At 36.4% G+C, this 144,179-nt stretch overlaps 1 protein-coding gene, 1 long non-coding RNA gene and 2 pseudogenes across 2 annotated transcripts; 3 read left to right on the top strand and 1 right to left on the bottom strand.

Moving 5' to 3' along the window:
• Positions 1-73,062: 73,062 nt before the first annotated feature.
• LOC132277385 (uncharacterized) lies at positions 73,063-74,184 on the top strand. The gene is made up of 2 exons (XM_059779245.1): positions 73,063-73,186; positions 73,298-74,184. The coding sequence occupies exons 1-2, from the start codon at positions 73,063-73,065 to the stop codon at positions 74,182-74,184; spliced, it is 1,011 nt and encodes a 336-aa protein (XP_059635228.1).
• Positions 74,185-75,225: 1,041 nt separating this feature from the next.
• Positions 75,226-99,307, top strand: LOC132279484 (T-complex protein 1 subunit beta-like; annotated as a pseudogene).
• Positions 99,279-103,293, bottom strand: LOC132279485 (uncharacterized). Its single transcript, XR_009471326.1, has 2 exons — positions 102,975-103,293; positions 99,279-102,696 (listed from the first exon to the last, which is right to left on the bottom strand). It is a non-coding gene; the product is annotated as an uncharacterized LOC132279485 (long non-coding RNA).
• Positions 103,294-104,952: 1,659 nt separating this feature from the next.
• On the top strand, positions 104,953-119,282 carry LOC132277384 (1-aminocyclopropane-1-carboxylate oxidase homolog 4-like; annotated as a pseudogene).
• The last annotated feature ends 24,897 nt before the right edge of the window (positions 119,283-144,179 follow it).

Below are 144,179 nucleotides of genomic sequence, written 5' to 3'. Positions count from 1 at the left end.
TCATGGAGGGCCACCGCCGTTTTGAGAGCGCCACGTTGCGATGGTCGTCTCTTATGTTCTCTGTTATGTATACATGTACATATATATATTTACCCATATTTATATATACCTGTGTGTGTGCAAATATATGTGTGATGTATATGATGGGTGTCTCTGCAATATGTATATGATGGAAGGAAGAGATAAGGGGCGGCGGGCTTACTTCCGGCGAGAGTTGCAAGACCCAGTTCGTACCAGGTAAGGCCAAAATGATACTTGAGCTCTGTTTTGCTTCTGATTTTCAATTTAAAGAGAGAGTGGTAGGAGATTGAATTGTTGGGTTTCATGTGAGTAAAGAGAGAATGGCCGTAGAGAAAGGGGGTACATGTACATATATATTTATTAAATAAATTTTCTCTATCGTCAGGATCCTAAAAAAATAATAATAATAAAAAGTGTAAAAGGAAGATAGATTAAAAAAAATTATATCTATTAAATTATCTCTTTTAATAAGAAAAAAAAAAAGAGATTATTTTTATCCATAAAATTATTTCTTTTGACACGACTCATACAAAATTACCAAAAAAAAAAAGTTACCTATTTTGGCAAAATTGAAAAAAAGTCAATTTTGTTGAATAAATATCTCTTTAGATTTTTAAAAAAAAAAAAATAGTCACTATGGAATAAATTATTCCTCTTGATTGTCAAAAATAAAATTATTAGTATGGAGTAAATCATTTTCTTTGAGAGGACCTTCGGAAATACAAAAGGAAAGTAAAAAAATATATATTAAAGAAAGTAAAGAAGGTGAAAAAAAAAAAAAAATTCAAAATCAAAATCAAAGTTGTATAAAGGGTAGTTATGACATCATAAATTAAGGAATTTTGCATTAATGAATTCAAGGATTTTCTTGTCATTTCCTTTAAAAGAAAAAGGTAAATGTAGTGCAATTGGAGAAAAGTAGAGTACTAATATTGTCTCCCATATATATGAAAACCACATCAAGACATACACATTAAGTTACAGAATCCTTTTCAATAGGTATCGCTCTCACACTTTGCGTGCGTTCTTAATCCTTTTCAATAGGTATTACTCTCACGCTCCGTGTACGTTCTTGCTCAAATTCTCACTCCTTGTGACTTAATTCTACCGCTCTCACTCTCTCACTCTCAAATTCGCTCTCGCTCCCGCTCCCGCTTTGTAACTTATCATACACACACTGCACCACCGTTATATTTGGTGGTTTGCAATTAAAAGCAAGGTAATGAAACTTGGCCCATACTTTGAGTAAATGGGCTAAGCTAAATAAGTCCAAGTCCGCTAATAGGAATGCCAGGCCCATTTAGACTTACTGAACTTTGTATTTGCAATTCCGAGTTGAATGATTTATGTGCTCTGGTATTGAAATAAATTAAAAGCAATAGAAAATTCAAATCTAAAGTATCAATCTTTCATACTATTTAATGCTTAATTTGAAAGTTATGAGCAAAATATGGGCTTTCATATCAGTTAATGGTGTAAAACTACTTTTTAAAGGAATTTGTTCATTTTGTTGTTTTCTTCTAACTCTGTTTTGCATTTTTTTTGGACAAAATATATATATATATATATATATATATATATATATAAAGTTAATTGGTTTTTTGACTTACATTTCAGGGCCCAACTCAACAATCAAAAGATAGGGAGGACCCCACAAGCTTTATTTTATTTATCAGCAAAGCCCTAGGCCAATGGTCCTATACTCTCCTAGATCAATCATATGGTCCACACATGACATTGTTGGAAATGATTCTATTTGTCACTCAAATCATCATAAAAGTCCAAATAACAAAAGAATATACTTTATACATAGAGAGAGAAGTTTTATACACAATTTTTTATTATTATTTAATGATCAGTATTTCAAAAATAATTGAGACTGGCTTTTTATTTAAGTTAAAAGGGGTATGATAAAAACACAAGTGGATTAAGCTAGTTAAATTGGCCAACAAACGACGAAAGCATTATAATTACTGTAATTATGTTTTTCACTTTGGAAATGAATCAAATGATAACATGGACCCCAACTCAGCAGCTAATTGATTCGGAAAGGACCAATTACTCTTTGATATCATTTCAAAGTTGTTTTTCTCATGTAAGTATTGGCTAATTTCAACAACTTTGTCGTGTGTTTAGATTTCTTTGTTTGTCTCCTTAAAATTGAAAAAATTGAATCTATTTAAATTTAAATTTAAAATTGAAAAAAAATTAATTCAAAATTTAAATTAAATTTTTTTATTATAAATTTTAAATTAAAATTAAATTAATTAATTTAAATAATAAACTCGTGACTCATTCATTCATTCATCTGGTCGATCTTAACCCTCTATAACTTCATGAAGTAGTCCAATGCCTCATTAGCAACTGGTGCCGGTGCTGGTGCCAGTACTAGGATCTGCATCCATGCAATATGCTGACAAAACATCTGCTGAATAGACTCTGACATGTGGCAAACCTCCAAGATGGTTAAAATACATTGTTGAAGAAAAGTTTGACACCAAAAGAGTATAGATGCAAAAGTAAACATACTTGGCCCTTGGCCTTTTAACATACATGTTTGTAATGTCAAAAGCAAATATTTAAGTATCATTACACATCAAGAAAGCTACATAAGCTTCTAAAATACCATACACCCATGGTATACAAAATATGACATCAAAGTTAAGCATGCTAAACACTTACATGTCAATATACAAAAAAAAAAATGTTCCAAATTGCTCATTAGCCTCTAAGGATGATAAGCATCCAAGAACATAGTCTCCTTACCTAAAAAACAACACAAACCATTAGGGTGAGTAATCAAGTTACTCGTAGGAAGAAGCATATGCGTATACCCTAAAGTTTCAATATCATTGCAAGATCAATACAGACAAATACAAGGGAGCATTCCACTTAACGTCTATGTTCAAGGTGTTCTAAGGGATCATCTTAAACTAACTTAAATATTCCTTAACAACACATATCAATATCAATGTACTTAACAACATCAATTCGCCAATAACAAAAATCACAAGTTACAATTAAGCATTGGTTGTCAACTTGGAATTTAATGCGAAATCAATTAGTGGAATACTTGGACATCACGTCTCGGACTAAACCAAGATCAAAATGGTTATTCTAGGCATTAACCTGCTGGGAAAATCAGCCTAGTGTGCACTATCTCAATTGGGGAGAACTCATACCTCCCGCACTAAAGCCAAACTTTAGCCATATCACTTTAACAATGTTCCAAAAGAATCCAAAATATATTAAGTTCAAAACTTATACATAGATAATAAGGCATATTAACCACCTTACAAGCACAAGTACTTTGAAACCATACTAACCATGTCTTAGGATTCCAAGTCTAGAATGTCATCCTAAATGACAAGTCATCATCATGATATTATGCACAATACAATACCACCAACTTATCAAATTCAATCATGCCTCAACAATAAGTTTTATACACTAAATATCAACATTTAAAGCAATAAGCTTCAATGATAATTACAATTAGTAATCCACAAGAATATAGAATTATTATCACAACAATATAGTAATTCAAGTCAATAGAATTTGCATATAACATTAATAGTTCTACAAGAGTTCTATATCATCACTACATGTGAAAATATAAGAATTTAGCATAATACTAAATTATATAATCCTTTTTACATATGATTTATACATATCATACATGCTTAAATCCATAAACCCTAAGTCAAGAAGTGAGGGTTTCCTATAATATGCAAAACTATCATATTAAAAGCATGTATACAATATATATTAAACCTCAAGGATTGTAAAACACTTAAAATATAAACATACTACCACCCCTACCTCAATAGAGAATTGAATCTCTATAATCTAAGCTACCAAGCTCAAAATGGAAAACAAATTTAGGGTTAATAAAGAGGAGAGTGGGGGGAAACTTTTGTGTTCCAAAGTTTTAAGTCTAGGGTGAATGGAAGGAGGCCGAAAATGAAGTCAAAGCTATTAACCAAGCTTTTCTCCAATGGTGGCTAGGCTAGGGTTCTTGAAGAACATGTGAAATGAAAAAGATAAAGTGTGAAATGGTGAGTGGAAGGGCTAGAAATCCTCCACTCATTATGTGTTCTTACACTACCTCTCTCACACACACAATGCAAGACTAAATCATGATCCTACACTTGTCACAAATCAATGGCTCCTTCCTAGGCTTAATCCTAAACCTACACTTGTCAACCATCCAAGCTAACAAATGCACCAATCCTAGGCCAACATGTGGGTGAATCTCCACCCTCCAAATGTCAAGAGATTACAAATCTAAGTCATCCCACCCCATTGCCAACAAGTGACACCATGAGAATGTGACACTTGTCACATTTTTCAAAAATTGCAAAAAGGTCCTTTTTCAAAATATCTTCCAAAATAAATTGCAAAATAGTCCTTAAAATGAAAAATAATTATTTTATGTAATTACACAAAAACCCCGAAAATAATGAGTAATTACACTAAAGTATGCATCCATGCCCTTTATGAAAAAGTAAGCAACTAAAATGTATTTTTTACAAAAGTAAAAATACAAATATCATGGAAATCAAATATCATGAATGCATGCAAAACTGGAATCAAATCCGAGCACAACAAGTGAGGTTATGCAAGGAAAAATTAAAAAGGGGAAAAAAACGAAATAGGGAAAAGACAAAATAAGAAAAAAACTAAGAAAAAGTAAATCGCCGAAAAAGGAAAAGGAGAAAAAAGACAGGGTCATTACAATTCTCCACTCACTAGGTGCTCTTGCATTACTTCTCACACACACACTTGCAAGACTAAAGGTGAGTCTTACACTTGTCATGAATCTAAGTAAGTTTCAAAGATTAAATATCAAGCCTACACTTGTCAACCATCCATGCCAACAAGTGCTCCTATCCTAGGCCAACAAATGGGTGAATCTCCACCCTCTATATGTCATTAACCAAGGCTTCCAAGTGATTCCACCACAAGATCAACAAGTGCACTATGAGAGTGTGACACTTGTCACATTTTTTAAAAATTACAAAAAGGTCCTTTTTGAAAATATTTCCAAATTAAATTACAAAATGGTCCCTAAGACGAAAAATAATTACTTTGCATAATTACCAAAGAGCCCCTCAAGTTATGAAAAATTACCAAAAGTCATGCATTTATGCCCTTTACAATAAAAGTAAATATTTAGCATACTTTTCTACAAAAGTAAAATTGTAGATATCATGGAAATTAAATATCATGGATGTGTGCAAAACCGGAGTCAAATCCGAACAAAAAAAGTGAGGTTATGCAAGAAAAAATGCTAAACGAGAAAAAGACAAAATAGGGAAAAAGTCGAAAAAAAAAATGAAATTTCCGAAAAAGAAAGGAAGGAAAATGACCGGGTCATTACAGAAATAAGCCATCGGTAGACCGAACTGGGCACAAACGGTGAAAATGGCTACTGGAATGAGTGTTTTACTGTTCATTGAAGTTCCCAAAAGCCATCGGTCGACCGAAACTCCTCAAAAACTGCTAAAAGCCCTTCTAAACGTGTGAGACTTGCAAGGGAACCTATATGATTCATTCCACCCATATGCATAGGTTAAAAATTGATTCTTTTTAGGGGAGATTGAGCATGTGAATATACACACAAGTGTAAAATGATATTTTAAACATACTACAATAGCCTACGGCCTCATTACATTTCATTTACAAAATTTGACATGTCAAACCTCAAAGTTAGGAAAATTTACATTTCATAGGCAAGACTTGGAATTTAAATGCGTACTCTTGAACTTTAAAGTTTGTGGCCTTCGGCCTCAAATTATACATATCAAATAGGTTCCAAATAGTGTATCAAAGTACACTTTACATGTTATAAGGCAAAAATATCATATTGAACCTAACTAAGTGTTGCAACATCAAAAGTAAAACGTAAACATGCTAAGACTTGCATGTGCACAAGAATAGTTTAAAAGAAACTTCAAATCTCCAAACTACCCAAGGCAAGTGTAAATCTCCGAATCTTGAATCTTGTACCTGAACAATACCCCCAGTAACTTTACTCGTAAGGAATGAGCATGCATCAACTCGATTTCTTACAGATTTTTACATTAACTTGGAACAATTCAAAAAGGTCATGCCACCTAACGTCTATGTCAAAGGTGAGACTCAGAGAGCATCCTAAGCTACCTTAAATCATTTCTAGCATAAAACACATCCTTTATGCAATTTCAACAACATAGAAGCATGCTATATAAAGCAACAAGATATAGATTCTCAAAGTTATGAACTTGAAATCTAAAATACGAAAACAACTAAACATAGCAATTTAGTATAATTAGAATTTCTAATACCATACATCAAGACATAGATTCTCTAATTTATCAACTTGAAATCTAAAATGCGAAAACGACAAAAGTGGGTCATGCCACCTAACGTCTATGTTCCAAATGAATCTATAGGATCATTCCTAAGCTACATTTGAACAATACAACATAATGTACTTAACAACATCAAAGTTTACAATGATTCATCAAAAATCATTAAACATGAATGTACTTAACAACATTAAAAGTATGCTATGATCCATTCAAAATCATAATGCATAAATGTACTTAACAACATTAAATCGCCAATAACCAAAACCACAATTAAACATTGGTTGTCAACTTGGAATTGAATGCGAAATCAAATAGTGGAAGACTTGGACATCACGTCTCGGACTAAACCAAGATCAAAATGGTTATTCTGGGCATTAACCCGCTGGGAAGACCACCCTAGTGCACACTATCTCAAATGGGGAGAACTCATACCTCCCGTACTAGAGCCAAACTCTAGCCATATCACAGTAACAATGTCCCAAGTGACTCCAAAATCAACAAATAAGTTCAAAACTTATACATACTTAATTAATGCATGAAACCACCTTCCATGCACAAGTAAGTTGAAGCCACACAATCCATGCCTTAGAGTTTCATTTCTAAAATGGCATATATAATGTCAAGTTTTTACTATGATACAATGTACAAAACAATATCATCTACTTAACAACTTAAATCTTGCTTCCATGGTCAACTTTCACATTAATTCTACGACATTGTAGCAAGAAGTTTACAAGACTTATATTACCAATAATTCACAAGAATCTCATATTACTACTACATAGTAACAAGTTGGTAATTTAACTTCCAATAGTGCACAATAAGCATTCCATATTCATAATGTTATAAAATCACAAGTCAACAATATATTCATATTAGAAACATATTCTCATGAATACAATTTTAACAACAATGTTCTTCAATACTTTAAACATAATCAAGTGAATACGCAACAAGTCCAAATCCATGATCTTAACATAGAAACAACTTCTAAATCATGATTAAATCCATGGGACAATTAGATAGAATTTAATTAAATAAAAATAATTAAATTCTCTAGATTTCAAATAAATTCCAAATAACCTCAATTTAATATATGTTAAGGGGCATAGCATGGTTATCAACAATATCAAGTTAAAAATCCAATTAAGTGACTACAACACTTAAAATGAAATTAATTAAACTAATTAATTAATTTCCTCTAGATTTTAAATCAATTTCAAATATTCCCAAATTTACATATGTTAAAGAACATACTAAGGCCTAATTTAATATCATATTACAAGTCAATTTCATGCTAATTACGACCATGTGAATTAAACTTTCACTAAAGAAAAATATTAAATAAAAGTTTCAATACTTATTCAAATGTCCTTAATTTAATATATGATAATAAACATATCATGGCCTAATTTAATAGCATGCCACAATTTGATTCCAAGCTATAGATAATCATATAAATTCAATCTTATACAAAGAAATAATTAAATTAAATTTCTAGATTATGAACAAAAGCATGTATACAAGTTGTATAAGCATCAATAGCATGCAAGACAACAAAAAATTGAAACTATAACACCCCCTACCTCCATTTGAGATGAAATCTCAAATCCCCACCAAAATGAAACCGCTCCGAAGCCAACGAAACCTCTAGGTTTTGTCGGGGACAACACAGTGAACAAGAATCCCAAGGAAGCCCCATCAAAATCCCAACTTGACCTCAAAACCAAACTCAAGAAATGGCCAAAAATAGATTCCAATAAGGGGGAAAGATAGAGCACGTCAAGGAGAACATAAAACACTAAGGCACTACGACGTTTTACTAAAGGGAAGTGGCCGGAAAAAAAGAGAGAAGGGTGGTAGCCCTTGGCTGCCATGGCTGCCGGCCAAGAAAGAGGAGAGAGAGAGAAAAATCTGACTTTTTCTCTTAAGACCTCCTATTTATAGAAAAACCCTAAAAGTGCCCCGAAAGGGTCCCGCCGGGTCCGGAAAAGTGGAATTTGAGCAGACGCACTCAAACGGCAAAACTCTATGAACAAAAAAGAACCAAGATGAGAAAATATAAATAACGGAAGAAACGGCGTCAAAAACTGAGTCCCGAGCAGAGAGATATGCCTCAAACAAGTTTGGCGGCAACCGGGGTCAGAAAATCCTGAAACTGGGAAAAAATGACTAGAAAGAAATTCTATGAGTACACGACTAAACAAAAAGTGAAAATGAATCCTGCATGAGGATCCAGGCTCAAAACAAGGCATTTAGTAATAACTTTCATTAATTACATAATGGACTCTCTAAAAAGTGAAAATTGCACAACTGGCCCAAAATGAAAATATCTTCCCAAAATTTTCTTAGAAACCCCTAAAATAAAATATCTTCAAAAGATATTTATGAAAAACATCCCAAGAAAAGAAAATGTTTCTGAATAACTATGCATTCATGCCCCTATGGACACCGGGAGCAACCAAAGTATTTTACTGCAAAAGTAAAGATACGTATTTCGTGGAAACCATTTAGAATGAAGATACGTGAAGTTAAAAACCAACTCTGAGCATGAAAAATGAGGTTGTGCCAAAAAGTGACAAAGGGGGAAAAAAACAAAATAAGGAAAAGGAAGAAAAGTGAATAGTGTCTGAAAAATGAAAATGTGGAAATAACGCGGTTCTCAAAGGAAGTTGTCAATCCAAATAAAAGAGTCTCAAAAATCATTCCAGAGCACTCGAGATATCACTAAGTGACGAGAAATTGAAATCAGAAAGGAAAAGAACAACGGAAAATAATATCCGCGAAAATCTGAGAAAGAGGAAAGAAAGGAAAATGACCGGGTCATTACAGCTAAAGATTCCTATGATATCTGATTATCAAAATTTCCTCCTTTTTAGCAGATGTTGCACTTAAAGCAATCATATACATGTCCCTATCCGTACCTGTTCACCAAAACCGACATTTGATGTCGTGATATACCTTTTAACCGTCTGAGTGCACCGAGAAAAATTATAAACTTTCTATTTCAGTCACCCAACCGTCATATCACTATTTTACAGAAACTACTAAATCCTCCTCCAGTGCTTTAAACTCTATCTGAGTAAGGTAACACCTTTTCCAGAGGCAGCTTCGATATTCAAAGTTAACCTTCTCAACTACCTTAGTAATAACAAGTGTTATTCTTACACATGCTATAAATTCATCTGATAACTCAACAACTAACCAAAAGATTTAAATATTCTATCATTTATTCAGAACATCCATTTCCACTTTTGCTTCCAACAGACGGAACTTGATACAAAGTGTGAATCACCGCTATAATCCATCTACACCGTCTTGTGATCCGTTCTATTTGTATAAACTAAAGTCCTACCAGTTCAACATAGACAAGAATTAAGCTGACCTAATTTAATCAGTTAACCTATATCCCATCCAGAATCCTGACCCTTGTGTAAAATCAGTAATCCCTCAATTGAATCCATAAAATGCTCTCTCATTTTCACTTCAGTATAGGAAATAACAGCAAGGATCTGGTGATCTTTGATGGTCCATCTCCACTATCTAATAAATATTAGTCTTGGAGAAAGATCACTATGTCTCTCCTCCTGCCTGTCCTCCACACATCTGCTTCATATCATGATGCATCGTATTTCTACTTTGATGACTAGAGAACTAAGAGTTGTGAATCTCAGTCCTTCCATCCTCTATCCAATTTGTCTGTAGAAAGTACCGTTAGTCTGGTACCACCAGCTTTCGTCTGTACCTATTGTTTAAATTGGAGCAGCTTGAAAAGCAAACTCTACAACTGAATCCATGCATCATTGACCTGTGATAGACTTACCAATAATGAAAGTCAACCGGTAATTCTATTCATCAAAAGTCAACTATCGTTTTAAATCTACAAAAGTTAACAAACTATGACATTTCCATACACATTGTACACCTCTTCTTTATTTATAGGTGATCGGTCTCACCATCTTGTCTTTGACACACCCTGTTTCTTTAACAAAGTATGTATCAGTCTAATTTCTCATTTAACTTCCAAAAGAATATGAAATTTCTCCATCCATCCAACAAGTCGTAAATTTCCTAGCAACAACTAATTATTGCGAATTGTGACCTTTTAGAAAATTTTATATTATTTATGTAAGTGAAGAGACTTGGTTTCCTCCTCCATGTGCAACACCGGCAACTCCTCCTAATGACACACCCTCGTGAATAAATTATTGATTAAGAATTAACTGATAAAAATTTATTCAGTCTACTGTCCTCACTTAGCGTCATTTTACTAGGTACCTAAACCAACACAAAATCCTCCTTTCGACTTGGTAACAATTTCTGGAATTACCAAGAAGATGTTCAGCAAATCCAGCACCTTTGATAAATCATTGTGGCGTTACAATGATCTTTATTTACCACAACCTCACAAATACAGAAACATTATCAGCCCTTTTATCATGGCGTTGTAATATGATATGAATCCAAACCTAGCGTAAAGTATATCAAATTAATTGTACTAGAAAAATTTTCACTCATAGTGATGGTTTAACTATCCCATCCAAAATAACATACCATAATGATGCATGTCCTGGCCCAATAGATTGGCTAGAATTATGTATATTTACCAAATCCTATGACCACATGCTCACATTCCTAGCGTAAATAACGCAATTATTCCATGATGTAAAAACAATAGTTAGCTGATCACATATTTGTGTCCCCAACTAAACCGCATACCATTAACCAGAATAATGAACAAAAATGACAAACACAATAGCACAAAATATACTCCTACTTAAGACATTGTTCAGTCTAGAAAAGAAAGTCTCTTTTGAAATCAACCTTACCAGATTATTTCATAATTTCCTTTTATAGTTTCGTAGATAATTATCTAACCTCGAAATAGATCCTTTAAACATAGCTTAAAAGCATCATATGTTTGCTTAAGCAAATACTAAGGGCTTAACCCTTATCCTCCCTATACGCAGAATGTAAACTGTTTAACTTGACTTTTTAAAGCGAATTAGAATGTCACAACATAATCCCCATACTCTCCTGAACGTGATACAAAATCATACATTTCGTTCTAATAAGAACTCCATCAAATCCCCAAACTCCTGAAGAGTACTTCTTATATATCTTTTTTAGAGATGATAAGAAAGTTTAACTATATGTAGATTGATCAACACCAATTCTACTAAATATTATTCGCTATAATACTAGCACACAAGATCACCCTTGCACGATCATTCATGTTCAAGATTTAGTACCCTCTTCCTTGGATACTTTGAAATCTCCTCCATTAGGATCCTCTTCGGGCTCCTCCTCCTCGCTTTTCTCTTGTTTAAGGAAAAAAAACTGAAGTCGTGTTGGTCCTGATATACGGTGACCTGTCACATACACCTAAATTCTTCATTGGCTTATACTTTAAAGTAGTGCCAAACGAATCTAAACCTTCGATCCCTAATTCTGCCTTCTAGCAATGAAATCGATAACGTACTCATTTACTTTTTTGGGTCTTTATCGTTTTCACCTTGAATCCCATCCTCTTCCTTCTGCCAACCATTCTGTGACTACAGAATATAATTGACATCAGTTCCTCCTAACGAACTGTAAATAGAGTACAACGAATCCTAATATGGGCTCTAAGTTTTAAGAGACACAACGCGAAAGTCACATAACGAAAGGCACTCCTAAGGACACTTGAACCTGGAGTACTCTGATACCAATTGTGACACCCTCGGATTTCCGAATGCGGGTTGGCCAGGCCCACACCCGAATACCCGAGGATATAAAAAACAAATCGGTAATTATCGAACATAGAATACAAGAGGCTAAAAAAATAAAAATAAAGATGCTGAAATGAATACTAAAATGATAATCCAATAAATCCTCAGAATAAATTTTCATTAAATAATAAAATATTCTAATACAATCAATCTTCCAATACAACTCGGGAATCCATACTGTATGGACCCCTAACAAAATAACAATTGAATAAGTAACCATAATGACTGTCTACGTCTGAAAGATGAAACATAAATGAATCTCCTAAGTAGACTTGGAAGAGTGAAGTAGACTGATGCCTGCTCAGCACGAACAATCCTTAAAACCTGAAGAACACCTGAAAAATAATGATGGGTCAGGCCCACAAACAAGTTCTACTTTACTACAGTCCAAGCAGAGATCCGATACACGTATACATCTTAGTCAATCCAACAATAACTAGTAGTCCGTATATATATATAAATACACACTAAAGGAACCTCACTAAACTATAGGGTTGCCTCAACCTGAATAGTAGGCAACATGTAAAACGCATATATAGTGGGCATGAGTACCTAGACCTACCTGGGCACACAATTACACTATATCTAGCTACACATCCCTGGCAATATTCACACCCTAACCAGTGGTCCTGAGGCTCAAGCTCAAATCATGGCATATAATTATATATATATAATCCATCCTATCCAGTATAAAGTAATCCTCTAAAGTAATCCTCTACAAGTCATTCAACTTGTTCAACTGACCAGACTTGAATATAAGGAGGACTTAGCATTTTTGTTAATCCATACCCTTATACAAAATAGGTAGGACTTAATTGATAAGTTTATCCGTCCCTAGAATGCCACTGTCCTTTACCGGTGCATTAAACCACGTAATCCAACAATTGATGTATATGTATATACATATGTATCTATATATATACATGGATAACTATCCATGTGCAATTAAAAAGGTAATTTAAAATATGTTACGTATATAATCTATGTATATCCTTATTAAATAAATAAAGTATATACATCGGATTATTTATTAATACTAAAGTTATTATAATATTAAAAGGTAACTTAAAACATGATACGTATAAAATCTATGTATATCCTTATTATATAAATATATAAAATATATATATCAGATTCTTTGTTAATACTAAAGTTACCATAATATTAATTAATAAATTATTTTCCTTATACACACACACACACACACACACACACACACACACACACACATATATATTTATATATATACATATATAACTATCCATGGGTAATTATCTATACCAATTAAACCTCCTATCCAAGTAGTCCATGGGACCTAATTGGTTGGTCCATTACTACTAACCATAACCATAAAATAAAATAAAATAAAATATTTAAATATTTAATCTACAATTAATCAAACATATCATGTAAGCACATAATCTAATAAACAAATAATACAAATAATATCTAGACAAATATCCAATGAATCAAGTAACACTTAATTCCATTAAACACATAAGCAATTAGTTAAATAATCAATTAAAAATACAATTAAAATAAATAAATAAATACCGAGACTATGCTTTTAAAATTAGGGGTATTGCTTAAGGCGTTACTTGAGTTGCAAGTTCTCGTATGATATTTATAATTACTTATTTTGTTATATCAATTGTTACAGATTATAGAATGATTATAATTCTACACCTGACTGTATATGTATAAGAACTTACGCATACTTTGAAATAAGTTCACATAGTAAGACCATTGTCAGGATATGGTCTCAGAAGCACCATTGTTAGGATACGGTTTGCTGATACATATATGGGCTGGCAATTAAGTTTAGACCTATATGTTTAGTCATACCATTGTTAGGATATGGTTATGACCTTAAATTGTGCCATTGTCAGGATATGGCTATAGTTACTTACATAAATATATTTTAATTGGGTATCATAATATGAGCTTAAGATCTCGGGATCGATAGTTAGGGTTGACGTATATTGCCATATCAGATAGGTAGCTGGACATAGGGATATGTGTGCCCTGATAGAAGAGGTACTTATGACCACCTTATGTGCGCTTGCATGAGGCCTACAATCCGGTTGAGGCTATCTTATGATCCAGTGAGAATCTATAATATGTATACTTATGTATATGGACCTACATAGATATTATATGAGTCGGACTAGGATGTATCATTTATCGGGTCTTTGTTTGGGATGTAATAGAAAGGGCTTGTTCGTGGGTTTTGACCCACCTTTGTTGTTATCTTTTCAGGTTCTCAATAGTTCCAGTCGTAGAGTCAGTTCGTGCAGAACAGAGGCCAGTCTTCATCACTCTTCTGATGTCATCGACGTAGGACCTCCACTATGTTTTCGTTATTGTTTATTACTTTTGAGTTAGACATTTTTATTTCATATATTAATTTGGGATTTTTATTAAGGGTCCATATTGTATGGATTCCCAAGTTGTACTCTGGAAGTTTTATTCATTTAATAAGAATTTATTGGGGATTACGGTATTAGAGAATTTATTATTTAATTATTATTTTAGATTTCCCTATCAGCGATATTTATGTATTTATTTTATCATTCCTTTTGTATTCTATGCTTGCTTATTATTGATTGGCTGATATTCCCTGATTTTGTGCACGAACCTGATCAACCCATGTTTCGAAATTAGAGGGTATCACAGCCATCTATAGAGCCCCATTTTTACCTTCAAAACACCTTGCAGTATCTATCCTTCGTGGAACTCCACGATCGATCTCAACATATGGCGATCAATCGCAACATCTGGCGATCGATCGTTCACAGCATCGGAAATTTCCAACTTCTAGAGTATCATTCGTAAGTAGCCATGATCACTCGGCGATCGATCGCACTGCGATCGATCGCACTGGAAGTATTTTCCCCTTCCATCATTTGTAAATTTCTATGATCAATCGCAGAATCTTACGATCGATCGTCCACAACGTTAGAAATTTTAACTCCCAAGGGACCTTTCATGCAATTTGGCAATCAATAGCCAGATCTGCGATCGATCGCAGCACTGTTCAAATAAAAAAATAAAAAAAAAGGAAGGGGTCATTCAATGTGGCATTTCATCCTTCTAGATACGTTAAACTTAGCACCTATAAGACACATTGTGTCTTTTATCTTTTGTATTTTGTTTCCTTATTTTTCTTGCATTTTGTTTCTTTGCATGCTTTCATAAAAGGGAAAATATAAAATTTTTCATCATTGTGACCTTATGTATAGTCATTTATACTTTCATGCTTTATGTAGGGCTTGATCTCATATTTCTCTTTCATTTTGCTCTATATTGCCTTAGAGTGTATGATTTGCTTACTTTATCCTATTGTGATATTTGATGAGAGTTTGCTAGTGTGGTCATTCAAGTAGGTTGTTGATTCCAAGTTTAGGGGTGACATCTTTCAAATCGGATCATTACCGAGCTTCATAGGTTTTGCTACCATGGTATACTCTTTCCATCTTTCCATTGTTCTCTTTACACATTGAGGACAATATGCGGTTTAAGTTTGGGGGTAAGATGGCTTTGTTGCATTCTACTTAAAGTTTTAAGTTTTAATTGCATGATTGATATTTGAGATCCATTGTAGCAATGATTTTGATCTTTTGAGGGCCATGTTTCTTTGAATTAAAAAGTTTCTTGACTTAAGAGTCCAATACTCCTTGTATGTCTTTGGATGCCATTTAGGAACAAATTTTTCAAAAGATTGATATCATGCTTGCTTTTGTGGTCCACATCATCTTGTTTGTGAGATTGCTTTGACATTTGATTCTAGAGTTCTACACTTGCACAGGCGCACACTAGTATACAATTGGTTATATCCCAATTGAGCTATTTGGCTTTGAAAGCTTTCATTCTTGACAAGATGACCCTGCATGCTAATAACAAACCCTTTTACCGAGTAGCCGGGATTTTAGCCTCATTAAGCATTAAATTCTCGCACTGAAAAGTGAAGGGCCCACACAATAGTTTTCTAAAAAAAAAAGCAAAAGAAAAAGAAAAGTGAGCGCTTCTCACCAAAGGTGAGAAGTAGGGAAATGATTAGATGAGAGTTGTTTTGATTTATAGCCTAGTTAATTTGAGTTTGTAAGTCCTTCGGGGTGTCTTTATACCTAATGCCCTAAAGCCGTCCGGTTTGGGAGTCATTGACCTAACGCTTGTTAAATGAATCTTCTAGAAATCTTAAGAGATCACTACATTGCTCCATACTCTTGTCTTTGATCCTATAAAAATAAAAAATAAAAAGGTGAAAGAGAAAGAAAAAGAAAGCATGTTGGAAAAAATTGAATAAAGAGGTTCATTCTTTGTCTTGATGATTGGTACTAGATTTGTGTACTAACTTGAGACCGGTTGTGCCCATTTCATTGATTTGCTAAAATATGAATATATTTGATACCGGTTCACTCAAAAAGGATGCTAGATGATAAGTGCTGAAGAGTGCACATTAAAACCCTTTAATCTTGAATGTTCTAGGACCTTATTATATCTTATTTCTTCGTTTTAGTCTAATTTCATGTTATTCTCCTTTGAGGTACTTATTCCCAAAATAAGTCAAATTAGCTAAATTAGAGCATTGGAAGAAGCAATCTAAGGTCTAGTGGAAGAAAGGAGCAATGTGGAAACAAAGTGATAAAAAATTCCTCTTTGATTGATCGAACCAAGCTATGATTGATCACATTATGATCGTTCCAATCCTGCCATGATGGATCGAACCCTTGTCCTTATCCTCAGAAAAATTTCCTATTCGGTCGATCCGACCTTTCATTCGATCAATCGAACCTATTAATCTTATCCTCATAACCATTTTTGTCCTTTTCCCATAAATATCTCAGCTTTTGTTCTTATCTAAATAATTGCGCCGCCATACTTCGATCGATCAGAGCAATAGTGTGATCAATCGAACTGCCTCAAGATGCGTTCAAAACAGATTTCAGGCCGAATTGAAGGTATGCTCGTGGTGCAATCATTTGGAGGTCCTAGTGCACGAGGTCTGACCATTAGGTGTGACATTTGAGCTACCTATATAAGGAATTTGGCTATTTTTAGTAAGGAGGTTGGTTAGTTAGAGAGAATTGACTAGAGATTAAAGAGAGAAAATACATTTTGGGAAATTTCTTCCACTCTTATAGGGTTTCTACCAAGAACACCAAGGGATGAGGATGAATTCAACCATGAAGAGTGCCCTTGAGGGTTGGATGACAACAACCATGAGTGGCTAAATTATTTTCTTGAGGCTAGAGATAGCCCTAAGCATGCCTCATAGACTTTAATGCTTTGTAATTAGTGTAGATTTGTGTTGTAATTCTTGTTTTGACCTCATATTTGTATAAATCTTATTTCTACATGATTTGTGTAGTTTAATACTTCCAGTTGATCTTTTAAATCTATTCATATTCCTATGTTTGTTAGAATGAATGGTCATGTGCTTTACACTCAATTCTTTACATTTGATGCATGTCTGTGTGTATTAAAATAATGGGTCTAGTGTTGGTCAATGCATGGTGCTTAATGGATTACTCTTGTAATTTATTTGATGGTTCATACTTATTTCTTGATGGATTGTGCCACCTCCTTAGTTTAATTTTCATGTCATCAGCATAGTTGTAATGTAATTACTTTAATTTTCTAGATAGGTGGAAAATCCATTCTTGTTGTTTGATGATCCATGCTTGCTTATGAGTATAAGTAGTATATTTCTCTAAATTCTTGAGTGTGCATTGATTGTGGGCTTGTGGAAGGATTAATGGCTTAATTTGATATGTTGTGGTATTCACTAGATTGATAAGACAATGTATCTCACTTAGTTATGTAAGTTTGATATTTCAATTAATGGCACACATTTTGTTTACAACATATAATCCCCCTAATTTATCAAATATTGAATGTCTAGGAAGGCAAGGCTTGGTGGTAAACTCTATGTCCCAAGAATTCTCTCTCATTCTCTATACCTTATTTGTTTAGTTGTTTTACATTGCATTACTTTAGCTTAAATTATAGTATAACTCAACCAACAAAACCCTCTTTTGATCATTCGACCTACTGATCCAACATTGATTCCGAAATACCTTGCTCTTCCCATAGGACGATCCCTACTCACTCTTGCTATATTAGTAGTTAGTAGTGGTAGTGGCATTTTACAAATTTAAATTTGGCCACATTTTATCACACACGGAGCATTGGTTGAATTGCGACGCCACCACTAGAGATGTTTTGATTTGTATGATTATCTTGCTTGATGTGTGGAGGACCATATTTGCTTGCTTGTTGAAATTTTGGGAGATTTCTTAGAGATGATTGAAAAATGGCATACTTGAGGTAGTTTTCTTTCAATGATTGCTTGGAATGATGGTGCATCTTAAGTGAGAAAGAGCTTGATGTTTGTGGGTCTCATTTTTGACAACCCTCACGAGACTTCACTCGTCCACTAGGGGTTACCTAGGGGTTTAAAAGGCTTGTTGCATATGCTAAATGCAACTGTGTTCCCTACGAAAGTGGCGTTATCCTTTTATTGCTTTATAGTTCATAGTTATATAATTATTCATTTCATTTCTTTGCTTCATAGTTCATTGTTAGGGACTAGTAATATCTAAGTTTGGGGATGTGATAAGTGCTCAAATGTTGCACATTTTAGCACCTAAACTAGGGTATTTTAGTTTTTCATCTATCTTACTTTTCCGTTGTAGTTCTAATTTTGTTTTTATCTATTTCAGGTCAATAAGGTTCAAATAAGCTAAATACAGCCTATTAAGCCCTTTTTGGAGTCAAGAAGAAAATTTATATAAGTCAGAAAATGTGACGGCCCTGGTTTTTCAAGCCAGTACGTTAGTGATGACCCAAAAGTTGACACGGTAATAAATCCAAAATGTGGAAGCGAAAGATAAAACCAAAGTCTCTAGAGATATAAATCATCCCTAAGATACCAATGTGACCTTCCATGAAGTCACCGAACTCAAAGAGAATGAAAGAACAAAGAGAGTTAAAACGGGCAAAATCCGTTAATCAAGGGCAAAATGGTCAATTTACAAATAAGAAGGAAAATTTGACTCCAAGTAAGTCAAATGAGGTCCATAGAACCTAAGCTAATCATTTTATAACATTCTAAGAGGTCCTAAGAACTTTGGCCAAGAATCCCATAAGACTCTCATTTTGCATGAAATGCTATTTTTAGCCTTATATGTCAAAACTTGTATATTTGGTTCCTTATATGTAATATGTACATAAGTACACCTTTTGTGATGTATTTGATATGTATAATATGAGGCCAAGGGCCACAAACTTTAAAGTTCAAGTGTATGCATTTTAAATTTCAAGTTTTGCATTTGAAATGTAATTTTGCTAACGTTAGAGGTTTGGCATGTGTTTTGGAGTAAATGATATGTAATTTGGCCATGAGCCATTTTAATACATTTCAATATGTAAAGTACGTTTGTTGACATGCTTGCACAGCTTTAAATTTTGTTTTTGGACCATTTCATGTTGGGGTTTGAGGCTTGGGTGAAGCCTCATCAATTCTGGTGTATAGTGTTGTTCTAATTTATTTTACCACTCACAATAGGACAAATCCTTGTAGGGTAGCACTATCTAGAGAGGGTCGAACCCATAGGGAGATGAGTATTTATATTTGGCTTTTAATTAATTCTATGGTTTACAGGTAACTGGTAAAATTGTTTGATTGATTATCATGATCAAAAACTGAAATTAAACTAAAATTAAGCTAAATTAAACTAAAGTGATCAGAGAGAGTGAGGTCTTAGGGCTTTGACTTCACCACAACCTTCATACTATGGTTAATTGCTTCAACTCTGGGGATTTAACAAAATATATTTTAAATGAATTGAACTCAATAACATTCGTTCAATTCGGGTTTTAAAGAAAGATGTTTTATAAAATTTAATTAACTATAACCTATCTGCGGTTAGCATGAACTATCCACCTACCTATTCTAACTACATTAACTACTTTGCAAATAATCTATCTTTCCTAAGCATAGACTATGAAAACATTATTTTATAAAAACATTGGAACACCATTATATGACCTTGTTGCCCAAGTATAGACTCTAGAGGGGGGTGAATAGAGTCTTTAGCAAACAATGGCCAATTTTCAGTTTTGCAAATTCTACTAAACCCTTCTAACAATTATGCATTTATCAAGATATAAACATGAGCAATTAATAGCATAAATGTAAAAGAGATAAGGGAAGAGAGATTACAAACATTCACACGGCGATTTTAGTGAGGTTCAGAAACTCCTACTCCTCGGCTCAAGACCCCTCTTGAGACTTCCCAATCCACTAGTGCACCTCCTTACGGGTGGAGAGCAAACTTTTACATGAAGCAACTGCTTGCTTCACTTTGCTAAGTGATAATCTCTCTTAGTCTTCCTTTGGGTCACACCAACCCTTACAAATTGAAGCTAGCTTGCTTCTTCTTCCTTGGGCCACACAAACCCTTACAAATGAATATCAAATTTGTTGTATACAAATATATCTTTCAAAGATTCATATACAAATCAAAGCTCACAACTAGAGTATATATGAATAGATTGAAGCTCAACACTCTATGAATGATATGGGATGAGAGAGTATGATATGAATGAAGAACAAAAGCTCTTATGATGCTAGAAGATGTTTCTCAAATGTAGCAACATTAAATCCCGAAGTCCCCTTACTCTATTTATAGAGTTTCTGCAGCTAATTCAAAAATAGAGCTGTTATGCATGGGTTTCAAGGCAAAATAGCCGTTCAAATTTGAATCTGCACTAGTTCGGTCGACCGAAATAAATCACCAGTTTGTTTCAGTTATTCAAAATGACCTGAGGCTGTCTTTCACCTTTATACTTCGGTCGGCCGAAATAGATTAGACTTTTATTTCGGTCGTCCGAAATACCCTAAGGCCTTGTTGCATAGCTACTGTTAAGACCAGTCATCCGATTCAATTTGCCTATGCATTTCGGTCTGCCGAAATGAAACTGCTGCTTCAGAAGTTTTGTTCTAAGTTAAAAGATAAAACAGTTTATCTACAGGACATCTACACATACCTTATTTACATTGTAAACTTAAAGTAAATGGACATATAAATACTTAAATGTAAACATTTACTTAAATGTTTTCAATGGAAATAAGTACCCCCCATTTGGATTCAATAAAAAATACTAAAAAATTAAAATCCAACTAAATCAAATGTAAAAATTCAATTTTAGTACAAATTTGGATTTCCAATAGTTTTGGTAACAATGAATCCTTATGTAGACCAATGTAAACTTGATTAAAATTTTTGATAAAATCAGTTTAGACTAGTTGAAGTATAAAGAGTTATTACCGGAAAAAATTATTTTGAAATAATCATTATTTCAAAAATTCATTTTTCACACTTAGCCAAAAACACAGTTTTTCATGACGCGCATTCAGGGGTCCTAATGTCCGTTACCAACTTATGGTAATGAAGGCTTTTCATGCCTTAATTGTTGACCAATATGAATTATATGATTGATGTGCATAGTCTTAGCATTTCTAGCACAAGTGATGAGTTCTTTCAAAGCTTATGCAAGTTTGAACTAACTCACTCTTTAGCAATGATTTCATATGCAATTATATATGAATGAAGTGCATAGTCTATTGCTAATATATATAGGAACATATGAATGATGATATGAAATGCATGGTCCTATAGAGATGAGCTTCAAACGGATTCATAAATATTTTGACATTGAATCCTAAACACTTATCATCCTATCTACCCATTTCTTCATGCTTTGTCCATGATCGTGTAGGCTTTCAGGTAAACTTGTTTTCTTCCTTTCTTTGAGTTACTTTCTTGCTCATTGTAGTCCAAGCTATCTTTGGATGGACTTTGCATTTGGTTCCTTGCAACTTCATGTTCCTTTTGTCTCATTTGTTTTCCCTAGATGTGATCTTGAGTAATGGAATACTTGGAATTGACTTTATGATCTTCATTGAGGTCATCATTTGAATGTGAATAATCTGTAACACTCAATGTAAACATTAGTCCTTAAACACCATTAATGGTTTGTTATCATCAAAACCTCTAGATTGTCCTGGGATGAAATCCTTAAGGTCGACAGACCTCTATTCTTATGTCCGGTAGGGCTCCGCCAGATACCGTCCAGTAAGATAAGTTAAGAATAGAAAACAAACAGTTATATCTAAGACAAGGTAATAACAATTTGAAATCTATTTAAAACATTAAATCCAATTGAGTTGTCTCAATTGCTCATAGTCATATAATCAAAAATATAATATACATTAAAATATCCTAGAGTTAAGAACAATCAAACCATAATACTAGATTAGGTTACATCAGTGCCCTAAGAGAGGAATTAGCTACTCATGACGATGCCAAATGTCATCTGTGTTGGAATCGTCTCCATCGTCACGGACAGCACTTCTCTTCTCAGGATATTCACCTTCTAAGGTTGTGGAAACCCTAAAAGCCGCCACCACAGTATCAGCCTTCTAAAGTAATACGAGAAAAAGAGACCTCTTCTATCAAGGCTTGTGCCTTCTTTTATAGAAGAAAATAAAGGCTTTGTGGGCTTTTAGGTCTTCTGGCCCATCTGGAATGAGATACGGCTTGAAAAGAGCACATTCCCGTAACTTAAATCTGACATGTCATGGAAGGCTCGAGCATTAGGAACAAAGGCTCGAGCTTTAAGGTTCAGGCTTGAACTTCTTTGAATTGGTGCTCAAGCTTTAAGGATTGGTACTCGATCTTCACTTTGACACTTATCCAAATTTCTTCAACTATTTTTCGAAGCATCTTTTTTTTTCAACACTTAGAATATTCTCGGGCTTCATCTCTTTTAACAATGTTCAATCCAAGCTTCATGGGCTTGAGCACTAGGTACCAGGCTCGAGCTTTAGGTACTCAAGGCTCGAGCTTTGGGTAATGGTGCTCGATCCTTAAGGTTAGGTACGAGGTCTAGGAGCTTGGAAATCAACTTTTCAAATTCCGACACCTTGTGCTCAATCTTGAAGGTCAAGGCTCGAGCACCTTGGTTAGGCTCGAGCACCCTTAGTTGGGGCTTGAGCTCAAAGGTACAAGGCTAGAGCTTTAATGCCTTGTTGACTTTTCTTCTTTGACTTGTAAGGCTCGAGCCTCAAGACCAGGGCTCAAGCTTTGGATTCTGAATTCTTCCAAACTTCACCATTTAAGCTATCGGCATGCTCTGGATGACTAGCAACGACTCTGTAAGCTTTGATATCATCATAAAGTCCTGGTTTTAACCGTTTCTCTGGAAAAGTACCTATAAACACACATTAAACGTAAATCAGTCTAATGATGGATAGAAGTATCACTTTAGGTGTTAACATACATATATTTAGGAGCCCAAATATGCAATATTCAGCGCTCATCACATAGCAGGTCTTTCAGCACATTCTCGAGTCATTTCGGTTAACTAATAGCTTTTGGGATTCATTTCAACAGTAAAAAGTCATTTTCCAGTAGCTTTCACACTGTTTGGGTCATAATCGGTCAACCGGTTCTTCATTTTGGTTGAACTAAGTGAATTTCCTTCATTTTCCAGATTTTTGGCCATTCTAGGTTCATTTCGGTCTGCTGAAATGCCATATTAGTTGACCTAAATGCCTCATAGACACCAGCATTTCAGATTGTGTATCAGCACTGTTGCTTTGACTTCAAATGATCATATCTCCTTCATTTCTAATCCAAATTGAGTGATTCTTAAGTCTAAACTCAAGGATTTTTAGTTAGGTTTCCAATGGTATCAATTCTATTCTTAGATTCAAATCACAGTGGGAGTTATTTATGTTTTAGTGAGACAGTGTCAAATTTTGTTTAAACCGGGAATGAAAGTCTTGTGGGATTCTTAGCCAAAGTTCTTAGGACCTCTTGGAATGTTGTAAAATGATTAGTTTAGGTTCTATGGACCTCATTTGACTTGCTTGGAGTCAAATTTCCCTTCTTATTTGTAAAGACCATTTTGTCCTTGATTAACGAATTTTGCCCGTTTTGACTCTCGTTTGCTCTTTCGTTCTCTTTGAGTTTTGTGACTTCATAGAAGGTTATTTTGGTGTCTTAGGAATGATTTATATCTTTAGAGACTTTAGTTTTATCTTTCGCTTCCGCATTTCGGATCCGTTACCGGGTCAACTTTTGGGTCATCATTGACGCACTGGCTTGAAAAACCAGGGTCGTCACAGAAAAACTTCACTGGAGCTTCTGCGATCAATCGCAGATTCATTATGATCAATCGCAGGCCATGTCATCAATCATAGCCATGTCAGCATTGGATAAGGTTGCCATTTCATCAATCGTCAAAATCCACGATCGATCGCAGCCAATCTGCGATCGTTCGCAATGCCACGTCAGCGCTAGCTCAGCAGATAGGATTGCCAGTTGTCAAACATAAGGATGCCACGTCAGCCATGATCAATCGTTGAAGTCCGTGATCGATCGCCACCCTACTAGCAATGAGACGTTTTATTCCCGACTCCGCCCGAACTTTACCTACCATATGGCTGCGAGATTGAACCAATTAGAAGGCTATTTTTTGACTTGTTTAGCACTCCTAGGAGCTTATATATAAAGTAAAATGAACCATTTGTATAGAGGTTAGCTAGTTTTATAATTGAATCAATTTTAGACATTAAAAATTATTTCTCTAGATTAGGGTTTCTTGTGAAGAAAAGAGGCAAGATCATCATCATCCTTAGGGTTTCTACCAAGTAGACCAAGAGGAAGAAGATGGAGCTAAGCTTAAAGATAGCCCTTAAGGGTTTTATGACCACATCCATGAGTGGCTAAACATCTTTTTAGGGTTTGGATGAACCTAGGCTTGCTCTCTAAACCCTAGCTCTTAATCTTTTGGGGGAAAACTATTATTGTAATGAATGTTTAGCCTTATGAATATATGAATATTGATTTTTCCCATGATTCTTATGGTTGAATGCTTCCTTATAATTCTCTAGATTATTTGCATGTCTATGTGTAATTAATTGAGGATTTCATATCAAGGGGTAATATATTATCATGCCACAAGTTTAAAACATGCTATAATCCACCGGGAAAATTAAATCTCACACATGAAATTTAAATAAATAAAAATTCTAGATTTGATATCCAAGCATGTAAACAAGTAGTACAAGCATCCATAGCATGTTATATAGCAAGAAAGTAAATTATAACACTCCCTATCTCAATTTGAGATGAAAATCTCAAAAGCCTACCGCAAAAAAAATGTTTCGAATCCGCCGAAACCGAAGGGTTTTGTCGGGGATAACATAATCTACATGAATCCAAAGGAAGGCCCATGAAAATCACAACTTGAATTCAAACCCAAATTCAAGAAAAGGTCAAAAATATATTCTAATAAGGGGGAATAGTAGAACACATTGAGGGGAACAAACAAATGTGAAGGCTAAAGACTTTTCACTTAAGAAAAGTAAATCAAAGGAGGAGAGAGAAGGTGGCAGCTCCATGGACATCCATGGCTGCTTCAGGTCGTGCAAGGGGAGTGGGAGAGATGAAAAATGAAATATCTCGTCCCCCTTTTATAGAAATCTCAAAAAGTGCCCTGAACGGGCCCGGCCGAGTCCGGAAAAGTGGATTTTGAGAAAACGCCCTCAAACGGAAAAACTCTGTGAACGAAAAAGATTCAAAATGAGAAAATATAAATAATGGAAGAAACGCATCAAAAACTGAGTCCCGAGCAGAAAGTTATGCCCCGAACAAGTTCGGCGACAACTGAGTCCAGAAACTCTTAAACTGGAGAAAAATGACCAGAACGGAATTCCAAGAGTTCATGACTTGAGGAAATGTGAAAATGAATCCTGTACGAGGATCTAGGCTCCAGACGAGGTATTTTGCAATAACTTTCGTTAATTACACAATGGCCCTTACAAAAAGGGTTAACTGCGAAACTGCCCAAGAATGAAAATATCTTCCAAAAGATATTTTCTTAGATACTCCTGAAATAAAATATCTTCAAAAGATATTTACAAAAATACCCCAAGAAAAGAAAAAGATTCCAAAGAACTACGCATTCATGCCCCTATGGACACCGGGATCAATCAGAGTACTTTTTTACAAAAGTAAAGATACGTATTTCGTGGAAACCACTTCGAATGAAGACAGGTGAAGTCAAAAACTAACTCCGAGCACAAAAAGTGAGGTTATGCCAACAAAGTGACAAACAGGGAAAAGACAGAATAGGGAAGAGGACGAAATAGGGAAAAGGACAAAAGTGAATAGTGTCCCGAAAAGTGAAAATGCGGAAATAACTCAGTCCGCAAAGGAAGTTGTCAATCCAAATGAAAGAGTCTCGGAAACCAATTCCAAGCACTTGAGATGACACTAAACGACGAGAAACAGATCTTAGAAAAAAGAATTAAATGAAAAAAATTTATCCGTAAAATTTTAGGAAAAAGGAAAGGGAGGAAAAGGACTAGGTCATTACAATCTACCCTCCTTAAAGAAATTTCGTTCTCGAAATTTGGAACATACCGAAAAAAAGCAGAACAAGGACCAAACAAAAGGTCAAACCAATGACAGCTTATAAAGCACTGAAGGACAACCCTAGAGATCTCAAGATCAACTAGAGGAACGCGAAACCACGAACAGAAGACAACACCTCATACGAATCGACACGTTAACTCAATGTTAACCACCGAGGGAATCCCAAGACAACAAAACGTTAAAACACGATAAAAGAAGAGAGTGACAAGGCAATACGAACAGTGACCAAAATCCGCCCACACTTACTCGTCAGCAAGGTAGCATGACAGTATAAGGCACTAGTTCATAACATACCCCAACCAGGTCAACTCAGAAAAACTTATTGATACGGATAACATCAATGTCGAAGATGATCATTACCAAAAGCACTACGGGAACTAGGCATCTGCGAGAGTTAGGGTAGCTAATCCCAAAACTCTGACGACAATGTCACTGGCACCATCTTGCTTAAGGCCTTAGATCTAAAAGCCACGAAGGAAAAGAAAATGAAACGGTGCCTCCCTGGCCCACGTCTCACTCCACCAGATAAGGATTGCGATTCTACGCTCACATGAGCCTTACTCGCATCAACTGTCAAACTAAGGTCGCGAAACACCCAACCAAGAAAACAGACAATAAGGTTCCCTACATGGGTCCTTACGGAATGAATTCCTCCTATCCATGGAAGAAACTCGTAAAACAAGAATGCACCCAAGGGATGCGACAGATCCTAAGAAATAATGTCAAAACCTGACATAAAAGTAAACAGCTAGCATTCAACATAGCAATGGACTATCTACTCAAGGTGCCACATAAGCAAGCAGACATGTTATCAAATCAAAATATGTTATCAAGAAGCATATAAGTACATGGTATGACAATACACGTGAATGAAAAATGTAAAGTATGCCGACATACGTCACATTCGGTCATATTAACATAAGCACGTAGACATGATATCACACCAGGACATTATAGCGACACAGACCATGTTATCAAGAAGCATATATATACACATAAAGTATACTTAACAATTAATAGATGTCTCAAAACACCTAAGCATGTGAACATGTTATCACATAAGACATGTTATCAAACAAGACATGTTTTCAAGAAACATTTAAATACGTAGAGCATGTCAACACAAGCATGATATGCACCCAAAACCCGTCGTCCAAGGTATTCGAACTCGGACGCTCTTATACCACCTGTGACGACACTGGATTTTTCAGCCCAGCGTGTCCTGTGATGACCCGAACCAGATCCAAGATGCGGAAGCAAAAGAATTAGAATGGCCTCAAGAGATGTACGTCATCCCTAAGGCACTGAAGTGACTCCCCATAAAGCCACTAAACTCACATGAGCCAAACAAATGAAGCAAGAATGTCTAATCCGAAAAGAAATAAACCAAGGGTAAAATAGTCATTTCTAAATTGAAATGGGTGCCACAGAGCACACCATTGGAAAGACAACGAAAAATGAACAAGGTTAGACTCAAGAATCGCCTGATTCTGAGTTCGCACGGACAAGATATGAATTTAAAACAAAGTGGCTTTCACCGTTTAAGAATTACCATGAAGCTATCTTACTAAAACTGGAATAACTCCCATCATAGATGGAGTTATGATGTGTGGTTGGTACCATTAGATAGCTAAATCCGAGCTCTTGAATTTAGAGTCAAGAATTACCTAAATCGGATTCGAAATGAAAGAGATATGATCTCCCAAAGTTGGAACAATAAAGTTATCCAATAGATGTTGAGAGGGAGAGGGTTCCAGGGAGGATCAGTCGACTGAAATGCAATGGTCAGCTGGCTAAAACTCAATCATCGGTCAGCCGAACCCTAATCGTTAGCCGGCTGACATAAGGTTTTTCCAAAAAAAAGCCTACTGGAATGGTCTCGAGGGATTCATCAGCCGACCGATGGAGCTTTATTAGCCGACCGAAACTCCTACTGCTGCTATGAAAAGCTGTTGTAATGGTGTATGTGATGCTAGGTTCATTTCTAAGGCTCTCTAAGCTTTATACATGATCCGAACATGTGATGGCCCTGGTTTTTTCAAGCCAGTGCGTCCTGTGATGAACCGAAGATTGACCCGATAACGGATCCGAATGCGGAAGCAAAAACAGAAAACAAGACTCTAAGAAGTCAAAGTGACCTTCTATGAGGTCGTGGAACTCAATAAGAACTGATGCGGAAATAAATGGTAAAAAAAAAAGACCGAACAGACCCCCAAGGGCAAAATGGTCATTTCTGAAAATATAAAATCGGGTGCTACCGAGCACACCACTAGAAAGACAGCAAAAAATTAATCAAATTAGACCCAAGAATCACTTGATTCGGAGTCCGGATGAAGAAGATATGAAATTCCAAAGTTTCATAAAAATGACATTTTTGGGTTTGAAAACAATGCAGCAAGGGACTTCGTAAGGGGTAAAATGGTCTTTTTAGATAGAATTGGATGCAACCGTTCATACCGTTGTATAGACCAGCAAAAACTAATAAACTTAGACTCAAAAATCACTTGATTTGGAGTCGGGACGAAGAAGATATGAAGCCTCAAAGTTTCAAAAAAATATCAACTTTCCGGGTTCAAAAATCTGGGCAGGAATAGTGTTTTGACAGCAAGCACCATTTGAATTTTTTTCTCAGAACTGAGGCTAAAAACGGATCACTAAACGAGTTTTTCTGGACAAACACGAAGAAGAACCCCTTAAAATCACGTTTTCTACCCAGCTATGTGGAAGGAAACCAAAAAAAAAATGTTGTAAAGTCCCTAAAATGCCACTTGAAGAACATAGGTCAAGAGGGTCCAAAAAAGTTGTTGAAGCTAAAAGGAAGTTCTGCTGTCCAGAACTGAGAGCACAAACTGGCAAGAAGATGACATTTTCTGGAAAAATACAAAAAAGAAACCCCTCCCGAAATCGAGTTTTCTACCCAGCTTTCGAAAGAAAATGAAAAAAACACACTGTAAGATGCCCAAAATGCCCCTAGTTCAGTAAAGGGTCAAAAACTCCGAAAATGCAACTTTGCACCAAGTATGCATTTGGCCCTAAATGCATTTCTAGGTTGAAACGAATGTGCACGCAAGTGTAATAAATGATTCTAAGTGCGCGGGAATAGTCCGCGGCTCCCGAGAAGCCCCGACTCAAAATCTGACCCCCCGACGGCCAAAAATAAGAAAAATGGACTTAAAATGGGAAATTTGAAATCCAAAAAATATAAAATAGAGTCAAATTACCATTTAGCCTTTGGCCACACTTCAAACATGATTAATAAGACCCTATGGAAGAATAAAAATGGAATTCCCACACCCAATACAAACATGGTGAGCCAAAGACTTAACATTTTTCAATATTTTCATAATATTTCATGAAGTGAAAAGTTACATAAGGTACAAATTAGATGTCATTGGCCTATGGCCTCATCTCATACATGTCAAATACATTGTAAAGAGTGTACTTATGTATACATTACATAAATAGAATCAAATTTACACATTTTGACATGTAAAGCTATAAATAGCATTTCAAGCCAACATTTACAAGAAATGAGAACATCAAGTCTACAAATCATCCAAGCATGATGTGAATCCCGAATTTTGATCCCGGTACCTGAAAAATGTCCCCACTACATGGGTGAGTAACATAAAGTTACTCGTAGGAGATGAGCATACATCGACCTAGCGTTTTACAATTATATAACCTTAAGGTGAAACATGTCAAAGGGCTCATGCCACCTATCGTCTATTTCAAAATGAGACTCAGGGATCATCCTAAGCTACTCATGCAATTTAAAGTGAACAACGGCACACAAGGATACATGCTCAAATATACTAAACATTGTTAAAACATGCTACACAACATACAAGCACACATTTCCAAGTATACTAAACCATATTAAGACAAGTCATGCAATGTCTAAGCATATGTACACAAGTATACATTTTATATGGAAATCTCATAAATCAAGTATACGAACACAAGTATACTAAGCTAAAAGAGATACGCCCAAAACAAGTATACACGGCACAAGCATACTAAATGAAATTTAAACTCACGGAGCAAGTATACAAGTTCAAGTATACTAAATAGGATTCAAATATCCAAAGCAAGCATCAATTCTCAAGCTACAAGTAATCCATGATTAACAACTTGAAATTGAATGTGAAATCAAATAGTGGAAAGACTAGGACATGCGGTCGCTAGACTAAGCAAGTGTTTTCGGGCAATTACGACCCACAAGTTACTACCTAGTGCGCACATGCATAAGTTATTCCAGGCAATTACGACCCACAAGGTACTACCTAGTGCGCACTTATGACTTAGAAGACTCTTGTCTCCGTACTAGAGCCAAACCCTAGCCATCACGTGAAATATATCCTTACAAGCTTCCCAAAATCAATAAGTTCAAAACTTATATCAAAATCAATAAGTTAGACCAAACTTATATCAAAATCAATAATGCATAAAACCATCTTCCATGCACAAATAAGGTTGAATCCGCACAAACCATGTCCTAGGATTCAAGTCTAAATAGCATATGACATGTCAAGTCTCCAATATGCAATTATACACAAGGCAAGAATATTTTACAACAATTGAATCACATTACTATCCTAAGCCACAACTACTAAATAAGCTTCAATTTAGTAACAAGCTTTCAAGGTAAACAATTGTAATATTCTAACAAGTTATATACCTACACAAGATATATTTAAACAAGCTTTACAAGTCAATGATATTCTATATCATGCTAAGTCCAATTACCATTTTAAGAGGCCCCAAGTACTAATTCTACATCCAATTAGTAATATGCTCACAAGGTAATTAATTTCACTACATTAAAAGGGATTTTCAACCTAACATGAAAAGTCTCTAGATTTCATATTAATCCCAAATAAACTCAAATTAATATATGTTAAAGGACATAGCATAGTCTCACATATATTATACCCAAAATCAATTTAAGTGACTACAACACTTAAAAATAAAATTAATTAAGCTAATTAATTAATTTTTTCTAGATTTTCAAACATATCTAAATGTCCTCAATTTAATATATGTTAAAGAACTCACCAAGGCCTACTTTAGTATCACATTATAAGTTGATTCCATACTTGATACAACTAGGTGAATTAAACTTTCACAAAAGATAAATATTAAATAAAATTTGCAATTCTTATTCAAATAATCCCAATTTAATATATATCAACCACTATACCAAGGCCTAAATTTCTAGCATGCCACAATTTAATTCTAAGTTGCCTAGCATCATGAGAATTAAATCTTAAACAAAGAAAATAATTAAATTAAATTCTATAACTTGAACAAGGCATGCTCACAAGTTGTATATGCTCATATAACAATCAATACAACATTAATATAATCCTAAAACGTCCCCTACCTCAATTTGAGATGAAAATCTCAAAAGCCCACTGAAAAAAAAGTGCTCCGAATCCGACAATACCGAAGGGTTTTGTCGGGGACAACACGATCTACATGAACCCAAAAGAAGTCTCATCAAAATCACAACTTGACTTGAAACCCGAACTCAAAATTTGGCCAAAAACGGGTTCTAATAAGGGGAAAAGATGCGCGTGATCAAGATAAACACAAAACGCGAAGGCACTTCGACTTTTTAACAAAGGGAAGAAGGTTCAAATGAAAAAAGAAGGTTGGCAGCCCCCTTGGGCTGCCATAGCAGGTTCTGGTAGTGCATGGAGAGGGAAGAAGATGACTTTTTAATTTTAAGTCCCCCTATTTATAGAAAATCTCAAAAAGTGCCCCGAACGGGTCCCGCCGGGTCCGGAAAAGTAAAATTTGAGCAGACGTGCTCAAATGGCGAAACTCTGTGAACAAAAAAGATTCAAAATAAGAAAATATGAACAACAAAAGAAATGGTATCAAAAACCGAGTTCCGAATAGAGAGATATGCCACGAACAAGTTCGGCGGCAACCGGGGCCAGAAACTTTGAAACTGGAGAAAAACAACCAGAAGGAAATTCCATGAGTACACGACTCGACGAAAAGTAAAAATAAATCCTGTACGAGGATCCAGGATCAAAATGAGGCAATTTTGCAATAACTTTCATTAATTGCACAATGGCCCCTCCAAAAAATAAAAACTGCACTAATGGCCCAGAATGAAAATATCTCCCAAAATTATTTTCTTAAAAACCCCTGAAATAAAATATCTTCAAAAGATATTTATGAAAAACACCCCAAGAAAAGAAAAAATTCCAAAGAACTTTGCATCTATGCCCCTATGGACACCAGGAGCAACCAGAGTACTTTCTTGTAAAAGTAAAGATACGTATTTCATGAAAACCACTTAGAATGAAGATGCGTGAAGTCAAAAACCAACTCCAAACACAAAGAGTGTGGTTACGCCAACAAAATGACAAATAGGGAAAAGGACAAAACAGGGAAAAGGACGAAAAGTGAATAGTGTCGAAAAACGAAAAATGTGGAAATGACTCGGTCCTCAAAGGAAGTTGTCAATCCAATGAAAAGAGTCTCAGAAACCATTTCCGAGCACTCGAGATGGCACTAAGCGACAAGAAACTGAACTTAGAAAGGAAATTTCAACGAAAAAAATTTATCCATGAAATTCTGAGGAAAAAGAAAAGGAAGGAAATGACCGGGTTATTACAAGACAAGCTTGAAAACATCTCTTAACATCATTGAAGCATTCGAAACATGTTAAAACAAGGGGAAACTCAAAATGACACCCCGTGGAGGAATTTTTCATAAAAATTCAATAAATCGCCTAAAAATAGTTCAAAAGTTGAAACTTAAGAGTTTTGTGAAATGTGGACATGCACGCAAACGTAAAAAGACATTTAAGACGCGTTCCAATGGTCCGCGACTTCAGAATGTCAAGAATGCAAAATATGACCTCTCAATGGCCAAAAATGACTAAAAATGGAATAAATGGAACCTCAATGCAAAACCTAGAATGAAATGGTGTTTAGCCCTTGGCCACACCTCATGCACGATCATAGAAACCCTGTGAAAAAGAAATAATGAAATTCCCATACCCGATGCAAAAGTTATGAAATAAAGACTATTGATCTTTCAAGGTTTTCACAATGTTCTTGAAGTTAAAGAGTGCAATGAATACATAAAACATGACATTGGCCTCCGGCCTCATCTTATACATGTTGAATACAATGAAAAGGAGTGTACTTATGTACACTTTACATATTTAGAATCAAAGAATACAAGTTTTATACAATAGGGCATGAAATGATATTTCATGCTAACATTTGCATAAAATGGAACTGAAAAACTAGAAGCCATCCCACTGAACAGCAAGTATCACAAACCATGTCTTCATGCCTGATCAAATCCCCCAGTAACTTCGGGTGAGTAAACAAGTTTACTCGTAGAGAATGAGCATGCATCGACTCGATTTCTTTAGAGATTTTTAGGACTAACATGATATGGTTCAAAAGGGATTATGCCACCTAACATCTATGTCAAAGATTTGACTCAGGGATCATCCTAAGCTACCATGGAGTATAAGCAACAAGAATCATGATATATATACATATATGAAACAAGTCAATATTTGGGATAATCCGAAAACACGATAGGAAGGATACTAGAACATAGATTGACATGAATTGTATTATCAATACAATTAAGCAAGGTTTAGAATAATTCTATACAACACGACAAAAGGATACTAGAACATAGATTAACATGAATTGCATTATCAATACAATTAACATGATTGGAGCATTCCAATTAACACGATAGGGTTAATACACGAAGTCAAGAACATGGCATAATATCTATGCTATTATAACACAAAAGAGTTACACATGACATCAAGGATAATGCATAATATCTACGTAATTAAACAAAGATGGGATATTCCATAAAACACGAAAAGGAAAATACGTGAAGTCAGGAGCAAGGCATAATATCTATGCAATTAAACAGGAATGGAACATTCCATGAAACACGAAAAGAGTTATATATGAACCAAGAACAAGGCATAATATCTATGCAAGTAAACAAGATTGGAGCATTTCACATCTACGACAAGTTTAAATCTTCAAGGCATAGCAACTTGAAATTTAAAGAGCGAAATCAACCAATGTGGAAACTCGGATATTGCCCGGATTAAAACCATACTCTTAAGATCACTTTAGGGCTACTAACCCATGGGTACCTTTCCCCTAGTGCGCACTATAGTGTAGGAGGACAATCCCCCGTACTAGAACCAAGTCCTAGCCATGACAATTCTTGATTGATATCCCAAGTCCCAAAATCAACAAGTTGTGTACCCAAGATTGTATCAAGTACAATAAATGCATTAACCACATTTCATGCACAACCAAGATTTTGGAACACACAAGTCATGCCCTAGATTCACATCTATGATGGCATGTGAAATGTTAAGAAAATAAAGTATACATCTATATAAACTAGAACCAAGATATATAGCACGAGAAATCCATCGAAGCAAATATACTACAAGTATAAGGTACATGATTCAATTGTATACCAAACAACACATGTGTATATAAACCGTTCCAAGACAAATGAGCATGTTCATTAAGTACATTAATGAAACTAAGATACAAGAAGTCTAGATACACGATATCAAGGCGTGATTAACTCGGGGGAGACATAAAAAGGAATTTAATCTACTTAAGGGATTAAATTATCAAGGTTACATGGCAAGTCCAAATGTTCTACGAACAAGTTATGTCAAGGATCATGTCAAGGCCAAGTCCAATGTCAAGTTTCGAGTTCATTTCATACACGACACAACCACGTGAGTTAAGTTCCATACAAGAGAAATGAATAAATATAAGTTTCAAAACTTATCCGATTATGCTCAATGTAATACACGTGAAGGAACTTATCAAGGAAATCATGAATACAAGGTTAGAAACTTAATCAAGTATATAGAACCATCGAATGTATTTTAATTTTTCATTTAATTAAAATCCCTAAATTTTGAAACTCGTCCAAATGATTTCAAATTAATGTATATTATTAAACATGTTAAGACTTGATTTAAGAGCATGATACAAGTACATTCTATGCAAGTTACGGCCATGTGTATTAAACTTTAATACTAGAAAAAAATAATAATTGAAAGGTTTCAAAATCTAATCAAATATTCTAGATTTAATATATGTGAAACTATATGGCATGTAAATCATGAATGTCAAGTCGGAATTCCAATGGGGTGAATAGTACACCCGGAATAAATTAATTAATCAAATAATAAATTATTCTCTAGATTTTAAAATATCACCGTTTACTCTCAAATTTACATATGTTGAAGAGTGTATTTAGGCCTAATATAATATACTAAAAAATATTGATTTCAAGCTAGTTAAGGCCACATGATTTAATATTTTATTCAAGATAAATATTAAATAAAATCTTCAATACTTGTCTAAATGATCTAGATTTAATATATGTCAATCAACATATCAATGGGTAATATATTATCATGCCACAAGTTTAAAACATGTTATAATCAACCAGGAAAATTAAATCTCACACATGAAATTTAAATAAATAAAAATTCTAGATTTGATATCCAAGCATGTAAACAAGTAGTACAAGCATCCATAGCATGTTATATAGCAAGAAAGTAAATTATAATACTCCCTACCTCAATTTGAGATGAAAATCACAAAAGCCCACCGAAAAAAAAGTGTTCCGAATCCGCCGAAACCGAAGGGTTTTTTCGAGGACAACACGATCTACATGAATCCAAAGGAATCCCCGTGAAAATCACAACTTGACTTCAAACCCAAACTCAAGAAATGGTCAAAATGAATTCTAATAAGGGGGAATGGTAGAACACGTAAAGGGGAACAAAAAACGTGAAGGCCAAAGATTTTTCACTTAGGAAAAGTAAATCAAAGGAGGAGAGAGAATGTGACAACTCCATGGACATCCATGGCTGCTTCAGGTCGTGCAAGGGGAGTGGGGAAGATTAAAAATGAAATAATGTATCCCCTTTTATAGAAATCTCAAAAAATGCCCCGAACGGGCCCCATCGGGTCCGGAAAAGTGGATTTTGAACAAACGCGCTCAAACGGAAAAACTCTATGAATGAAAAAAAATTTAAAATGAGAAAATATGAGCAACAGAAGAAATGGCATCAAAAACCGAGTCCCGAGCCAAAAGTTATGCCCCGAACAAGTTCGGCGGTAACTGAGTCCAAAAACTCTGAAACTGGAGAAAAACGACTAGAACAGAATTCCAAGAGTTCATGACTTGACAAAATGTGAAAATGAATCCTGTACGAGGATCTAGGCTCCAGACGAGGTATTTTGCAATAACTTTCGTTAATTGCACAATGGCCCTTACAAAAAGGGTTAACTGCGAAACTGCCCCAGAATGAAAATATCTTCCAAAAGATCTTCCAAAAGATATTTTCTTAGATAACCCTGAAATAAAATATCTTCAAAAGATATTTATGAAAAACACCCCAAGAAAAGAAAAAGATTCCAAAGAACTATGCATCCATACCCCTATGGACACCGGAAGCAACTAGAATACTTTCTTGCAAAAGTAAAGATACGTATTTCGTGGAAACCACTTCGAATGAAGACAGGTGAAGTCAAAAACTAACTCCGATCACAAAAAGTGAGGTTATGCCAACAAAGTGACAAACGGGGAAAAGACAGAATAGGGAAGAGGACGAAATAGGGAAAAGGACAAAAGTGAATAGTATCCCAAAAAGTGAAAATGCGGAAATGACTCAGTCCTCAAAGGAAGTTGTTAATCCAAATGAAAGAGTCTCAGAAACCAATTCCAAGCACTCGAGATGACACTAAACGACGAGAAACAGATCTCAGAAAAGAGAATTAAACAAAAAAAATTTATCCGTAAAATTTCAGGAAAAAAGGAAAGGGAGGAAAATGACCGGGTCATTACAATTTCTATGTCAATTACAAGTCTATATGTGATTAAATTGTGAATCTAGTGATGGTTATGCATGAATTTTATTTAATACACTTGTTGATTACTATGATGGGTTATGCCTATGTTTGATGGATTATATCACATCTTTAGTTTAATTGTAGTGTAATTGTATTTCAATTCCTAGATAGATGGACAATTCATGCTTGTATTTGATAATTCATGTTTAATGTCACAAGTTGTATGATTCTCTAGATTAATGTGTGTGACAATTGTGGATTAATTGGATGGTTTATTCTTTGACTTGATGAGTTGTGCTACATCCTAGTTTACTTGTTGCTAAGTGACCAATTCATGCTTGTAATTGATGATCCATGCTCATTGTTGCAATTGGTAACACACATTTGGGTTATAACATTGTTCTTTCCCCAATTTGATGAATGCTAGTGGTTTAGGGACGAGCTTAGTGGTAATTCCAATGCCCTAAGACCTCTCTCCCATCTTCAAAACTCTACTTTAATTTAGCTTGTTTTCTCTTGCATTGCTTAATTTAGTTAATCATAACTTAATTAAACTAAACTAAAACCTCTTTCAATCAATTGATTCATAAGTTTAATTCCAAGTGCCCTTGATCTCTTGGGATAATCTCTTCTCACTTTATACTACATAGTATAAGTGTCTAGTGGTTTTATAAATTCTAAATGTGATGCCCACTATGCACTCCTTTTAGCACACACCAAAGTTTAACACCATTTTGTGGTAACACTCTAGGAGACATCAATATACACATATCCCTCACTGCTATGGTCCATTTATAGCATATATATTATCCAATTAATCTGAAATTAATTCCCTAAAATCATTCCAAGAATGAATCGAATACGGAAACAAAGAGGATAAATAGAATAAAGACTTATCCTTAGAGTTTCGGGCCGAAACTTTATGTCTTTCTTCTCTGATTTCCCTAGACACTGGCAGCTTTTGGGATGCCGTCAATGCCCCCGCTAGTCCTAGTTCACACCCACAAATCGCCTCTTACCGCTGCCCCTTTGATAACTGCTCAAAAGTTGCACATTTTAACACCTGAGCTAGGGTATTTTAGTCCTTTCATCTATCTTACTTCCCCGTTTTAGTTCTAATTCTTGTTTTTGTCTATTTCAAGTCAATAAGGTTCAAACGGGCTAAAAACAGTCCATTAAACCTTTTTTTGAGTTAAGCTGAAAATCCAGAAAAAGTTTAGAAAATTGCACTGGGGCATTCACGATCGATCGCAAATTATTCACGATCGATTACAGACCATGTCATTGTTCGCAGCTACGTCAGCATTGGATAAGGCTGCCACATCATCGTTCGTTCAAAGTTACGATCGATCGCAGTTAGTACCACATCAGTGCCAACTCAACGGATAGGATTAACAATTGTCAAGATAAGATTGCCACGTCAGCTATTATCGATCGCTGAAGTTGACGATCGATTGCAGAATTCCATGATCGATCGTAACTCTGCTGGCAGTAAGTTGTTTTATTCCCGGCTTTGCTCGAACTTCACCTACCAAGTGGCTGCGTGATTGAACCAATTAAAAGACCAATTTCTGACTAGTTTTACACTCTAAGGAGCTTGTATATGAGGCAAAATGAACCATTTGTTAGGGTTTAGCTAATTTTACAAAGAGACAAAAACATCAAGATCTTGAGGATTTCTACGAAGAAGACTAAGAGGAAGAAGATGGAGTCATGTTTGGGGATTACCCTTGAGGGTTCCAAGACTACATCTACCTCCTCCATGAGTAGCTAAACACCATCTTAGGGCTTGAAAGAGCCCTAAACTTGTTCTCTAAACTCTATTCTTTGTCTTTTGGGGGGAATTTATTGTTGTAATGAATGTTATAGCCTTGTGAATATTTGGATCTTGGTTTTTCCCATGATTTTACCTATGGTTGAATTCTTTCAAATAATTCTCTAGATTGGTTGCATGTCTATGTGTGATTTCTTGAGAATTTAACAATGGCTATGCATAGATTTCACTAGATTCATTTGTTGATCAATTTAATGGATTATGCTCATACTTGATGGATTGCACTACATCCTTAGTTTAATTGCTTTGAATTCATTGTCTTAGCTTAATTGTAGTTTTATTGCACTTCAATTGTAGTTAGGTAGGTGATCCATGCTTGAATTTGATAATCCATGGCTTATTGTTGCAAATTGCATTATTCTCTAGATTGATGTGTGCTATAATTATTGGTTAAGTTGATAGTGTATGCTTGAATTTGATGAATTGCACTACACACTTTAATCATGCTTGTAGTTAAGTGGACAATTCATGCTTATTTTTTATATCCATGCTCTTTATTGCAATTGGTAACACACACTTGGATTGCAACATGATTTTTCCCCCATTTAGACAAAGACTAATGGTTTAGTGACGAGCTTAGCGGTGATTCCTATGCCCTAAGACTCCTCTCCTATCTCTTTTACCCTAATCATTTTATTTTAATTCTTTTTCATGTTTTTAAATTCAATTTATAGTTTAAAACAAACCAAACCAACTCTCTTTGCAATCTCACTAGCACTAAAGTTTGATTTAATTCCAATACGTGTGCAATCTCTTGGGAAGATCCTTTCTCACTTCATACTACATAGTATAAGTGTCTAGTGATTTTGTAAATTTTAAATGTGATGCCTACTTGACATTCTCTAAAGTTTTACACCCTTTTTGTGTGTTGGCAAGAAATCGCATCACCCTTGCACTGGCCTAACCACCTTTCTCCTTCTTTTCTCTTTTTCTTCCTCTTTCCTCTCTGTTCGTGCCTCCTTTCTGTGTACTGTTTTCCTCACATAACCTAAACACACACACACACACACACATATATTCTAACTAACCTAATCCTACATTAACCCAAATACTATCAGACCTACCATAACACAATTACATATATATATATATATATAACACAACTAAATAAGACAATCTTAATAACACATTACCACTGTAAAGTTATAGAATAAAAAATATATATGTTACTAATAACCATATAAATATATATACGTTACTAATAACCACTATTATATGGGTATATACGTATATACTCCTATGTATATATAAATCTACATATATATATATATATATATATATATATATATATATATATATATATATATATATATATAATAACCATATAAATATATATATGTTACTAATAACTAAATAAATAATAAAAACAAAGACTACTTTTACATCATTATGAAATATATACATTTATATATACGTATATATTCATATATATATAATTTGCATATATACATTTAACACATTAACATATATATATATATATATATATATATATATATATATATATATACCACTAAATTGCATAGATTTAGGTATCTAACTAAATTGGAGTTATAACAGTGATGCAATCTGGATGTGGGATATTAAAGACTTCAAATTCAAGAGTGGATATGTCTTTAATATTAAATGTGTAGTTGTATGTTCTTAATATAATTTAAAGTTATAAACTTTGAATAAATCAAATAGGAAAGTCAATAGACTCAATCTAGAGGACATTTCAAAGTCTACACCTGTGCGACTGTGTTGTGCCAATAAAGAAAAAGACATTGCTAATAAACAATTTTGGGGCACAAAGTATACATTTTCTCTAAACTAGAGAAATCTCTGCAGAGTGTAACATTTCTAATCACAACCTTGTAGCAATTATACAGATCATTGAGGGGAATATGGTTAAAGTTGAAAGCTAACGAGATATCTTAATGGATACCCAACCTAGCTGACTGGAGATCCAAAGATCTAGGTTCAAAGGGACAACATAAATTCTGAATGAATCACCAGAAGCACCGGAAGATATAAATCTTCCACCCATTTCTACAATGAGACAGTGATATCTATCACGAGGATTAGGATAAGCTACGCTTTTAATGACTCTTATACCTTTGAAATTTCATGTGGGGTATGGAAGGATACTCTTAATAAGAAGTTACCTATATAAGTGTGAAGTGGGGCTGCTTGTATAAGAACTATAAAGGCTAAGTTTTCTAGAGCACTTATGAATGCTAGGAGTTGTTCAGGGCCAAAATGAACACAACAATGAGAACCAACTATGTGAGGAAGGGCACTTTGTGTTTGTTATTATCTTGGTTTACATCAACGACTAAACAGTTCAAGACATCACGTTCACTGGTTAACCATTAAATCTGATAGTAATACTTTAGGGAAGGTTCAAGGCCAAAAGTTACCTATCCTGATGCAGTAACTTTCCATCTGTACCCTCTCTAGTGTCTACATGATCATCTTTTGCATTTAAGTAGCCAATTTTCATTAATGCGGGGGATTGTTAGAATTTGTGAATGAAAATTATTTCATTAGTCATCAACTGATGCCTTGGACTGAACATGTGTGATCACTGGTTGGTTGTGGGATGAAAAGATACAACTCAAAACCAATAGACATAACCTATTCAATGTGAACCATTGCAACCTATTGTAATGGGTGTGTTTGGTGATGAGCAGACACGTATAAATGGTTGTGTCCAGTGATGAAAAGACACACATAAATGGTTATATCCAGTAATGAAAATACACATATAAATGGTTGTGTCCAGTGATAAAGAGACACATATAAATAGTTGTGTCCAATGATGAAGAGACACACCCAATTCGAAAAGACACTTTTATTTTTATAAATACCCCATTGGGCTGCCATTTACAATTGGTTTAAATTTTTTTTTTTTTCCTCTACCCAACCCAAGTGGGTTCAAGCCATAGGTCAAGTGGTCCGAGCCACTTAGACCCTAATCAAATTTCACCTAGCCATATTAAAATTGGTCCGAACCATTTAGTTCAGATTACATCCAATTCAGCATTTATATAGTATAAATGCATTTTTGAGTCAGATAGAATATTACACGGAGAAGGTTCATTGTATCCACGAGTTTGTAATACTACTACTGGTGGATGTAAACCGTTATATCTTGGGAGACGAGCGTCATAGAGTCCGTTAGCACCATGCGGGGCGTAAATTGCCTTAAGGACATAGTATCCAATACTAACCTCAGTCCAAATTCTTTAATTATTATTATTATTTTAGTGTTTTAATTTACATGTGTAATTGTATACAGTTACATATTTAATTAATTATTTTTAACATATTATTATTTCATAGCATATTAGTATAAGTTTGTTATATTTTAAATATCATTTGAAGCATATCATGGAGGATGCCCTAGCTTCCCAGCTCAATTTTATCAAGCTTTCAGAGGAGTAAGAGCATGGGGTGTTTATTATTGATGTTGTCGCTCTTGAAAGGATTAAATTATGTGCACATAGTTTGGTGGGCAAATTGTTAACAGAAAAGCCTTTGAAGCTTTTTGGTATCCGTAAGGCCCTTAATGAGGCTTGGGATTGTGAAAGCCTCCAATTTTACCAAATTGAAGATTACATGTTTCAGTTTATCATATCCAGTGCAGCAGATAGTGAGCGCATATTAAGGTATCAACCTTGGAGCTTCGACGGCGACCTCTCTACATTTACAAATGGAGCCCCGATTTTGCTTTCATTGACTCTGTCTTCCTGATTATGCCGTTTTGGTTCAGAGTTACTAATGTTCCCCGATAGTTAACAACTGAAGATATGGCCAGGGACATTGCTTCCTCTTTTCCTTCCTATGAAAAGGTTGAGGTACAAGATCAGGGGTTCAATGGTGGGAGATATCTTCTAATACGAGTTGGGGTGGATATTTCAAGGCCTTTCCACTAGGGGGTTAAATTATTTAACAGTGGTTCAAAGATTTGGACGAAGTGTCGGTATGAGTGCTTACCATCTCTTTGTTTTAATTGTAGCCGAGTAGGCCACGAAGTCCGATCATGTCCATGGATAATTGATGAACCACTCGACGGTCATCGTTTTAGTTCTTGGTTGCAAGTGTCCGACAAAGTGGGTAAACTTATGAACAGCACTCCTAGTCAAGGATCTCTGAGTCATTCCCCTTCTCAGAGTTCTTAATCACCTACTCAACTTTCGCCAATGATAGGGCAATATTCCGGTGTGGCATCTAGTGGAAACGATGGCTTAGTCAAATCCCTCCACCCCCGGGCCCACTTGGATCAAGTTATGGCTGAGGTTGTAAGTAGCTCTGCCCTCCTAGAGCCTATAGTAGTCAGTCATCTTCCCCTACAGTAGAAAGATCATGACTTTTTGCTCTCAGCTCACATGTTTCTCGAGAAGAATCCGAAGCTATCTGCTCCTTGTGAGGCCCCTGCTCACGGTTTTTTCCCGAATCCGGATGCTAAGCCCACATCCTTTCCTCAAGTTGGGCCACTCATCTCTGACGATTGTCCAGCTGATGTCTTTTTAGCATATGAGACTGGCTTATCTTCTCCTAATGTTGACCCACATGAACCGGTGCCTCCATGTAGCCCAGGTAATACGGCCCTTTTGACTCAAGCTTTATCTGCTCCAAAAGATCCCCCTTATGTTTCTTGTCTGAGCCCAAAGGGGGTTTCCCCTGTTCCCTCCACCATCATCCCTCCTGAATTGTTACCTGACAGCCCCAACCGTCATAGCTCATGGAAGCGCCGCGGTAGATCACAGCAGCGGATTCACCTCGGGGACAGTCCTCCGAAGTTAAAAAGGAAACTTCCTGATCCAGAGGTCTCATCCCATCCATGGTCCAAGAAGGTCAAGGCGAAGGAAATCGGCGATCCTCTTACAGGTTCAAAAAATGTTTTGTCTCTCCCGTTATCCAATTCGGTGGTGGTAGGCAGCCTTGCTTGGCCCAACCTCCTCAATGAGGGTTTTGGCATGGAATTATCAAGGTTTGGGGAACCCCCTGATAGTTTCCCATTTGAGAAGGCTAGTTCACCTTCATTCCCCTCCTGTGATTTTTCTTTCTAAAACAAAAAATGCCAGTGATCGGGTGGAACAGGTCCGTCTCTTGCTTAGTTCATATGACTTTTTTTTTGTGCCTTCGGTTGGCAGTGCGGGTGGTTTGGCTCTCCTCTTTTCTAAAGATTAGGTGGTCTCCAATATTAATTTTTCTGATTTCCAAATTACTTGCAAGGTTATTGGTGGTAAAGGCAACTGCTCGTGGTTTTTTACCAGCGTGTATGGCTCTTGTATTACGGCAGACCGAACTTATCAATGGCACTACTTACATAGTGTAATACCCCTAATTTTAAAAGGATAGTCTCAGTATTTATTTATTTGTTTTAATTGTATTGTTAATTATTTAATTGATTATTTGACTAATTACTTATGTGTTTAATTGAATTAGGTATTTCTTGATTATTTGATTATGTGTCTATGTATTATTTGTATTTGTCTATGTGTTAATTGTTTAATTAGATTATGTGCTTAAATTGTGTTTTGATTAATTGTAAATTAAATATTTTCTTTTCTTTTATTATTTTATTTTATTTTTCTTTTATGGTTATGGTTAGTAGTAATGGCCAACCAATTGGGTCTCATGGACTACTTGGATAGGAGGTTGGATGTGTGTGAATTATTACCCATGGATAGTTGTGTATATATATATATATAGATATATATTATATGCATATATAAAAAGAAAAGTAATTTATTAATTACTTTTATGGTAACTTGGGTACTAATATTTAATCTGATGTATATGTTTTATATTTAAATAATAAATATATACATAGATTTGATATGTGTTATGTTTTAAGTTACTTTATAATATTATGGTAACTTAAGTATTATTGGATAATCCATTAATAAATAATGAAATGTGTATAATTTATTTATTTAATAAAGATATACATAAATTATATACGTAACATATTTTACTTACCTTTAATATTTTAATTTTTTTTTTTTTTTTTTGAAGTTAACTTGGATTGGGAAAATGGTTAGGGTTATTTTATTTAGCCTATAAATATATAGTTATAGGTTATAAAAGGGGGTTAGAAATATTTACGTGATATATTCTAGAGAGAGAGAGTTAGAGAGGGAAGGAGGAAAAGAAAGGAAGGAAGAGAAAAACCCTGTAGAGAGAAGATCAAGGAAGAAGAAGTTTAACTTTCGATCCGAAAGTTTAAGGCAAGTTCTTCTTCTATCTCATTCCCTTTGATTCGTGTTTCTGTACATGCCTAGGAAATTCCAGGATTTGTTAAACACATAAAATTAAATAATTATGCATAATTTTGATTTGATTTCCGGTGTGAATTTTTATATGTTTAAATTATGTATTTTTCATATCTGTGAAATGATGGAACGTAGAAACATGCCTAGGATTCCTGAACATTAAATAGGAACTAGGTTTGGGGTTTAAATAAATTTAAATAGACTCAATCATAATGATACTTTCTATTTGAATGTTTTAAACAAATGAATGGATTTAATCTTTTAAAAATATTTTAGCAATTGAGATTAAATGTGTAGGATGAATTGGATAAGGAGAATCCTTATTTAACGGTATAATAAAATATCATCATGTATAAGATTCAGTTTATGTAGGACATATGATATAGGAAGCTTAAATAAATAATAAGTCATTCCTATTATGTGATAACTTGATATCATATTATCATAGTTATTTCTGAAATGTTTGATATATTTCCTTAATTGTTACATCAATTGTTGGATTGTGTGGTTTAATGCACCGGTATAAAACGGTGGCATTTTAGGGACGGATTAACTTATCAGTTAAGTCCTACTTATTTTATATAAGGGAATGGATTAACTAAAATGTTAAGTCCTACTTATATTCAAGTCAGGTCAATTGAATAAGTTGAATGACTTATGGAGGATTAATTTATTATATAAGGGAATGGATTAACTAAAATGTTAAGTCCTACTTATATTTAAGTCAGGTCAGCTGAATAAGTTGAATGACTTATAGAGGATTAATTTATACTGGATAGGATGCTTACTAAATTATATATATATAAGTATGGTACCATGATATGAGCTTGAGTCTCAGGATCAGTGGTTAGGGCGTGTATATCGCTAGGAATGTGTAGCTAGATATAGTGTAGTTGTGTACCCTGGTAGGTCTAGGTACTCATGCCCACTATATGTGCGTTTTGCATGTTGCCTACTATTCAGGTTGAGACAACCCTATAGTCTAGTGAGGTTCCTTTAGTGTGTGTATATATATATATATATATACGGGCTACTAGTTACTATTGGATTGACTATGATGTATACGTGTATAGGATCTCTACTTGGACTGTAGTAGAGTAGAACTTGTTTGTGGGTCTGACTCATCATTATTTTTCAGGTGTTCATCAAGAGTAGAGGTTGTTCGTGCTAAGCAGGGATCAGTCTACTTCATTATTCCAATGCTACATAGGAGTTCCTTTATGATTCAGTTTCCTGATTTAGACAGTTATTGCTGTCATTTGTTTAGTTTGAATTTTCTAGGGGTCCACACAGTATGGATTCTCGAATTGTATTTTAGAAGATCAGTTGTATCAGAAGAGTTTATTAATTAATGGAAATATATTCTGAGGTTTATTATTAAATTATCATTTTAGTTTCTTGTCAGCATTTTATTTATTCTTCTTTATTCTTTTGTACTCTGTGTTCGTTTATTGCAGATTTGTTTTTGATATCCTCGGGTATTCGGGCTTGGGCCTGGCCAACCCGCATTCGGAAATCCGGGGGTATCACACATAGTCTCCAATATCAGCTTGGTCCCCAGTGGATCCTCATGGGGGATTTCAATGCTTTGTTGCACAAAGATGAAAAGTGGGGTGGTCGCTCGAAAAAGTTTGGATGTTAAAAGAGTTTAAATTTTTTCTAGAGGACTGTCAGCTTATGGACCTGCGTTTCAAGGGTTTCCTTTTTACTTGACGTAACAATCGGGAGTTGGGGGCGCTTATTATAGCTAGATTATATCGAGCCTTCTGCTCTCCTCATTGGCTTCAGTCTTTTCCTAGAAGTATGCTTCACCATCTACCGGTTCAAGGTTCTGATCACCATGCTATCTTGTTTTACCTCAACGATTCCGTTTCTTACTCCAAACGGAATTTTCATTTCGATGCTCGTTGGGTTAAAGAAGATGAGTTCAAACCCATTATTGCTAAAGCTTGGGACTTTTCTCCTCGGGGCCCTCCGATGGAAACAGTTCACCAAAAATTTAGCAATTGCAAATCTGCTCTTAAATATTAGCGTCGGGGAAAATGTAATAATTCCCAGCAGAGGATTAAGGAGCTTGAAGCAAAGCTCAAATGCCTTCAGGATCAGGTGCATGGTTTTGAAAAGTCTGAGTTTTTCCATCTGCAACAGGAGCTTAGTCATGCTTGGAGGGAAGAAGAACTGTTTTGGCTGCAAAAATCATGAATTGCGTGGCTGAATCACGGGGATAAAAATACAAAGTTTTTTCATCAGAAAACTCAAATTCGACGCCGGAAAAATGAGATAATTGATCTTGAAGATTCAGAAGGCCATTGGTGGGATTTGTAATACCCCTAATTTTAAAAGGGTAGTCTCGGTATTTACTTAATTATTATTTTTGCATTTTTAGATTATTTAATTGATTTAATTGATTGTTTGTTTATGTGTTTAAATTATTTAATTGATTATTTGATTAAGTGTTTAAATGTGTTTTGTGAGCTTATTATTTGATTAAGTGTTTAAATATGTTTTGTGAGCTTATTTGATTTTAAATGATTTAACTGAATTATTATTTGTTACCTGCTGATGTGTAATTTAATTGTTAGGATTTAAATATTTATTTTCTGTCTTATATTAAAGGAGTTAGACTTGGATAGTAGTAATGGGCCAACCAATTAGGTCCAATGGATTACTTGGATATGATGAGTAATAGGTACGGATAATTACCCATGGATAGTGTACATATATATATGGGTATATATGTATATATATGGTTATTTCATTTATTAATTATTATTAGTAGGTAATGTAAATAAATAAATAAAGGCAATGTATGTGATACATATATAATTAATATTACATAGTATATATATATACACATATCACGTTAGTTTATATTAGCAGACTTATATATTATATTATATTTTTCCTTTTTCATTTAATTAAATTAAGATAATTATAGTTGTAAAATGATTTGGATTATTAGGCTTTATATATGTATATATTATGTCTGACAAAGGGTTTCAAACCCTATTCCCGTACAAGAGAGAAGGCATAAAGCTTAGAGAGAGAAAGGAGAAAAAGGAAGAAGGAGTTAAGGTTTTAAATCAAAACCTTAGAAGCAAGTTCTAATTTTGTCTCTTCTCCTTTGACTTGTGTTTCTGTACATGCTTAGTTCAATTCCAAGAGCAATTAATGGGATTAAAATAAACCTTCATGAATGTTAAAAATTTAATTTTACAGCACGTTTATATATGTGATAGGTTTGCATAGTTTTTACATAATTTAATGTTATGATGCATGACTTGTGATTTAAATTGATGTAAAGATGTTTATACGCTTTAAAAATTAATATGGGAACACTTTGGGAAGTAGTTGGTAAGCTTTGAACCTTCAACAATGGAGGTTGGAAGTAATAGGCTTGTCGGAGAAGAAAAAGATGAACAGCCACGGAGGTTCGGTCGACCGGTTTGGTATTTCGATCGACCGAAGTGGTTCAGAGGTGTAGGACAACTTGGTGTTTTGGCCGACCGAATTGGGTATTTTGGTCGACCAAAATAGCTGTATCAGTCGACCGATTTGGTACTTTGGTCGACCGGTTTGGCACTAGGAACTTTTTTTGGGATTTTTGCGTACTGTATATTCTTGCATATGTTGAATCTATTTTAAATATCTTAGATTTGTTTAAATAGATTCATGAAGGACTAGAATGCATAATTTAAACTACTATGCTAATGATTTGAACAACATGACCTCTTTGAAAAATTTGCATGTTGTTAAATGACAGTTTAAATTGCTTAAAAATATAATCTAGCAATTTATGTGGATGCTATATGATCTTAATCATGAGTTTGTAGTATAATATAACCATGTATATTATCAGATTTTATCATGTTTATATTCTAGAATTAATTGATGGATTGTTTAATTATTTCATCAACTATTGGATTTTTGTGGATCGAATGCACCAGTATGGGATGGTGTCATTCTAGGGACGGATTAACTTATCAGTTAAGTCCTACCTATTTGGTATAAGGGAATGAATTAACAAAAATGTTAAGTCTTCCTTATATTTGAGTTAGGTCAGCTGAACAAGTTAAATGACTTATAGAGGATTACTTATAGAAGATTAATTATAGTTGGATAGGATGGATTATATATATATATATATATATATATATATATATATATATATATATATATATATATATATAATTATGTGCCATGATATGAGCTTGAGTCTCAGGATTAGTGGTTAGGGCGCGTATATTGCCAGGGATGTGTAGCTAGATATAGTGTAGTTGTGTAATAACCCAGTCATTTTCCTTCCTTTTCCTTTTCTAAGTTTTTTTTTGGATAAATTTTTTCCGTTGATTTTTCTTTTTTGAGTATGGTTACTCATCACTTAGTGTCGTCTCGAGCCCTCGGAAATGGTTTCTGAGACTCTTTCCCTTGGATTGACAACTTCCTTAAAGGACCGCGTCATTTCCATATTTTTCGTTTTTCGACATTATACACTTTTCGTCCTTTTCTCCGTTTGTCATTTTGTTGGCATAACCTCACTTTTAATGTTTGGAGATGAGTTTTGACTTCATGTACCTTCATCCTAAGTGGTTTCCATGAAATACATATCTTTACTTTTGTAGGAAAGTACTCTGGTTACTCCTGGTGTCCATAGGGGCATGGATGCAAAGTTCTTCAGAAACATTTTTATTTCTTGGGGTGTTTTCGTAAATATCTTTTGGAGATATTTTATTTTGGGGATTTTTAAGAAAATATTTTTTGGAAGATATTTTCATTCTTGGCAGTTTTGCAGTTATCCCTTTTTGTAGGGGCCATTGTGCAATTAACGAAAGTTATTGCAAAATATCTCGTTTTGAGCCTGGATCCTTATATGGAATTCATTTTCACATTTCGTTGAGTCGTGTACTCTTAGAATTGTCTTGCGGTCGAACCCTACAGTTTTTGGGTTTTCGGTCCTAGTTAGCGCCAAACTTGTTTAGGGCATATCTCTCTACTCAGGACTCGATTTTTGACACCATTTCTTCCATTGATCATATTTTCTCATTTCGGTTTTTTTTCATTCACAAAGTTTTGCCGTTTGAGCGAGTCTGCTCAAATTCCACTTTTCCGGACCCGGCGGGGCCCGTTCAGGGCACTTTTTGGGATTTTCTATAAATAGGGGGTTTAAAAAATTAAAACATAACTTTCCTCTTCTTCTCCACACATTCTGGATCTGTTCCCAGCCCTTCCATGGTTGTTACCCCTCTTTTCCCAAATTAACCTTCTTCCCTCGTGTAAAATGTCGTAGTGCCTTAGTGTTTTTCAAAGGCCTTGCCGACGCGCACCTTTCCCCCTTATTAGAAGCTGATTCCGACCATTTTTGAGTTCGGGTTTGAGGTCAAGTTAGGATTTTGGCAGGTCCTCTTTGGAGTTAATGTTCACGGCGTTGTCCCCGACAAAATCCCGAAGTATCGTCAAATTTGGTGCGTTTTCGTTTCAGTGGGGATTTGTGATTTCGTCACAAAATGAGGTAAGGGATGTTTTAGGTTTAATTATGTATTGTATTGATGGTTTTATAAGCATATACAACTTGTAAGCATGCTTTTGTATTAATTCTATAATTTAATTTAATTATTTTCTATGTTTAAGATTTAATTCTCATGGTTGTATATAGCTTGGAATTAAATTGTGGCATGCTATTAAATTAAGCCTTGATATGCTTGTTAACATATATTAAATTGGGAGGATTTGAATAAGTAATGCAACTTTTAATTAATCTTTCACTTGAATAAAAATTTAATTCACATAGTTGTAACTAGTATGGAATCAATTTGTAATGTGATATTAAATTAGGCCTTAGTATGTTCTTTAACATATGTGAATTTGAGGACATTTGGAATTGTTTTAAAATCTAGAGAAAATTAATTAATTAGATTAATTAATTTTACTCTAAGTGTTCGAATCACTTAATTGGATTTTTGACTTGATATTGTTGATGAACTTGGCATGTTCTATCATATATACTAAATTGAGAATATTTGAATGAGCCTTGAATACTTTGTTTTTAAATATTTTCCTTGTATGAAATTTAATTCACCTAGTGATGCCTAGTGTAGAATTAACTTGTATCATGAAATTGAAATAGGCCTTGATAAAACCTTTGACATATTTGAATTGTAGAATATTTAGATTTGCTTTGTAATCTTGAGAATTTAATTACCTAAGATAATTAAATTCCCTTTTATGCTTCCATTGAGGTAATTAGGCATTGATGTTGTATTCTTGCTTAATTTGTAGTTTGGAACTTGTTACATGATAGTATTCCATGAGTTGAAGTTATGATTTAACTTGTAAGTGTTCACATTTTACTTATATGACATTTAATATACCATTGTAGCTTGAATGCCTAGGGCATGGCTTGTATGTATTCCATGACTTGGTTATGCGTGGTGATTGATTTCGGTGCATTGTGTATATGTGATATAGTTGTTGCACAACTTGATGATTTTTGGAAAGCTTGTATGGACATTAAAAATTGTTACGGCCAGGGCATGGCTCTAGTACAGGGGATGAGAGTTCCCTCTATTTCATATAGTGCACACCGGGTGGTACCTTGAGGGCTAGTAACCCAAAATCACCAATATAACGGTTTTATTCCGGGTTTAGTTGCGCACTAAGTAGTACCTTGCGGGCTAGTAACCCAGAACCACTTGTTTGGTCATTGAGACCTTATGTCCTTTGTCTTTCCGCCAATTCTTGATTTCGCATTCAATATCTAGTTGTAATTGTGGATTACTTTTAACTTGTGCTTGGATGCATGATACTTCATTTCTTGCTTAGTATACTTGGATTTGTATACTTGTATGCCTTTTATATCAAAAATGCTTAGTATACTTGGATTTGTATACTTGTATACCATGTATGTCAACATTGCCTAGTATACTTAGAAATGTATACTTAAATATATATGTTGCATTTTCATTTCAATATTGCTAAGCGTACTTGGTATGTATACTTGTATATTGATGATTTACTTTTGAGTTAACCTAGTATGCTTGTGTCTTGTATACTTGTCTTAAATACATTTCAATATTGAGTGTATAGTTGTGTACGTATACTTGAAAATTGATTATCCTGTTGCGTTGTACCGCATGCTCCTATGTTGTTTAAATTGCATGAATGATGTGGTTTATGCTAAAAATGCTTTAAGGTAGCTTAGGATGCTCCCTGAGTCTCACCTTTGACATAGACGCTAGGTAGCATGACCATTTGAGTTAAATTATAGTAACTTAATAGGTTTGTAAAACGTTAAGTCCTTTCATGCTCATCTCCTACAAGTAGCTTTATGTTACTCACCCACGTAGTGGGGACATTTTTTCGGTACCGGGATCAAGATTCGAGATTCACATCATGCTTGGATGATTTGTAAACTTGAAGTTCTCATTTCTTGTAAATGTTGGTTTGAAATGCCATTTATAGCATTATATGTCAAAAATGTGTAAATTTGATTCTATTTATGTAATGTGTACATAAGTACACTCTTTATAATGTATTTAACATGTATGAGATGAGGCTATAGGCCAATGACATCTAATCTATATTCTATGCATTTTCACTTTCAAAGTTTATTATGAAAAAATTGAAAAATGCCAAATCATTGCTTCACCGTGTTTGCATCGGGTATAGAAATTCCGTTTTTATTCTTTCATAGGATCTTATTAATCATGTTTGAAGTGTGGCCAATGGCCAAACGGTAATTTTACTCCATTTTATATTTTTGGATTTCAAATTTTCCATTTCAAGTCCATTTTTATCATATTTGGCCGTCGGGGGTCGGATTTTGAGTTGGGATTCTCGGAAGCTACGGACCATTCCCGCGTGCTTGGAATCACTATTTACACTTGCGTGCACATTCATTTCAACCTAGAAATGCATTTAGGATCAAATGCATACTTGGTGCAAAGGTGCATTTTTTGAGTTTTTAACCTTCTTCTGATCTAGGGGCATTTTGGGCATTTTACAGTGTGTTTTTTTTCATTTTCTCTAACGTAGCCGAGTAGAAAACTCGATTTCGGGAGGGGTTTCTTTTTCATGTTTTTTCGGAAAAATTCATTTTATAGCCCGTTTTTGCTCTCAGTTATGGACAAATTCTAAAAAAAAAATCTTGTAAGAGCTTTTTGGACTTCTTGATCTATGCTGATCTAAGGGATATTTAGGGATTTTATAGCATGTTTTTTTTTTTTTGTTTCCTTTCACGTGGCCAGGTAGAAAACGTGATTTTAAGGGAGGTTTCTTCTTCGTGTTTTTTTAGAAAAGTTTGTTTAAGGGTCTATTTTTAGCCTTAGTTCTGGGAAAAAAAATCAAAAGATGTTTTTCGTCAAAACACTATTCCTGCCCAGATTTTCTTAACTAGAAAAGTTGTTTTCTTTGAAACTTTGACACTTCATATCTTCTTTGTCCCAATTGCGAATCAAGTGATTTTTGAGTCTAAGTTTATTAACTTTTGCTTGTCTATCCAACCGTATGCATGGTTGCATCCAATGCTATCTAAAAAGACCATTTTACCCACACTGGTTTTAAACCCAAAAGTTGGTTTTTTTTTAAACTTTGACGTTTCATATCTTCTTCATCCGGACTCCGAATCAAGTGATTCTTGAGTCTAGATTCATTAATTTTTCCTTGTCTATCTATGGTATGCTCAGTTGCATCTAGTTTTGTTTGAAAAGACCATTTTACCCCTTGTACACTGATTTCAAACCCAAAAGTTTGATTTTATGAAACTTTGGAGTTTCATATCTTCTTCATCTAAACTCTAAATCAAGTGATTCTTGGGTCTAACCTGATTAATTTTTTGCTGTCTTTCTAGTGGTGTACTCGGTAGCACCCAATTTTATATTTTTAAAAATGACCATTTTGCCCTGGGGCTAAACTTGTCCGGTTTTCTTTTAATTTGTTTCCGCTACTTTCTTTGAGTCCCATGACTTCATGGGAAGTCATGGATGTGTCTTAGGAATGATGTACATTCCTAGGGACATTGCTTCCATGTGAAAAGACTATTTTGCCCTTGGGGGCCTGTTCGGTCTTTTTCTGATCATTCGTTTCCACATTGTTCTCGTTATGATCCGTGGCCTCATAGAAGGTCACTCTGGCTTCTTAGAGATGCATTACATCTCCATGGTCTTATTTTCTATTTCTGCTTCCGCATTTGGATCTGTTATCGGGTCAATCTTCGGTTCATCACAGGATACACTAGCTTGAAAAACCAGGGTCGTCACAAGTTGGGTACCCTGGGAGGTCTAGATACTCATGCCTACTATATATGCATTTTGCATATTACCTTCTATTCAGGTTGAGACAACCCTATTGTAATGACCCGGTTATTTCCTTCCTTTTCTTTTTCCTCAGAATTTCATGGATGAATTTTTTTCGTTGAAATTTCTTGTCTGAGTTCAGTTTCTCGTCGCTTAGTGTCGTCTCGAGTGCTCATAAATGGTTTCTGAGTCTCTTTTCTTTGGATTGACAACTTCCTTTAAGGACCGAGTCATTTCCACATTTTCACTTTTGTGACACTATTCATTTTTTTTTTTTTTTTTTTTTTTTTTTGTCTTTTTCCCATTTGTCACTTTGTTGGCACAACCTCACTTTTCGTGTTCGGTTTTGCTTTCATTTTTGCATGCATCCACGATATTTAAATTCCATGCTATGTGTATTTTTACTTTTGGAGAAAAACATGTTAAATATTTACTTTTCTTGTAAAGGGCATGGATGCATGACTTTTGGCAATTATTCTAAACTTTTGGGGTTTAAGTGTAATTTTATGAAATGATTATTTTTTATCTTAGGGACCATTTTGTAATTTAATTTAGAAGATATTTTAGAAAAGGACCTTTTTGCAATTTTCAGAAAAGTGTGACAAGTGTCACACTCTCATTGGTCCACTTGTTGACATTTGTATGGAAACACTTTGATGCCTTGGATGATGACATGTGGAGGGTGGAGATTCACCCACTTGTTGGCCTAGGATTGGTGCACTTGTTGGCTTGGATGGTTGACAAGTGTAGGCTTGAGATTAAACCTAGGATGAATGCTTGGATGAGTGATAAGTGTATGCTTTAAATTAAGTCTTGCAATTATTTTTGGGCCACTTTGGGATTATGGTTTTAAAGAAAGGTTTTTGTGCAATTGACCATAGATGTGTGTGTTAACTATGGTGTAGGATCACATAGTGAGTGGATGATTTCTATTTCCTCCACTCACACATTTTCACATTATATCATTATTCTTCCTCATTAGAACCCTAGCCTCCATGGATGGAGCTTGAAGCCTTAGGCCTTGACCTTAATTTTTGAGAGCCTTCCATTAATCTCCAAGCTTAATCTTGGGAATACTTTTTGTTCCCCTCATCCTCCTCTTCATAACCCTTGAAGGGTTTACCATTTTGTATTGATTTGCCGTGGATTCTAGAGAGACACTTCTCTAGTAAGGTAGGGGGTATTATAATTTATTTTTCTAAATGGTTCTACTTGCTTTTGTATGAGATATAAGTTGTATGCATATCTTATGTTAATTTGAGAAATTAATGATGTATCATAGTTTACTTATAACTCATTTTAGACTTGGTATATGGCATGGTCATGACTTGATCTTTGATATATATTAAATTAGGATGATTTAAATGAGTTTTCAAATCTAGAGATTAAATGGATTTAATTTGATTTAAATTCTAGTAAATTGTGTTTTGCTTGTATTCCATTTTAGACTTGATATATGGTGTGACCATGACTTGGTGCTTGATATATATTAATTTGAGATCATTTGAACAACTTTTGAAATCTAGAGATTTAATTGATTTCAATTAATTAAAATCTACATGATGATGCCTTGCTCATTTTGCTCTTTTGATTTGATATATGTAATGAGCATGTTATATTGTTTAACATTTATTAATTTGAGATTATTTGAGATTGATTTGAAATTTAGAGACTTTTCATGTTAGGTTGATAGTCTCTTGAAATGCAATATGTTTATTTACCTTGCGAGTATGTTACAAACTTGTTGTAGAATTAGTACTTGTAGTCTCTAAAGATGGTAATTTGACCTAGCATGATATGTGATATCATTGTCTTGAATAGCTTGTTTGAATATATCTTGTGTAGGTATATAGCTTGCTTAGAATATTACAATTGTTTAACTTGAGAGCTTGTTACTAAATTGAAGCTTATTTAGTACTTGTGGCTTAGGATAGTAATATGGCTCAATTGTTGTAAAATGTTCTTGTTTTGTATATAATTGCATATTGAAGACTTGACATGTCATATGCTATTTAGACTTGAATTCTAGGACATGATTTGTGTGGATCAACCTTACTTGTGCGTGAAATGTGGTAACTTGCATTTGAGTTTGTATAAGTTTTGAACTTATTGATTTTGGAAAGCTTGTGAGGACATAATCTATTTGATGGCTAGGGTTTGGCTCTAGTACGGAGACAAGAGTCTTCTAAGTCATAAGTGCACTCTAGGTGGTACCTTGTGGGTCGTAATTACCCGAAAATACCTGCTTGGTCTAGAGACCACATGTTCTAGTTTTTCCACTATTTGATTTCACATTTAATTTCAAGTTGTTAATCATAGATTACTTGTAGCTTGAGAATTAATGTTTACTTGGATGTTTGAATCCTATTTAGTATACTTGAACTTGTATATTTGCTTTATGAATTTAAATTGCATTTAGTATACTTGTGCCATGTATACTTGTCTTATGTGCAAACCTATTAGTTTAGTATACTTGTGGTTATGTACTTGATTTACGAGTTTTCCATATTAAATGTATACTTGAGTAGATATGCCTGGATGTTGCATGACTTGTTTTAATATGGTTTAATGTACTTGAAAATGTATGCTTGAATGTCATATAACATGCTTTGACATTGTTTAGTATACTTGAGCATGTATACTAGTATGTCGTTGTTCATTTCAATTGCATGAGTAGCTTAGGATACTCCCTGAGTCTCACCTTGACATAGACGCTAGGTGGTGTGACCCTTTTGTATTGTCTTAAGTTGATGTAAAAATCTTTAAAGAAATCGAGTTGATGCATGCTCATTCTCTACAAGTAAATTTGCTTACTCACCCCGAAGTTACTGGGGGTTTTGTCAGGTATAGATGCCTTGGTGTAGGATGCACAGTATTCTGGAATCATTTCGATGGATTGAAGTTCATTTGAGTGTACTATTGTTCACATGCAAGTGTTAGCATGCTTAAGTTCACCTTCTGAGTTGTATTGTGTAATTAGGCCAAAATGTCATTTTTCGCCTTTGACTTGTAATATATGCTCAAGCACACTTTTTGATACTCCTTCTATGTGTATGATATGTGGCCAAGGGCCAAACTTCATTTGTAATCCTTGTATATTGAAAAATGATGAATTTTGCTTTTAATGAGAAAAGTATGAAAACTTGGGTTTCAATATGTCATTTTCGCACCGGTGCGTGCATTGCGTGTGTAATTCATTCTTTAGCATTCATTTGCCATATGTTAGGTGTGGCCAAAGGCCAAACACCATTTTGTTTTAGGTTTTACATTTTAGTTTCATATTTTGCATTTTGGGCTAAAATAGTGAAATCCGAGCCTTTAAGGGTTCATTTTTAAGTCGGGTTGCGTAAAGTGTATCCTGGCACATCCACTAGGACCTATTCTATATGCATGAAGTGTGGCCAAGGGCCAAACGGTAATTCGAAGTCATTTGTAAATTTTAAATTTCAAATTTTCCATTTCATGTGCATTTTTTCCTTTTTGGCCGTTGGGGGTTCATATTTTGCATCGGCGGTATTTTTAAGCTGTAGATCATTGTAGCGCGCCCTAATAGGTAAGTTACATCTGCGTGCATGATCGTTTCTAGGAAAAACCCTTTGGTTTATGTTTTGAGCCTCCTATGGACTCATTTCACCTTTTTGTTGAAAATTTTAGCTTAAGGGCATTTTGGGGATTTGCTTTGAGAAATAAATCCCGTTCTTAACTTCGTCACATAGAAAATGTGATTTTAGGGGGAGTTTATTTTTTGTATTTTTCTGAAAAATGTCATCTTGACCTCGTAAATCGCGTTGCAAATCTATTTTTCTGCATTTATTTACTGTTTCTGCAATTTACCCATGGGTCTGCCCATTTGGGCTGGCGCCCGTTGGTTCTGGGCAGGTGCCCGCATTGCTTCTAGGCTGCCCAGTACCTTTCCCACGGTTCTGCTGATCGGTTGAGAATTCGATTTATAATAAATCAACTTTTGCAATAGCACGAATCATTGTAAAATAGGGCAATTGGTCGGGTAAGTCGAACCACTGGGACTGCGCTAATATATGGCAACCTAAGTGTCTAGAGTCTTTTTAGAATGATACGGGTGTTCATAGATGATTTGTTGGTTGTCACTTAAGCTTATGAAATTAAGATGCATAAAATAAAAGCTTGCAAGAATTTAAATGAGATGAAATACAAGTAAAGAGGACTAGGGAAGTGAATCCGCTCCAACCCTATACACATGCTAGATTATGACTAAATTGGGAAAATCAACATAAATGATGGTCATGATACATAACAACCCTTGGTTGCTATGATATCCTTAAGAGATTCATTAAATCAACACAAGAATAATCCATCAAAGATTTACATGCTTGAACTATCTAAACTAGGGTGTAGCCTTCAACATGCTTACTAAGCCAAAGATTATCAAGCCTTTAATTAAATGATGGAAGCACACAAAGTTAAGAATCAAGTATAGACCATCAAAGGGCACCCTAAGCAATGGACTATCTAGATTCTCCAACTCCATGCCATTAAATCCATTCCATGATCTAACTTTCATTATCACTATGAAAGTGCAAGCAATATGATTAGAAAAAGAAACCATCTAAGACAAGATGAATAACTCAAAATAATCATGTATAGGCATTGAAATTCATTACAATCACATATGATGCTCTAGATCATGAAATGACCAAAAATTATATATTGTTCTCCCAAAATAGAATTTACATTAGAACATGCTTACAAGGGGAGGGCTTCATCACCTCCCTAGAGGAAGAGTTAGTTACCCATGAATGCCCTAGAAGAAGGAAGAAGCTTGCCCTCCACCTCCATTTTCGAGCTCCAAGCTTCAAGACCCACCAAGTCCTTTAAAACTCAATTTTTTTCTCACTAGAAATCTTGCAAAGATAAGATATGATTCTCTATGCTTCAAGCCTCTCATATATCTTCTTGGCTTCTCCATTTCCCCACATTTTCGTGCCCTACCAACCCTAGGAGGATTAGAGCCACAAAAATAAGTCAAGGGGACAGCATTGGGAGCAGGAATGCAGAGCTGTCTACAGATTGGCGGGGGCCCGCGGTACACCGGCGGGCGCCCACGGGTCCTTGACTTCGCGAGGGAGCCTACTAGAGCGTTTGGCAGGCGCCCGCCGTGGCTCGGCGGGCGCCCGCGGGGGCTTGCGAGAGCCTTCACGGGGGCCTTGTGAGGCCCCGTCAAATGAGGCAGAGAGCATAGGAAAACAGCGGGCGCCCGTGGGGGTCTGCAACTGCATTTCAAACCAGGTTTCATTTTGTAAGCCTTTCCGAGCCGGAGCGTTGATGCGAGCTCCGCCATAAACACTAAACCACGAGGGGCGCAATAACGGCAACAGAAGAGACTTGATCCAAAATGACTCCCCGAACGGCACATGTGTTTCAACACAAATGATGTCAAAACCGCTTCATTGATCATTCTTAGGCAGAATACCTGAAATCAGAAATACATACACAAATGCAGTTAAACTGTACATTATACTCCATTTATGGACTTAACTAGTGCAAGAAGGAGCGCTTGAATATGCAATATTCGGCGCTTATCATCTGCCCATTTGGGCGGGCGCCCGCGGGTTCTAGGCGGGCGCCCGCCTTGCTTTAGGACCCTACACCTCCAACTTCGGATCATCATATCTCACTTGTTTTAACTCCGAATTGGTCCGTTCTTGAGTCTAACTGACTATGTCGAAATAATCTTTCCAATGGTACCAATTAGAGCTTCAGATTCCATTTGTAACTCAAGATATTCAAGTTTTAGTAAGGTAGTGTTTGTTTTTTATTCAAACTGGGATAGGGTTGCCCTTCCTTCGACTTCAGAACTTGTTATCTTTGAGATCCGGACTCCAAATCATGTGATTCTTGAGTCCATATTTGTTAATTTTTCATTGTCTATCCAATGGTGTACACGGGGGGTACTCATTTTAGTTTATAAATGACCATTTTGCCCCTGGGGCTTAATTGTTATCTTTCCGATCTCCTGCTTCCGTACTTATCCCTTTGGGTTCCGAAGGTCATCTTAGTGTCTTAGAGTTGTGTTGTGCCTTGGGAGACCATTGTCTTGTTTTTATCTTCTGCATCTTGGATCCAATTCGGGTCATCACATGACACACTGGGTTGAAAAATCCAGGGTCATCACACATATTGTCTGGTGAGGTTCCTTTAGTATGTATATATATTTATACGGACTATATAGTTATTGTTGGATTAACTAGGGTGTATATGCGTATCGGGTCTCTATTTGGGATGTTGTAGATTAGAACTTATTCGTGAGCCAAACTCATTATCATTTTTCAGGTGTTCGACAGTTCCAGTCTTAGAGGTTGTTCATACTGAGCAGAGACAGTCTATCATCACTCTTTTGATTTGGCATAGGAGTCTTCTTTACATTATAGCTTTTGGATGTTATTTATTTCAGTTGGTTTTTGTATTAGGGGTCCACATGATGGATTCCCGAGTTGTAATTTTTATTAATTATTGGTATCAGAGGATTTGTTTATTGGAGGTTTATTATTTAGTTTTCTTTCAGCTTTATTTTTATTCTTAATTCATTTTGTATTACATGCTTGTTCAAATATTAATTGTTTGATAACCTTCGGTTCGGTGCTCAGACTTGATCACCCGTGGCTCTAGAATCGAGGGGTATCACAGGATTCCAAAGATGATATTCGCTGGGTCGCCGAGGACTACTTTCATAATATTTTTTCTTCTCCTGCCAACTCTGATGACAACGAATTTTGGAATTTAATTCATCCCAAAGTTACTCGTGCTATGAACTGTGAGCTGCTTCAGGAGGGTACAGAGGAGGAATTGCATCTTCCTCTGGCCAATATGTGTCCTTACAAGGCTCCGGGTCCAGATGGTTTTACCCCCCTTTTCTTCCGGTCCAATTTTGGAATTTAGTTTCTGTTCAGCACAATCAAGCATAAGACTGGAACCGTCCGATACCTGAAAAATATAAGAGTGGGTCAGGCCCACGAATAAGTTCTAATCTAACTGCAATCCATACAGTGACTTGATACGCAGATACACCCTAAATATCTCACAATATCTATCCAGTCCATACATACATATATATCCACACTAAGGGACATTAACTGGACTACGAAGGGGTCTCAACCTTAATAGAAGGTAACATGCAAAAATGCACCCAACGGTGGGCATGAGTACCTAGACTTAACAGGGTACACCTCAACCTATCATAGCCAGCTACGCATTTACTGCATATACGTATCTTAACCAATGAGCCTGAGACTCAAGCTCATCTCGTGATACCATAATCATATATCTAAAGTCCGTCCTCAACCAGAGTGTCATTCAATTGTTCATTGATCTAACATATAGTATATAATCCAGTTAGTCACTCAACTTATTCAGTTGATATGACTTAACTACAAACAACCAATCCAGGAAGTCATTCAACTAAGTCAGTTGATCTGACTTACAAAATTAGGATTCAATATTTTACAATCCATTCCTTTATTCCAATAGGTTAGGTCTTAACGTTTTGAGCTAAACCATCCCTAGTATGCTACCGTCCTATATCAGTGCATACAATCCACGACATCCATAATAATTACAGAACCTAAATACCAGTTCAGCAATTAAAGTCCAAAAACCATAATCCAATTCAAAACCATAATCTAGGAAATTACAAAATAATGTATAATATTTCAGCAATTTAAGTTCGAAACTAAAATCCAGTTAATCGCCGAATAATGTATAATTATTTCAACAATTAGAATCCAAAATAATAATCCAGTTAATTGCAGAATAATGTATAATATTTCAGCAATTAAAACCTAAAGTATAATCCAATTCAAAACCATGTAAACTACAGAATTATAAAGAGTAGTTTAGCAACCAAATTCCAAAGCATGCACAAGTCACATCTGTTAATTAAAGTACACTACTATGCATTTAAAACAAGTTTTAAACTCATGCTATAATCCGTTAAATCACTAATTTAAAGTTAGGCAATTTAACTCCATTCCATGCGTAAATAGCATGCAAAGTTTTTTAATTCCATACCGTTTATTCTATTCGCATAACCGTATAAACTATGCACTGAGAGCTTTTAATAACACCTGTATTACATGTTAAGTACCCCAGTCTACTTCCAGAACAGTTCAAGACACATAAATCATCCAAACAGTTCACCCGGACAAACCCAAAACACATCAAAACATTGGAGCCCGCTCTTAAAACAACAGAGCAGGCTCTGTAGAGCATAAAGCCGGCTCCATCACTCTTGGAGCCGGCTCTGGACTCCTCAGAGCCACTCTGAAGATGAGGGAGTCGGCTCCCTCTTCCATAGAGCCTGTTCTCTCCCTCTCTGAGAGCTCTGGTGCGTCTCTGACTATCTGTTTCGACTCCGGCCAGTTCCAACCCTTCTATTTATTTTTTAAACTAAACCTAGGAGTCTTTTTAAACCCAGTAGCATCCCAATGATTTGTTTACAACAGTTGGAACTAATTACGGTGATTAAAACTGCTACTAATTTAACATGCTTAAAGAACAAACTGAAACCCAGACTTACAAGAACCGTAACAGAATTGATTCAACGCATACAGATCATCAATATAACATATAATAAATATGTAAGTTTTAGTTAATGATCAATTAAACCCTAGAGAGTATCTAGGTGCACAGAACACAGGCCAACACCAGAAAGAAAAAAAAGAACTTGCCTGTGATTTCAGTTATGAAATTTCGGCGTCGTCTCTAAGTTTCCGGCAATTATTGAATACCGTCAAGCCTCTTATTGTTCTGGTTTAATCCACCACAACACCTCTTTGGTCCTCTCTGTTTTCCTCCCTGGTAGCCCTAACTGTGCCTCTGTTCTTTCAACCCTCTCTACGTGAACAAACCTTAGGTTTATGTTTCTGTGTTATAATACCCTAAACCACCGTAATGATATATTTATAGGCTTAGAATAATAAAACCCTAGGCCATGTATAATTAGAGACATAACCCTAATTTAAATCCTAGTCGACCACAACGTGAATTCTAAGAATTAAACCTACTTTTTAACATTATAATATTTATACTAATTTAATCTAATTAAACAAGTGAATTCCAAATAGAAAAAATACAAATAGACAATTAAAGAAAATAAAAACACAATAATTAAATAAAACCATTAATCAATTAATTCAAATAGTAAACTCAAATAAATAAATAAACAAATACTAATTAATTAATTCAAATAATAAACACAAATAAATTATTAAACAAATAAAAATGCACTTAAATAATTTATTAAAATACCAAGACTATCCTTCTAAAATTAAGGGTGTTACATTCTTTTCCCCTAACAAAAGGAATTCTGTCCTCGAAATTCGCTCTTACATTCTTCCAATATTTTAGGAAACTGCGAGTGAATGACATCCTCTCGTTCCCAAGTAAACTCAGTCTCATTGTGATGACTCTACTGAACACGCACCAAAGGGATAACTTTATTACGAAGGATTCGATCCCGACGGTCGACAATACGACACGGTGGCTCCAAATAAATTGCATCCGGCTGCAACTCAATCTCCCCAACATCGATATGTTGACACTGATCCTCATCTCGCAGAAATTTTCATAACATGGAAACATAAAACACGTTGTGTATGCGATCCAAATTATCCAGAAGTGCTAACTGATAAGTGATAGCTCCAACTCGATCTGTAATCATGAATGGACCGATAAATCGCGGAGACAACTTCCCTTTCTTCCCAAAGCGCATTACACCCTTTATAGAAGACACTTTGAGTAGAACCTGATCCCCAACCTGAAACTCCAAAGCACGTGTACAACGATCCGTATAACTGTTCTGCCTACTTTGGGCAGTGCACATGCGATCCCTAATAAGAGCAATCTTCTCAAAGGTATTCTTAATGAACTCAGGACCCAAGAATCTACTCTTGCCAACCTCCAGCCAACAAACAGGCGATCGACACGGTCGGCCGTACAACGCCTTAAATGGTGCCATACCAATAGTCTTCTGGAAGCTATTGTTGTATGTAAACTCCACCAGTGGCAAATAATCCTCCCAGTAGCCCTTGAAATCAAGAACACACGACCGAAGCATATCCTCCATGATCTAATTAACCCTCTCAGTCTGTCCATCAGTTTGAGGATGATAAGCAGTGCTAAGATGCAACTCTGTACCTAAAGCCTACTGAAAACTCTTCCAGAATCCTGACACAAAGCTCGAATCCCTGTATGGTATAATAAACAACGGAATACCATGTAACTTCACAATCTCTGTAATGTAAAGTCTCGCCAACTGCTCCGAAGTAAAGTTAGTGCGAATAGGTAAGAAATGAGCTGATTTAGTCAACTTATCCACGATGACCCAAATGAAAATATGGTCCTTAAAAGAATTAGGCAATCCTTCCACAAAATTCATAGAAATGCTATCCCATTTCCATTACGGTATCGGTAATGGCTGTAGAGCCCCTGGTGGCCGCTGATGATCAATCTTGACCATCTAACAAGTATTACATCGAGAGATAAAATTATCAATGTCCTTTTTCATACCTGCCCACCAAAACTGCCACTTCATATCCTGATACATCTTATCCCCTCCTGGATGAATAGAAAACTCAGAATGATAAGTCGCAGTCATGACATCCTTCCTCAAACAGTCAGCAAAAGGTACCACCAAACGTACCTTGTACCTCAAACCTCTATTAATCCCAACATAGTAAAATGGAACCTCTCCAGAAGCTATCTCTGTAATCTTGTCAATGCACTGCTGATCCGTGAGTTGTGCCTGCAAAACCTTGTGAATAATAGTAGGTGTAACTACCACGCAAGCCATGAAAGCATCCGATAACTCATCCACTGACTTCAAAGCATTCCACTTAGTAATGAATAGAGCAGAAAGACTAGCAACAGGTCGGCGACTGACTGCATCCGCCACCATATTCGCTTTCGCTGGATGGTACTGTATAGAGAAGTGATAGTCTTTCACAAACTCTAACCATCGGCGTTGTCTCATATTTAGCTCCCGCTTAGCAAACAAATACTACAGACTCTTGTGATCGCTAAATAATCTAAAGGACTTACCCAACAAATAATGCCTCCAAATGCGTAAGGCAAAGACCACAACTGCCAACTCCAAATCATGTGTTAGATAATTAAGCTCATGAGACTTAAGCTTACGAGATCCATACGAAATCGGTTGTTCCTCCTGCATCAAAACACATCCAAGACCCCGCAAAGAAGCATCTGTGTAGACAAGATATTTTATCCCGCTCTGTGGGGTAGACAAAACCGGTGCAGATGTCAACTTGCGTTTTAGCTCATCAAAAGCCTTCTGACAGTGCTCATCCCATACGAACTGTATACCCTTCTTAGTCAAATGAGTGAGTGATCCCGCTATCTTGGAGAACCCCTGGATGAATCTTTGATAATATCCTGCCAAACCGAGGAAACTCCGGATCTCGGTAGGTGAAGTAGGTTGTCCCCACTCAACCACTACTGAAACCTTGGCTGGATCTACCGCTTTTTCCCTTCTTAACACCACGTGACCCAGAAATTTCACTTCCCGCTGCCAAAATTAACACTTCTTGAGCTTTGCATATAACTGGTGCTCACGAAGCGCCTGTAAGACTATGCGAAGATGTCTAGCATAATCGTCCTCTGACTTAGAATAGATCAAGATATCATTAATGAAGACAATGACAAACTGATCCAAATAAGCCCTGAAGACTCTGTTCATTAAATCCATGAAGACTGCTGGTGCGTTAGTCAGTCTGAAAAGCATGACGCGAAACTCATAAGAACCATATCTAGTGAGAAACGCTGTCCTCGGAACATCTTACTTCCGAACCTGAAGTTGATGATATCTAGAACGCAGATCAATCTTAGAGAAATATGTAGCTCCCTTCAATTGATCAAACAGATCATCAATCCTGGGCAAAGGGTATTTATTCCGAATAGTAACCTTGTTCAACTCCCTGTAATCTATACACAAGCGAAGTGAACCATCATTCTTCTTCACAAACAGTACTGGTGCTCCCTAAGGTAAAGTACTCCTGCGAATAAAACCCTGGCTGAGTAATTATTGAATCTGATCCCTCAGCTCTCGCATCTCCACTAGTGCCATCCTGTATGGTGCCCTAGCAATAGGCGTAGTGCCTGGAGCTAAGTCGATCACAAAATCGATCTCTCGACTAGGCAGCAACCCTAGAATCTCCTGAAATACATCCGAAAAATCCTGTGCAATTGGTATGCTATCCAAAGATACAGTGATCCTTTCCTCCGTTTCCTCCTCCATATGGAACAAATAAGTGCTAGTGTCCCCGTTAGAACGTGGCATAGTGACGACGTACAGATCCTGACCAGGTATGGTAAAGACAATAGACCTATCATAACAATTAACTTGGGCATGGTAGTGCGATAACCAATCCATCCCAAGTATTACATCATAAGTGTGCATGTCCAGGACCAATAAATTGGCTAGAAATCTAAGTCTACCAATATCTAGTGGCACATGCTTATCACTCTCATGTAAAATGGTTGTATTGCCTAAAGGTGTAGAAATACCTTGAGGTCTACTGCATACCTGCGTCATCATCCTAGATAAAACAACAAAAGATCTGACTACAAATGAGTGTGTAGCACCCGTATCAAATAAAACACAACATTTTGAACCATGAATAAGAAACATACCCTCAACAGCCTAAGGTGCCTAAACGTCCTGTGGCATGGGGTTGTACACCCTACCATAATACAACTGTTATGGTGCCTATCCCTGAGTCTGTGGCGGTGCTGGTAAAGCTGGATGCGCCTGTCCCTGAATCCGTGGAACCTGTGAAGCGGGTAAAGGTACTGGCGCCCTCTGTCCCTGCTGCACATGTTGTCCCTGTTCCTGTCCTACTTTAGGACACTGCCTGGAAGTATGACCATACTCTCCACAAGTGTAGCAACTACCCTGGAAAGTACCAAATGGCCTCCTCTGTCTGTCTGACCTGGGGTCCCCCATTCTGCTGCCTCTAAATAGGTGCCCCATTCCTGTGAGCATTTAAACCACCATTGTGCTTTTTCCAAGGCTGCTGTCCCTGGAATTTGCCCTTATCATTCTGTCGGTGTCCATTACCATTCCCTTTCTCGGCTGACTGATTAGCAGAGTCTCTGTCACCCTGCTTCTCACCCTTAGCCTGTCTGAAATCCACGGTTAACTGATACCACTGTAGAGCGACGTCCACCACCTGAGCATAAGTAGTGTAGGCTAGACTACCTATAATAGCTCGCTTAATAGACCACATCAGTCCCTTCACGAAACTATTGTGTTTTTTTCCTCTGTATCCACCTCCTCTGGAGCAAAAAGAGATAAGCGCATGAACTGTTGCTCATACTCTGCCACCGTCATGTTTCCCTGCGGCAGATTAAGAAACTCAGTCTTCATAGCTGCCCTGACTGTATAAGGAAAATACTTCTCATCAAAACGTGCACTGAACTGATTATAAGTCAATGACATCCTCTCCTCGCGGTGGTAACTGACTCCCACCACTATAGTGCATCCCCAACTAGCTTGAAAGTAGCAAGCATCTGCTTCTGAACCTTAGCCTGAGAACTCAGGTGGGCTCCCCTTTGTGAAAGAACTTGGAGCCAGGTGGGCTCCCCTTTGTGAAAGAACTCTTAGCCTTTTCCCAAGTATCAGTCTGAACAACCGGTGCTGGTATTGGTGCTGGTTGTACCTAAGGCTGATTCTGAAGTGCAGCTGTTACTCTTGCTTCTATAGCCCGAGCAATGAGGTCGTTAATATGAGGAGGGTATTCTGGATCTCCTCCTTGATCCTGAGTTTGCCGAACTTCCTCCTACTCCTCCTGAAACTGACCATCATCATACTGGAAACCAGGCATTTGTTGTTCTTCTTCCATTTGCTGACGCCGCAGGCGTTCTTGCTGCCTACGTGTCACTCTCCTCTGTCGACTGTTCATGTTCTGTCCACTTCTAGTGTTAACCATGCTGTTAACACAGAAAGACAGACATCAATACAAGTTTAAACGAACCGTAAAGGAATACAAGCAATCCTAAACTTAAGCTCTAATTAAGAGAAAATGCTACGCGGAAGTCTTAATACAAAACATCCTAGAGACACTTGAACCTGGAATGCTCTGATACCAACTGTGATACCCCTCAGATCCGAGACATGGGTTGATCAGGCCCAAGCCCAAACCCGAGAGAATATCAAACAATTAATATTTTAAAACGAACACAGAATATAAAAGGAATTCAAAATTAACTAATAAAGATGAAAGAATTTATTAAATAGAAAATCCTCCAAATAAAGATTTATAAAACCCAACTCTTCAAAGCCTTCAAGAGTACAACTCGGGAATCCATCCAGTGGATCCCTAAATTAAATCCCAACTGAACATAACATAACTGAAAATAAAACCAAATCTAAAACATGGAATGAGATCCTCCGACGTTAGTAGAGTGAATGATAGTCTCTGCTCAGCACGATCAAGCCTAAGACTGGAACCGTCCGATACCTGAAAATATAAGAGTGGGTCAGGCCCACAAACAAGTTCTAATCTAAATTTAATCCATACAGTGATCCGATACGCAGATACACCCTAGATATCTCACAATATCTATCTAGTCCATATATATATATATATATCTACACTAAGGGACATTCACTGGACTACGAAGGGGTCTCAACCTTAATAGAAGGTAACATGCAAAAATGCACCCAAAGGTGGGCATGAGTACCTAGACCTAACAGGGTACACCTCAACCTATCATAGCCAGCTACACATCCACTGCACATACGCATCCTAACTAACGAGCCTAAGACTCAAGCTCATCTCGTGGTACCATAATCATATATCTAAAGTCTGTCCTCAACCAGAGTGTCATTCAATTGTTCATTGATTTGACATACAATATATAATCCAGTTAGTCACTCAACTTATTCAGTTGATATGACTTAACTACAAACAACCAATCTAGGAAGTCATTCAATTAAGTCAGTTAATCGGACTCACATAATTAGGATTCAATATTTTACAATCCATTCCTTTATTCCAATAGGTTAGGTCTTAGCATTTTGAGCTAAACCATCCCTAGTATGCCACCGTCTAATACCGATGCATACAATCCATGACATCCATAATAATTACAAAACCTAAATACCAGTTTAGCAATTAAAGTCCAAAAACCATAATCCAATTCAAAACCATAATCTAGGAAATTGCAGAATAGTGTATAATATTTCAGCAATTTAAGTTCAAAACTAAAATCTAATTAATCGCCGAATAATGTATAATTATTTCAACAATTAGAATCCAAAATCATAATCCAGTTAATTACAGAATAATGTGTAATATTTCAGTAATTAAAACCTAAAGTATAATCCAGTTCAAAACCATGTAAACTACAGAATTATAAAGAGTAGTTTAGCAACCAAAGTCCAAAGCATGCACAGGTCACATCTGTTAATTAAAGTACCCTACTATGTATTTAAAACAAGTTTTAAACTCATGCTATAATCCGTTAAATCACTAATTTATAGTTAGGCAATTTAACTCCATTCCATCCGTAAATAGCATGCAAAGTTGTTTAATTCCATACCGAATATTCTATTCGCATAACCGTATAAACTATGCATTGAGAGCTTTCAATAACACCTGTATTACATGTTAAGTACCCCAGTCTACTTCTAGAACAATTTAAGACACATAAATCATCCAAACAGTCCACCCAGACAAACCCAAAACACATTAAAACATGGGAGCCTGCTCTTAAAACAACAGAGCAGGCTCTGTAGAGCATAGAGCCTGCTCCATCACTCTTAGAGCCGGCTCAGGAGGGTTAGGATCTGGCTCTAGACTCCCCAGAGCCGGCTCTGAAGATGAGGGAGCCGGCTCCCTCTTCCATGGAGCCTACTCTTTCCCTCTCTAAGAGCTCTAGTGCGTCTCCGACTGTCTTCTTTGACTCCGGCCACTTCCAACCCTTCTGTTTGTTTTTAAAACTGAACCTAGGAGTCTTGTTTAAACCCAGTAGCATCCCAATGGTTTGTTTACAACAGTTGGAACTAATTATAGTGATTAAAACTTCTACCGATTTAATATGCTTAAAGAACAAATTGAAACCCAGACTTGCAAGAACCGTAACAAAATTGATTCAATGCATACAGATCATCAATATAACATATAATAAACATGTAAGTTTTAGTTAATGATCAATTAAACCCTAAAGACTATCTAGGTGCACAGAACACAGGCCAACGGGAGAGAGAAAAAAAAAAACTTGCCTTTGATTTCAGTTATGAAATCTCGGCGTCGTCTCTAAGTTTCCGGCAATTACTGAATACCGTCAAGCCTCCTATTATTCTAGTTTAATCCACCACAACACCTCCTTGGTCCTCTCTGTTTTCCTCCCTGGTAGCACTAATTGTGCCTCTGTTCTTTCAACCCTCTCTACGTGAACAAACCTTAGGTTTATATTTCTGTGTTATAAAACCCTAAACCACCGTAATGATATATTTATAGGCTTAGAATAATAAAACCCTAGGCCATGTATAATTAGAGACAGAACCTTAATATAAATCATAGTCGGCCACAACGCGAATTCTAATAATTAAACCTACTTTTTAACATTATAACAGTTATACTAATTTAATCTAATTAAACAAGTGAATTCCAAATAGAAAAATACAAATAGACAATTAAAAAAAATAAAAACACAATAATTAAATAAACCATTAATCAATTAATTCAAAGAGTATACCCAAATAAACAATTAAACAAATACTAATTAATTAATTCAAATAATAAACATAAACAAACAATTAAACAAATAAAAATGCACTTAAATAATTTATTAAAATACCAGGACTATCCTTTTAAAATTAGGAGTATTACAGAGGTGTTAAAGGCTGATCTTCTCAGCGGTTTTAACTTTTTTCTCACTGGTGGTCTTTTGCCTCCAAGCCTCAATTCTACTCATTTGGTGCTCATCCCGAAGGTACATCATCTGATTTGTATGTCTAATCTCAGACCCATTCTACTTTGCAACATGGCATATAAGATCTTTTCCAAGGCTTTAGCTAATCAACTAAAACCCTTTCTTTCCATACTTATCAATGATTTATAAAGTGCTTTTGTGTCTACTAGTCTTATTCATGACAATATTATTTTGGCTCAAGATCTTCTTCATGTTCTTAAATCCAAAAAGAAGGGAGTCTCATTTTTTGGCTTTGAAGCTAGATATGGCCAAGGCCTATGACAGAGTTAATTGGTCTTTCCTTAGTACTTCCATGTTCCATTTGGGTTTTGATCAACGGTGGGTTGATTTGATGATGGAATGTATTAGTACAGTTACCTATTTTGTGTTGATTAATGGGGAAAAAGGCGAATTTTTCTCTCATTTCTGCTGTCTCCGCAAGGAGATTCCTTGTCTCATTTCCTTTTTCTGTTTTGTACTGAGGGTCTTTCTTCCCTCCTTCATGATTTTGAAAGAAGGAAACTTATCCATGGCCTTAAGATAGGGCGGGGTTGTCCGTCTATTTCTCATCTTTTATTTGCGGATGACGCCCTCATTTTCTACAAAGCTACTGCCCTGCAGGTGGGTAAAATTAAAGTTCTTCTTGACAAATATGAGGCTTTAACTGGGCAGCTGGTGAACTTTGGTAAATCTTGTATGTATTTCTCCCCTAATACTCCGGCTCTGTTGAGAAATCAGTTTCGACCGGTGTTGGGCATTCGCAATGTGGATTGGGCAAACAAGTATATGGGTCTTCAATCTTTTATTGGGCAATCTAAAGTCGCAACTTTTAATTTTCTATCTAATCGAGTCTCTTCCAAAACTGAGGCTCTAAAAGGTAATTTGCTATCCAAAGTGGGGCGTGAGGTCATGGTGAAGCAGTGTTTTCCGCTCTTCCCACTTATTCCATGCATTGTTTTAAGCTTCCGAAAACTAATTGTCAGTCTTTAACAAGTAAATTCACTAATTTTTGGTGGAGCGGCGAGGACAAATCCAACAAAATTCATTAGCTCGGCTAGGATAATCTCTACAAATCCAAGGGGGCTGGTGGTATTGGTTTTAAAAATGTGGAAGCATTTAACTTGGCTTTTCTCGCTAAGATGGCGTGGCATATGGAATCTGGCGATGATTCCCTGTTGTACAAATATTTTAAACAGAAGTATCTCAAGCATTGTGATTTTGTGGATGCGTCGTATAAGTCTAGTGCCTCTTGGGTTTGGAAAAGTATCCTTTTTACATAGGAAGTTATTAGGAAAAGCTTGAGATGGTGCATTGGCGATGGCTCATTAATCAATTGTTGGAAAGATAATTGGCTCCTTGATCCTATCAATTCAGCTGTTTCATCTAAGCAACTTCGGGCTAAATTTTCCTCAGTGGCGGATCTTATTATTCATTTTACCCATCAATGGAATATATCCCTTGTTTCTCAGTTCTTCAATCAACGGGATTGCAAGCTTATTCTCAAAATCCCTTTGAGTGTTCGCGGAGGGGTTGATTGTAAGGTTTGGGGTTTTTCTAAGGACGGCCTTTTCTCGATCAAAAGCACGTATCATGTTGCTATTTCTATTCTTAATCCTCCTTCCCCCCCTCTTGCTGAAGGTTGTAGTTTTGATGCCATGGATAGTGGTTTGTGGAAAGCTGTGTGGCATATCCGTGCTTTCAGGAAGATTCAACTTTTTGTCTGGCAATGTCCGCATGAACGTATCCTAGTTAATTCGCAGCTCTTCAAACGGGGGGCGTATAAGTTTTGGTGTTGCTATATTTGTGGTTCTCATGATGAGACTATTGATCATTTACTTTGCACTTGCCCGTTTGCGTGCAAAGTGTGGAAACTGTGCCCTTTAAGAATGGATTTCTCTTGTTCCCAGCCCACCTTATGGCAAAAGCGGTGGTTTGATATGTGTGAGAACTGGCTTTTGGTGGATGGGTTTAATCAGTGTATCGGTTTAGCGGCGTTTATTTGTTGGTCCTTATGGAAAAACAGAAATGCTGTTGTGTTTAACAACGCCAGTAGTGATCCTTTGGCGGTGGTTCAGAAGGCTCTCACATCCTTTAATGAGTTCCAGGAAGTTTCACGTCAAAATAGTTTGTGCTCTTTGCCATGTCCTACTCTTACATCTCCTTTGGAGGTGTGGAAGGTCCTAGAGGAGGGATATCACAAACTCAACTTCAATGCTGCCTTTAATTCCATATCCAAGTCCCAGGGGGGTGGGGGGGATTGATTCTCCGGAATCACTTGGGTCATCCAGTCAAGATCGCCTCTCTTTTCTTTTTGAATGTTGGCAATGCTGTTTTGGCCGAGGCCTTGGTGTTGCGGGCATCTTTCCTTCTTCTCCGGGATTGAGGCTACCACAATGTTGTGGTTGAAGGCGATTGCCAATCCGTGATCCGCCTCAAACCCTCCGCTGAAGCTCTCATGGTGGTGTTTAAGGATATCTCTTCTTTTCTTTTGGAATGCCCAGGTCTTCCCTTGTTTGGGTTTCGAGAAATGGTAATGTTGTTGCTCACTTGGTGAGTAAGAAGGCTTTAATTGCTGAGTGTGGTAATGTGGAGTGGAGCATATGGTCCCAGTGGTTGTTAAATGCTCTTTTTCTGGACTTTATTGTTCTCCTTTGATCGTTATAGTTCTTGTTGGAGTTTAAAAAAAAAAAGAAAAAAAAAAAAGAATTTGTAATGGTAGAACTCTCATTCATTTTTATCTATTTATTTATTTTTCCATACCTATTTTCTAGCATATATATATATATATATATTTAAAATTTCTGGTTTGCCCTCTCCAGTATTCTTCGTCCAAAAATTCAAAATTTTTTTTCTTGTACCCATTGTACATTGTGTGCATCGAACCATTAATTATCGCGCCAGCGCGTGTATGACACAATTTACACGGTCCAGACGGTGCAGAGTGTAATTTCCAACAATCCCAACTCACCTGCGTCTGGCCCACCGAATCACAAATTTAACCGTCAGATGCGCGGCTTATGTTTTTGATTGGCGCTATGTAGAAAATATCCAACGGTTGGGTATAGATGGGTTCATGGAGTTTGATAACCACGACAAACACTAAATATATTCACTCCTCAGATAACCTCTAGCACCTGGAAGAAACTCTAGTAGGTATAAAACTACTTCAACTCGCCGCTCTCTCTCTCTTTACTCTCTCTGATCAGGACCACCAGGTAATGCTTCACTATTTCTAGCGTACATTTTCATACATATGTATATATATTTGCATGTACAACTCAAGTTAAAATCAATCAATCGTTTTCGGCGTTTAGCTAAGCATTTTAGGGTTCTTTGGGTCTTTGCTTTTTGGATGGATACTTCTGAAGCAGCCTGTGTTTTTGTTTTATTTATTTAAGGTCCGCGATTCATGCCTCTTTCTCCTTCCGATTCGACTTTAGGGGTTTTTAAGTTCGTTTGTAAGGGCTTTGATTTTTGGACTTGCATTTGCTTTTATATGTTTATTTTCGGTGAGATTCTATCAAATTGGAGAACAGTTTTTATTTCATTGTCTTTTGTACAAAGCGGCCTTTTGTTGCAGAATCAATGCTAATTTCGATAGCATTCAAATGGGTGAAATTGTTCTGGCTAAACTTTCATAACCTATTGTCTATAAAATTTACCTATTTTTTTAAAAAAAAGAACGGAAAAAAAAAAGCATTGCAAGATAAGAGTATTGGTTCTTTTTCCAAGAATTGCTATAAGACCGTTATTATAGAATTATTGCTTATCTGTGCTGAATACAAGACTTAATTACAGCAAGTTTTTGTTGAATATTGCGTTATTTTCATTGATTGTCCTGGTATCCATTGCAATTTCGAAAGATTTTTGAGCATGAGATTCAATTTCTCTAGAATTTCTTTGTTCTACCCTTAGCAAATTGAAAACTAGTTGAAAATCACATCCAAAATTCCTGATATCCGACTTATCGGGTAAAAAAAAAATTCCCCGTTGGATTGTTGTTGGCTTAAGATGTTCTGAATTCTTTTTATTTTTTAATACTACATCACTTTCTTCCTTGTTTCTTTCAGATAATAAGTCATCCGTGCATTTGGATTCCAGCTTGATCTTCTTTCTTTCTTATTAATGGCGGTATGTCAGAAACTGATTATGCTTTTTTTTTTTTCCATGAATTAACTGATTATGCTTCAAGTCACCAGGTTGTATCTCTTTCTTTTTTATGCCTCTTATGTATTTGAATTGTCAACTGTCTCAGGTCAGCAAACTTTTTAAAGATGAAGCTACTGAGGAAAAGGGTGAGTGGGCTAGAATGGTGAGTGTTTCAGTTCAGGCTTGTAATGATAAATGCATATTTTAAGTAAACGATTGATATATGCGTCTACACCATCCTATGTTACATATGTGCTACGGATGTGGGTTTGCGCTAAATAATGTTCAATTATTTAATATTCTATTTTTTATTTTCTATAGTCAAATAGAAAATAAAAGAAGAGTCCATATGCAATACTTCACACATCTTTTAAGACAAATTCTTGTAGAGTCCATTTAACATGGTTTCCATCTAATATATAATATAATCATGATGATACTTTATTAAAGCACCATGTGTACGAATTGCATACAACAATTGTTAGTTTAGTTCAAAGTTCAACTCAACTTAATAAAGTATTTTTCCAACTACTTGTGGTTTGTTACATGAATCTTGTTTATCTATTAAGCTCTTTGTAATGATCTCTTTCTAATGAGAGAGCCTATCACCCCATATTCAATTTCAAGGACAACTTTTCCAATATTCATTTTTAGGGCGTGCTTTATTTTGCCATCCATCCATGTTACAATTAAGCACCATTCTTGATGATATATATATATATATATATATATAGAGAGAGAGAGAGAGAGAGAGAGAGATAAGTAATAAATGAATAAAAGGCGTTCAAAAGGGGAACGCGTCCCTTACACAAAAGTGGAACCGGGATCTAAGGACACAAAGAATCCAAAAAAATGATTAATTCATTAGAAGAGGAGCAGGAACTCCTCTTCACATAACTAAAAAGAGAGCGAATAATATGAAGTTTTAGCGTCGCTTCCCTTCGAACATTCTACTATTCCTCTCCTTTCAAATGCACCACCACACGCAATGTGAAACTATCTTCCAATAGTCGCGTACACTGCTTCTCACACGACATCCCCTCCATGCATTAATCAGTCCCTTAGAAGATCGGGGCATTACCCAAAGCATACTAAATAAGCCGAGTATAAGGTTCCAGCAGTCGTGCGTCACGGGATAATGCAGGAGGATATGATCCACTGACTCACCATCTCCGTTTGCAAAGACAGCACCAATTAACACTTTCTCAAATTGTCAATCGTTAGGATCTTGCCTCATACAGCAGTCCATACAAAGAATGCCACTCTAGGTGGAGCCTTAGAACGCCATATGGTCTTCAATGGAAAATCAATGCCATCAAAGTTGGAGAGGCATAGAAACATGGACCATACTTTGAATCGACCTTGGGAAGAGGGGACCCACGTAAGATCATCACTACCTCTGCCAACTGCCTTCTGCCGATACAAAAAATCCAAGAGAACACATACCTCGTCCATCTCCCAATCCTGAAAAGAATGCCGAAAGTGCACGTCTCACGTAATTCCAATACCATCAAGCCGATAACAGTCAGCTACGCAAGCATGTGTATCAACTGCGATACTGTACAATTTGGGAAAGGTACAAGATAATGACTGGTCATCGCACCATAAATCCTCCCAAAATTGAACACATTCCATCACGAACTTTGAATCTGATGTGGGAAGACAGAACATTCCAGCCCTTCCGAATGAATTTCCACACACCGACTCCTCCCGCAATAGAGACTGGACGAGTAGACCAGCCGCCACTCTCCTCTCCAAAATGACATGAAACAAGCCTTCTCCAAGGGCGATCCCTTTCCGTACCGAATCTCCATAACCATTTGCCCAAGAGAGCTTGATTAAAGGGAACCTACCTCCGGATTCCCAGACCACCCAACTTCATGGGTGTGCAAACTTGCTCTCATCTAACGAGATGATACTTAAACTCTTCGCCCCTTACGCGCCAAAGGAAATCCCTTTGGATCTTTTCGATCCTTTCAGTAACAGAGCATGGAATTTGGAACATAGATAAACCCCCCCCCCCGGCAGACATATATTGCTTCTTCCACTCAGCCAATCTCTTTGATATATATATATATATATATATATATATATATATATATATATATAAAAGAACCTAACAACTTATTATATGTCCATATTACGTGACTTACGTCATTACACTAAGAAGTATGGACATGGACACGGAACACCGACACAACCCGATAAGGATACATCGAAATGTTAAATTCCAAAAAAGTAGGATACAAACATAGCGTGGACACGGCTAATATAATATAAATTTTCATTTATATATCTATTGAATAACATAATTATAAAACTTTATCGTGGGGTTGCAGGGTATAACAGCTAAATAGGATGAGGTTTATCCCATTTAAATCTAAGTTTAAATTAAATATCTCAAGGTATATACATAAATGTATTGTATAATATAATTTTTTTTGGTCTTTACATAGCCTTAGTCAAACCACATGTATTGAAAGCACACTGTTGGTTATGTTTTCCGTAGTGTTCTTTTTTTTTTTACCCCCCTAAGCAGCATTTTATTACCAACAAAGCAGCAAAATAGGAACAAGAGGTAAAGCTCTTTGATACAAAAAAAGGCTAAAACAACAGCTTAACCACTAAGAAAGCCATTTTTTCCCGTAGTGTTGCATGGTTTCTCTTAACAATGCTTAAACTTATTATTATTAATTTATTTTTTAATGGAACTCCAATTCCTATATTGATTTCTTATTAGTGAATGAATATTTTTCTTTTTTGTTTTTGCTTTAGGCATCATTTATTGGAGCAATGGCAATCGCTGACTTGGTGAAGACAACCTTAGGGCCCAAGGGAATGGTAATTTTATTTTGTATCAGTGTGTTGAAAAATAGGAATATACTGCAATTTAGGGACCTGCCTCTCGTAATTTGACTTAATCATCTGCTCGTTAATGTAATTTCTTCATAGGATAAGATTTTACAATCAACTGGCAGAGGAAGTGTTATTGTAACAAATGATGGTGCCACCATCTTAAAGTCCCTCCATTGATAACCCAGCCGCTAAAGTCCTTGTCGGTATCCTTTAAAATGCTTCTCTTTTTGTTTTTCTTATGCCTCTTTGTGTGTGGCTTTTGATTATTTTGATCTGTGAAAATTTTGGCGTTGCTTACGAAACTTGTACATGCTTATAGATCTATTTTTCACAAAATGTTGTGTGGTATATACACTGAAAAATAAAAAATATAGTCAACAATTAGCGGCAGGAATGTTGATTATGCCTGCGATGCTGCTGTGACACATAGTTGCAATATATCATTTGACGCTCATCCTTGACTCAATAATGCCCAGACATTTCAAAAGTTCAAGATGATGAAGTGGGTGATGGGACAACTTCTGTTGTTGTTTTGGCTGGGGAGCTTTTAAGGGAGGCAGACAAGTTGGTAGCAACAAACATCCATCCAATGACAATAATTTCAGGTTTATTCAAGATTCTTACTATCTTTTCCCGGGGTTTTACTTTTGTCAGCAAGGAATTATTCCATCTATAGTTGATGCATGTACTGTTTGGTTGCATGTGTAAGTAGTTCTTTTTTCTAATAGATTCATTTTGTTTTTTTTTTGGCTTAAAACAGTGAATTGATACTTTATTTAAATGTTCCTTGTTGATACCTTTTCTATTGGTCGGTGAATGTAGTCTAATAATATCCAAATTTACTTTTTTCTTACCCCTTTTGGCACTATTTTTTTCCTCCTTACGCAGGGACGGTCCCAAAAAAGTATGTGAGTGGGGGCTGCTTTTAACAAAAAAAATATTGTGGGGGTAATAGTGAAGTTTTTCTATAAATTCAGGGGGGGCAAAATTTAAATTTTATAGGTATAAAAATAAAAAAACAAAATTAGTAAGTAAAAAAAAAAAAAAAAAGGAAATATTTCAGTGGGGGCAATTGCCCCCACTGGGCCTATATTGGGTCTGTGCCTGCCCTTACGTTGACTTCAAAGATGAATTAGATTACTCATGACCGGGCACATTTTATTTTACATCAATAGTAGCTTCTTTCTCCTAACTAAACTCATATTGGGTGTCAACATCTTTGCTAAGATATCCCCATGTTTCTTGATCTGTATGCTATTAATAAGCAGCAGTACCACTGGAACCAAAACTTAAACCCATATTGAAACCCTAAAATGAAACGTAAATCTAAAAGCCAAACTGAAACTAGAAATGAATGTAGCTTCGGATTAAGACCTGTTTCTAAGTGTCAGTCTGGCTTCAGTTTTGAGTTTCAAATTCAGCTCACGTTGACCTTCAAAGGATGGCAGAGCTTAGTGGCAAGTGAATGGCAAAAGGTCTAGCAACGCATATGCATGCTAAAAATTTGTAGGGTATTGGATTCTGATGTATACTGTTGGAGAATATCATTCTAAACCTTAAATTACTCCTTGTACAATTAATGGCATATTTTTCACTTATCAAAAAAAAAAAAAAAAAAAAACCTTAAATTACTCCTTGACAGAATATTAACACGAGAGTATCATACAAGTGATTTTAGCCATTGGTAGAATATTGATTAGAGTGATTTATGGGATTGATTTTAGGAATCTTCCATCAATGTATTTTCCATTTTATCACTTGTATTCTGTTACCTATTGTTATGACAAACGCAACAAACTCAAGATAAAATCAAGAATCACGATAGAAATGGTAACACACCACACAAAGAACACAAATATTTATACGTGGTTCGGCAACAACCTACGTCCACGGTTGAGATCCGGCGAAAGTCTTCACTATGTCTAAAATCGGAGATTACAAGTTTTCAGTCCCACTCTATTTCTTTACGAATTTTAGAGTCTCTCTCTTACACCACTCCAAACCTTAAGCACCCTTATATATTGGGCTACAAAAGACTAATTAGGGTCCACGACCCATGAGCAAAAACGGGTCAAAATTTTTCCTTGGGACCAAATTTGGGCCACAAAATCACACCTATATATAGTGGTGCTTATGGTAACTAATATTAAGAGAGAATGTAATGGAAAGAGATGTAGCCCTTTGGACTTTGTTTGTCGTAGATGTAAGTCCTAGTGGTTGGACCATGTAATATTTTTGTGTTCTCGTTCAATTTTTCTCCACTTATATTTTATTTTTTACAACATGGTATCAGAGCAGGGTTACCATACCCTACTTTATACTCTACTAATCTCGGATTTTCGGATCAACTCATCTTAGAACTTCGAAACAACTCGTCTCGTCTCGTCCCGGATCTTCGGACCAACTCATCTGGGAACTCCAGATCAACTCATCTTAGACTCCCAACAACTTCATATATAGTTTTAACTTTTTTGTTTTTTTTTTGATAATTAAGCAAATTCATTCAAAAAACGTTCAAAAGGGGAACGTGTCCCAAAAACAACAAAGGGATCCTATGGTCCCAAAGAAGAAATAAAATCAATCATCTCCTCCAGGGAGGAACAAAGCCTACCTCCCCCCCACCCAAAAAAAAAACATAAAGATGTAATAAAATCTGATTTAAGAACAGCAATCAAGGATTCCTTTCCTTCAAAGGATCTATTATTCTGCTCCCTCCACAAACACCACCATAAACACAAGGGCGCCATCCTCCAAAACCCACGAGCATGACCTCCCACATGGCACCCTCTCCAAGCCTCCATCAATCCTTTTGTAGATCAAGGCATAACCCACGACACTAACAGTCCAAAGCCACTGGACAATGCAGAGGAAGATGATCCACTGATTCCCCATTGCACTTACACATACAACACCAGTTAACTCTGATTTATCTTCGCCTCCTCAAATTATCAAGTGTCAAGATCTTGCCCCACACCACTGTCCAAGTAAAGAACGCCACTTTGAGCGGCGCCTTAGATCTCCACACAGTTTTCCACGGAAACGTAATCCCCATAGTATTTGAGAGGCATCGGAAAAATGATCTCGCTTCAAACATTCCCAGAGAAGCAGGCACCCAAACAAGCGAATCTTTATCTCCGCCACGGATCTCATGCCGATACAAACAATCTAACAACCCACAAATGTCATCCAACTCCCAATCTTGAAATGCTCGCACAAACCGCACATCCCAAGTCAACCTCCCGCTATCAAGCCAATAGCAATCAGCAACCGAGGCATGCCTATCAACAACAATCCTAAGCAATTTGGGAAATGAACAAGCAAGGGTACAATCACCACACCAAAGATCCTCCCTAAACCTCACATCCTTACTATCCTGAACTCTGAATCTGATGTGTTTGGAGAACTCATTCCATCCTTTCCTAATGGATTTCCAAACTCCGACACGAGCAGGAATCCTTACCAAACAAGAGGCCCCCCCCCCCCCCCCCCCAAATCGCGCGCGGGCGCAGTTTCTTCCCCAAACCGGCACAAAATAACCCTTCTCCACAACCTATGACGTTCCACTTCAAATCTCCACAACCACTTACCAAGGATGTGGCCTCTTAAATGGCACCAACCTCCTTATCCCTAGGCCTCCGGCCTGAATTGGCCTACAAACCTGCTCCCAACGAACAAGATGATATTTAAATTCTCCTTGTAATCCACCCCATAGAAAATTCCTCTGAAGCCTCTCAATCGAACTAGCAACCACAGATGGAATCTGGAATAAGGATAAAAAATAAGTAGGGAGACTTGATAGTGTACTTTTCAAAAGAGTGACCTTCCCACCTTTCGACAAGTACTACTTCTTCCACCTTGCAATTCTCCTCTGAATCCTCTCAACTACTGGATCCCAAACACCTACAACCCTTGAAGAAACTCCCAAAGGTAACCCCAAGTATGTAATCGGAAAGCTACTGATTCCATAGCCAAGCGCAGAAGCTAACTCACCAATATTCTGCACTCCCCCCACTGGAATCAAGGCACTCTTCCGTACATTCACTTTCAAGCCTGAAACCGCCTGAAAACAAATCAGCACCAATCTCAGGTACCTCATCTGGGATACATCAGCCTCACAAAACACCAACGTGTCATCCGCAAACAATAAATGAGATATCTTCATATGATGAGCAACAGCCCCACCCACCATAAATCCCTTAATAAAACCCAACTCAACCGCCTTCCCCATCAACCTACTAAGAGCCTCCATAACAATAATGAACAAGAAAGGAGACAAAGGATCCCCCTGGCACAAACCTCGCGAGCTACCAAAAAAAAATCGGTCGGAGACCCATTAACCATCACCGAAAATCTGGCTGAAGATATGCAGGCCTCAATCCAACTCCTCCACTTAGCCCCAAAACCCATTCTCTCCATCAAGTACAACAAGAACTTCCAGCTCACATGATCATAAGCTTTCTCAACATCAAGCTTACAAAGGACCCCTGGGACACTACCTCGTGTCCACACATTCACTAGCGATAAGAGTTGAGTCAAGAATCTGACGCACACCTATAAATGCATTCTGATACTCCGAAATGATATCATCCATAACACCCCTCAACATTAATGTTAGAACTTTAGCTATTAATAATAGGTCTAAAGTCCTTAACATCCGAAGCTCCCCCTTCTTTGGAATAAGTGCAATGAACGATGCATTCAAGGAACTCTCAAGCCTCCCTTGAATATGGAAGGTATGAAACGTAGCCATCAGCTCTCCCCTAACCACAACCCAACTCTCCAGTAGAAATCTCATAGTAAAACCATCCGGCCTCGGAGCTTTGTCCTCGTTACAACTCCTTAGCGCCTTTAACACTTCCTCTTTAGAAAACGGAATCTCCAAACCATCTCTATTAATTTCAGAAACGGCGTCAAAGTGCATAGCATCAAGCCGGGGTCTCCATAAATAAGGTTTCGTAAGCAAACCATGATAAAGCGACAATTCCTTTGCATACATCCTCCCAGTGGCGGATCCAAGGGGGGGCTTGGGTGGGCTTGAGCCCCCCCCTAAAATTTTTTTTTTTTTTTTTTTTTTAGTATAGTTATATTTAACCCAATGTTTTAAAAAAGAAAAAATTAGTAGTAGTATTAGCCCCAAATTTTAACCCATCCAAACAAGCCCAATATCTAAGCTACAATTTTAAAACAAAGGCCCAACCAAATAAGCCCAAGCCAAACAAGTCCTAAACAATCACTAAGCCCAAGCACAGTCCTAAATTCCTAATCTTGCACAAATCAGAGAGTTCACTCCTTCTCTCCCTCTAAAGTCTAACCCTATTTCCTCTAAAATTTTCCAACTCTTTAATCTTTTAATCCCAAATTCCCCATTGTTTAATATTAGCCCCCCCATTAACAATTCCTGGATTCGCCCTTGAGATCCTCCTCCCTAACCAGAACCTCACTATCAATTATAATCCTCCCAATGTGATTTCCTCTCTTATGGGCATTTGCAAGGCGATGGAAAAACTTAGTATTCTTATCACGTTCTTTAAGCTATATGGCTCTAGATTTCTGCCTCCAAGAGATTTCATCCGCCACTGCAATCTAAGCAATCTCCTTCTGGCATGCATCCCTCCTACTTTTCTGACCCTCATCAATGCCACCCACACCTTCCCACCTATCAATTGACAATCTCCGTAAAGGCCCTATTCTTCCTCCACTCCAAATTCCCAAACACCTCCTTATTCACCTTTTAATCTCATGTTTCAATCCTTAAAGCTTTTTCGCAAGAATAAAGCTCGAATTACCATCCATCCTGATACCCTCCCACCAAGCCCTCACCACATCCCTGAAAATCCTTAGCCCGTAACCACATATTTTCAAAATGAAAAGGAGTACTCCTTGTCCTCAATACACCACAGTCTAAAGCCACAGGAATATGATTAGATGTCGGTCTAGCCAAAGCTGCCTGTACCACGTCCGGAAACTTCTCTTCCCAGTCTCCCGAGACAAGAAAACGATCCAATCGTGACAAAGTAGAAGACTCTCTACCACTCCCCTAATTTAACTTAGCTCCCTCCAGCGGTAGATTATGCAGGTGGTAATCATCAATAAACTCAGAAAACTGCTCCATACCCGATGTCCAAACTGCTCCATACCCGATGTCCATCTTCCTCTTGTTGACCACCCCCCCCCCCCCCGGCGGGCAAACACTATTGATCCTTCACTGCCCCTAACTCCTCCCGCAAAATGTGCTTCTCCCCATCCTCAACTGGGCATACACACCAGAAAACATCCAACAGAACCCATCCTCTTCCATGGAAAAAGCACACGAAATAGAAAACCCCCCCTCTCCTCACCTCCGTTTTTGAAACCCATCTTCTATCCCACATTAACAGAATACCCCCAGATGTCCCTAAGGCATCTAAAACCTCCCACTCAATAAACCCCCACCCCCCAAAAAAAAAAAAAAAATTCCTCACAACCCAATCTGACATGGAAGCCATCTTTGTCTCCTGTAAGCAAACCACATGCACACCCCCACTTCTTCATAGCCATCTTTACCACTTTTCTTTTGTCCGGGTTATTGAGTCCTCGTACATTCCAAGAAATAATTCTGCACTTCATCAAGAACAAATGGATATCCTTTCCCCTTTCCTTCTCCCTCTACCCCTTTCAAGACCCCTCCCTCCCAGCCCCATTACTTCCCTCATAATTCACACCGGAAAACAAGCTGCGAACCTCCCTTCCCCCTCTCCACAGAGTCAAACCTCTTTTCCTTACTCACTGTCCGTTTCCTGCTACCCCTCTCCTCCCCAGTCTTCCCCTCAGCAATTGAATGTAAAACCATATGAGCCTCCTTCTTCTTTGGCTCAAAGGAAATCCCCAACAAACTACTCACACTATCAATATTCTCCTTTACCCAATCCACCCCACTGTCCTCCGAAAGCCCCTCCAACTCCCCTCCTATCGTATCTCAGAAAGTGGTTGAATACAATCCAGGACCTCAGCCTCCTCCCATGAAACCAACTCCCTGTCAAAGAGCGCATTGTCCTCTATATCCCTACCTCTGTCTTCATCAGCAGTGCTACCCACTCCAGTACAAGTAGGAGTGCCTAAATTACCTTCCAAGTCCTCCCCAGTTGCATCAGAACCAAAATCCAAAATTCGGTTCAGTCTATTCAGCGCCTTATAAGTATGTAGCTCCTTCACTAGAGCTGAAGCAGCTTCATTACCAATTTTGAACCTCATATTTCTTCCCACACAAACCGTCACCCCATCAGCATCTTCCACAGTCAGACCTCTGGAATCATCCTCCCTGGGCGTTGCATCCCTTTCTGACAGCCCAAGGCACCCACCTCCGTTCAAGTGTCTAGTTTTAACTTGGACACTTGAGTTAGAATCTAGGTGTACCAACTTGAAACGAGGAAGGTGGGGGGGATTTTTGCCTATGGTAGAATATTGATTAGAGTGATTTATGGGATTGATTTTAGGAATCCTCCATCAAAGTATTTTCCATATTTAGCACTTGTATTCTTTCACATATAAATATTAGTGCTCATTGGAAATAATATTAAGAGAGAACGTAATGAAAGAGATGTAGCCCTTTGGCCTTTGAGTGTCGTGGATGTAAGTCCTAGCGTCTGAACTGTATAATATCTCTGTGTTCTTCTTGTTCAGTTTCTCTCTTCACTAATATTTTATTATTTACAACATATACTAAACATATATTTCTCCTCGTATGATTTCTTATCATCAACTTCTCTTTTTAGCTTATGGTTGAATATTGATTAGAGTGATTTATGGGATTGATTTTAGGAATCCTCCATCAAAGTATTTTCCATATTTATCACTTGTATTCTTTCACCTATAAATAGTAGTGCTCATTGTAAATAATATTAAGAGAGAACGTAATGAAAGAGATGTAGCCCTTTGGCCTTTGTGTGTCGTGGATGTAAGTCCTAGTGACTGAACCGTATAATATATTTGTGTTGTTCTTGTTCAGTTTCTCTCTTCAATAATATTTATTTTTTACAACATATACTAAACATATATTTCTCCTCGTATGATTTCTTACATCAACTTCTCTTTTTATTTTCTTGAAAAATTCTCTCATGAACGTGAGCTCAATTTGTCTTTTCATAAGAGTTGGCTGATGGTAAACTTCCTTTTCTTTTATTTATTAGTTTTGGAAATTTGTATGATGTTGGAATTCATCATGATGTTTTATTTCTTCAGGCTATCGTACGGCAGCAGAATGTGCTCGCAGTGCTTTACTGCAGAAGGTCATGGATAATAAAGAGGATGCAGGTATTGATTGTAAATGTTTACTACTTTGATTATCAAAAAGCACTGATTTATATCCATAGTTAAAGTTTATCTGTAGCTTCTGAAAAATTTCTCGTCATTTTTTGTTTTATCTTGTATTGTCATTCTTTCACCTTTATAAAATTCCTGGTATATACTGTTCAAGAGTTGTAAGATAATATATGGACCAGATATTTTCGGTGGATAAGAGGCTGCTTCAAACGGGATGAAATTTTCTTACAGTCAAAACTGCTTCCATTATCTGTAATTTTCCCTATGTTTTGATAGTAATAATGCTCCAGTTTTGGGTTAATGCAGAGAAATTCAAGTCAGACTTGATGAAGATTGCAATGACTACTTTGAGTTCAAAAATTCTCTCGCAGGATAATGAGCATTTTGCAAAACTGGCTGTTGATGCTGTTATGAGGCTAAAGGTGGGTTTTCCTTTGCATCTAGAAGTTAAAAGATTGGAAGAACATGCTATATTGTGCATTATGAGGACAACTTGGATAATTTTTCCACTTCAGAAACCTATAATTTGTTGTATAATATTTGTGTTTCATTTTTTATTTTTAATTTTTATTACAATTCATTTAATAGGGGGAAAATTTAACAAGTGACAACTCAACTTGGATATGTTACAAATACAACCAAGTCCAAAAAGAATGGATGAAAAGTGCCACTTTAACAAAATATCTTACAAAAATGACAACTCTACACAGCTAATTGTGTATTTGACAAAGTATGAATAAAATTAGGACAAAAATACGGAATAATATCACGGCTCCACCATCCATTTCCACCCCCACCAGTGACCACCAAAGGACCCACCCACCATTGCCGACCACCAATCACCCCCACCATCTCTCTCTCTCTCTCTCTGTGTATACATACACACACACATATATTTATAGACACACACGCATACATATATATATATATATCACCAATCACCCTCACCCTCACCCTCTCTCTCTGTATAAATGGTGCGCATGTGCACACACACACACACACATATATATCACCACCACCACATATACCACCACCACCGCATCATCACACCTCAACCGCCACAACCACCACCACATCATCATCATCATCATCATAAAACCTAGATCTTCATTTTCTCAAAAAAAAAAAAAAAAAAAAAAAAAGGAGACAGATTTTCCCCCTCAATTTCAGAAAGCGGTGGTGCCCGTGATCCAGGTGGCTTTTCCGGCATTCTTCATCAGGCGCTCTCTTCCCCAACTCACTTTTCTGCAATAAAATTTTCCAACCAAACCCTAGCTCCATCTATCTTCAAATTGACCCAATAATCTACATTAACACTAACTGAAATCTTGGGGTTTTGTTTGTAATCATTAAATAGAATCTAAAAAGTCCCTAAACCCCAAGCCACAAGACCCATTCACAAACCCAAATACCAATTACAACCCCAAGCCCAAACCCATCACATCACCGGATTGATTGCTAGTCATTGGGACTGTTGGACGTTGGAAGGTCACGAGTTATGCTCTTGGTCTACTGATCGTTTCTGGGGATGGAGTTGAAATTGTGGTTGGTGGTGGTGGACGGTGGGGATGGAGGTGAATTTGGGGTTGGGTGGGTTGTGCAATTAATGGCATCCGATTCGGCGTGCTTGGCTTGTGAGCACTGGCATTTGGTAAAGGGGATTCATTTGGGGTTTCATAGAGGTGGCGCTGAACAGGTTGTCCAAGGCACCGAATATGACCGGCTCCAGCTCCTCTTTGGCAGTGGCCATCAACGGCATCGCCGGCAGGAGGTAGGTCCCTTCGCCTAGATCGGACCGTTCAAGGATCTTGCGCTGGAACTCTAGAGACGACTCGTCGAAGTCGCCAGTGAGCTTTGAGTGCTCTCTGAATTTGTGGAATCGGACCTGGAGGTGGGAGGAAGGACGCCAACAGAAATAGTCGATGTGGTGGTGATGGACAGTGGGGGTGGTGGTGGTGATGGTTGGTATATATATATAGATGATGAAGATGGAGATTTGTGGGGGTGTGTGTGTATATGTGTATATATGTATGGGAGATGAAATGGAGGGTTTGCGGTCGATGCCGTGTTGGAGTGGTGGTAGCCGGTGAGTGGTGGTGGTGGTGGTGGTGACTGGTGGGTGATGGTGGTGGTGGTGGTGGTACGCGGAGAGTGAAAAATTGAGGAAGAGCATAGAGGGGCATTTTGGACTAAAATAGTATACTTACTGTATTGGTAATTAATTTTGTTTAGTGACTCTTTCACCCATATACTATTTGGATACGGTCATATTGGTAATCTTGCATGTATAAGTTGTCTGTTTTTAAATTTTCCCTTTAATAGGAGGATTTAATCATAAAAATAAAAAACTGCTAGAAAGTTCCCCATGAATAAAAATGCCTGCAGGTACCAAATTAAGGGATGGATTAGTTGATGCATCGGTAGGATATCAGGTTTGTGGGATGGGTGTCAATCAATTATCTGTCATGTGTTGCAAATCATGTAGTTATGTGAAACTGTACTTCAGTATTTTGTTGTAATGGGGAGTATTTGATGACAAGGTTAGAAAACTTAAGGCGAAAGAGGAAAACTTGTAATGTTTTCTTAATCAGGAGACATTGTGCTGTGTTGTTCGCTCAAATTAGGTTTGCTTCTGAAATTTTTGTTTTTCATGTGGATGCCCATCTGGTTTGGGTATGAGTGGTTTTCACCGATTCTTTTGCTGGACTGCTGGACTCACGTAGCGGAATTCACTCTTTTCAAGAAAGTAATCCGTATCCAATTTTCTTCATTCTTAATGTTCGATGCATCTAGTAGATTGCGTAAGGCACTTGCTTTTAACTTGACCATGTCTTCTTATATTTTATTTTTTATCCCTCATTTTGAAATTTCTAGAAGTTTCATGCTTTCAGAAATGCTACTCTAGTTTGATGCTTCTGGTCTCATATTGTGGCTGAAATATTTTATGTATGTTTGTCTGATTTTTTTTTTTTTTTTTCCTGGGAAATGGCAGGGCAGTACAAACTTAGAATCCATCCAGATTATTAAGAAACCTGGAGGATCACTGAAAGATTCGTTTTTAAATGAGGGGTGAGATACCTTTACGAATTGAATCAGCTGATTTCCATTTACAGCACTGCATTTGCATTACTCTAGCATATCTTGCAGAAAGGAGGCTTCTTTATGCTTTTGATAAGGTCTTGGGTCTTTCTAGGATTACACAGATGGTTTATACTGAATATTAGAGTCTTCTTTATGCTTTCGATAAAACTCTTGATATTTTTTACTTTTTAGGACTATACGGATGACTTATGCTGAATATTTGTTTGCTTAATAAAACTCTGAATCTTTTTAACTTTATGGATTTCGTTTTCTTTTCAGGTTTTGAGGAAACTGAAAACTTAACCAAAGCTTAATTATCTATTTGGCTTTGTGTCTTAATTATCTTTTGCTGCTGGTTGTAATTAGTTTGACTTTTATGCTTTCGCGGGGAGGAAGAATATCAAAAACTTTTTCTTGCCATCCTAATAAGATTTAGTCCATCCATTTCTATCTGGAGAGGATCAAAATCAACTTGAGAATGCTCTGTAAACTTCATGAACCCCAATCTGTACTGGGCCTCTCTCTCTCTCCATCTATATATCTATCTATCCATCTTTTTCTGTTTCCCTTCCTAGAATTTCTTTTTAGATTCTAGATGGAATAAGATAAGAGATAGCTTTTTAGGATTATAAAATCACCAAATTTTTAGCACCCTTTCATGTGTTTTATGTCATATGTATATGTATTTTTTTTTTTTTTGGGGGGGCAGGGACAAAAGAATAAGAATAAATCTCTCATGAGGACGCTCCCACCGTGAACTCGAATCCTTGAAAGCATGGATTTGATTAAAGTTCGTGTTGGACACGGACACTCGTTAGACATGACTCAACATGTGTCAAACACGCCAAAAATGTGTATATTTCTCCTCTTTGGATATGTCGTGAACACACAATGGGCACGTGATGGACATGCCAACATAAAGCAGACATGCCATTTACTTATTTTCTTCTCCTCTGTCTGCTCAGTAACTAATTTATGGCTTTTCCATTATTTTTTCTTCTTCACGATGCCATGTCTGCAGTTTTACTAAATGGTTTGGTTCTTAATTGGCATTCTACTTTTTTTGCAGATTTATTTTAGACAAAAAGATAGGTATTGGACAACCAAAACATATAGAGAATGCAAAGATATTGGTGGCAAATACTGCAATGGACACGGATAAAGTGAAAATTTATGGGGCACGTGTTCGTGTTGATTCAATGTCCAGGGTTGCAGAGATTGAAGGGGCTGAAAAGGAAAAAATGAGAGAGAAGGTGCAAAAGATTATAGCTCATGGGATTAACTGCTTTATTAACCGACAGTTGATCTACAATTTCCCAGAGGAACTCTTTGCTGATGCAGGAATCCTTGCAATTGAGCATGCTGATTTTGATGGAATTGAGCGCCTTGCTTTAGTCACTGGTGGTGAGATTGCATCGACTTTTGACAATCCAGAGTCAGTTAAGCTTGGGCACTGCAAGCTCATTGAGGAAATTATGATTGGCGAGGATAAGTTGATCCACTTTTCTGGTGTTGAGATGGGTCAGGCATGTACAATAGTATTAAGAGGTGCAAGGTACATTATCTTGACAGTTGCGCTTTTTTGTTTGATTTAGTTTTGCTCTTGCTAAGGGTTATTGATTGATGCACTCGTAAAATATTGGACTATGAAGCATGATAATGTGCATTAGAGTTGATAGCACTCACTTTGTGCAAATATGTGTTACACTACCCTTCTAAATGAGTGAAGTACTCGTGCTGGACACGAGATGCTAGCTTATGGATGTGACATATGTATATGTGTCCGCTGGTCAAAATGTGTCTAGATAGCATATTTGATGATTCAAGTTTATTATATAATTGCACAAAAATTCTCTTATTATATTCCTTTTGTTACACTGCTGCTTTAAAACAAGTACTCATACTGAACATACTGTATTACATAAAAGCATCATTTTACTTGAGAAAAGTAAAAGATGCAAAGATTGGCCATGTCTGTATTTGGTTTTGGGGACTTGAGGAATAAGTCAGTTAACAACATACCCACATGCCTGACTGTAAACACGTACCCATGCCTGACACATATACCTGAGTCGTTGCAGTGTAGGTTCACATAATGCCAAAGCATAGTCCTATACTATTCCAGCCGTCCCACCTAGCTTTGATGGACCACCACTAGCCTTTAGTTTTGCTTTTGCTATTATGATTCATTTGCATTCTTGAAATCTAGCAACTATTATCTCCCCACCATATCTGAACCTCAAATCGTACTAGCAAAAAGAGAAGAAACAACAACCACCAACAAGCCTTTTCCCGTACTTAAACCTGGTGTAATAATTGTATCCTAAATATTTTTGGTTCTATATAGTGTTGAAGGATTTAAATATTAAAGTTACACTCTCTCTAACAGCTTAAGCTGTTAGAGTAGATGGTAGTCAATATGGTATCAGAGCAGGTTTATAATACCCTACTCTATACCCTACTCGTCTCGGATATTCGGATCAACTCGGATCTCTAGATCAACTCGTCTCAGACTCTCGACAACTTTATATTTAATTTCAAATTGGACACTTGAGTTAAATATCTGTGTACCAACTTGAGGAGAGGAGGGGGTGGGGGTGTTGGAGAATAATTATACGAGTGATTAAAGGCCTTAGATCACTCCTTGACAGAATGTTTAGTTGTTATACTTGGGCAACAAGTTGTTGCCATATTTGTATTTGACTTTTTGTGTAATTCCTTTATTATAGCTATAAGTTGTCCCCAATTTATTTATAAATAGAGGTGATTATTGTAAATAAAATTAAGAGAGAATGTAATGAAAGAGATGTAGCCCTCTGGGCTTTGTGTGTCGTGGATGTAAGCCCTAGTGGCTGAACTACATTATATTCTTGTGTTATTTGTGTTTTAGTTTTTCTCTTCAACTTTTATTTTTCTTTCAACATGGTATCAGAGCCAAAGGTCTTGAGTTCAAACTTCACCGTCACCTTAATTAAAAAAATTGAAAAACATGTGTCGGACCAAAAAAAGGCCACACGTGAGGGGGCTTGTTAATGGATTTAAGTATTAAAGTTACACCCTCTCTAACAGCTTAAGCTTTTAGAGTAGATTGTAGTTAACATATAGAAAGTAGGATCGACTTAAACCTGGTGTAATAATAAGTTGTTCACTTATTCTTAGACCTTTCAATAACTTTTTGTAAGATTCGAATGTTCATCCCATGTTTGGCATTCATGAAAAATTCAAATGAATCATAATTTAGAAGATGCATAATCAACATTACGCATGGAATTGAAGTTTTATTCTAATATTTATTTAATTTTTTCCTGAATGATTGAAATTTTAATATGAATATGTAACAATATGGTACAATACAAAAAGTGGAAAACTCTGTTCACACAAGCACGTTGGAAAGGAAAACGTGGAAAACTCTGTTCACACAAGCACATTGGAAAGGAAAACAACCTAACCAACCAATGATAATAGTAAACTTGAAATCACAGCATGATAGCATGGTCTTGGAGAGAAATTTATAGCTTGAGCTCCTTTCAAAAAAATATCAGAAGCAATATCTGCAGCAACTCTACTGTCCACCATGAACCCTATAATTTCTTTTTCTTCCACAAGCACCAAAGGCAAAATAGCATGGTAAGCATTGAAAAAGAAACAGCAACTTATTTATGTAGCTGACATGAGAATGTTAAGATAGATGGTAGGAGTTACTAAAAGAGATAGGCTTACTAATTAAAGTAGGAGAAAATTAAGAGTGACATCTATAGTGGTAAAATAAGAGAGAGCAAACTTAGGCGATATTGACGTATATAACGTAGACGTATAGATGCACTAGTAAGAAGAGGACGACTAGTTTCATAGAAGGTAAGAGACAAAGAGGCCAACCCAAACTCACATGGATGAAGTTATAAGATTTTAAAACAATAAATATAATAGGCAAAATGGCTTGTGATAGAATACAATGGATAAAGAGAATTAATGTGGCTGACTCAGGCATTGAAAAAGAAACAACATATTTATGTAGTTGACATGGGAATGCTAAGGTAGATGATAGGAGTAACTAGAAGATGAGGGTTATTAATCAGTGTGGGAGAAAATTAAGTGTGACATCTATAGTGATAAAATAAGAGAAAGCAAACTTAGGTGATATTGACATATATAACATAGACTTGTAATGCACTAGTAAGAAGAGGACGATTAGTTTTCATAGTAGGTAAGAGGCAAAGATGCCAACCAAAACTCACATGGTTGAAGTTATAAGAAATGATTTTAAAAATTTAAATATAATAGGCAAAATGACTTGTGATAGAATATAATGGAGAAAAATAATTAATATGGTTGACTCGATTCATATGGGATTAAGGCAAGGATGATGATGAAGAAACTTTGCTGATAAGATTGTTAGCTGTTCATAAGATATTCTTCTTTGATGCTTTTAACTTCAACATTATCAGGTTCATTACCTAGGTTTGGATGTGGAACAATATGAACATGTTTAAACATTAAATTAATTTCCAAAACCTTTTTCCAGAACCTGAGTAGTTGTGTCTTTTTGGCTAATGGCTATATACATCCTTTGTGTTGGGGTAGTTTTAAAATTTTGATGGAAGATCTATAGTTAACTGAACGAACTATCGTCAAGATGGACACTAGTGCTATTAGTTAGAGCATACATGGCCTGTGTTTGTCAGAAATGGGGTCACTTTGGATTTTGAATGTTTGCTGTTGGATTTTATGCTAAATGTCATTGCAAATGATTTTCACATGTTTTGCCTATTTTACTTTCGAGTATTGGGATTTAAGCCAAATATTGTTGTTTTGGGGTGCCAAGGGAATGTGTTAACGTGTGTGGGATCATCTCTGTTTAATGGCAACTGGAAAGGGGTTGGGTAGTTTGTTATTTATTTTGATGGTTTGGGTCGTATAACCATGTTATTAATGGTAGTCCGACCATCCCTATGCTTCAAATTGTGTGTTGACTGGTTGTGCAAAAATTAACAGTTTGGGGCATATAATCATGCTTTATAATGCAAGTTTATTTTTATCACCAATAGATCTAGTTATATCTGGCTGTCATTTGGACTAGTTCCAGTTTAGTTTGGGCCTTTTCACTAACAGGAATAATTCCTGTTTTCTACTGTCAATTCATAAAATGTAAAGTAACAGTACAAATCATATTTATTAATATAATTTTCCTTTTCATCTTTTAGAAAGTACTTTCACATTTAATGAAGGAAAGAGAAAGTGAGAATTTGTTACTTTCTCTACTTCCTACATTGTACACAGAAAATACTTTCTGTTACTGTAGCATTCCACTCACCCATCATCCTCTCCCTCTCTATCATCACCATTCTCACCCCACCATTCTCACCCCACCATCACCCATCGTCATCTCCCTCTCTATCATCATCATCTCATCCCACCCATGGGCGACAATGGAAGACACCACCCACCAGCGACGATGGAAGACACCACCTACCACACTTTCTATCAGTATCGCTCTCTGCTCTCTCTCTATCTGGACGAGTTGCATCCGATGAGAGGAGAGAGAAGATAGAAACACATTCTCTCTAGTTTCTCTCTACTGGTTTTACCTAAAGCCCCTTGGCTGAAAGTAGATTAACGGCAGCGGCGAGCAATGACTCCAAGCTGAGGCCGGACTGAACTTACCGGCGGACCGAACAACGACAAGGCTGTGATAATGCGAGCAAGGAATCCGGCAATTGGGCATCGGAGAGGGAGACCCATATTCACATCCACAAGCAATTCATACTCCAAAGTTATAGTCCCAGTAAGTTTGTCTGTGGATTCCGGCATCGGAGAGGGAGACCCAAATTCGAGGCTCTGGTTTCCATGGATTCAGGCATTGGCACACAGTAATTCAAGGCTCTGGAGTCTGGTCTATAGGAGGTGAATATCAGCCTTGTCAATCTCTTTCTATACTTTTTCTATAAACCCATGTAGATACAGAGGTAAATTCACCAGAAATGCACCTATATACAGAGGTTTATATATATATATATATATATATGTTTGTAATAATTTGTGTGTGTATATTGATATCAGACGCAAGAAGCCTCTGTGACTTTGTTACCTATCTCTTACACACAAGATGACCAAGAAAACAAAATTAAAATTAAAATTAAAATTATTAAACTCACTTTCTATGTTTTTACTTTCAAAATATTGAAAGGAGAATAAATTATTAAACGTCATTTCACTTTCTATTTCATCTCATGAAAGTAAAATTATGATTTTACTTTGGAGAAAGTGAAAATCAGAAAGTGAAAGTTTAACAGGCACTTTGTGAAAGAAAGAAAGAAAGAAGAAGATATGATATGTAGAAAAATCATTAAAGATCAAAACAAGAATTACATTTAATCCAATACTAGACCGCGTAATGGTTGGACATGTTCTCAGTATGTGTATGTTAGACATTATCTGCTTTCTTAATTGTGTTTTGAACTATTTATCCTGTCAGCATTCTTCCATTTTTTGTTGTAACATAGGAATCGAGATCATCTCCTTTACCCTTCTTGCAGATGTAACATTTGATGTGCAACTTCATTCTCTTTTTGGCAGCTTTCATGTGCTTGATGAAGCTGAACGATCTCTGCATGATGCTTTGTGTGTGCTGTCTCAGACAGTAAATGACAGCAGGGTTTTGCTCGGAGGTGGATGGCCTGAGATGGTGATGGCAAAAGCTCTGGATGAGCTTGCCTGGAAGACTCCTGGGAAAAAATCTCATGCTATTGAAGCTTTCTCGAGGGCACTCGTGGCAATACCAACTACCATTGCTGACAATGCTGGTTTGGACAGTGCAGAGTTGATTGCTCAGCTCCGTGCAGAGCACCACAAGGAGGGGAGCACTGCAGGGATTGATGTTATCTCTGGTTCTGTAAGTAACACATCTAAAATTGGAAAGTAGAAGAGTGCTTGCTTTATCTTCGTAATTTTGGAGAGCACATACATGATGATTATGACAATGTCAGCACTTTGTGAAAATGGTTTTTCTGGACATTGGCCCCCTCTTATGTTGTAACTGCATGGAGAATAAACTTCATATACTGCTAGAAGGGAAAAAAATGGGGCATTACAGAACTCTGCCCTGCAAAATTTACGCTGGTCCCATCAGCTTGTTTAACAGGGGGTAAACAGCAATTTAGAATTGGGGACATGACTTCCATAGTTACAGAGCCAAATGGGTGATGGGCCAACTGCCTGTTACTTTTCAGATTTGAGGGTCATGCCTTTCCGTTGTAATCCTTGTCATTGTAGGTGGAGCATTATTTTGGACCTTTTAATCTGTTGTGCAACATCACTGTGAATGTCTTTAGATTCTGGCTGAATGTTATATGAATTCCTGTTTGCTAATTTGTGAAACCGCTTGTATGCTTACTGTTGGGGTATTTTTGGCAGGTAGGAGATACGTCAGAGCTGGGGATATCTGAGTCATTCAAAGTTAAGCAGGCTGTATTGCTCTCTGCAACCGAGGCAGCTGAGATGATTCTAAGAGTGGATGAGATCATCACTTGTGCTCCGCGGCAGAGAGAGAATAGAATGTGAAACCATCGACTTTTAGGGCGAAGGTAAGGAAGGACAGTTGTCCTCGTGCACTACTGAATGTTTGGCATCTGTTAATGTTAAGGTGTGTAATATTATGATTATATGTTAATGAGTGTAACTGGGGTTTTGCAATAGAAGTGGTGTAAGGGGTGTTTGACATTTATAAAAAGTTTCTTTTGTTTTTAGACATATATATGAATTTTGCTTGTTTTAGTCTAACATTTTAATTATCAAGCGAGGGCTGATGTACAACAGGTGAGATTTGCTGCTGTACATTACACTACTGATAACCTCTTCTTGTTCTGAATGAGAAAAAAAACACTTAAAACCTGTCTCTGTGCATCTGAACCGTAATGCAATCGCTCGAATATACTTTTTGTAGTAGTAGTAGCACCAATACTCTTTTTGGGGAAACCGTAAGATTGCTTCATTGTAATCCATGATTAAAAACAGGAAACTACCTCGATACAGGGCTGTATTGCATACAGCAAGTCTCTCGATGCGGGGCTGTGCTGCGTACAGCTAGTCTTGTGTATTGGGTTTGCGGTTTAAGTTATGAAAAAATTTACAGTCCAGATTGTTTTTTTTTATTATTTTTTATTTTCGGTTGTTCATTGACGGTTTTATTTTATCAATTTGATGTAAACAAAAGTCAGACCGAATTACTGATTTACCCTTGTGATTTAATTGCTATCAAAGTACTCTCTAAAAACCTCTCCGAACTTTAATGAATATACTTTAACTCCCTGGACTATCTTATTTGTTGCCAAAAAAAAAAATAAAAAGGAAATCCGTTAGTTGACCGTGTTATAATTAACTTTGAGTAATGGCATGGGACTCAAGTGCTGTAAAAATACAAAATACCATATATACCTCACGTGCCTTAGTAAAAATACAAAATACCATATATATACCTTTATGACCAATGAGTCCATTATATTCACCATTATTATATATTTACATACCTTATATATTCATTCGAAGCAGGAAACCCTTTAATAGGCTGAAAATCATAAAAAAAATATGATTTTGGGTAGTAATTTCATAAACCCATTTTCTTATCATTGATAATTGGAGTGTTGGTGTTAATCTGGGAATGAGGTAGCTGTTTATGCTATTGAGTGAAAGATATAGAACTTTATAACTTGGGTATGGCCATCAGGAATTAAAAAATTGAAGTTTTGATCGGATCCAATAATACGGGTCAATTCAGAACCCGATCTCTGAAAAATGGTTTTAGTAAACTAAGGTTGGGATAGCTTCACATCCGTAGCCAATCACCGCTCTTCGGTTTGCAGAACTGGGTTGAACCAGATCTTTGCAAACCCGGTTTTAGTACCGTAGCCAAACACCGCTCTTCTTCACTGTCAACACCGACAAGGACCACAATCTGCTGTTGACAACAAAAAAAAAAAAAAAAAAAAAAAAAAGAAAAAAAAACAAGGATCTGAGATCCAGAATGGAGAATCGAGACCACCACAAATCAATTCACAGCCAAGGGACGACGGTGAAGCCCCTGCAAATCTCTTAGCTACAGCAAAGAACCACACTCAGTTTCAAACGAAGCCACCAACCACAAAATCAGTCACAACGGCGAATACACACGACAGCCACCGGCGTCAGCAAACGGAGAGGTCATCGGTGGGCTACACAGCACCGTCGATCTCTGCAAATTTCCGATCTGCACACTGGTTCGCGACGAAGGCACAGTCATGACAACAACTCCTCGCCGACAGTCCAGAAATGGTCGTCGATGAAGAAAAACGTCCATAGCACAATTTCAACCACAAGCCGAGTTCGTCGACGCTAGGCGATCTCTTCACGAGCTAGTACACACTCAGCAATCAGGGTTGAGAGAGAGAAAAATTAGAATCAAGGGGGATGGAAAATTACTGGAATTTTGAGACGAGTCAACGGTGTACATATGACTTGTTTGAAATATTGTTAAGCGCTTGGGATGTTTTGGCACGAGAGAATGATACGTTCGGCGCCCATTTGATACAACCGATGTTATTGACAAGGTTAGGTGGGTACGTGTCACTTCCTTATTAGTCCTACAGATTACAATGCCACATCATCATCTGATTAAAAAACCCTGACTTAGACAATGTCGTTCAATTAAGGGGCCAAAAGGTAACTTCAATTTTCCTGTATGTTTCACGGTTAGTCACTTAGTACAACAAATTGATAGTGTAGGAAGTTTTGCTTACTTTAAAGGTTTCCTGCAATTGGGTTATAGTTTAGAGGGATTTAGTGCACTTTACTCTATTTTTAATTACTCCATTTCTCAAAATATAGTTTTTTTTCAGTTGTTTTAAAATAAGTCTCTTATTTATTTATTATTATTTTTTGTATATTATAATATTAACTTTTCTACATTGAATTAATAAAAAGTAATTTTTTTTTTTGAGTACACACACATTTCTATTGAGACTTGAACTCCTGACCTCATTTAAAGAAGTAAGAAATTGATACCGCTAGGTCACTTGCCGTTGGTTATAAAAAGTAAATTATCACATCATTATAGATCCACTATGGATAAATTTGGTTCCCAAAAGACTATTTTTTAGACGGAAGGAGTATTTTGGGTGGATTTCTCGGACCTCAATGGTTAACTTCGATGGTGAATTTATCATACAACCATTGATTTTAATATTTTAAAAAATGATATCATAATGATGTAAGTGATCCAAGAATTAAAAGAACTAAATTGTTCTTAATTTAATGGTCTCTCTCCACCGTATCCAATAATGTCGATTAGAACTCCAATGAGGAACTTCATGGCTTCTCAGAAATCTCTTTCCCAGTTTCCTTCCTCAACTTTTTTTTTTTTTTTTTGTAAAGTGCAAGAAACCTTTGCTATATATAGGATGTGCAAATACTTATTTGGTGTTTAAAAAATTCTCTAATATTTTTCAACTTGAGCAAATAAGGACAATTCTTCAATTTGAAGACTGAAATATGCCTTTAAGATAATAAAATTTTAAAATTTAGAATAAAAAAAATTTAATTTATCGATAAATAAATAATAATAAATAAGGGTATGTTTAAATTTTTTTTATAAAAACCCCAATTTTTTAGTTTTAAAATTTTTTATTTATTAAAACAAATCCAAAATTCCCTTAAGGGTATTTTGGGGTGTTAACAAAAAAATTGATCAAAAATGTTGATCAGGGACAATTTGCACAAAATTTTAAAATATAGGAATTTATAAGTATTTTCTTAAAAAGCGTGGGTAATTTTTGCACTTTATATATATATATATATATATAGTAATGGGGTTTCTTACACCTTACAAAGTTATATGATGTTGCTGGAAAGTAAAGGAGAATTTTATAATTTTAACCCTTATTTATATATGTTTAATAAGTAGACCTGTCAACGGATCAGATTTGGACTGGATCAGGCTTGATCCGATCCGAGTCCGATAAAGAAATTGTGATATCCCTAATTTTTAAGTTCGGATTGATCAAGTTCTCGCCCAAAGATCGGGAGATATCAAACAATTAGTATTTAAAGCAAGCACATAATACAAATGGAAATAAAAAAATAAATAATAATGCTAAAAAGAACAATTAAAATAATAATTAATAATCCTCAACTCATCTGATACCATAACTCTATTAAATCCAACTGTAAACAAATCTCCATAATACAACTCGGGAATCTGTATATCATGGGTCCCTAATAATAATAAATAAATATTTGAGTCTGAATAATAAAAACATGAAGTAATATCTTACGTCGATAAATCCGGAAGAGTGAAGATGATTACTGGAATCTGATCTACATGAACGACCTATAAGACTGGTACTAGCGAGGACCTAAAAAATATAACAAAGGTGGGTCAAAACCCACGAACAAGTCCTTTTTATAATGATCCAATCAGAGAACCGATAAGCGATACATCCTTAACCAAACTCATGCAATAGCTGCATAGTCCATACATATATATACACACTAAAGACACTCACTGAAATATAGGATAGTTTTAATCGGATAGTGGATATTTCATAAAAAATCACACACAAGGTGGTTAAGAGTCTCACTCTACCAGAGCTCACACATCTCCTATATCTAGCTACTTATCTCCGACAATATACGCCTTAGTCTCAACCACTAATCCCAAGACACAAATCAACTCGTATCAAGGTAATACATATATATAATGTAATAAGATCATCAACAGAACCATATCTAATAATGACACGATGTACTGTGTCTAGACTTGTTAGCCAGCCCACCTACTCACCAAATTAACAAGGCCATATCTAACAATTGCGTAAATATCAAAGAGCCTAGCTTATTAATTAATTATCTCAATGATCTCATCTCATACAATTATTAAACTCAACATAGCCATATCTAACAATGGCAAAACAGGTAAAACAGATCATATCCAAGATCATCAATACAGTTATAAGCATGATTAAAATTCTATTACCATCTGTTGCAATTATTAAATCAATTATAACAATTATATATAAACCACATAAACAACTTATAAATCATTTAAAGTCCATTACCCTCCCATATCTTTGCATATTAAAGTATATTATGCATACTGGGAATATACCATGTTCATTAATATCAATTAGTTAAATTAAAATGGACCAAAACAAAAATCTGGAAACAATAACAGAAGAACATAAGGAGCAGGTGAAATTAGTCGATTGACCCTCTAAGTCAGTCGGCTGACTCCCCTAAATTGGTTGGCTGTTTTCCCTAAATCGGTCGGCTGACTCTTTGCGCCAGCCAACTGACTCTACCTGGAAGTCGTCTTCTCTAGCTTCAGCCTCTGTTTTCCAGTCCGTACTCCTCTGTTAAGGGTCCTAATCATGCATACCAAGTCCCATATGGTCCCAATAATTATTACAGAGCATAGGTACATGATTGAAGTAAGTAGAACATATATTTAGCATGTTAATTCTCAAGATTCAACATTGTATATACATATATACACACACACACACACACACATATACAGAGCAATTACAGTCCAATTCACATCATTAAAACAAGTTTAGTTTCTTTTGTTTAAAGTCCCTAAAGTCAATTAAAGATGTATAGAATAACGGTGCTAAGGAGAAGAGTAGAACATAGAACTTACCTTAGGGTTTTGGATCAAAAACCAACCACCTTTTCTCCAACGCTGGTAGCCTTCGGGTTACCGTCGTCTACTCTTCTTGGTTCTGTTCTACCCAAGCATAACCTCCTTCATTCCCCTTTTGGTTTCGGGTGGTCCTTTTCCCTCCTTCTTCTCTCTCTATCTCTCTGCGATTCTTTCTTCTCTCTGCCGAGCCTCTCTGCCTCTCTCTCTATTTTCCACGTAATAAAACCTTATAATATAACTACACTACACTACCCACATAATAATAGTAACCATAACAATAATAATAATACTTTAGTCTGACAATCAAAATAATAATAGTAACCATAACAATAATAATAATACAAACAACATAATATATGTATATATATACAACATAATACACACACACACACACAACCATGGGCCTATGATCCATACCCATCTAGGCCGTAGTATGACTCATCTCCATCAAAGCCAACTCCTTGCTTAAAATAAATAAAACAACTAAACAAATAGATAAAACATGTTACAAGTTAATTAACAAACAAGCATCAAGTCAATTAACATCAAAATAATTAAACAATTTAAGTAAATAAAATAATAAACAATTAGCCAAATAATTCAATTAAATGCAATTAAAATTAATTAATTAATGCTATGAAAATTAGGGGTATTACATAAATTTTACGATCCAAATCCGATAAGGAAATTTTACGATCCGATCTAATCTGATAGTCCGATGGATCATCCCTTATTAAATCCATATCCGATTTTACCGGATAGTTCGATACCGGATAGTTCGATCTGACTACATATAAGCAAAGAACATGAAATTAGGGCAAAGAAACTATAAATTTGGGTTGCATAATAAAAGAAAAGTAATGCCTAATAGGTTGGAAGAATACAAAATTGTGAGGGAAGAAGAAGAGGGGAAAAAGATTTTTAAAAAATTTGAGATAATCGATGTTAAAGAAAAAAGAATAAAGAAAGGAATTAGGGCCACAAAAGAATTAAAAAAGGAATTTAGACTGTGTTTAGTGTGTAGGAATGTAATAGAATGCAAGTGAGAATAGAATGAGAATGAAAAGGGAATGAAATAATCATTTTTATTCTATTGTTTGGTTGCAAATATGAAATATATAGAAATGAACTAATGTAAAATTTAGAATATAATGAATTTCAAATTAAATTATCCAAAATACCCCTGTCAGTGACAAATAATTTTAATTGACAAAATAACATTAAGAAATGGTGGCGATAGTTGATAGTGGTGGAGGTGGAAAGTGGTAGTGGTGTAGGTGGTGGTTTTGGAAGGCGGTGGTAGCAGAAGGTAGTAGGGTGTTGGTAGAAGGAAGTGGCGGTGGCGGTAATGGTGGAAGGCGTCGGTGGTGTAGGTGATGATGGCCGAAGGCAGTGGCATGGCGGTGATGGAAGATGAAAGTGGTGTAGGTGGTGATGGAAGGTGACAATGGTGGAAGACAGTGGAGGTGACGGTGGTGGAGGAAGACGGTAGTGGATGTGGTGGTGGTGGAAGTCGATGGAGGTGGTGGTACGGTGGTGGTGATGGAAGTTAGTAGCGGTAGTGGTGGAGGTGGAGGTAGAGGTGGTAGTGGTGGTGATGGAAGTTGGTGGCAGTAGAGGTAGGAATGGCGGCGGTGGTGGTTGAAGGTGGTGGTGGTGGTGGTGGTGGAGGTCGTGGAGGTGCTGGTAGTGGTAGAGGTGGAGAAATTCCTCATTGCAAGCGTTGTAACGATGACGTGGTACAACAGACAGCTACAAACACTCCACTAAAGCATATATATCAGCTTTTTGGTTTCATTGTAAGTCCACTTTGCTTTGATGGAGTGTTTATAGCCATCTGTTGTACCACGTCATCGTCGCAACAATTGCAATGAATAATTTCTCGTGCAGGCAGTGGCAGTGACGGTGGTGGTGATGGAAGTCAGTGGCGGTAGTGATAAATGAGGCAGTGGAAGTTAGTAGAGGTGGAAGTGTGATGGTTGTGGAAGACAGCTATAGTGGTGGCGGTGGCAGTGACGGTGGTGGAAGGTGGCGGAAAGTGGTGGTGGCTAAAGGCAGTGGAGGTGGCGGCGGTGTATTGGTTGAAGGTGGCAACATTGGTGGCGGTGGCAGTGGCAAGAACAGTGGGGGAAGGCAGTGGATGTGGTGGTGATGGTGAAAGTTGGCGATGGTTGTGGTGGAAGGTGGTGGTGGTGGTTTTTGGACTTGGAGCATGAAAGTTTTTTGGGAGCTTGATTTTTTAAAAAATATTACTTGGGAATGGAATGGTCATTCCATAAGTTTAGTTGGGGATTTTATTTTCATTTTCAGGAATAAACTTTCATTTCAATGAAATGGCTATTCCCATTTTAAATTGCATACCAAACAAAGAAATGGTTCGAATAGGCATTTCCCATTCTATTCTGCATACCAAACGTAACATAGGGCTAGAGAAGAAGAAAAGGAAAAAGAGCAAGGAAAGAGAGAGAGAGAAAATTATTTAGAAGATGAAGTATCAATGTTCAGAAAGGTCTTCGCTATCAATTTCTTCGACCACCATTACCCTTGCTTACCTTCTCTTTCTCTCAAAATGTGATTAATTTAGTTTTGGAAATGGGAGCTGTGTTTGTGTATTGATACTTTGGGAATGAGTTACCAAAATGCATGCTACACTATCATATTATGGTACATAATCAAATAAACAACCACACACACACACACACACATATACATACACACAAATACATATATATTACTATCTTCGTATTAAAATAGGTGTTCACATACATTAATATATGTGACTCACAATTACAAAGGGAGTACATGTTATATATTATATATTATAATATTATTTATTTAAATTGGATTAGATTATTATTGGATCGGATCAATCCTAATTCATATTCGATTTGTTAACTAATTAAATTATCGAATTTAAATTATTATCAAGTATGGGATTAAAGACCTCAATTCATATCCGAATTATCAAATTGGATCAAGTTTACTGAATTAATTACTGTATTTTCAAATAGAGAATCATATATATACATATACATACATACACACACACACACACACACACACACACATTGACTTCTATGACAAAGACAATGCAGTACAAGCATGTCAGGTGACCAAATTAATTAGTTGATCTTACCTTTTCTTATTAATCTTTTCTCCAAGGTCGATATGTGGAGGTTTCTTGTTGATTGATTTGTGTTGTGGAGAAGTATTTGCTATTTGTTGTTTGTGTCAATGTGTCAATCATATTCTCCCCAACATGTATTTAATTTCCATTAACACTTGTACTCTATTTGTTCTCTCATCTTTTCTTCGTTTCTAAGTTTTATTGCTTCATCCTTGTTCTACACCTAGTAATTCTTGGTAAATTATGGACACAATGTGAAGTTGTTTACATTTTTAGATTTCTGGTTCTGTTGAAGTTGTGTTTAGTTTATTAAATTCTACTATATTGATATTGACTTCATTTTCTAAAATTCTACTTCTATTGTATAACCTTGCTGGTGTGTACTATTACTGCTATATTGGGATTGTCATTGAGTTCTTTTTTGAACATCCCGTGCTTGTCCTTGAATATGTTAAACACATCTGTTGAAACCCAAAATTGTTGGTTGAGAACTGATTGATAACTCAAAAATCACAATCAAGTTAGGGTAGGAGGAAAAGAAAATACACTTCACCATTTAAATCATTCATACAAGATAGAAACACACTAAGGAGACATTCATTGATTTTACGTTTTTTTCTTCCTTTTGTTGATTTCTTAATATTCAAGTTTTTGAAGATTTTGTGAAGACCAATAATGGAAAGGGAGATAAAGGGAGGAGAGAAAATTAATAAAGTATGTTTTGATTCTAAAACTCCATATGGAATCTCAAATCTAATTACAAGATATTGCAATAATAAGAATGGAGGAAAAATTCGGATAGAAAATCAAATGAAAGAAATCAAGATGGAGACTAAAGTGGAATAATAATAATATATCCTTTAATTTGAACCTCAAACACTTCATTAAGTTTGCTCGGATTCTTCTCGTGCCAGAAGCTGCGTGGTTCAAGAGAGCTAGTAGATAGAAGACCTACAATTTTTTTGGAATGTAGAAGTGACAAGATGTGATGCTAGTGATTTTTTATTTTTTTCTATGGAAAAGAAATGATGCTGGTGATTTGATAAGTTTGAGGTTTTGAAGTATATATATATTTGAAGGGATGTAAAGAGGAGGTTAGTGGAACATGAATATCACTAGCCTTAATTTATCCTTCAGTTGTTTGTAAAATTCTCCCACATTCCTATCAGCATAGAGATTTTGCACATTTTCGTTTAATTTATTGACTAATTAATCTTGATGTCATAGCTCACAATATTATGCAATAGGGTGTTCTGGAATCTGGACCACTAGGTTATTAATGTCTTTCAAGAAACTTGGGTTGCGCGTCGAGTTTAAGGTGTAGCTATTTGGTTTAAAGGAGTTTAAGGTGTAGCTATTTGGTTTAAAGAAATTGAACTTGTATGAATGATTTTAAGAAAATACCTATTTGATTTAAAGAAATTGAACTTGTTCGTTAATACCATTTAATTATTGGGAAATTATTTACATTTTTAGATTTTTGGTTCTGTTGAAGTTGTGTTCAGTTTATTAAATTCTACTATATTGACATTGAGTTTATTTTCTAAAATTCTACTTCTATTGCATGACCTTGCTGGTGTTTACTATTATTGCTATATTGGGATTGTCATTGAGTTCATTTTTTGAATTTTACAACTCAATTTGAAAAAAGGTAAGAAAATTTACATTTTTAGATTCTGGTTCTATTGAAGTTGTGTTCAGTTTCTGAAATTCCACTATATTGAAATTGAGTTCATTTTATGAAATTCTACTTCTATTTGTATGACCTTGTTGCTGTGTGCTACAACTGCTATATTGGGATTGAAATTGAGTGAATTTTTCGAAACTGTACTGCTTCCCATTGTCAACATGTTGCTGATTAGTGCCCTGAATTCTTCAATTTAATGTGTTCCTCTCAACCCCAATAATCGAAGTCCTAAAACAAAATAGAAAAACATCTTTCAAAGGCACACCTTTGTTTAGTTTTCAAAGTTTCAGAATGTACTATTTTATGTAGCGTTTGAAGCAATGAATCAATGAATCTATTGTTGGGAAACGTGTTAGTTTTAAAAACTTTTCGAGGGATTTAAATTCATAGATCTTGATTCATTACATAGAGACAAGTTTTATGCAAAAATAAAACATGATGTATCATTCAATTAAAAGATTGAATACTTACATCAAGGTTTGAGTAAACCTTAGATCTCTCCTCTAAAGTGAATGTTCTCACTTATTGTAGATCCCTTAGCAAGATGCATTCTCCTTAGATCTCCATCTTCTTGGTAATTGTTTTGCCTTTAGGAATCACTCATATGCCTCCATGAATGACCTTAGAAAACTAGGCTTGTGGGAGCCTCTATTAAATGAGAACATAAATCCTAATTTTCTAGAGAGAGAAAATATATTCCTTTTTCCTTCTACTAAAAATCACACCTAAAATATACATAGACCATGTATATTTATAGGCAACATAAAGGTAAAGAAAAGGAAACAACTAATCCTTCTCAATCTCTAATTCACATGTCTCAAATCTAATATGATTCCAATATCAAGTTGGGCTATGAGTGATAATCCATTGGGCCTATTATTTTATTGGCTACAATGAATTAATAATTGGCCCAATCCATGGACCCAATTCAATTAATTCATAAATTAATTTCTACTCCACTAAAAGAAATTAATTGAACTCCAATTAAATAATAAATAACCTCTAAGTCAATATTGCACTTTGACCCCTCTATGCATAATTAGTTATCGGATAAATAAAGCCATCAATCCGACTACTTAATTAATATATTTATTTTGGTACCTTTGATTATTTCTGGCTCGATCACAATAAAACATTTGTTTGACAAAAATAATAAATAAATATATAATAATTCATTTTGTCTAAAAATACACGAAGGCCTTCGAATTTACTTTGTGATCAACCATAATCAATACAAAATAAATACAAGTAGCAATGATGCAAATATTGAAAATATAACCCTCTAACTATTAATTACATAACTACCCAAAGTGTCAGTCTAAGGATCCCGAAGAATCCGCTGAACAAATCAAAGTAATTATTAATTAATAAAAAAGTCTATAATTTTCTCATACTTAAGAGTCAAATGCCATGACGGTGATAGGGAGCAATTGCATATGACGGCTCTTGCAATATATCTCAACCTAACGCGGATCCAGTTCAAATCTTAATTAATTATGAGTCCATCCATAATTACTGACTATGAACCATTTATGATTACTATTTATATATCATGCATTGATTGCCATCACATATATGTATATAAATATCTCTTGTAATCAAATGGACATTATCAATTCTATAATGAATCGAAACATAATACATTGAATTCACCAATTGTATAAAACATAAATATTTCGGAAACGTCAGGAAATATGTCACTTTAATCCAAACAGGAATTTGCTATGCCAGGGCATATAAATCCCAACAGCTCCCACTTGCCCTCATAGCCAATTCAAATTGCACCTAACTCCAATGTTATCCAGATGATGATCAAAATTATTGATCAATAACACCTTTGATAATGGATCAACAAAGTTGTGTTCCAATGCAATGTTCTAGCCACAAGTACATTTTCCTCATAGCCAATTCAAATTGCATCTAACTCCAATGTTATCCAGGTATTGATCAAAACTATTGATCGATGACACCTTTGTTAATGGATCAACAAAGTTGTGTTCCAATGCAATGTTCTAGTCACAAGTACATTTTCTTGCCGGACAATATCATGTAGAACATGATACTTCCTATCAGTATATTTTGTTCATCTATGGAACCTTGGGTCATTGGTTTGGACTACTTTTGCACCATTGTCGCAATATATCTCGATAGGCAGGCTAGTATGCTCCACAACCTCTAAATCAGTGAGATCAAACCAATAGGCTTCTTTTGCCGCCTTTAAGGCTGCAATATATTCCACTTGCAGGTTTGAGTCAGCAGTTGAAATCTGCTTAACAATCTACCAACTGATTTCCCTTCCATTAAGTGAACATACACTAAGTCATAAACCTCATAATATCTACTTCTGATTGAAAATCAGAATTAGCATACCTGACTAGGACCATATCAACACATCCATAAATGAGTATGATATCATTGGTTCTCCTTAGGTACCTAATGATATTTTTCACAACAGACCAGTTATCAAGTCCAGAATTGGACTGATATCTATTGACTATCCCTACTATGTAGCGGATGTCCTGTTTGGTATAGACCATGGCATATATGAGACTCCCATATGCCAAAGCATATAGTTCCAGTCTCTTTTGCTCAATCTCCTCTGCTAGTCTTGGAAAACTACTTACTAGAGAGAGCAATCCATATTAATAAAGCAAGAACTCATTCTTTGAGTTATGCATACCAAACCTGGTCAAAACTTTTCCAATGTAGGATTATTAAGATAAGCCTATTTTCCTTTTAACCTGATCTTGCAAAAGCTTGATCCTAGGAATATAGCTTACATCTTAAAAATCATTCATTTAAAAGTAATTGAACAACTACCTCTTTATCTATGACAAAACTTCCACATCATTCTAAATGAGTAGGATGTCATATATAAATATAGAATCAGAAAAATAATGACATTCCCTTGTACACTCATGATTTATTCACTAAAAAATCTTCTGGTATCTTTTTGTAGATTAACTTGCCTTCCATAGGAATCACCATACTAGAAAGTTCTACAAGATCCCATAATTTATTAGAATACATAGATTCCAACTCTGATTTCATAGTAACTCGCCAAAACGATTTGTATCCATATCGGTTCACGCTTCCGTGTAGCTTACTGGGTCCGACTCATGTTTAACAGGGATGTCCATAATGGTCTCACCTAAAAACATGATTCTGTCAGATTGGATAATAATCCTCCCACTACATTAATGTACCGATGCAGGAATCTGTGTACTAGATGATGCTGACGCATCAATAGGGAATTCATTTATTATTCTCAATCTCTATTATAATAAGTGTGTTCATATGTGGTACATCTGGTACTCATTCCATATTCTTTAACACTATGCTACTAGGTATATGATTCATAATATGATTCTCCTATAGATAAACAGTGAGTGTAAACAATTAACTTTTATCATTGAGATCATAAAATAATCCGTCCTAGTGACCTTTAGAGTAGCTAACAAATCTATCATGCGTATGATCTGTTTCCAACTTACTTGTCCATATCAAGCGCACATGTGCAAGACTACCCCATATGTGCATATGATTCAAACTAAGATTTAGTCAAAAACACAGCTCAACGGTATCCTTGAGACAGACTAAGATGGAATGCAGTTCATAATGCGCATCGATGTCATTAACGCTAAACTCTTAAATGAAAGAGATAATGTGGCATAACTGATCATAAATCTAACCATGTTAAGTGGAATTCTGTTATTCCTATTTGACACCTAAATGCATTTAGCGTCAATTGCGGAAAACTGGTACACAACACCCTCACTGACCATATAGTCTTTGCACTATCCCAAGAAATACTCATATCCTCGATCAGATCGAAATGTCTTGATAAATTTACCTAATCTGTGCTCCACATCAGTCTTGACCCTCTCGGAATATACCAAAAGTATAAGACTTGTGTCGCAACAGGTAAATTTATCCAAAACGTGAGTAATCTTGCTTGGATGTTCACAAGACCACACATGTCTGTGTGCACCGACTCCAATTGTTCTTTATGTCTATTTCATTTGGCTGATTAAGCCCTAAGAGTTATCTATCCTTCAAAACAGGGTTCACAAGTTTGGTTTAGGCTCCCCTGCCTCACTAGGTAATTAACCTTCTTTGACCAATCTTTGAATCTTATTTTGATTGATAACAACCCAAAAATAGACATTAAAAATACAATGAGTCAGGAATAACAATTTTTCTCTTAACATTCAATCTAGAAGATGCAACATTAGTTTTTACATCCTGCAAATCTTAAGAGTTTGTGATTATAGTATATTAACCATCTTTCAATGCACCAGAAGCAATAGCATATCTATTCAATTTTATAAAACCAGTTTTACAAAATAACAACACAGTTTTTATAAACCACAAGTGAAACAAAAATTAGATTGCGTCTAACTTCTGTGCATAAAGATAGTTCTCTAATACTAATATTCTCATACTCTCTAATTTCAGATGTAATACTCCCACTGACCTAACTACAACCTTGGCATCAGGTCAAAAGATAAATATATATCCATATCATCAAGGCTTCTGGATTCCTGATATCCTTACGATGAATTGCAAACATGTTTAGTGGCTGCAGAATCTATCCAGCAGGAATTAATAGATGCAACCACATAACATGGCTCAATGATTAAATATATATTTTCCTATGCCACGTCATTGCTTAGACAGTTCGTCCTATAGTATTTTAGTTAACGGCAAAAGAAACAGTTTCATTCGCCCTCAACATACACTGCCTTATTCCCTTTAACCTTTTAGATACTTATGTTTTGTGCTAGCCTAGTCCTATTATCATCCTTCTTCTTTGCTTTACCCGTCCACTTGGGCTTAGAAGAAGATGGTATAGACTAGGTTAGATTGATAGGAACGCCCAAACTCTATATTATCCCTTCATCTGTTACCAATTCTATAAGAATATCAGCGAGTGTGAACTCAAACTGATTCCTTATTTAGTTCACTCTAACAGAGTCGAACGAATTTGGTAATAAGACAATAATCATGTCAACTTGAAACTTACCACCCAAGTCAACCCTATTGATCTCCAGCTAATTTTAAATAATAAACAATCATTTTCCAAAATTCGATTTCACACTGGAGTTCCTTAGGCTATCTTGATGCTATTCAAGTCTGATATAGTACTTTAGCAAACTCTCTATCTAATCTCACCAAAACATCTTATTGACATTTAACATGATGCTTGAAGAAAATAAAATAATGTAAATGTTAGCTTTGGAGCGTATTCGAGGTAAACTCTAGAATATAGCACCAATTCATCTCATTTGCCTTATTTCACTTATTCAAAGCATTAATGTTCTCTTGGGTATCTTAAAGTAAAAGGATTAGGTTTTAGGAGTAGTAAATACATTTGTACCACCACGTTGTGAATAAAATATCTAAATTCCTTTTTTAGTCATTATAAATGAAGTCCACATACATTGAAATTAGCAAGCAGATAAAATGGATTAGACATAATTAGTCTGAATATAAATGCATTCATACAATATGCAAGGTGAATTATTAATACTGTCATGCATATTTAAAATTAAAATGAGTTTGTTTACCACATAATATAATAAATCTCAATCGAATAAGAGATCATTATCATTATTGGTGAACAATCCCTTTTAATTAATGTGGGTTCCTCAACTCTGTAGTATAATAAATCAACCAATCAATATGTCAATAACTTATTCTATTGGAGGAGTTCATTATTACTATTGTAGAGATTCATTTGCTATTAGGTGAGCACTTCCATTAAAATAATAATATGTGGGTCCCTTAACCACTGCATGAAAAATCGGATAACCAATACGCCAATAACTTATTCGGTTGGCGAAGTTCATTATTGCTATTGGCGAGCAAATCCCATCATTTCCATATCTCTTAAGACAATGCCATGCCTATCTATATGGAATGATTCTCGATTTAGTTTAGCCTTTCTAAAATCACTTAGTGTAGACCACTCCGTTGGGGAGCTAACACTATTGATTTTAGATTGAGTGTATAACGTTATTAAAGTTCTAATGAAAAATAAAACATTAAATATCTTGTCATTATAATCTAGACTCTTTAAATCATGCGTAGGGCCTTATTTTTAAAGATCTAATTACAATGAACATTTAATATTTTTATTTTCATGAGACAACCATTCTTGTAATATTAAGACTCTTCAAATCATGCGTGGGGCCTTATTTTTGAAGATCTAATTACAATGGTTTTAATAACGAAGGCCATGGGGTAATGTATAAAAATCCCCGCTCCCACTCAATTTTTAATCATTCATAATTATGGTTTTCATTTTATTCATTTACATGATATATAATGCATGCAAAATGTCTTGATTTTAATCCAATTAAATTTAGAAAATATTTGGACTTTAAACGATTCACTAATATTTAATTTGAAGCACACTTTAAAAATAATTTACAAAAATAAATTTTCCTTTCCCAATAAATGCCCTCAAATTTATTAGTAATCAAATCCAATTAATTTTCATAATTTAATTAATATAAATCAAGTCATTTAATTAAATATCATGGATCCAATGCATGAATAATAATAATAAACAATTAATTATTCCATGCATTAGTTAAATAAATAAATAACAGATAGAAGCAAAATAAATGGCCAATGGATTCAACTTTTAACATTTATATGCTCTAAGTAATGCGCGAGGGTCTATTATTAGCCGCGTCACATGGGATTATTTCCCATCAATCCCTCTTGATCTCCGGTCGCCGGAAAATCGCCGAAAAATTCCAGAAATTAAATTAGGCCTTAAAAAATTCCAGAAAAATTCCAAAAAATTTCTAAAAAATCCCAGAAAATTCCTGAAGCCTAATTTAACCCTCTTGGACCTTCTTGAAGCTTCATAACATCATTTGACGAAGATTACATGGCTTTAAAAATATTTACAATTTGAAATACAATGGAAAAAATTAAATTACATCATTGAACTTTTAAACGGCTAAATCAAAGCCTTAATTACATTCATCCAAAGATAAAATTACATTAATTTAACCTATAAGCTTCATCCATGGCCCAACCATACATCATCATTCATTCACAATTATTCATACATCATCATGTATCAATATATATCAACATATTAAATCATACATCAACATACATCAATAAAAATATATATGAATATAATTTTGGATCCATGAATGATGATTTTCATAAAATCATGATCTCTAGTAATGAATCAAACCATGCTCTGATACCACTGTTGGGAAACGTGCTAGTTTTAAAAACTTTTCGAGGGATTTAAATTCATAGATCTTGATTCATTACATAGAGACAAGTTTTATGCAAAAATAAAACATGATGTATCATTCAATTAAAAGATTGAATACTTACATCAAGGTTTGAGTAAACCTTAGATCTCTCCTCTAAAGTGAATGTTCTCACTTATTGTAGATCCCTTAGCAAGATGCATTCTCCTTAGATCTCCATCTTCTTGGTAATTGTTTTGCCTTTAGGAATCACTCATATGCCTCCATGAATGACCTTAGAAAACTAGGCTTGTGGGAGCCTCTATTAAATGAGAACATAAATCCTAATTTTCTAGAGAGAGAAAATATATTCCTTTTTCCTTCTACTAAAAATCACACCTAAAATATACATAGACCATGTATATTTATAGGCAACATAAAGGTAAAGAAAAGGAAACAACTAATCCTTCTCAATCTCTAATTCACATGTCTCAAATCTAATATGATTCCAATATCAAGTTGGGCTATGAGTGATAATCCATTGGGCCTATTATTTTATTGGTTACAATGAATTAATAATTGGCCCGATCCATGGACCCAATTCAATTAATTCATAAATTAATTTCTACTCCACTAAAAGAAATTAATTGAACTCCAATTAAATAATAAATAACCTCTAAGTCAATATTGCACTTTGACCCCTCTATGCATAATTAGTTATCGGATAAATAAAGCCATTAATCCGACTACTTAATTAATATATTTATTTTGGTACCTTTGATTATTTCTGGCTCGATCACAATAAAACATTTGTTTGACAAAAATAATAAATAAATATATAATAAATCATTTTGTCTAAAAATACACGAAGGCCTTCGAATTTACTTTGTGATCAACCATAATCAATACAAAATAAATACAAGTAGCAATGATGCAAATATTGAAAATATAACCCTCTAATTATTAATTACATAACTACCCAAAGTGTCGGTCTAAGGATTCGGAAAAATCCGCCGAACAAATCAAAGTAATTATTAATTAATAAAAAAGTCTATAATTTTCTCATACTTAAGAGTCAAATGCCATGACGGTGATAGGGAGCAATTGCATATGACGGCTCTTGCAATATATCTCAACCTAACGCGGATCCAGTTCAAATCTTAATTAATTATGAGTCCATCCATAATTACTGACTATGAACTATTTATGATTACGATTTATATATCATGCATTGATTGCCATCACATACATATATATAAATATCTCTTATAATCAAATGGACACTATCAATTCTATAATGAATTGAAACATAATACATTGAATTCACCAATTGTATAAAACATAAATATTTCGGAAACGTCATGAAATATGTCACTTTAATCCAAACAGGAATTTGCTATGCTAGGGCATATAAATCCCAACATCTATGATGCAGTAATCACAAAACTGAGTCTAGAAAAAACTGTAGTGCTTCACATTTTCACTAAAGTTCATTTACTGGCTGCAATTCTCCACAAAGAGAGTGTTTTTATTTTATTAAATTTTCCTCATAAATCTTCATAATCGTGGAACGGAAGAATAATGATAACACTATCTATAGTGAGAAAACAAGGTCACTCAACATCCTAATTCACAAAATCACAGGACAGAATGGCAAGTATATTATTGAAAGTCCATAATAGTAATTATATGTATAACAGTTTCTGGATTCCTGTTTTATCATTCATTTCATTAGATTTGTCTGGATGTTTCATAGCAGTAAGTCATGGTAGTTCAAACTTTTTTTTTTTTTTTGGGAAGGAAAACATAAAAGTACTTCAAAAAAGTTACTGACTCGCCTATTGGCACTTCTAATGATTTGTTCTCCATTGTGAGGGGAGAAGAGAGAACTGGTCGTGTGCGGATGCTTAGTTTCGGGCCTACACCAAGCGATGTTTGGGGGCCCTCTCCTAGTAAAGCTGAACTGATTAATAATGCAAAAAAATCTGATGAGGAGGCACGTGCTGCACGTGTAGAGTTACAGGAGACCATTTCAAAAATGCAAGCTGACTATGACAACAAGTTGGAAAATTTAGGAGCCAACTATGATGACAAGTTGAAAAATTTACAACAACAGGTGGCTATGCTAATATAAATGCAACAACAAAATTGTAGTGGACAGGTATATTTATTGTTAGTTTTATTCTTTACTAAATATATGTTTACTTATGCCAAGATTTCATGTATTTTGTTTTCTTATTTTGACGGGTTCTGATTCGTTAAATGCTTCTCCTAGAGTATCCCCAAATTCATTATCTAGTCGTGATGCCAATTCAGTTAAGGTTATGAACTTTTAATTTCTCTTATATATATGTTAAATTTTCATTTATTATAATGTGTGCATAATGAATTTATAAAAAATGTAGGGTAATTCAAATCAAATGGGCAAGAAGAATTGTTGAAGTTGAAGATGGGGTCGTGGCTGTGCTCTTTGAATTTCCTTTGCTTTGGATTGGTTTGAAAAACTTGTACTACATTTGTCAAAAATTGTTAATTCTTTTAGTCTGACATTTAGTAGCTTTATTTAGACAATTTGGATGGTATATTGGCAGGTTAACTTGTGGTTGTATTAGTATACATTTTTGCTTTTTGGTTGACATTTACCAGCTTAACTTGTGGTTGTATTAGTAGCCAATTTTGATGGTAATTTTTATATTGGTAGGGTTAACTTGTGGTTGTATTATGTAAAAACAATTTGGATGGTATTTTTATATTAACTTGTGTTATATTGGATGACATTTAGTAGTTGGTAGTATTGATATGTTTTTTCCAAAAACTATAAGGGTAAAAAAAAAATTAAATAAATAAAAAATCCCCTTTACCAGCGCTCTTTTAAGAAGCGCTGGCATAGGGAGGGAGAAAAAAAAAAAAAATTTAAAATTCAAATTACCCTTTACCAGCGCTTTACTAAAAAGCGCTGGTAAATACACTCTACCAGCGCTTTTGCAAAAAAACGCTGGTCCTTTTACCAACGCTTTTCTAGAAAGCGCTGGTAAATACTCTATCCCAGCGCTTTCTGGAAAAGCGCTGGCAAAAGGCCTTTACCAGCGCTTTTGGAAAAGCGCTGGTAAAGGCCTACCGACACTGGATTTGCCAGCTCTTTTTCAAAAGTGCTGGTAAAGCACTGGTAATTGAATTACCAGTGCTTTTTAAGACTTTTACCAGCGCTTTTGAGCATTGGTAAAAGCCAAAACTGTTGTAGTGAGCTATCATTGAGAGTACTAGTGTTTCTGATGGCTGCTTCCGTCGGTGTAATTGTCGTATATGATCGGATGAAAGAAGTGAAAGAATTCGATAAGTCCAAAATGGGGGTCAAAGGTCTTTCTGATTCCGGCATCACCACCATCCCTAGCTTCTTCGTTCACCCTCCCCAAACTCTCTCCCATCTCAAATATTCTTCCGCGTGCACCACCACCGGAATCCCAGTCATCGATCTCTCAAACATAAATTCTGATCTCTATAGGCCGAAGATTGTCCAACAAATTCGAGAAGCTACCGGAACTTGGGGGTTCTTCCAGGTGATCAACCACGGCTTGCCGGTCTCTATAATTGACGAGACCATCGCAGCCATCAAGTCATTCCACGACCAGCCACCGGAGGTGAAGGCGAAGCACTACAAATGTGAGGAGGGACGCGGTGTGATGTACGCTAGCAACAATGACTTGTATCGAGCTTAGGTGGCCTGCTGGCACGACAAGCTGCAGGCGTGGATGGGACCGGAGCCACCCAATGCGGAGGAGATACCGGTGGTGTGCCGGAGGGAGGTTGTGGAGTGGGATAAGCATGCAAAGGTGTTGGGTGAGATAGTGATGGAGTTATTGTGTGAAGGTTTAGGGTTGGAGTCTAGCAAGTTCAAAGAGTTGACTTTTTCTGATACTAGTCTTTTTGTGGGACTGTGTTACCCTTACTGTCCTCAGTCCGATCTGACGATGGGGATTACATCACACACTGATCCTGGGTTTTTGACAGTGTTGTTGGTGCAGAACCAGGTGCATGGTTTGCAAGTTAAGCATGATGAAGACTGGGTGGACGTGAAGCCTCTTCCCGGAGGGATGATAATTAACATTGGAGACTTTCTTCAGGTAAAGTACTTACACACAAACACAAGCAATTTTTTATTTTTTTATTTATTTTTTAATAATCAAGGATATAGAAAATTAGTAATAAATTTCAGAGTTACTAATATTAGAAAGAAGTTCTTATTCTTCCATACAGTTATATTTTAATTAATTAGAAAGATACAAAATATTTTCGATTCGGTTTGTGGGGGTAACTCAGATCGTTCACATAGCATGAGATTGAAATCACACTTGTACACACTCTTATTTAATTTTAACTTACCAAGGATTGTCTATCCACGGTATTTCATCAATTTTAATTTTTTAAAAAAACATACAAACTCACATGCTCCTCCATCCATTTATTTCATAAACGTGTCAAAGTTGTGATTTTAGGCCGAAGTGCAAATACCCCAACCTATTCCAGAGTTACTCGATGCCCCTAAATTATTGTATTGTTTGGAGTAAGTCAGTCAAGTGTTGCATGTTGCCCCCTTTAGGTCACCAGAGTACATTTTTCACAGTCAGAGGGGTACAATTACGTATATACCCCTTAATTAACGAAAGGACATTTTTTTTTCCTCCTAAAGTTCAAACAAACACTAAATTGATATAATATTTTTTTTTGATGTGTTTTAATTTTTTTTTTTAACGAAACCGATATAACATTAGACGGAAAGCAGAATACATTTGGAAGTGCAAGCATTTAACAACCACTTAGGCCATATGCTCCACTCAAAATTACAACATTTGGCTTCCAAAGCCTTTTTGCTTAAAAGATGAGTTGTAACATTTCCTTTATGAGGGGTCCAAACAAGAGAGGCACTGTGACGGCTCAAGTTTTTCAACCCTGTGCGTCAGTGATGAATCGAAAGTTGACTCGATAACGGATCCGAAATGCAGAAGTGAATGATAAAACCAAGGTCTATAAAGATATAAATCATTCCTAAGACACCAATGTGACCTTCCATGAAGTCACGGAACTTAAGGAGAGTAAAAGAGAAAACGAGAGTCAAAATGGTGCGAAAATCGTTAATTAAGGGCAAAATGGTCAATTCACAAATAAAAAGAGAACCTTGACTCTAAACAAGTCAAACAAGGTGAAGACAACCTAATCTAATCATTTTACAATATTCCAAGAGGTTCTAAGAACTTTGGCTAAAAATCCCACAAAGCGCCCTTTCCCGGTTTAAGCGAAAACTGATACTATCTCACTAAAATATAAATAACTCCCACTGTGATTGGAATCTGAGAATGGCATACATACCATTGGAAAAATAACTCAAAATCCTTGAGTTTAGGCTTAAGAATCACTCCATTTGGATTAGAAATGAAGAAGTTATGACCATTTGAAGTCAACAACATTGTTGAATCAAAGTCTGGAAGGTTGGTGCATGAGGGCTATTTCGGTCGACCGAAATAGAGTTTCGGATGACTTAACTGGGCAAAAACTTTCTTGAAAACATATATTTGAGGGGAGGTTGTTTCGGTAGACCGAAATAAGCCATCAGTCGACCGAACTGGGCCCAAATGATGAAAATGGCTACTGGAATTAATGTTTTACTGTGCAATGAAATTTCCTAAAGCCATCGATCGACCGAACTAGCATTTCAGATGACCAAAATGACTCTAAAGAGTGCAAAAACACTTGTTATGCACTAGAATTGATAAGACTTCACCCAAGCCTCAAACCCCATCATGAAATGGTTCAAAAACAAACTTTAAAACTATGTGTAAGCATGCTAACAAATATACTTTACATATTGAAATGTATTACAATGGCCCATGGCCTCATTACATAACATTTACTCCAAATTATATGCTAAACCTCAAAGTTAGAAAAAAATACATTTCAAAGACAAAACTTGAAATTTAAATACATACACTGGGTTTTTAGCTTCATGTGCTATATCATTTGATTGAGGGTTTGATAATCTCTAGCTTAGTGAGCATGTCTAAGGCTACACCATAGTTTAGTTAGTTCAAGCATGTAAAACTTTGATAGATTATTCTTGCCTATTGATTTCATGAATTTCTTGAAGATAATGTAGCAATTTTGTGTTGTTACATATCATGGACATATATATATGTTGTTCCCCATGTTAATCACAAGCTAACATGTTTGTAGAGTTGATAGTAGATTCACTTCCCTAGCCCTCTTTACATAAATCTTTCTCTTTTAAATTCCTTGCATTTGTTATTTTTATGCAACCTTTAATTCCAAGTACCAAGTGACAAACCAAACAAAACCTTACACCTCTTTCATCAAACTAAAAGTGATTTTACAATCTTGGTTGCCATAAACTAGCAATCCCTGTGGTTCGACTTACCCGTACAGTAGCCCTATTTTACAATGATTTGTGATATTGCAAAGGGGTGATTATAATTGTAATCGGCTTGACTGAGCATATGCTTTGTGGATACCATTTAGGAGTAAAAAAGTTGAGTTTTAAATGCATGATTAAGATTGGAGATCCACGTTAGCTATGATTTTCATCTCTTGAGGACTATATTACTTAAAATTTAAAAATTGCTTGACTTGAGAGTCTAATACTCCTTGTATGCTTTGTGGATACCATTTAGGAGTAAATTTTTTGAAAGATTGATATCTTACTTGCATTTGTGGTCCATATCATCTTGATTTTGTGATCGTTTTGAGATTCACTCTAGAATTCTACACTAGCACAGGCGCACACTAACATTCATTTGTGTGGTACATGTTTGTTGACTATTGATTTGATTATATCACAATTGAATTAGTAGTGCATTGAAAGCTTTCATTCTTAACGAAGGTGGATAACAAACCCTTTTCACTAAGTAGCCGGGATTCTAGCCTTATCAAGCACTGAATTTCTTGAGCCGAAAGGTGGAGGGCTCAAACTCTAGGTTTCTTAAAAAAAAAAAAAAAAAAAAAAAAAAAAAAAAAAAAAAAAAAAAGTTATAAAAGCAAATAAAAAAGTAAGAACTTCTCCCAAAAGGTGAGAAATGGGAAATGATTAGATAGAGGTTGTTTTGATTTGTAGCCTAGTTGATTTGAGCTTGTAAGTCCTTTGGGGTGTTTAAACACTTAATAACCTTCAGCCGTCCGGTTTGGGAGTCATTAACCTAATGCTCGACCTCATGGATCGCTAAAAATCTTAATAGATCAACACATTGCACTATGCTTCCATCTTTAATCCTTAGGGTTAGTAAAAAAAAAAAAAAAAAATTTAATTGAGTGAAAAGAATAAGTGCACCTAGATGAATAAAACTTTAATAAAAGGTCCATTTTTTGTCTCGATGATCGGTACTAGATTTGTGTGCTGGTTTGAGGCTGGATGTGATCATTTCTTTAATTGGCATAGATAGTAACATATTTGATGTCGGTTCACTTAAAAAGGATTCTAGAGTTGTTTTGATTTGCATGATCATTGTTGATAAGCGCCGAATATTGCATATTCAAGCGCCCTTACTTGCATTAGTTAAGTCCATTTTTGGTTTATATGTATGTAATTTCTCCAGTTCTTTGTTTCTGTGCATTTTTCAGGTTTGTCTGCAAAAAGGGAATAAAATGGAAGCTCAGAAGGCTTGTTGAAGAGCAAATCAATCCGGGCTTTTGCATCCAGAGATTTCCAAGAAGAATCCGCTAAAATAGGTCCATGAAGCCCTTCTACAATGAAAAAGGAGCAAGTGATTCTCAATAGGCCAATGATAAATCCTTGAAGAAGAAGCTCAAAGTAGAAGCAAGAGAAAATGCATTCTGATGCATTTTCGAGCGCTCGAAGCACCACATTCGAGCACTCGTGCGGAACAGATGACAAACCCACGTATGGTATGCCATGTCATTCGAGCACTCGAAGAAGCTTCGAGCACTCAAAATCAGAACAGAATGCCCCAAGGACTCTTCGAGCGCTCGAAACCCATTCTTCGAGCGCTCGAAGGAGCATGCAGACCCACTTGTGCCTTGATTCCCTCAACTTCAGATTTCCCTCTTTTATGAGTTGGTTGGAGATGTCTTTTGGTGGGAGTTGAGCCTCATTTTGAGGGGGTTTGGTAGACATCATGTCTACAAAAGAAAGGGGAAACCATGAATTAGATATCATATATCATTTTGCAAGATTTTTGGAGAGAGAAAGGAGGAGAAGATAGAGTTTTGTGTGGCTAAAAAGGGGAGCTCGAAAATGGGGGTTGGATCCAAGCTTCTTCCTTCTTCTAGGGCATCCATGGGTTACTAACTCTTCCTCTAGGGAGGTGATGAAGCCCTTCCTTGTAAGCATGTTCTAGCTTAGTTCTATTTTGGGGATTACAATGTATAATCTATGGTCTTTTCATGATCAAGAGCATTTCATTTGTTGTAATGGATGTTGATGTATATGAATGATTTTTCTAAGTTGATTATCTTGTTCTAGATAATGTCTTACATTAATCATATTGCTTATGTTTTCATGGTGACAATGGAAATAAGGTTATGAAATGGTTTAATGGCATGTTGGTAGATATCTTTGATAAGCCATTGCTTAGGTAATCCATTTGATGGTTTATGCTTAATCTCTAGTTTCATGTGCTTCATTATTTTATCAAGGGTTTGATAATCTTTCATTTAAGTAAATAGGTTTAAGCTACACTCTAGTTTAGGTAGTCTAAACATATTCACCTTTGATGGATTATTCTTGTTTGTGATTCAATGTACTTCTTGTTAATTATATGGCAAGCATGTGTTGCTATATAATTCTTGACCATTATATATTGTTTTTCTCTTAAAGTAGTTCTAATCTAACATGTGTATAGGGATGGAAGCAGATTCACTTCCCTAGTTTTCTTTACTCGTAATTTGTCTCTTTTAATTCTCTCAAACTTTTGTTTTATGCAATTTACATTCTTAGTTTTAGTGACAATCCAACAAATCCTCTATAAACCTCCTTATCATTCTAAAAAGATTCTAGATACTTAGTTTGCCATAGACTAACAGTCCCAGTGGTTCAACTTACCCGACCAATAGCCCTATTTTACAATAATTTGTGCTATTGCAAATGGGTTGATTTATAATTGATAATCGATCCGTCGATCAATTTTTGGCGCCATTGCCAGGGACTGCAAACAGTTTAGCAACCGAGGTTCTAGAGTTAACTTTGGTTTGATTGTTAATATTGTGATATTGTGAATATTTTCTTGTCGGTTTCGATAACCTGTGTTTGAAGTGTTTCTGTGAGATCCTAGGTATTCAAGGCTTGCTGAGGAAAGCTAGTAAATTTGTAAGTCTAGATGACTTCAGGTAAGATTTCAAAGCTCTAGTTTCAAAATTGTGAATATCCTGCATGTGTTAGTTAAGCAATAGTTAAATTGTGAAGCCTTGTCGAGGCTATTTATTGTTAATTTACATTACAAAGCATCGGTCCTTATCGTGGCCATTTAATTCCTATCTTGATAATTGAGGAGAAAGGGAACATCATATGTGGAGTTGATGATGATAAATTGTTGTGATGATTGTGTTGTGAGTTGTTGATGTTTGGCCGTAGATCACTTTCCTTACCAACTTTTGACTCGCCAGTTGACATAAATTCACTTAAAAGAACTCTTAGACGAAACCTTAGGGAATCTTCTAGCATAATAGAACTTGAAATTGAATTTAACAAAATGGCTGAAAATGTAGGAAATGTTGGAAATGAGGGAATTAATAATGACAGGGCCGAAATTCCAAATGTAGAACCAATGACTCTCAGAGACCATTTCATCCCTACCACCTATACTTCACCCTCATGCATAGTGATGCCAAACATCGATGCGGCTCGATATGAGATCAAATCTAGTACCATCAAATGCTTCCATCCTTCCATGGTTTTGATAATGAAGATCCATATAAGTATCTTGATGAGTTCCTTGAGATCTGTTCAACCATCAGGTTGCGAGGCTTCCCTGAAAATGCACTCCATTTGCATCTTTTCCCATTTTCCTTAAAAGATAGGGCAAAGTATTGGTTGAACTCCCTTGCTGCAAATTCCATCACTTCTTGGGCTCAATTGCAGCAAGAATTCCTAAAAAAGTATTATCCAGTGAGTAAAACCAATTTAATGAGGCGTTCCATTCTTAGCTTTTCGCAAAGCGAGGGGGAACAACTCCATGAGACTTGGGAGAGATTTCAAGATCTTCTTAGGAAATGTCCACACCATCTAATCCCAAAATGGCAATTGGTGCAAGCCTTCTATGCTGGGTTAACCGACCCACATAGATTGATGGTTGACTCATCTTGTGGGGGGATGTTCATGTCTAAAGTGCGGATGAGGCATGGACCTTACTTGAGAATTTGAGTGAAAACTCGTTACCGCATAATTCTCGTGGTAGTCCAACCTCAACTAATACCAAGAACACCAACCCTTGTTAACCGAAGATAATGAGAGAAGAATCATCTCAAGTGGATGCCATAGCTCATAAATTCTATCAATTGATGGCACCACATCTCTTCCCCTCTTTGTCTCAAAATTCGGCAAGTGCGGTTTGCGCATCATACACTAGTCCTTTCCATCTCTCGAAAGATTGCCCTACACTAGAGCAATTTTCTAATCCAAATCAAGAGCAAGCAAATGCCATGTTCTCGAGGCTCGAGAATAATCCATATTCCAATACTTACAATCCGGGATGGAGAGATCATCCGAATTTCTCGTGGAGGCAACAAGTCCCACAAAATTCGTAATTCCAAAATCCGGGGCATCAAAATCAGCCCCCTTCTCAATTTCAAAATAGACAATTTCTAGCCTCTTCAAGTTATCACCCTCCGTATAATCCAAATGTCTCCAATCAACCCCATGTGTTCCCAACTGATGAAATCGTGGCTGCAAACAAGCAAATGATGGAATCATTGAATAAGCAAATGATGGATTCCAACAAGCAACTTGACATCTTTGCAACCCACTCTCCAAATGGTTCATTCTCATACTCAGTCCATAGCTAAGCTTGACAATCAAGTGGGTCAAATAGCTAACTCCATGAATCAATTGCTCCAAAAGGACAAGGGTAAGCTTCCCGCTCAACCATTTGAAAATCCTAGAGGGATGCATGTGATTGACGAAACCCCTCCTCCGAGTGGGCTAATTCATGAACAAGTCCAAGCAATCACCACCCTTAGGAGTGGTCGAGTTGTTGACAATAAGGTTGATGGAAACAAGGATGAGAAAAATTCTCCTTCGAAAAATCCAAATCCAAGTATCAGCTTTTCTAATCCAAATCCTACTCATGAAAATCCCAAGCTTGTCACCCCAAATGTGGAAACTTCTTATGAGCCTAAAGCTCCGTTTCCTTAACGTTTCTAAGAGTCGACACATATTGGGAACAAGAATTGTAAAATTCAAGACATGTGGGAGGTTTTCAAGCAAGTAAAAATCGACTTGCTTCTCTTGGATGCTATAAAACAAATCCCTCCCTATGAAAAATTTCTCAAGGATTTGTGCACTCAAAAGCGCACTTCCAAAAATCATTTGCCAAAGAAGGTGAGATTAACTGAAAATGTTAGTGCTATCATTCAGCACAGCACTCCTCCAAAGTATAAGGATCCAGGTGCTCCAACTATCTCGTGTGTCATTGGCGACAACAAGATAGAAATGGCCCTCCTTGACTTAGGAGCTAGTGTAAATTTGATTCCATATTCAGTTTACTTACAGCTTGGGTTGGGAGATCTTAAGCTAACTTCTGTGGTCTTGTAAATTGCCGATAGATCGGTCAAGCATCCACGAGGCATTCTTGAGGATGTCATAATCAAAGTGGACAAATTCTACTTTCCGGTAGACTTTGTGGTTCTTGACACGGAACCGGTCCATGACCCAAAAAAGCATATTCCCGTGATCCTCGGTAGGCCATTTTTAGCTACGGCTAATGCTTCCATTAATTGCCGAACCGGGGTGATGGACATTGCCTTTGGGAACATGTAAGTCAAACTCCATATCTTTCATGCAATACAACATCCCTCCAACGAGGATGATTGTTTTCTTGTTGATGTCATCGATGAAGTGGTTGAAGAATCTCTCCCCTTCATCTTAACCAAGGATCCCCTTGAAACTTGCATGTCTCATTTTGACTTCTCAAACTTTGATATTGATCAATCCATCCAAGAAGTCAATTCTTTACTTGATGTTGGTGCTATCCTGGATACTCTTCTTTGGAAAATTCCAAAAGAACCACTTCCTCAACTCTCCACTATTCCTCCGGTCCCGTCATTGAAATCTCCTCCACAACTTGAGCTAAAACTGCTCCCGGCTCACCTCAAGTATGTGTTTCTTGGTGCAAATCAAACTCTTCCAGTCATCATTGCATCGGACCTTCTTAAGGACCAAGAAACCAGCCTTTTAGCGGTGCTTCAAGAGCATAAAGAAGCTATTGGCTGGGCAGTGGCTGATTTGAAAGGAATCGACCCCTCTATTTGTATGCATCGCATTCATATGGAGGACGACGTAAAGCCTACTAGAGAGGTGCAACGCCGGTTGAATCCTAATATAAAGGAAGTGGTCATGAAAGAAGTGATCAAATTACTAGATGCAGGACATCTACCCCATCTCCGATAGCAAGTGGGTAAGCCCCACCCAAGTTGTCCCCAAGAAATCCGGCGTTCACCGTTATTGAAAATTCAGCGGGTGAGCTCGTGCCGCAACGAACCCCCACCGGGTGGCGTGTGTGCATTGACTACCGGAAACTTAACTCTTCAACTAAGAAGGATCATTTTTGTAATACCCCTAATTTTCTAAAGGATAAAATTGGAATTTAAATTTTATTTTGTGTGAAATTTTAAATTGTTTTTATGGCTAGGTGCTTATGTGTCAAATTGGTTATTTGTTTGATTTTATTTTAATTAATTGTTGGTTTTATTTTATTGGTTGATTTAAATAGATTATTTTCTGTACTTGTATTTTTTTTAATTAAATTAATTGGCTTGTGTGTTTAAATGGATGACTTTAGTAATTATTAATTTTGAAATAAATAAGTTAAATGAGTTTTTGGTTATTACGTTAGTTAACTAGGGTCTCTAGGAAGACAGTGTGTTTAACCGACATGGATACATCTTGGTTGCTTTATGGGCCGACTTGGGGTAACATTAGGGCTTTGTCTTTATTATTACGAGGATTAGGATTTTAGAATTTAAGTCTATAAATACAACCATTATGCTGTAGTCTAGGGTTTACGCTCATAACTCATAGCACAAAAACGGGGAGATAATTCTGTAAAAACAGAGGGTAGAAGGAACAGAACACTGTATGGGTGGCAAAGAGAAGAACAGAGGGGACCAAGGTGGGATTTTGGTGGACTATTCCAGAGCACTAGGAGGCTTTACAGAGGTTCGTATTGCCAGAACAGTGGACACGACGCCGAGATTTCATAATTGAAATCACAGGCAAGTTCTATTCTCTCTCTATCCCTTTGTCCTGTGTTCTGTGCATACCTAGATGTCTCTAGGATTTTAATTGAATTTTAATCTAATCTGGCATGCGAAATATATGTCAAGTTGATTATCAATATATATATGGTTGTTTAAAACAATTCTTGAATGACTTGTGTGTTTGGTTTATTTTAAGCTTACAGATTGGTTCTGTTTTAATGAATGATTTAATTCGTATTATTATAAACAAGGGATTAGGATGTCAAGGAATATATATAGGATGGTTAAGATCAGTTTTGATTATCTGTATATGTTCTAGTATTACCTGTAGTTATGTCTGCAAATCGAAGATCAAGTTGTATGTTAACGCATAAGAAATCAGTAGAGGTTTTAAATCACTGTAATAAATTTCAATTGTCGAACCAAACCATTGGGATGCTATTTGGTATTAATTAAGACCCTTAGGATTAGTTTTAGAAACCAACTGAAGAGTAAAAAGTGGCCGGGGTCAAAGCAGATCATCGGAAACGAAGAAGGAAGCGGAACAGTGGGCTCCCCCTTTTTGGAGGCGGCTCCAAAATGTTTTGGAGGCGGCTCCAAACACTTTGAGCCTGCTCCAAAAGTTGGTTTGAGCCTGCTCTATTTTTTTTTAGAGCAGGCTCTTTCAATTTTGATGCGTACTGTAAGTTTTCAGAAACTGTTTAGGCTCTTGGGGTTTCTGAACAGTTTTAAAACTTTAATTGGGGTTTCAATAATTAATTTAGGATGTAATTAAGGTCTTGTATTGCATAAAATACCCTCTTCGTATTAATGGATTTAACAGTGCCTATTTAACAACTTGTGCGCGGTTAACTGCTGGAAGGAAGTTAAGTTGTCTAATTTTAATTTGACAATTTAGGGTGCTATAATATGATTCTAAATTAAATTTTAGATGTATGAGAGAGTCTTTTAATTAACAAATTGGACTCGTAGCATAGTTTATGGTTCGGTGCTAAAACAATAAAATAGTATGCAAAGATGCAACCTAGCATGTAATTGATGGATAAAAGGAACTGAATTGCTAGAATTAATTTTAGCAATTTCTTGGACAATATTATGATTTTAAAACTTATTTATATGCATGATAAAGTTATTGATTTATTAAAACTGATATATTCATGCTCTGGATGTTAGTCATTGAACTGTTAAACAATACATGGTTTAACTCGTGGATTTAAATTGTTGAACCTTTAAACATCTCTCTGCAATTATTTGGGTTATAGTTTGGACTTAGATTGCTGAACTAATACTTAGGTTTTGTTAATCTAATTGAATGTTGGCCTAGAATTAATTATATATATTTTCTGTCAATTACTTGGATGGATGCTGGATAATTAACTTGATGAACGATTTAAATTTCTGTTTTGTCAATTGGATGGATATGGATGGTTTAAATTGTCTATCAATGCGTTAACAATTTAAATGGAAGTTTTATGATTATAATCATATACTGGATGCATAATTTGGTCATACATATAATAGACTGTATTTATGTTTATTTTGGAGTATGGTTGATGAATATTTATTATTAATTTGTCAACTATATTGGATGGAGGATGGTATGTACCGGTATGGGACGGTGGCATACTAGGTATGGATTAGTTTAAATACTATAACCTACCTATTCTAGATTGAGGTGTGGATTTACCATAAAGGTTCAGTCCCACTCATATTTGTGTCATATCAATTATGAATTGAATGACCTACTTTGGTTTCTGGATGGATGGTTATACTTATATCAGACCACTACAAAAGATGGATGATATTTTGTATTAGGAGTATAGGAACTTTATATACATATCATTATGTTGCCATGGTATGAGCTTGAGTCTTAGGACCATGGTTAGGGTGCGTATATCGCCTAGGATGGATAACTGGACATAAGTGTTGTTCCCTGGTAAGTCTAGATACACATGACCACAGTATGTGCGATTTGCATGGTATTTCTACTCAGGCTGAGACAGACCTATTGGACTAGTGAGCGTCCTATAGTGTGTATCTATATCTATATGGACTATTTTAGCTATTGCCGAGACGTCTAGGATGTATCTGCGTATCGGGTCTCTGTTTGGATTGTAATTAGGATAGAACTTGTTCGTGGGCCTGACCCACTATTATTTTTCAGGTAACGGACGGTTCCAGGTCTTAGAGCTTGTTCGTGCTGAGCAGAGACGACTACTCATTCTACCGACGATGTAGGGGGTTCTTCATGGTTTAGCAGTGGACTTCTTTTTTAGTTGTTCGCTTTCCAGTATTGGCTTTTGATTAGGGGTCCACCAGATGGATTCCCGAGTTGTATTATAATTGGAGAAGTTGGATGTAACAGACTAGTTCTTATTTATAAGATTTATTCTAAAGTTTTTAATAAAGGATTTTTATTTAGTTTCTTTTCAGTAAAATTTTATTCATTCCTGTTTTCTATATTGTATTCTGTGTTCGTTAATTGCTAATTGATTTGATATCCTCGGGTAATCGGGCGTGGGCCTGGCCAACCCGCATCCGGAAATCCGGGGGTATCACAATTTTCCACTTCCATTCATTGATCAAATCCTAGAAAGGCTAGCTGGCCAAAGCTACTATTATTTTCTTGACGGTTATTCTGGCTATAACCAAGTGGCAATCTCCCCCCAAGATCAAGAGAAAACAACTTTCACATGTCCCTTTGGAACTTTTGCTTATCGACGCATGCCTTTTGGGCTAGCAATGCTCCGGCAACATTTCAAAAGTGCATGATGTCCATATTTTCGGATATGGTTGAAAAATTCTTAGAAGTATTCATGGACGACTTCTCCGTCTTTGGATCCTCCTTTGACTCGTGTCTCCAAAATCTATCTCTTGTACTTCAAAGGTGCAAGGAAACAAATCTCATTCTAAGTTGGGAGAAAAGTCACTTTATAGTCCAAGAAGGCATTGTTTTAGGACATGTCATTTCAAAAAGGGGAATTGAGGTTGACAAAGCCAAAGTGGAGTTAATCTCTAATCTCCCTCCTCCAAATTCGGTCCGTCAAATCCGTTCCTTCCTTGGACATACCAGTTTCTGTCGTCGCTTCATCAAAAATTTTAGTAAAATCTCTCGGCCTTTGGGTAATCTTTTTGCCAAGGACGTGCCATTCAATTTTGATGAAGCTTGTATGGAAGCTTTCGTGAAACTACGCACTCTTCTCTCATCCGCCCCAATCATGAAACCGCTTAATTAGTCTCTTCCATTTAAGATCATGTGTGATGCATCCGACTATGCATTAGGCGCGGTTTTGGGCCAACGTGCGGAAAAACTTCCATACGTCATATGTTATGCTAGCAAGACTCTCTCCGATGCTTAGTTAAATTACACCACCACTGAAAAAGAATTGCTAGCTGTGGTGTATGCCTTGGATAAATTCCGTTCCTATCTTCTTAGCTCCAAGGTCATAGTCTTTTCGGATCGTGCCGCTCTTAGGCACTTGCTCGCAAAAAAAGAAACCAAACCCCGCCTAATTCAATGGATACTCCTACTTCAAGAGTTTGACATTGAAATCCGGGACAAAAAGGGGACCGACAATGTTGTCGCAGACCATCTTTTTCGCTTACTCATTGAAAAATCTTTTGAATTTGCGGCAGTCCGTGATTCCTTTCCGGATGAGCAAATTTTTCAGATTTCTCATTTAAGTCTCCCATGGTTTGCGGACATTGTGAACTACCTAGCGGTGGAAAAATTCTGTCCAATTGGTCTAAACAGGAGAAAGACTAGTTCTTTTCCCAAGTTAAGCATTTCTTTTGGGAAGAACCAGAATTGTTCAAATATTGCCTGGACCAAATCATCCGGCGTTGCATCCCCGAAACCGAAACCACAAGTGTTCTAAATTTCTGCCATACTCTTGCTTGTGGTGGACACTTTAGTGCCAAAATGACTGCTGACAAAGTCCTTCAAAGCAGATTTTATTAGCCTTCCTTGTTTCAGGATGCATACAGTTTTTGTAAATCATGTGAGCGATGTCAAAGGCTCGGATCCATGTCCCGAAGAGACATGATGCCCCTCACTCCCATCTTAATCAAAGAATTTTTTGATGTGTGGGGGATCGACTTCATGGGACCATTTCCATCTTCCTATGGCTATGAGTACATCCTTGTAGCGGTGGATTATGTTTCCAAGTGGGTTGAAACCGAAGCTACCAAAACCAGTGATCATAAAGTAGTGATCAACTTCATTCAGTCCAACATTTTTAGTCATTTTGGTACACCTCGAGTAATCATCAGTGACGGTGGATCTCATTTCTGAAATCGTTACCTTAAATCCGTTCTCTCAAAGTACTCCGTCCTTCACAAGGTTGCCACACCTTACTATCCTCAAACAAGTGGTTAAGTGGAAGTATCTAATCGGGAGATTAAGCACATCTTGGAAAAAACAGTTCGACCAGATCGCAAAGATTGGTCGTTAAGACTCAACCATATGCTTTGGGCTTACCGGACAGCTTACAAGACACCCATTGGCATGTCGCCATATCGACTTATCTTTGGAAAAGCTTGTCATCTCCTAGTCGAATTAGAGTACCGCGCTTATTGGGCCATAAAAAGGCTCAACTTTGATCTCAAACAAGCCGACTCTACTCGTGCTTTGCAACTAAATGAACTTGAGGAAATCCGCAATGATGCATACGAAAGTGCAAAAATTTACAAAGCAAAGACCAAAGCATTTCATGACAAACACATTGTCAACAAGTTTTTCACCCCGGGCCAAAAAGTTTGGCTTTTTAATTCTCGCTTGAAACTTTTTCCCGGTAAACTCCGGTCAAGATGGGATGGTCCTTATCTCGTCAATACTGTTTTTCCTCATGGCGCAATCGAGCTTCAAGATCAGGCTGATGGATCTCTATTCAAGGTTAATGGCCAACGGCTTAAGCCTTGCATTTACGGCATAGTCCTAATCCACAAAGTTGAGAAAGTCCTCTTGACAGACCCAATCTACGAGGATTAATGCGCTATGCTGCGCCTGGTTCGTCTAGCTATCAACATTAAAATTGCAAATCAAGGGAAGAAATTCTTTCTATTTCCATGCTTCCCTAATTTTCAATTGCTTGTGCTTTGAAATTTTCTGGGAAATGGTTAAGAAAAGCCAAAATTTAATTTTTCTGGAACTATCTTAAATTGTACTCCCGTAGTTCAGACTGGTTTTCTTAGACCTTCTCAACCCTTGTCTTCATTCTCGAAAGTTTTCAGCTCTATCCAGTAATTTTCTCGGACTTTCAACATGGCACTATTGTGCATGCACTCCTTTTCTCGATGCATTGGTTATTCGAGGTTTCTTAAATCCATCCAAACATTTAAGTCCTTCATTGGCACTCTCTAAACTTGTAGCCAATGCCGTGCAGCAAAGACTCCAATCCAAGCATTCATAGGACTTAGAAAAGTTTTGCCCTGCAGTTCGAGCGCTCGAAATATCTCATTCGAGCACTCGAAAGTTCTAAAATGCTCACTGTTAATTTTTTGAGCGCTCGAAACATCTTCTCTTAGTGCTCGATGATCTAATTTCGGCTACTGTCCATTCTTCGAGTGCTCGTAGAAGGCTCCGAGCGCTCGTGCGTTGCATCCAGGTCTCCATGTCATTCCAACAGGCACTCGATTGCTCGGAAAGTATGCTTCGAGTGCTCATAGCTTCCCCAAAACCCACTGGCTCATCTTCGAGCGCTCGAAGTCCCTTCTTCGAGCCCTCGAGCCTTGAAACCACGACCCCATAGCCTTCTACCCAATCTTCGAGCACTCGAAGAACCTTCTTCGAGCACTCGAACTGACCCCTTCCCTTTAAAAATCAACTTTCCCTCTCCCCATTTTTCAGTTTCACTCATTCATTCCCCTTGCCCCACGACCTCCTTGATTCATTTCCCCTCCATAACTTCCCTAACCTTTCTTTTCCCCCCATTCATGCACCCATCCTCTATAAATACCCACCACTTCCATCCTCCATCCTCATTCCATCCATCCTTCTCCCCATTGTCCTCTTAAGGTATGGTTCTTCCTTCTTTTCCTTTCATTTTTGTTTAGTTGTTGTTATCATCTTGAGGAGTGTGGGCATGGAAATTTTGGAGGTTTGGGTGTGATTGTTAATGTTGCTCTAGGCTAGAGAGCATTGTTTGTCTAATTTTTTTTGAGTTTTTTCATCCATAGCTCTCACTTTCACCTTTCCTCTCTCTTGGTGCCCGCCAGGTGCTCGCTGAAATTCCCCATCCACGTCCGCCTCTCCAAATGTCTCGTGCCGGACCTTCTCGCCATCCTAGGCCCTCTGCGGATGCCCCCGCTGTTAATCGTGAGCAACCCCGAGAACCTTGGCTCACGAAAAAGCTTAACTATGAGCTTCTCTTTCCACTCACGGATGTCTTTGCCACTCTTCCCACCACTTCTTGGGCTGTCGCGGAATTAGCTAACCGGCGCATTCAGCACATTTGCAAGCCCGTTGCAAAGATTGCCTATCCCCGTGTGGTGCGCCTCTTTTACCAGAATCTTACTTGTCCTGAAGGGCCGCCCATCTCTCTCACCACATCCATTGATGGTGTCCCTTATTCCTTTACCTTGGCTGACATTGTAGAGGTCTCCGGTTATCCTCTGGAGTGCCCCGATGATATTGTAAATTGTGAGAATCTCCCTTTATATGAGGAGCCTAATAATTTAACTGTGCAGCAGGTTGTTACCGCCATTTGCAATGTGGATGATCCTCATTGACCCCGGAGCTATACACTAAAATCCACCTTCCCTGAGCGCATGTGGTTCTTTGACGCCGTGCTTAAGCAGAATATCTGCCCCTTGGTGCACAGCACAGGGCGCCGCGGTTTGATGTTGCAGGCTTTGTATGCCCTAGACCAAGGCCAATGGATCTCTATTCTGGAGCTTATTTGGAGCCAATTTATGCGGTTCTGGGACGACTGCCTTAACGCCTAGCATCAACGAGCTTAAGCTTGGGCTTTGCCATTGCCTTTCTTCATCACCAAGCTTCTGAAGCACAAAGGCTTCATTGTTTCTCCCCATGAAGGAAAGGGCAAAAAGATTCAAACTTTTACCATCTGACATTGGAACAATTTTCTTGGCCATTCTCGGCCCCATCAGCCCGCTGCTCCTCCATCTCCCCGCTCTCCATCTCTTCCTTTTTCTGAGGATGATCCCATGGCTGAGGATACTGCCTGGGAAGCTCCCCCTATTGACTCTCAGTAGGACCATGCTTTTCTGCACGCTGGCATCGCCGGTATCCATGCTCTGATGGATTGTTTTGAGCATACCTTGGCAGACTACACTAGGACAGTCCGAGAGGACTACTTGCATACGGAGGAAGACCGTCGTGTTACAGCTGAGGACCGTCGCATAGCATAGGAAGAAAGGCGTGAAACCAAATCTCTCCTCAATGCTATCCTTGCCCGTTTTCCCCCTGGCCCGTAGTTTATTCGCTGTTCGTGATCCGCCTTTTGTTCCCATGTTTATGTGTTTATTTTTTGTTGCTGTTCTAGTTTTTGAAATTGGGAATTTGTTTTTGTGATAGTTGATCTGGTTAGACATGATAGATTTTGACTTCCTTTTGTACTCATGTCCGCTTGCTTTTGAATGAAAATTCCATCTTTGCTTTTATTGTCTGTTCATTATTTTCTTTTACTGTTTCATTATTATTTTTTTCTTGTGTTTTCCCATCTGTTTTTCTTAGTGTTCCTTTGCAGGTTGCACAATTCAAGTTTGGGGGTATTTTAAGCCAACCTTTACAAGAATTTAAAACCTTCAAGTCTACAACCATCTAAGCAATGATGAACATCACGAACCACATCTTCGTACCTGAACAATGCCCCGGTAACTTTGGAGTGAGTAACATAAAGCTACTCGCAGGAGATGAGCATGCACAGACTCAACGTTTTACAAGATTATCACCTTAAGGTGAAACATGTTAAAGGGGTTTATGCCACCTAACGTCTATGTCTAAGTAAGACTCAGGGATCATCCAAAGCTACTTATGCAATTCAAATTAACAATGGCATACAAGTATACATGCTCAAGTATACTAAGCGGTATTAAAACATGTTATACAACATATAAGCATACATTTCGAAGTATACTAAACCATATTAAGACAAGTCATGCGATGTCTAAGCATACCAACACAAGTATACAATTCATATGGAAAGCTCGTGAATCAAGTATACAAACACAAGTATACTAAACTAGATGAGTTGAACATAAAACAAGTATACGTAGCACAAGTATACTAAAAGAAATCTACATACACGGAGTAAATATACTAGTTCAAGTACACTAAAAGAGGTTCGAATACACAAACAAGTACACTAGTCCAAGTATACTAAATGAGATCAAAATACACGAAGCAAGTATACAGTTCCACGTATACTAAATGAGATCAAAATACACGAACCAAGTATACAGTTCCAAGTATACTAAATGAGATCCAAATACACAAGGCAAGCACCAACTCACAAGCTACAAGTAATCCATGATTAACTACTTGGAATTGAATGTGAAAACAAATAGTGGAAAGACTAGGATCCTTAGCTACAGACTAATCGAGTTATTCCGGGTTACTAGCCCGCAAGGTACTACCTAGTGTGCACGTGCATAAGTTATTTCAGGTAATTACAACCCGCAAGGTACTACCTACTGCGTACTCATATGACTTAGGAAACTCAAAAATCCGTACTAGGGCCAAACCCTAGCCATCACATAGACATGATCCTTACAAGCCTCCCTAAATCAATAAGTTCAAAACTCATGCAAAATCAATAAGTTAGACCAAACTTATACAAGCTCAAACAATGTCTAGGAATCAATTTACATGCACAAGTAAGGTTGAATCGACACAAACCATGTCCTAGAGTTCAAGTCTACAATGACATTCACAATGTCGAATCTTTAGTGTGCGATTCGTTACACGCTATGACAATTTCATTTCAATATCAAAGATGTAATCTCATCCAAACGATCCCTAATTCAAATATGTTAAATAACATAATATGGTCATTACACAACTAACCCAAAACTAAATTAGGTCATCAAAACAACAAAATAGAGTTTAATTGAAACACGGTTATTAAATCTCTAGATTTTCTAAAACAACCCCAAATGGCCCCAAATTGATATATATATATATAAGTGAACAAGCCCAAGTCACTACCATTATCAAGTTAAAAACTCAATCAATCTAATGGAACCATTAATTAAATTTTAATTAATTCATTTAATTCAAAATCTCTTGATTTTTAAACTTATCCAAATGCTCTCAATTTAACATAGGTTAGAGAACATGCCAAGGCCTATTTTAATCTCACATTACAAGTTGATTTCATTCTTGTTACAACTATGTGAATTAATCTTTCATGAAAGAAAAATATTAAATATAATTTGCAACCCTTATTCAAATTTCCACAATTTAATATATGTTAACAAACGTATCAAGGCCTAATTTCCTAGCATGCTGCAATTCAATTCTAAGTTACATACATCCATTAGAATTAAATCCTATACAAGAAAATAATTAAATTAAATTCTAGGATTTATACAAAGCATGCATACAAGTTGTATAAGTTCATAAAATAATCAATACAACTCAAATATAAATTATAACATCCCCTACCTCAATTTGAGATGAAAATCTCAAATCCCCATCGAAATGAAACCGCTCCGAATCCGACGAATCTTCGGAGTTTTGTCGGGGACAACATGTTGAACAAGAACCCCAAGGAAGCCCCATAAAAATCCCAACTTGACTTCAAACCCGAACTCAAAAAATGGCCCAAAACGAGATTCCAATCAGTGGAATCGAAGGCCTTGCTAAGGCGAACATAAAACACTAGGGCACCACAACATTTCACTGAAGAGAAGAAGTTAAAAAGAGGAGAGAGAAGGTGGCAGCCCTTGGCTGCCATGGAATCCGGCCAAGAGAGGGAAGAGAGAGAGAGAGAAATCTGATTTTTCAATTTAAGACCCCCTATTTATAGAAAAACTCAAAAAGTGCCCCGAACGGGCCCCCGCCGGGTCCAAAAAAGTGAAATTTGCGCAGACGCGCTCAAACGGCAAAACTCCGTGAATGAAAAAGAACCAAAATGAGAAAAAAAAAATGAACAACAGAAGAAATGGCGTCAAAAACCAAGTCCCGAGTAGAGAGATATGCCCCAAACAAGTTTGGCGCTAACTAGGGTAGAAAACCCGAAAACTACAGGGTTCGACCGTAAGACAATTCTAAGAGTACACAATTCGATAAAATATGAAAATGAATCCTGTATGAGGATTCAAGCCCCAAGGAGACAGTTAGCAATTAACTTTCATTAATTACACAAAGGCCCCTACACAAATGGATAACTGCACAAGTGACCCCAAATGAAAATATCTTCCAAAAGATATTTTCTTAGAAACCCCTAAGTCAAAATTATCTTGAAAAGATATTTATAAAAAACACCCCAAGAAACAAAAATGTTTCTGAAGAATCTTTTCATCCACGCCCCTGCGGGAAAAAGAGATGACCGGCGAACTTTCCTCAAAAACTAAAGCTACGCCTTTCAAGGAAACCAACAAGAATAGAAGCACGGGGAGTCAAAAACCAACTCCAAGCACGAAGAGTGAGGTTACGCGAAGGAAAATTTCAACAAAAAAAAATTAATCCGTAAAAATGGAGAAAAAGGAAAGGAAGGAAAATGATCGGGTCATTACAACCTACCCTCCTTAAAGAGATTTTGTCCCCGAAATCAGAAACACTCCCAGAAGAACTAAGCATGGACCGAACACATGGTCACACCAAGGAACAGATCATAAGGTACCCAAGGACAACTCCAAAGGTCTCAAGATCAACGGAAAGACAGGAAACCTCGAACCATGAGACACCTCTCCAACAAATTGACATATTAACCCAATGTCAACCACTCCAAAGGAGACCAAGGCAACTACACGTCAAAATAAAGAACACACCCAGAAGTAACATGGTAGCACAAAGAATGACTAGAACCCACCCACAATGTACCCAAGGTATGGTAGCATCGACAGCATCAAGTGCCCGCCCACACTCACATTACTAGCTAAGTAATGCAAAGTAGCATCGACGGCAACTAGCACTCGCCCACACACAAACTGTACAGTAGAATGACAGTATAAAGTCCCAATTCATCATCTGCCCCTAACAAGTTTACCCGTGAAATCTATCGATATAAATGACATCAATGTCAAAATGGTCATTACCCAAAAGCACCACGAGAACTAAGCATTCTGTGAGAGTTGCGATATAGTCCAAAATGTTCGGCCAGACCATTTTGGCTAATCCAAAACTCTGACAATAATGTCATAGGCACCGCTACGCTTAAGGCCCTAAATCATCAATACTAGAAAAACAAAATGAACTAATTAAGGAAATTAGTCACAGAACATATATATATATATACAAGTATACACAAGTATACTAAGCAAAATTGAAATGACAACGCAATATATATATGCACAAGTATACATCCACAAGTATACTAAACAGTACTAAATCCAAGGTATACAAGTATACGGGCTCAGTATATTATACCAAAACGAAATGAAGTAAACAACGCACAAGCATACTATGTACAAGTATACTAAACGTAAATGAAAATCCACGCACCATATAACTAAACACATAGTGTACAAAGGCGATCAAATATGCTACCTATCACATAGGAGTCAAGCATCAGAGACACGCTACATATCACCTATGACGCTAGCACAAAAAATAGGTATAGCAAATGGAAAACATCCCATCTTTATCAGCACATAACACCAAATTGTCACATTCCCTAAACATGTTGCTAAGGCATGCTCAAAACAATAAGGCATATAAACATGTCAGAGTGATTATGCAAATAACAATCCCGCAAAATTGTAAACACAAAGGGATGAAATGCCTCTCAAAAGGACGAACTCACTGAAAGTGAAGCCCAAAAACCCAAATGGTTCCAATCTCTCACCGTGAGGAAAGGAATCATCTCCCAGAATGAATACTAAGGTTCCTGAAATGGAGAGCCTACAAGTCTTTCCCAAGACTGACTCAACCCAAGGTGGAGTCCTAACGCCACATAAAACAAACAATGATGTAATAAACAGTTACAACACTAGACATTACAAGACATCAACCAGAGAACACCTCTTAAGACGCCGATGAGTTCGATGGGAACTCTACAGGATTCTATCAGAACGCTAAACATAACCCCAAGTCTTTGATGATAAGGGAAAGTAATTAATTGCACCAATGCAATTAATTACATGGAAACACTCACACCCCAACCTTAGCTTGTAAGTGCTGTCCAAGGCAAGACAAGAAGAATCCTAGGTCAACGCACCTATCAAATCTCCAACCGTCACTCTATAAGAAGGGATATGAGAACCTCGCCATTGAGGCTCGCAAAAACAAAACTTCAAATCCCTAAGGACTCAGGTAAATCCGACTCATCATCCCACGACGCCAGAAATAAGACCCCAATGACATCATCACATCAAGGTCACCACGAAACCCCAAGAGAAGATACCAACACCCCAGAGACTCCTCGACCACGTCGTGAAGCCACGAAGGAAAAAGAAAACTGACACGGTGCCTCTCTGACCCACGTCTCATTCCACCAGACAAGGATTGCGATTTCTACGCTCACATTAGCCTTATTCACATCAACCGTCAGACTAAGGTCTCAAAACACCTAAACAAGCAAAACAGAAAAGAAGATTCCCCTGACATGAGGTCCTTATAGAATGAATTTCTCCTACCCAAGAAAGAAACTCCTCAAGACAAGAATGCATCCAAGGGATACGGCAGACCCCAAGAGACAATACTCTAGTATCAACCTCTACCAACCAAGCTGGAATGACCCGCAATTACCAAAACAAGACATAAGAACAAATAACTAACACATGAAATAGCAATGGACTACATACTTACACAAGTAGTAAAATCATATAAGGCATGTCAATGTATGCATCATACAATCATGCTAAGATGAACAAGCTCATATAACACGCTAAAGCAAACAAGCATATCCAACATGCTAAGCAGACAAGCGTAAAATAATAAGCTACGATAGCCAAACATATACAATGTACTAAAGCCGACAAGCATCTACGGTATGCTAAGGCAAACAAGCACATACAATACGTTAATGCACATAAGCATATAAAATGTACTCAGGCAGATAAGCACATACAATATGCTAAAGTAGTTAAAATAAACTTCTAAACATACGTCCATATAAGCACGTAAACATGTTATCAACCAAAACATGCTATCAAGAAGCAACTAAAAACATAGAGCATGGAAACACAAGCATGATATGAACCCAAAACCCGTCACCTTAAGGTTTTCGAACCTAGGAGCTCTGATACCACCTGTGACGACCCTGAATTTTTCAAACCCAGTGTGCCCCTGTGATGACCTGAAATGGATCCAAAATGCGAAGCTAGAACAAAAGACAAGGTCTTTAGAGATGTACATCATCCTTAAGATATAAGAGTAACCTTCTGAGAAGTTTCGAGACTCAACGGAATCAAAATGGGGCCAAGGGTATCCAAACCCTACAAGAGATGGACCAAGGGTAAAATGGTCATTTTACCCTAAGAGAAAGGAATTTGACTTCCAACAAGTCAAATAAGATCAAAAATGTCCCAAAACATCCTTTGGTAACCTCAGATGAAGTCCTAAGGCTAAAGGAAATGAAAACCCAAAAGAACCCTATCCTGGTTCGAACCAAATCTAACACCCTCTCACTAAAACAAGGATATCTCAAGCTAGGAGAATAATCAGAAACTAAAATTGGTACCATTGGAAATCTCATTTTGACGCGGTCAATTTAGACTCAAGAACGGACTAATTCGGAGTTGAAATGAAAAAGTTACGTCAGTTCAAAGTTGGAAGTCCAAACTGAACCTACAGAAAATCTCTGGAGGACTTGAACTAGTTCAACATTCTTGAACCAGTTCAACATGGATAGAACGTCCATGCTAAACCAAAAGCATCACCGTGAACTGTAAACCAGTTCAACTGCACCAGAAACAGTAAATGCAGCAGAAATAGTAAAAATACAGAAAAATGAGATTGGAATGCGGTTTTCAAGACCAAGTTGACATTTTTCGAAAAAATATCGTTAAGAAACTCCCCCTAAAATCACATTTTCTATGTGATAGAGTTAAGACCAAAAATTATTTCCCAAAGGAAAACCCCAAAATGCCCTTGAGCCGAATTTTTCAACAAAAGTGTGAAATGAGTCCATAGGTGGCTCATTTCACCAACGAAAGGGTTTTTCACGAAAAGGATCATGCACACAAGCGTAAATAGTGATTTTGAGCATGTGTGAATGGTCTGCAGCTCCCGAAAATGGCCAAGTCAAAATCCGACCCCCCAACGGCCAAAAAGGGCGAAAATGAACTTAAAATGGAAAATATGAAAACCAAAATTAACAAATAACTTCAAATTACCATTTGGCCCTTGGCAACACTTCATACATGAATAATGAGACCCTATGAAATAATGAAAATTGAATTCCTACACCCGATGCAAACATGGTGAGACAATAACTTAACATTTTTCAATATTTTCATTATATTTTATGAAGTCAAAAGTTATATAGGATACAAGATACATGTCATTGGCCTTTGGCCTCATCTCATACATAATAAATACATTACAAAAGGTGTACTTATGTACACATTACATAGATGGAATCAAATATACACATTTTGACAAATAAGGCTACAAGTGGCATTTCAAGCCAACCTTTACAAAAATTTAGAAACTTCAAGTCTGCAATCATCAAAGCAGTGATGAACATCACGAACCACGTCTTCGTACCTGAACAATGCCCCGATAACTTTGGGGTAAGTAACACAAAGCTACTCGTAGGAGATGAGCATGCATAGACTCAACTTTTTACAAGATTATCACCTTAAGGTGAAACATGTTAAAGAGGCTCATGCCACCTAACTTCTATGTTAAAATGAGACTCAAGGATAATCCTAAGCTACTCATGCAATTGAAATTAACAACGGCATACAAGTATATATGCTCAAGTATACTAAGCGGTGTTAAAACATGTTATACAACATATAAGCATACATTTCTAAGTATACTAAACCATATTAAGACAAGTCATGCGATGTCTAAGCATACCGACACAAGTATACAATTCATATGGAAAGCTCGTGAATCAAGTATACAAACACAAGTATACTAAACTAGATGAGTTGAACATAAAACAAGTATACGTAGCACAAGTATACTAAATGAAATCTACATACACGGAGTAAATATACTAGTTCAAGTACACTAAAAGAGGTTCGAATACACAAACAAGTACACTAGTCCAAGTATACTAAATAAGATCAAAATACACGAAGCAAGTATACAGTTCCAAGTATACTAAATGAGATCAAAATACACGAACCAAGTATACAGTTCCAAGTATACTAAATGAGATCCAAATACACAAGGCAAGCACCAATTCACAAGCTACAAGTAATCCATGATTAGCTACTTGGAATTGAATGCGAAAACAGATAGTGGAAAGACTAGGATCCTTGGCTACAGACTAATCGAGTTATTCCGGGTTACTAGCCCGCAAGGTACTACCTAGTGCGCACGTGCATAAGTTATTCCGGGTAATTACGACCCACAAGGTACTACCTACTGTGCACTTCATATGACTTAGGAAACTCAAAAATCCGTACTAAGGCCAAACCCTAGC

This window comes from Cornus florida, unplaced genomic scaffold (assembly GCF_030987335.1).
Source record: "Cornus florida cultivar Cherokee Brave unplaced genomic scaffold, ASM3098733v1 CherokeeBrave_3.0.0_Hap2_Chr10, whole genome shotgun sequence".
Lineage (NCBI taxonomy): Eukaryota > Viridiplantae > Streptophyta > Magnoliopsida > Cornales > Cornaceae > Cornus > Cornus florida.
The sequence above is the reverse complement of the archived record's forward strand: the minus strand, read 5'-3'. Positions and strand labels throughout refer to the sequence as shown.

Coding starts and splice junctions, on each gene's coding strand:
- LOC132277385 (XM_059779245.1), top strand. CDS start 73,063: ATGGCGTGGCATATGGAATCTGGCGATGATTCCCTGTTGTACAAATAT. Junction 73,187..73,297: donor TGCCTCTTGGGTTTGGAAAA/GTATCCTTTTTA, acceptor CTATCAATTCAG/CTGTTTCATCTAAGCAACTT.